General features: G+C 42.5%; 2 protein-coding genes and 1 pseudogene across 7 annotated transcripts; 2 read left to right on the plus strand and 1 right to left on the minus strand.

The window, feature by feature from the left end:
* Nucleotides 1-2,123: 2,123 nt before the first annotated feature.
* ACSL4 (acyl-CoA synthetase long chain family member 4) lies at nt 2,124-92,572 on the plus strand. 6 transcript variants are annotated; one of them, XM_051827238.2, is made up of 16 exons: nt 2,124-2,301; nt 36,931-36,984; nt 51,570-51,809; nt 52,034-52,211; nt 55,281-55,390; nt 55,878-56,016; nt 59,767-59,917; nt 60,056-60,179; nt 65,006-65,077; nt 70,242-70,381; nt 71,777-71,949; nt 74,759-74,833; nt 77,531-77,722; nt 79,487-79,601; nt 82,640-82,797; nt 89,649-92,572. In XM_051827238.2, exons 3-16 carry the CDS (start codon nt 51,582-51,584, stop codon nt 89,804-89,806), a joined length of 2,013 nt encoding a protein of 670 aa, XP_051683198.1. In that variant the 5' UTR covers nt 2,124-2,301; nt 36,931-36,984; nt 51,570-51,581; the 3' UTR covers nt 89,807-92,572. The 6 variants fall into 6 exon arrangements, with proteins under 6 accessions (XP_051683198.1, XP_069922516.1, XP_008271095.1 ...); XM_070066415.1 differs by having other exon boundaries at nt 2,136-2,301; nt 36,931-36,988; nt 51,279-51,809; XM_008272873.4 differs by having other exon boundaries at nt 2,136-2,301; nt 36,931-36,988.
* A 10,532-nt stretch (nt 92,573-103,104) lies between these two features.
* Nucleotides 103,105-103,628, minus strand: LOC100340185 (peptidyl-prolyl cis-trans isomerase A pseudogene; annotated as a pseudogene).
* Nucleotides 103,629-111,678: 8,050 nt separating this feature from the next.
* On the plus strand, nt 111,679-113,247 carry KCNE5 (potassium voltage-gated channel subfamily E regulatory subunit 5). Its single transcript, XM_008272870.4, has one exon. It carries the CDS (start codon nt 111,935-111,937, stop codon nt 112,352-112,354), a length of 420 nt encoding a protein of 139 aa, XP_008271092.2. The 5' UTR covers nt 111,679-111,934; the 3' UTR covers nt 112,355-113,247.
* The last annotated feature ends 8,649 nt before the right edge of the window (nt 113,248-121,896 follow it).

Raw genomic sequence — 121,896 nt, forward strand, 5'->3', positions numbered from 1 at the left:
TCTTTCCTTTATACCTTGTTAAGTTCGGCGAACTTCAGTAAGCTGAGCACTCAGTGTTCAGAGGAAATGACCTAATTGAAAATGTCTGGTCAAAGAGTCTGGTAATAGAGGAAATGGGCAAAAGTGCTATTTAATTACATGTTCTTTTCTATCTTAGCCCAATGGATTGATTTATGTGTTGCACTGGGTCTGTACTGTGCTTACATTTTAATCCCACAACTATATACTAAGTTTCCTCAGGAGGGGGTGATCATTCCTTCCATTCTTTTGTGTTAACTTTAGTATAGTTGACAGTGGTCTGCATATCATAGGTATCCAGTGAATTACATAGTTGACAAATGATTACTTATTTCTGATATTACAACAGCATCTTGTAAAATAAACATGACAATTAAACTGGTTGTTTGAAGTCTGGAATTTTCTAGGTCAGTCTTTAAAAAGGAAGCTACATAACAGCCATAGCAATATTTATAGGTATATCATGTGTAAGTAGGTGGGTCTGTTGGACATTGAGTGAGTAATGTCTTCGGAGTAGCTAGCTCTGTGCTCTCAATCAACCACCAAGAGTGTCACCTTGGATGCTTATTAAAATTCAAATTTCTCAGGCCCCTGCCTCGGCTCACTAGGCTAATCCTTCGCCTTGCGGCGCCAGCACACCGGGTTCTAGTCCCAGTCGGGGCGCCGGATTCTGTCCCAGTTGCCCCTCTTCCAGGCCAGCTCTCTGCTGTGGCCAGGGAGTGCAGTGGAGGATGGCCCAGGTGCTTGGGCCCTGCACCAGCATGGGAGACCAGGATAAGTACCTGGCTCCTGCCTTCGGATCAGCACGGTGCACCGGCTGCGGCAGCCATTGGAGGGTGAACCAACAGCAAAGGAAGACCTTTCTGTCTCTCTCTCTCACTGCCCACTCTGCCTGTCAAAAAATAAAAAGTAAAAAAAAAATCAAATTTCTCAGTCTCACTGCTATCTCAGTCACAATATTTAGACTTTGTAGCTGTGGGTATGCACATTTTAACAAGCGTCCAGATGATTCTGATATACACTGAAGTTCAAGAACTACTCTAGACCGTAATCCCGCATGACGAGACATACATGAGGGTATTTCAAAAAGTTTGTGGAAAAACGGAATTTTTTTGTTGCAAAAAATTTTGAAATGCATGTATACACACACACACACACACATACGCGCGCACGCGCGCATGCACTCACATGAAGACACACACAACTGGCAATCCTAAGGCAAAGTGGAAAGCAGCAAGGTGAAGTAAAATGTACATTATGAGTCGAACGCTAATCCACCATGATGCATCAGAAACTGGATGAATACGTGACACTTATCTCTTAGTGATGTGTTCTCTGCAGTTTGTCATAACTCATTTGCAATTGCGGACTGAAGTCCTGAGCCAGTTCGTTGGAATTTTATTTTCGGCAGCTATTTCTCAAATTTTTTAGGAACAGCATATGTAGGAGCGGCTTACAAGCAACGATCGGGGCCAGTAAGATGTCACAGCTCTTTTGCCAATTGTACCCTCGTGGAAATGGAAGGCAGACCGTGCAAGCCCCTGCATCCTTGTGCTACCTTTGGAGTAGGAGGCAGAGGAAATCTTAAGTGAGAGACAAGCTAAAAGGATGAGAAGCATTAGCGGAGGCTTCCAGGAGCTGGATGCCTTCAGTTAAAACGTGTTAAGATCTCTCTCCAAAGGAAGAGCAACGAGGTCCAAAGATGAGTATCTTTAAAGGGCAGCTGGAAGATGACCCGAGGGGAACTTTCATCCTAGGGTGGAGTCCTGGGAGCCAAGCGCGGGTGCGGGCGTGAGCCTGTTTGGCATCTCTCGGCAATTAAGCGCAAGGACCTACGGAAACACTCGCCTAGGCTGCCTGCGAGCCCGGCAGCAGCGGCAAGCCGCGGGGAGCCGTTAGATGCCCGGCCGCCCCGCCTCGCCCCTCCCTCGCCCCTCCAAGCCCGCTCTGCCCCGCCCCCCCCCAGGCTGACGTCCTCGGCGAGCCGGGGCGGGCGCGTGGGTGGGCCGAGTCTTCTGCTGCCTGCGATTCGGCCGGCGCAGCCACACCACCGCGCGCCCCCGCTCCGCCCGCCCCTCCGGGCCCGTCTTTTCCGGGCTCGCGCCGCGCCGCGCCCCGCCTCCGCCGGCTGTCCGGGTGCGCGCGCGCCGCTGCGGCTTTTTCTCCGGCCTCCGCCGAGCGCCACTCCTCGCCCCAGCGCTAGCGGGCACGCGGCTGCTCTCCGCCAGCTTCCCGAGTGCCCGGCGCCTGCTGGCTGTTAAGACGCGGTGGGCTGCGCCTCCGGTGAGTAACTCTGGCTGGGGAGGCTAGCGGCCCCGGCACCCCTATCTTTCAGCCTCAGGACCCCAGCTGCAGCGGGGCCAGAGCGCCTCACCTGAACAGGGAAAAGGTTGGGTGGGCATTTCCATTCTTGGTATCGGCTCGCTTTCTTTTGGAGGCCGGACTATCTACCCGCTCGTCTTGCCTTGGGGGCGGGAGGATTCCGGGGTCACTGTACTCGCATCTGTTTCTTTCCCGCAGAAGTGGGTCCTACAGACCCTTGCCTGTCTCTTCCTCCCGCTCGCGGCACCCGGAGGACCAGAGTCATCCTCCTAGTCGGGGTACTGGGCTTTGCCACGAGGCTTTCGAGGACAGTACATCAAGTGCTCTCTAGACCTCCAAACGACCTTTAGGGCGCCCCTAGACCTCAGCTCCATTTTGGCCCCTCCCACTCGCTCCTGTAACCGAGGGCTGGGGTCTTTCTGGCCTTAGAAGCATCTGCCCATGCGAATTCGACCCATGGATGCACTGGCTTCCGATATCCTTGTAGCATCCATACCTTTAGGTACATTAGAAAAGAGCTAGATTCTAGCAGAAGCATGCTCCACCCCACCCCCCACCCCTCCCGTTCTATCTACATCCCTGCCTTCAGTGGTACTGCTGTATATTTAGTATTAGATTTATTCACTTCCTCTTCCTCTCATTTGAGCGCCTGAAAGCACTGTGGCTGATGTCTATAGGCATACAAGAGTCTAAGAGACTATGATTCATTGCCTAACCCCATCAAGGGGTTACATATTTGAAATAAGACGTCATTTCTCCTCTCCACTCCAGCATCTCCTCCTTCAAAGGCATTTTTTCCACCCTCTTGAAATTAACTTGCTTCGTTTGCTCTTTTCACCTTAAAGAAAAGTCAATCATTGCTCTGAGAAACGACTGTGAGATATAGAATAAGGGTAAAATGCACTGAAATGAATCCTGTTGAAAAAGTAAGCAGTTTCTTCTTACTGGCTAATGGTTTAATCGATGGCTCCATTTCCTCTTCTGCAAAAATAAGGATGTTGGAGGAGGACATAACAGGTTCCTTCTAGTGTTGTGATTCCAGGATCTCTAAATTCAGGCTTAGCATAAACATGTTGCTGTGTAAGTGTAGATTTCACCTGGTTAAAGCCCTGTTTTCCTTAGTTGCTTATCACTTTAGTTTTTTCTTTTGCCCCCAACAAGAAAGCCTTGTCAGTGTTTGTGATACACGGCAGCTAGTGGAGATCCAATTGCAGTACCGCCAAGGAACATACCAATCAAGATTTTACTGGTTTAATGCATGCCTCATCCTTAAATTGTAAAATTGCTCATCTTTTCCATTGAAGCTGCTGAAAGCATGACACGCAAGACTCGTGTTAGAATTAACAGTTAACTCGCTCTCTGCCATTTAACCTAGAAGATGAAACATGAAACTGTCAGGATCTTTGTGCCTTACACCTCACACCTTACAGATAAGGTACCTTGTTGTCCTCATAGAAGTAATTCAACCCCTAAAAATCTATAGCTATTACTTATAGCAATTAAGAGGCTGAATAAATTCAGGGTGCTTTTTAAAAAACCCTTTTATGAAAAATACAAGTGATTCAGATTACGATGTTTGAGTATTTTGAGTAGGAATGAAAGGAGGGGAGACAGAAGATTCTTACCCATTCGGTGAAAGGAGACAAGAGTTGAGACTCTGGAGAATCATAGATATCAATCCCAGCTCTTACTAGATGTGCAGGTATAACCTTGAACAAGTCACTTTTCCTCTAATTTTATGCAAAATCTGTGAAGGGTCTTCATGGTTTGGTGGAATCCACAAGTCCCCCAATAGAAATGATGTATTCTTAGACTCTGTGTGTGTGTGTGTGTGTGTGTGTATTTGTAATGCAATTTGCTTTAAGGCTATGTCATAAATCTTGTTACACTGATTGTTTAGAATGTTTTTCTCAAAGATGTACAAGATTAATTCCAATTTAGATATACTTAGTTCTTAATTCATCCTGATTAAGTGGGTCACTATATGAAGAAGTCTGCAAGTTAGAAATGTTTTACAGAAGTTGGTTATTTAATATCATTCACTTCTGCTTGCAAGTAAAGTGTATATCAAAGTTTTTTTTTCTTACACATTCAAGGCTTTTAGACATTTGTGAGGGAATGTGCCTTATGACTATAATTAGCAAGGAACTATAAAAATATGCACATATCTCATTCGTTTATTCATTGTTCCAGCCATTCTTTTCCTTCATCTGTTATTTATTTCATGTTAGGTCCTCATGATTTGATGATTAAAAGGACAACTCTTTTTTTTTTTTTTTGACAGGCAGAGTGGACAGTGAGAGAGAGAGACAGAGAGAAAGGTCTTCCTTTGCCATTGGTTTACCCTCCGATGGCTGCCGCGGCCAGCGCACTGCGCTGAACCGAAGGCAGGAGCCAGGTACTTCTCCTGGTCTCCCATGGGGTGCAGGGCCCAAGTACTTGGGCCATCCTCCACTGCACTCCCTGGCCACAGCAGAGAGCTGGCCTGGAAGGGGGGCAACCGGGACAGAATCCGGTGCCCTGACCGAACTCTTACCCTGTGAGTTAGTTCATGGTGTTCGATTATGATGTTCGATTATGATGATGGTGGTGGGGGTGATGGAGAGGTAGGTATACAGACAGTTTATTTTTACTGAAAAAAACAACAATAATAGCCAAATCAAGTCTATGAGCAAAATCCTGGGAAAGTTAAGACTCCGTAGCAGAGGGGAGATCATTACTTTTATTGCCTGCCTTGACTTTCAGTTGCCTAGCCTTTAGCTAAATAAAAGCTTTTTATTTTTCCACACCTGCCATTGCCTGACCTTCTATACTCTTTGGCTTTCTTTCTCTTTTAACTTTTGAATTTTGTGACAGTTTTAAGAAATAATACCTCATATCTAATCTCCACCAATGGTAACATTGTGTATAACTGTAGGAAACATTGTGTGTATAACTGTAGGAAACATTGTGTATAACTGTAACCAGGAAATTGAAATACTCATGTTTGCAATCCATGCACCTTACACGGATTTCACTAGTTTCACATGTACTCATTTGTGTGTATGTGTTTAGTTCTATGCAGCGGTATCATGGGTGGATTCATGTGGTCGCCACTACAGGCAAGGTACAGAGAAGTTCCATTACCAGAGGATCTGTCCCTTTGCACTTTAACAGTCACACCCATCTCCCTTCCTCCCTGACTCTTGGAAACCACTGATCTGTTTTCTATATCTAGAATTTTGTTAGTTCAAGAGGGCTGTTTACGTGGAATATAACCTTTCAAGTGGGCTTTTCTTTAGCTTCAATCCCTGGGGATTCGCACGGGGACTATATCCTTTAGCAATAGTTTGTTCCTTTTCATTGCTGAGTAATACTCTGTGGTTTGCACGTTTAAACGTTCACTTGTTGACGATTATCTAGTATTCCAAGTTTTTTTTTGTTTTATTTTGATTTTTGGTCTATTGTGAATAAAGCTTGTATGAACAGTTGTGTACATGTTTTTTTGTGTGAACATTTATTTCCATTTTTCTAGGATAAATGCCCAAGAGTACAGTTGTTGGATTGTATGGTATTCATGTTTAGTTTTTTAAAAAATATTTTATTTATTTATTTGAAAGTCAGAATTAAGAGGGAGACACCGAACCACCCACTGGTTCACTCCCCAGATGCCTGCAACAGCCAGGACTGGGCCAGGCCAAAACCAGGAGCCAGGAGCTTCATCTGGGTCTCTCATGTGGGTGGCAGGGGCAGAAACACTTGGGCCATTTTCCATGGCTTCTCCCAGGCCATTAGCAGGGAGCTGGATCAGAAGTGGAGCAGCTGGGACACATATGGGCTGTCAGCATCACAGGTGGTGGTTTAACACGGTATGCCACATCGCCTGCCCCTTAGGTTTAGTTTTCTAAGGAGCTGCTGTCCTGTTTTCCACAGTGGCTGTGTCATTTTACATTTCTCCAAGCAAGGAACAAATTTTCCTCATTCTTGCCAGCATTTGGTGTTGTCACTAATTTTTTTTTCCCTTACTCTTAGCTTTCCAGTTGTTGCATTTCCCCATCTTTTCATGTGCTTATTTTCCATCTCTGTCGTCTCTACAAGTGAAATGACTGTTCATGTCCTTTTCCATTTTCTAGTTGGATCTTTTATAACTTGAGTTTTGAGAGTTCTTTATGTATTCTAGATACTAATCCTTTGTCGGATACATGGTTTGAAAACATTTTCCTGGATGGAAGCTTGCCTTTCCAACCTCTTCACAGGAAGGCTTTTAATTTGGATATTGTCCAGTTTAATTTTTCCTAATGTTTCTGTTTATGGACTGCCCTTTGGGTGTCAAAGGGTTTTTGTATACTTTTGTTATTTAATTTTATTCTTTTCTGTTCATAATACACTACCCATGATTTCTTTCTTTCTTTCTTTTTCTTTTTTTTTTTTTTTGACAGGCAGAGTGGACAGTGAGAGAGAGAGACAGAAAGGTCTTCCTTTTGCCGTTGGTTCACCCTCCAATGGCTGCTGCAGCTGGCGCGCTGCAGCCGGTGCACCGCGCTGATCCGAAGGCAGGAACCAGGTGCTTCTCCTGGTCTCCCATGGGGTGCAGGGCCCAAGCACTTGGGCCATCCTCCACTGCACTCCCGGGCCATAGCAGAGAGCTGGCCTGGAAGGGGGGCAACCGGGACAGAATCCGGTGCCCCGACCGGGACTAGAACCTGGTGTGCTGGCACCGCTATGTGGAGGATTAGCCTATTGAGCCGCGGCACTGGCCCCCATGATTTCTATGAGCAGTGTGAGCAGTTTTTCTTTGAATGATCCTGCAGCTCACATGTATTCTGTGAGCAAGTGGTTTGGTGGTTTAGAGTGTGAACACATACTCAAAGATGCTCTCACAGTTTTAAAATGGCTGCCATCCCTTTGTACCATAAAATTCAGTATCTTCCTCAAAAATCTATCAGATGCAACATAAAATTTGTATTTTAACATTAAATGGATACACAATGTGTTCAGGAACTTTTTTTCTTTTTGTTTTACTTTCTAACAAAAATATTTTGGCAAAACTGTATAGTTTTTCATCAAGGATTTTGGTAAGTAATCCAAAGAACAAACTTGTGTTCTCATTAAATGTACTTTGAAAGTCTATGTCTGCATTGCAAGCAGTGAAATTACAAGCCATGACCATGTATTTAGTAGACTTTATTCACTATTGATTATTGGAATAATGAACAAGATTGTTGACTATCTAGATTCCATATGTTTCTTTTAGAAAGACTACTTAACATTCATTATAATTGGTTTCTAAAATAAATATTGGCTGCAAGGTGATACAATTTTGTACTTTTTACAAAATGCAGTATGTCTTTTTTTAGTGTTTTATTTATTTTTATTTTATTGGAAAGACAGAGCAACAGATTTACTCTCCAGATGTCCACAACAGCCAGGGCTGGGCCAGGCTGAAGCCAGGAGCCAGTAACTCAATTTGAGGCTCACGTGTGGGTTGCAGGGCCTCAAGTTCATGAGCCACCATCTGCTGCCTCCCAGGATGTGTATTAGCAGAAAGTGGAGTTACAAGCAGAGTAACAGGGACTTGAACCAGGCACTTTGGATATAGGATGCAAGCAAGCATCCCACGTGGCAACTTATATTGTTGTGTCAAATGTTCACCCCTGCAGTTTGGTATTTTGAAAAATGTGTATGTTCATATTATGAGAAGAACATATAGGAAAAGATTGGTGATTAATTTTGAGAATATTCATTTCTACTTGGCAGTGCTGAAATTACTACTTGTCTCTCCAGTACTTAACCAAATTTACTCAAATAAGTGTACAACTAGGGTGGTGGATTTCTATTGAAAAAGATTAAACACTGGTATAAGGCAGGGGCCGGCAAGATATTGCCTGTAGCCAAATCCTGCCCACCATCTGTTTTTGTAAATAAACTTTTCTTGGAACACAGCCACGTCCATTCATTTATGTATTATCTGGCTACATTCACAATAGAGTGTCAGAGTTTAAACAGAGACCTTATGGGCCACCAAGACTATTTCATCTCTGGATCTTTACCAAAAAAGTTCGGAAACCCCAAAGATAGGGCAGCCTTTTAAGTTAGTGATTTTCTGTGTCGTGTAGGAAACATAACAGAGTCTGCCTTGACTTTTTGCACTTTTGGGCTCTATTTCCATGGGATATTGTGCTTTAGAAGAGTGAATTTATATTTTCCTAAGTTTACAAGGTATTAGAGTTTAACAGCCTTGTTATGGAGTGCATAGACACTTGGGAAGGTTGATTTTTGTTGTTAAATGTGGCTTATTTTAATGTGACTACATTTAGAGGGGTGGCAGCTAGGAAGATTCACAAGGAGGCCCGGGTGGTCCTGTTATACTTTGGAGATCTGTTATGAGCCAGAGTGGAAATGAAAGAGCTGGACATGGTAGCATTTTTACTCCTGAAACTTTTATGTGATCTTTCAATATATAGTTGTATTAGCCTGTCAGACTGAACTTAGACCATTGGTTTATTATTTTGTTTGCATAGCTTGTTTCTTTCATAAGTTAGAAGCTCGAATTTTAGTTCTTTTACATGCCATAATATGTTGTTGGAATTGGAAATTGAGTTAGGACCGTGGGTTCTGTATTTGGAAAGAGAGGAATCTCTAGCTCTTATCATATACAAAAATAAGGATGTATAAGTGCTTAAAAATATGTCTATATTTTTTTAAAAAAGAAAAACGTCAGGGAAGCCTATGGAACCATCTCAAAGTTAAAAAGGCAATGGCAGACTGGGCAGAAATCACTTACATATATGCAGTAGTAACCTTAATTGACTTCCACTTACCTAACTCACCATATTAAATGATGGTCTTCATTTCCTTTGTAGAATACTCTGCGCAAGGCCACTTGATATCAGTAGACTGGGCTCCACTATTTCAGCACACTTGTAACCTCACCAGTAGAACAGATTTTTTTTTATTACTAAACCTGTATATGTTGATTATACTTGTTTTCTTAAGCACATAATTTGTTTAATATTCTATAACCTGATAAAATATAACTAGGGGAGAATCAGAGTTATTGCACCTTTACTGATGAAATTAGATGAAGTCTGAGATTTACTTCCTAATATATGGAGGTAGTGTGGAGAATGCAGGTATAGTGAATGGGTAGATATTAAGGAAACACATTGAGCACAGGAAATATGCTGAAGTTGGGTTATAGCTATAGTAGGTTCATTTTAATAAAACGAGTGTTTTGGCAAGAGTTTGGCAGCAAGTTGCTAAAAAAACCTGTTAATTAGGCATTGATAAGACAACTATGAAAGATTTGTGTAAAGTAAAATCTAAAAGGGTTCTGAATTCACTTAGCTATGTAAATATTTTAAAATTTTTCTGGAAGTTTTACCTTAGCAATTCAATTTACAATCAGTAGACCTGGAGTTAAAGGAAAAGGCCTTGGCCTCTTGGCACCACATTAAAAGTTTGGTGAATGAGTGTACATTTGCTGGTGATAAAAATGAGTGAAGATAAAATGAAATGTTTGTCATGTACTCTTTTTAGAATTACTAACCTGAACTGACCTTTTTAATGAACTAACTGTTTCAAGTCACATTAATAAAATGGCTTCTGCCATATGATATCCATAAATACAAACAGTTGCTTTAGATCAATAAGAAAAAGGTACCCATTAGAAAAGGTGGCAGAGGGCTATGATTTGGCATTTCCCAGGAAAAGAAATAAGAATAATGTGTTAAAAGATGCTGAAATTCACTGTAGTAACTTGAGAAATGCAAATGATTTTTACTGTTGGCAAAAACTAAATATACTATCCATTTTTAGCAAATGAGCATGCTCGTCCACTGTTAATGAGAGTGTACATTGTACAACTTTTTGATAAATAATACCAAAACCCTCATTTTAAATTGTGCATATACTTGACCCAGCAGTTTTTTTGGTAAAACAATTCTAGCAGAATTATCTGCACACGTATATAAAACTCTGAGGAAGATTTCACTGTAGTGAAATTGTTCATGGTGGTGGAAACTTGGTAGCACTCTGTCTACCAGTAGGGGGTTGTACTATGGAATACTTTACAGCTAAAAATCCTCAGACAGAATTATATATGTATAAACTAACAGTGAGAAGTATGAGGGGAGAAGCCACAGAACAGTTGTATACCATGATTCCACTTATCTTTAAACAAACAAGCTCTTATCATGTGTATTGATAAATTGCAGAAGCTAAATAAGAAGTCTGATTGATACACACCCAGATTAGTAATCCCTAGAGGAAAAGGGAGTGGTGTTAGGGGAAGGTAGTACAGGGATACAGTTACTTCTTATCCTAAGTAATGCTACAATGTATGTTACAATTTGTAATTACTATTTTGATAGTATATATGCAGATTAGTAATATGAAACATTTGCACACTGGAGGATACATATAATAGGATTCTTTCATTAACAACACTGTGTTAGAAATATAAGACATTGTACTGAATGAGCACTCTGGGACTTTTTTTAATGATTTTTCCATCATTGAAATACTTTTTGGTATTTTCTAAATTTTCTACAACAGAGAAATATAAAGAATAAAAGCACCATAATCCTGTATGTTTATGCTTATATGCATACATGTTTGTGCATGTAGATATGGATACTTGCATGCACATTTACACATATACAATCTTTGTACATAAATGGCTTCTTACTGTATGCACTGATTTGTGACTTTTTTTTAAAAAAAAGATATATTTATTTGAAAGGCAGAGTTAGAGAAGGAGAGACAGAGAGAGAGGTCTTGCATATGCTGGTTCCCTCCTCAAATGGCTGCAACAGCCAGGGCTGGTCCAGACCAAAGCCAGAAGCCAGGCACTTCCTCTAGGTCTCCCACATGGGTGCAGGGGCCCAAGCACTTGGGCCATCTTCTGCTGCTTTCGCAGGCCATTAGCAGGGAGCTGGGTCAGAAGTGGGAGCCGCTGGGACAGGAACCCGTGCCCATATAGGATGCTGGTGTTTCAGGCAGCGGACCCACCCACTATACCACAAGGGGAGTCTTGTGACTTACATTCTATAATTTCTAATTATTATGTTCATCTGTCAGGGTCGGTAACTCTGTAACAGTGAAAAAGGCATCTGGTGTGAAGAGAACAACATTGTGCCATGTAAATATAGTGTTTTGGTTAGAAATAGCTGGTTTTGAACAAATTATAAACTTTTTTTTTTTACAGGCAGAGTTAGACAGTGAGAGAGAGAGACAGAGAAAAAGGTCTTCCTTCCGTTGGTTCACCCACCAAATGGCCGCTACGGCCAGCGTGCTGTGCCGATCTGAAGCCAGGAGCCAGGTGCTTCCTCCTGGTCTCCCATGCGGGTACAGGGCCCAAGGACCTGGGCCATCCTTCACTGCCCTCCCGGTCCACAGCAGAGAGCTGGACTGGAAGAGGAGCAACCAGGACAGAATCCAGTGCCACAACCGGGACTAGAACCGGGGGTGCTGGTGCCACAGGTGGAGGATTAGCCTAGTGAGCCACAGTGCTGGCCGCAAAGTATAATCTTGAAAAAAGTTATGGTCACCAAAAGTAAATAACCAAGGAATTTTTAAGTTCTTAATATTGAACCAGGTCAGTTCTCTTTTGGCTTTAACTATGAATGCATTACAGTCATGTGTTGATTAATGGTGGGGTGGCACTCTGAAAAATGCATCCTTAGGCACAATTCTGTCACTGTGGGAACATCACAAAGTGTACTTTATACAAACCTAGATGGATGGCATGGCCAGCTACACACCGGGTGTACAAAACTCTATGTGTTACACTTGTATGTGACTGACAGTGCAGTGCCATTTGCACTAGCACTACCACAAAGACATTGTGCTAAGAGGGGGCTTTTATCACTAGGCAGTAGGAATTCTTCAACTCTATTATAACCTCATGGGACCATGAATTGTGTATATGGACCATCATTGACCAAAATATGGTGTAGTTCATGACTATTTAAATTCTAATTACTGGTGATACGTAAGCAATATATATGAAAATGTCATTAGGAATGTTTTGTGGAGGTTGATTTTGGTGGAGGTTTTATTTATTTTGAAAGGCAATGAGAGAGAGACAGATCTTGCATTCACTGGCCAGAGCTAAGTCAGGCCAAAGCTAGGAGCTGGGATCTCAATCTGTGTCTCCCAAGTGGGTGTCAGGGAACCAGGTACTTGAGCCATCACCTGCTGCCTCCCAGGGTATGCATTAGCGGGAAACTGACATAGGAAGCCCAGACTCAAAACCAGGCACTGTGCTGTGAGATGCTGGTGCCCCAAAACAGCATCCTAACTCCTGTGCCAAACACCTCCCACCCCAATGAGGAGTTTCAAACTGAACCTGAATGGTTATTTTTGTTCAGAGAAAAGCCACCTGCTGTGATTAGTTTTTGGTTAAAGATGTATGTATGTATAGTTGTATTTTTTTTTTTTTTACAACTTACAATGGTAAAAATAACCTTGGCATTTCTAGTAACATGAATCTTTGCTTATGATGTCTTGGTTAACAAAATTGAATATGAGAACTATGTTGGAGGACCAAGTTTGATTTAGGCAAGTAGGTATAGATGCTGCTTTCTCTCACCATCTAGAAGTATTTTTATTTATTTATTTGACAGGTAGAGTTATAGACAGTGAGAGACAGAAAGGTCTTCCTTCCATTGGTTCACTCTCCAAATGGCTGCTACGGCTGGCACTGTGCCGATCCGAAGCCAGGAGCCAGGTGCTTCCTCCTGGTCTCCCATGTGGGTGCAGGGCCCAAGCACTTGGGCCATCCTGCACTGCCTTCCTGGGCCACAGCAGAGAGCTGGGCTGGAAGAGGAGCAACCGGGACTAGAACCCAGCACCCTTATGGGATGCCGGCGCTGCAGGTGGAGGATTAACCAAGTGAGCCATGGCGCCGGCCCCCATCTAGAAGCATTTGTTAAACAAATCCAGGGAAGAGCCATTACAGTCTCTGGATTTGTGGTTGTGGGACTGAGGGATAAAAATACCTTACTTTATGCTGAAGACTTTGTTTTGATTGTTTCCCACAAATTCAATGGCACATTTTAGGAAGGGAGATTCCACATTGTAGGTAATGGCATAAATATGAAGGCACAGCATAGCTACTCACGTTTTTGTTATTGTAATTGAAACAGCCCTTATTCTCCAAGGCTATCTGCCTCTTGGTCCTTTTGGAGTTGATTTCACAGCATGAAGGTTTTTCTCTCAAAGTTGCTGTGAAGTTGGCAGATCTCAGAGGTGAGGCAGGGTCAAAGTTCATTTCTCACTTGATCAATGAAAGAGGCATGTGAGATGATACTGTTAGGTTGTTAGAAATGTGTGGATTCTCCTGGTTGTAATGAGGTGAGTGCAGTGGGAAGCATGGTGTAATCTCTGTTTTCTCTTAGGCATTCTGTTTATTACCTTTAATGCGTGCATGAAGTGTTTTCACAGCACGAAAAAGTAATGATAGGGTTGGGATTGACCACTCTCTGGGAACCCCTGAGCAACTGAACATCAAAGCAAACCTGGAGAAATGGGCAGAGATGCTGCTGCTGAGGTGGTGCTCAGAGGAGAGTAGTCATTTCTACTTCTCACATGAACTGGAAATGGAAAACATCCCTCAGACGGGGAGCAGGAACATGGCGAATGAACTTAAAATGCATTCATGGCTTTGAGAAGTAAGAACTAGCGCTAACATTGCATGGCATGAATCCCAAAGATGCTATGATCCACATGATCACTAAAGATAATGAAGTTGAGAAGAACCTTAAAAGAGTAGTTGAGAAACCTTTACTGAATAGTAGAAATGGGCAGAAGTAGCCATAGTAATTGTCCGATGTTTCAGACACAGCAGAGCAAAGCAAGCCAGGAATATTTCTCCACCTGGAACAGTAGAAACATAACAGATGTCGGCACAGGTCAATAGCAAGGTCAGTCTAGGAGAGTTTCAAGTCTTGGGTGCAATGTTTGTGACGTGGATAGTGTCAGGAACCAAAAGAAGATCCAAGAGATTCTGAGACTCACTAGAGTTTCTTCTGTGCCCAGTTTCTTACAGGCATAGATTAGAATTTCTGTGAAGCAAGTTCTTTCTGTAACCTGGAAACCAGAAAAGGCAGGGCTCAGGCACACTGTTGGTGAATTATAGCAACCTACAGATGGGAAGCTATGTAGTGTTTATTTCCTCAGATAAAAAGAAATGGCCAGTATTAGCATATTCATTCAAATACAGTTGCATGTTACACATTTTTAAGCAAAATGACTGACCTCCTGAGTTTGTCATATAACTCAAAATTCCCCACAGAAATTTTTTTTACTCCTTAGATTTTGTTTTCAGTGTCAAATATAAAAGCCAGGGTTTTTATGTGGAAGCAGTTTTTTTTTAAAAATTTATGTACGTATGTGTCACTTAATGGCATGGATACATTCTGAGAACTGCATAGTAGAGGCATCATAGAGTGTACTTAAACAAACTAAGATGGCTGCAGTGTTACTGAAAAACAGGATATTACAGGACCACTCTCTATGTATAGTCAGTCACTGGCCAGGACCTGATTATGTAGCACTGGACTATATCAAGAGATTAAATATTAAAATATAGGAGAGTCGCTTTCCTTACGAATATTCCCCCAAAGCATTCAGTAGTTCCCCCTTATATGTGGTTTCATTTTCCATGGCTTGCAGTCAACCACGGTCTAAAACTATTAAATGGAAAATGCCAAGAAAAAAGCATTTCATAAGCTTTTACACAACTTTTATTACAATATAACTGTTATATTTTATGGTTACTTGTTAAGAATCTTGTACTGTGCCTGATTCATGAATTAATCTGCCATAGGTATGTATGTGTAGAAGAATGTATGGTATGTAGGGTTTGGCATTATCTGAGGTTTCAGGCCTCTGTGCATGGAATGTGTTGGAATATATCCCCTAATGGGGGTGGGGAGCGATAGTACTTTATTACAGATTTTATCCCTTGAAGACTATTCTACAAGAGACAGCCCCAAAATGAAAACCTTCATGGTGAATCCCCCACCTTCTTTTATATTCCTGTTCTGAAATGGATTTTCCCCACATCAGTTGCCGCTCAGCCATGTGTTTGCACTATGTTCAGGCTTGGATTGGGTAGAACTCAATGACCAGTGATTCATAGTCACAGAAGGACAAATAGTGTTAGTTTAAAAGGAACTTGCACCAGCCCTCCCAGGCTGGCTGGAACCCTAGCTCAGCAGGGATCACCCTTAAGCTGCTGTAGGCATAAATGCACTACCAAGGCCCAGTGCTTGGGAGGAGAGCACCCTGGTGGTAGAATAGCTCCCCAAACTCTGTCTTACCTCTGGTGTATACTGCAATTTTGCCATTGTTGTTTGGTTGCATGCGATGTTTTCTGTGGCGTGACTGGCCTATGATTGCAATGCTAACAGGGAGATGGGAGATCTGTTGATCACAGATTTCAAGACAGCTGCTGTTTTCCCCCAAACACTGCTAACCCCAGAGACCATAGGTTTTTCTTTTTCGCTGTTTTTGTTTAGCTTCATGGAGATAAAATACTTAGCAACATTGTTTCCAAGTATGATTAAGGCCCTGCTGGCAGGAAAGAGGAGGTGGGTTCTGTACTAGAGCATTATCAGACATGAAGAGGAAGTGGCAGTGAATTTGTTTTACAGCCAGAATGTACCTCGAGTTTTGAAAACCAGGAATATCAAATCCGGTTTACACTTTAGAGATGTATTTTAGAAACAAGCTGTGGCCTGTGGGGTTCTAGAATGCAAGTAGAATTCTGAGCAGCCCTGCAGTGTTAGTTTGATTACAGTCTACAGTCAGAACCTGCAGAATTGAGGAAATCTCGTATCACTCTCTTTCAAAGGTGGGAAGATTGTTGTATAACACTTTGTGTTACTTTAATGAGATGTAAGCAACTCATTTTGAAGCAGCTGATTTGGGTTGAAAGTATTGTTTTTATTTTTTATTTGGGACATGGAGATAGAGACAGAGTTCTGCCATCTACTGGTTCACTCCCCAGATTCCTGCAACAGCTGTGGTCGTGCCAGGCCAAAGCCAGGAACCTGGAATTCATTTCTGGTCTCCCCCATGGGTGGCAGGGGTGTAAGTACTTGAGCAATTACCTGCTGTCTTCCAGGGTGCACATTACAGGAAGGAATTAGAAATGGAGCTGGGTGGGACTCCAACCTAGGCATGCCCATGTGAGTTGCAGGTGTCTCATCCCCCAAAAGTAGTTTTCAAACTAGAGTGATTTCTCTGATTTTTTCATTATTCTCAGCAAAGGTAGCAGTAAAGGTAATTTTCTTTGGTCTTTTTCCGCGATCATAACATTTTGTCATGAAATCAGGGGAGAATGTTTATTTTGCATTGGGAGGAGTGACTAGGAATTTTTTAAGGACAGAAAATTAGTTATTAGGTCGACTTGTGACCTCTGCCTCTTAAGTTAAAGAAAATCAGTGATATTCAAAGTTACCTAGTTGGGTTGCGTAAAATTGTTCTGTGGACTAATCCTCTAAACTTTGGGAATGTATATGCAGCTTGGACCTTGGCCAGCTCTGGAGCTATGTCCTGCTATTGACAGACCATTTTTCCTTGCTTTTACTGGCACTGGTTCCTTGCTTCTGAAAGATCAGGATGTTGCCTGGGCTTGGCATTCCATCCTGAATCTGAGTCGTTCTTTTCTACTTTCAGGCATAGCAGCCCTGGAAACCGTAAGATAGGGGTATGGAAAGCTTTTTGATAACTACCTTTCCTATTTTTTTCTAACAGTCTGGCCTATAAAACACTGTCACATAACTATCAGAGGTCAAGATATGTGGTAAGAAAGAATATTTCGAAACTATCCTCTGTGTTGACATTAGTTTTGCTTTTGAAGAAGAGTAAGCAGTAGGTTGCTCCATATATATGAAAAAGCAAACTACCTTTTATCTTTTACTGCTGTTGACATTGTTTGCAGATGCTTTAAGGAAGAGTGGATTGCTACCAGTTTAAAGAAGATATGTTTTAGATTAAATAAACACAGCTGAAAAGAGATCTTAAAGGCATATTCCATTGTAGATGCAGCAGAAGCTAAATGCATTAGGGATACATGGGTAGTATGAACTAGGAGAAAGTGTCAACACTTGAAATTGCAACACATTCTTGGCTGACCTTTGTGTGAGATACGTAACTCCCCTTCCTCAAACCGTATTTCATTGAGATGAGAAAAGACTCCTGCTCTATTTGGGGATTTTTGTACTCTGACACTTTTCTTTAAATCTCTGCTTATGCTTCTTAATTTGGAACTGTGCAAAAGTGCCTTGTATTGAGGCATAGGTAATGAAACCGCATTGGGTGTGTCTACAGTGGAACTAGTTTCAAGTTTTATGCTTGCTGAAATAGTATTATAACCAGACAGGGGTGTTCTTCTTTGTATCAGCTAGCTAGTCAGTAGGTAAAATTCTTTTTTTTTAAAGATTTATTTATTTATTTGAAAGTCAGAGTTACACAGAGAGAGGAGAGGCAGAGATAGAGAGCAGTCTTCCATCAATTGGGTCACTCTCCAATTGGCTGCAATGGCCGGAGCTGCGCTGATCCGGAGCCAGGAGCCTCCTCTGAGTCTCCCACATGAGTGCAGGGGCCCAAGGACTTGGGCCATCTTCTACTGCCTTCCCAGGTCATAGCAGAGAGCTGGATGGGAAGTGGAGCAGCGGGGTCTTGAACCGGTGCCCATATGGGATGCAGGCACTTCAGGCCAGGGCGTTAACCCGCTGCGCCACAGCGCCTGCCCCTAGTAGGTAAAATTCGTCAAGACATTTAAGTTTCCTTTTTGTCTGCATTTTCCTTTCTTTCCTCTGTTCTTTTAGAACCTCACTTTCATCCTTTAGCTCTGCATGCTGCTTTCTGCACCAATATTTGAGGGAAGTGTTTCTTTTTAATTCACTTTTAGACAAGGCAGCTGATACCTAAACAGTAACAGGTCTAACTAGATAATCCCAGAGGGTAGTTATTACTATTAACTTTTTTAAAAGTCTATATAGACATCTGGTTGGGCTGTTGTTATAGGATTGAGATTTGCCTCATTGATGACTCTCCTTTCCTATTATATATCTCACTCTCTGTGTTAGTCTCCTGTCCACTTAAAATATTATCCATTGGACAATAAGTTCCATGAGAGCAGAGCACAGCGTACATAGTACATTCTCACTGAGTATTTTTTGTCTGTTTACTTATTTTTATTTATTTGAAAGGAAGAGTGACAGAGAGAGACACACAGGGAGAGGTCGTCAATCTGCTGGTTCACTCCCCAGGTTCCTGCAATGCTGAAACAACTGGGGTTAGGGCAGGAGCCAGGGACTCCATCCAGGTCTCCTACATGGGTGGCAGGGATTCAATTACTTGAGCCATCATCTGGTGCCTCCAAGGTGCATTAGCAGGAAGCTGGATTGGAAGCAGAAGCAGGCCTCGAACCAGACACTCCAGTATGGAATGTAGGCATTCCAAGTGGTGGCTTAACCTCTATGCCACAACACCTGCCCCTCACTTGAGTATTTTTTGAGCAAATGCATGCACTACACCTGTGACTACCCAGAAGTTGAGAGACTAGAGTCTAATGAAGCAAAAGGATGGTCACTGGCTGCACTTTTAATGCCTTCCCTTCTCAATCAACATGTTATTATGGAGGGCAGTCTTTAGCAGTGATGTTTACAAAAACCAAATAAAACAGACTTAACCATTAGTTTCCTGCTTCAGGGACTCTGCCCAGTAGGGTGACATCACTTTCATATTTAGGAAAGGCCACGTGATGTGACTGTCTTTATAACTTCTGTTGAAATGCTAGAAGGTATGGTAAAGAAGTTTTATTTTAACATATTCTTGCTTATATGTATATCTTAACTAAATGTTTTCCTTCTAGATTTTTTAAATGTTATCTTAATACATTGCTTCTTGTTTTCAAGTAAGTTTTTTATTTTAGAATTATTTTAGATTTATAGATAATTTGTTAAAGATAGCTTAAAGGGTCTGTATAATCTGTATCCAGCCACTCTCCTCCAAACCCCAATGTTTTATATTACATAATACTGGTGCAATGTGTACTTATAGCTAAACTATGGGATTTATTTGAATTTACCTAGTTTTTCTATCAAATTCTTTTTTCTCTGTTCTGGGATCCCAAATTATCATGTATGTTGGTGTGCCTGGGTTCAAGTGACTAAGTAAAAGGCCAACTGTGTGTATGATCTGAACCTTTTTCTCTCAAAAAACTAGAGATATATGACATTCTGTCATCAGTAACAATGACTCAACAAGCCAGTGATTCTAAATATATCTATATTAGATTGAACCATTGGACATCACTACTTTTATACATAACAGAGTTTTGACTCTTGACAATTGTATATGCTTCATCCAAATATTTTGAAAAACCGTTCAAGATTATTTTGACCCCTTTTCCCTTTCACATTTTGAAGAGTTTCTGCATTTATTTTTTTTACTTTTTATTTTTGACAGGCAGAGTGGACAGTGAGAGAGAGAGAGACAGAGAGAAAGGTCTTCCTTTGCCGTTGGTTCACCCTCCAATGGCCGCCACGGCTGGCGTACTGCACTGACCCGATGGCAGGAGCCAGGTGCTTCTCCTGGTCTCCCATGTGGGTGCAGGGCCCAAGCACTTGGGCCATCCTCCACTGCACTCCCTGGCCACAGCAGAGAGCTGGCCTGGAAGAGGGGCAACCGGGACAGAATCCAGTGCCCCGACCGGGACTAGAACCCGGTGTGCCGGTGCCGCAAGGTGGAGGATTAGCCTATTGAGCCGCGGTGCGGGCAGAGTGTCTGCATTTAGAAACATGAGTTGACTTGAATCTTTGACTGGGCAAAAATGTTGGTAGCTGTCTCTGATAAATGCAACATCCTCAAGATCTATCCCCATTTAAACATTTTATTTTATTTTATTTGAAAAGCAGAGACAGAGAGCCTCTAAATTGTGTTAGCAAGAAGCTTGAAAGGAGAGGGAAGACTGTCCTCACTCAAATCCAAGCACTCTTGGGAGTCCCAGGCAGTTGGCTTAACTGCTGTGCCACACACCCACTCTGACGATTCCTCCTTTTGATGGCATACACAGAGAATCTGAACTCTAGTGAATTGAATCTGCCCATCAATATAATGAATATAGACCTCTGGGTTTTCAGCCTAAACTGTAAGCTAGCCTGGTGGTTTGGTTCTTGTTCCTGGTTCCTTATCTGTAGTGGCTAGCCAGGGCCACTGGTGCCACCCAGTGGCACCTTATAGACAAGCCACTGATATTGTCCTGTCACTGCCTTATCAAAGACTGTGACTTTCCCCCAACTTGTATCTGCTTATTTATGGCCCCATTTTGCTTTTCTTCTCCCCACCTATACCATTGGCACTTAGGGGTTCTGGTTAGGCCAGCTGATAATTGTCAGGGGGATAAACTAGCCATATAATGTTTCTGTGTGCTGGCGCTGTGGCTCACTTGTTAATCCTCCACCTGCAGCGCCGGCATCCCATATGGGCGCCGGGTTCTAGTCCCGGTTGCTCCTCTTCCAGTCCAGCTCTCTGCTGTGGCCCAGGAAGGTAGTGGAGGATGGCCCAAGTGCTTGGGTCCCTGCACCCACATGGGAGATCAGGAGGAAGCACCTGGCTCCTGGCTTTGGATCGGCGTAGCTCTGGCCGTGGTGGCCATTTGGGGGGTGAACCAATGGAAGGAAGACCTTCCTCTGTCTCTCTCTCTCTCACACTGTCTATCTGTCAAATAAAAAAATGTTTCTGTGAACTTCTTTTTTAAATAAAGGCTTTGGAATGTAGTGTATGAAATAATAGGTATGGACACACTGAACACACTGTTCCTCACTCTGCTTATGAAGTCATGGTTCTTACCCCAAATACATGTTACGTTTACATTCGGTCAGAACATGGCATTTCTCATGGTTAATGACAAACCCCTCGATGTGTGGGAGGGAGGAAAGCGGTTCTGCATATCTCAAATGAGGAAGAATCATGGGCTTCTAGTTAGAATGAAAGATTTAACCTGGGAATCCGCCTTTGGTTTCCTTTCTCTATAAGTATGACTTGTTATTTCAGCCCATGTTCATTCAAGAAATATTTATAAGCATCTGCTGTGAACCTGTACTGTGCTGGATCCGGGAATTATGACTGCCATTATAGACATAACCTCTAACTTTAAGGAGTTAACAGCCTATTAGGGGAATGCTGTGCTATAGTGTGCTTTGAGGGCAAATAGCAGGGTCATCTAACATAACATAGAAGGTCAAAATCTTCAAGTTTCCCGGTCCCGCGATCAACTATTTAAAGTTTCACCTTAGTCCCAGTAGATAGTACTGTTATTCCCTCCATTGTGGCAGTTGAGGCAAAGAAGTTAAATAATTCATCCTAGATCACCTATCTAGTAAGTGACAGAGCCAAGAATTAAACCCAGACCATCTGGCTGTGGCATTATTGGCTCCTAACTACCATACCAGACTGCTGCTCCGCTGGGCCATGATGTTATACCAGAGCTTTCATGTCTACCTCATCCTACTAATCTGTGAATTTTGTTTTCCCCTTCTGATGGGCCATTTAAAATAAAATCTTTCTTAGTGAACTGAATGTTAGGCTGTACTGACCACATACTACTCTAAGAGCTGGAGTTTGCAGGATTGGATTAGTTTAGAAAAACTTAGGTTTGCTTTAGTCTTTTACTATTGATTAGAAATCAAATACGTTGACATCTAACCCTAGTAACTCTAGGGTTACTAACCCATATTTTCAGAACATTACAGAGGGGGAAATTTTAAGTTGTTTTTTACAAAAAATAAGATCATTGGAAATGTATTTTTCCTGCAAGGCTAGAATTATTTTGATTATTGATGTTAACTTGACAGTATCCATTTCTTAGTTTAAAGGACTGTAGCCTTTTTTTTTATAAGATTTTATTTATTTATTTGCAAGGTAGAGTTACAGAGAAAGGGAGAGACAGAGAAAGGTTTTATATTTGCTGGTTCACTCCCCAAATAGCTGCAGCTACTGGAGCTGGGCCAATCTGAATCCAGGAGCCAGGAGCTTCTTCCAAGTCTCTCAAGTGGATGTTCCACTGCTTTCCCAGGCCATAGCAGAGAGTTGGATCAGAAGGGGAGCAGCTGGGACACGGCACCCATATGGGATGGGTGCAGGCAGTGGTTTAGCCTACTATGCCACAGCACTGGCCCCAAACTATAGCCTTTATTAAAAAAATATTTATTTATTTGAAAGGCAGACTTCAAGAAAGGGAGAGAATGAGTGAGCGAGCGAGTGAGAGCAAGAGCGAGAGCGAGCCTCCACCTCCAAATTGCCTTGACAGTCAGGGCTGGCCCAAGTCGAAGCTGGGAGCCTAAAACTCCATCTGGGCTCTCATGTAGGTGGGAGGGGTACAAGCGCTAGGGCCATCTTCCCCTGCTTTTCCACGTGCATTAGCAGGGAGCTGGATCTGAAGTGGAGCAGCTGGGATTCAAACCAGCACTCATCTGGGATCTGGGATCACTGGCCTTGGTTAACCAGCTGAGCCACAATGCCAGCCCCAGGACTATATAAAGTCATACAAATTTAAAATTACAAATGGAATTTTTTCAGTACATCTGATTTAATCTTTATATACTTAAAATACAGGTATGTTTTTTGTAAGATGAAAAATGACTTCACTTTAAAGTCATCAGTTAAGATGTTAATCTGAATTTTAGAAGTTGGAATGTAAATGTTCAGTTGTACATAAACTATTTAAAATTGCAAATTGATGCTCTTGGAACACTTGAACAGAGGTGTGTGTGTGTGTTTAATGCCATATAGCTGGTGCTTTCCCATCATATGTGATTGTGGATCAAAACAGGAGTTTGTAGTTGGAAGTATTTTTCCATTTAGTGAAGGTTGACTTCTTGCCTTTTTCTTATGGGAGCAGAGTTAGAGCATAACTGGGGTCATCACTAGGATATTTTTGCAAAAAAATAAATAAATAAAAGGTTGCTCTGATAATAATTACACTGGGATAAGGAATGAGACAGTCCTGAGCAAACTGGGTTATGTGATCATGATAGTTTTAACTAGTTCATCCAGTGATCAAGTTTGTGAACTTAGCTTCAGAAGCCCTGGCTCTGCGCAGTTGAATTAACCAACCATCAGTCACAAGGAGACTTCTCATTACTTTCCAGTGCAAATATTAATTTTTTGAGTAAACATATTGTATTTTGTAGTGGAATTGTATGTGTAGCAAATGTATTCTTTTTTTTTTCTTTAAGATTTATTTGAGAGCCAGAGTTTCTGAGAGAGGGGGAGAGAGAGTGATAGCAAGAGTACTTCCATCCTTCCATTGGTTCAGTTTCCAAGTGGCTGCAATGGCCAGGGCTGGGCCAGGTTGAAGTTGGGAGCCAGGAGCGTCATTGGTGTCTCCCACGTGGGTGCAGGGGCCCAAGCATTTGGGCCATCCTCCTCTGCTTTCCCATGAGCTTTAGCAGGGAGCTGGATTGGAAGTGGAGCAGCCAGGACTTGAACTGATGCCCATATGGGATGCCGGCACTGCAGTTGTGCCATAGTGTGGACCCCAGCTATATTCTTTTTATAATTTTTGGGTTGTGAGCTCCAGGCTGCTAGGCCCCTGTCAAGGTTATTTGAGGACACATTTGTACTTGTGTGGGCTTTACAGGAAGTGAGATTACTTAATGATACTTTACCATTGCCCAAAATATTTTGAAATGAAAACTTCTAGGGGAAAGAAATGATTCAGCCCTTTTTTTTTTTTTGCCTCCCACTTCTTTTTGAAGTCAGCTAGTACGCATTTGTAATAGAATATCCCTGTTGTTTGGAATGTCTGAAGCAAGAAGGTCCTTGGTAAGATGATATTCTCCGAAGATCCAGAGACCAGGTTGTAAATAAGAAGGTACTGTTGGAAGGGTCACTTCTGACTGCCTGTCCCTTCATGGTCTCTCACCACCTGTATGGAAAGCAGCACTCTGGGCACACTGATCACAATAGTAGTCAGATTTTGTTAATCACATTTCCCACAGGGGATCCTAAGGCTGCTTAGCTTTAGGAAACAATGTTAGTGCAAGAAACAGGAACTCTCATTTTATTTGGCTTCATAGATTATGTTGCATAAGCAGAAGAAGAATTTATTTTACCTTGAGTTTGGTTTAAAAACAGAAGTATCTAATTGCTTTCCTTAGTTATTCAAGTCAACTTTTGGTTCCCTTTTACGGTATCACTTTGTCACTTGAGTAGGGCCAAACAGCTTTTGGACCATTTTGTCACTTTTCAACACACCTACAGAGAGCCACATTAGTATTACTTGAAAGGCTGGTGTTATATTTTCACCTTATTGTTACTTTTATTAAAGTAAGTCAAGTAGTATTTTTATGGTAGAAGGTTTAGAAAATGTAGGAAAATATAAGCTGAAAATAAAGCTGAAAATCAACTATAATTCTACAACTCAGAGATAACATTTTGGTTTGTAGCCTTCATAAATTTGAGGAAGTTGATGTTGTAATTTAAGTTTCAACTTAAACCAATTTCATCTGATATATTTTGAATATTTTTTCATATCCTTACATACTCTTGGATGATGCTCCATTTGGTGGCTGCGTAGTGTTTGATTCTATGGCTATATTATTATTTTACCCATCTCCTGTTGGGCATTTGAGATTGCTTCTACATTTTCTGTTACCTATGCCACTTTGATTACTGTACTCTGTTTTTTTATGTGTACATCTTTGATTATTTCCTTAGAATATTCCTAGAAGTAGAGAGTGAAATTACCCAGTCATGAGGTATTACTTAAGGCTTCTTGATACATATTGCCAAATAACTTTCTATAAAGCATGTACCAGTTTCCACTTTTGCCAACAGTACGTAAAGTGCATTTTGTATAGCTTTATTATTAATTGGCACTACTTTTGGTGGAAACACAGTGCATGGCCGTATGCTTTAGTGAGTAAAAGTTATTTATGGCAGAAAGTAAAGTAGGGAATGTAATATTATAAACAGTAGTGCTGCAAGGAACTAGTAGCCCCAGATAATATTTTCAGAGTCATTGAAATGGGCTGTATTTATCTGTTTCTAAAAATATATTTCTTTTCCTCAGATAGTTTATCAATGTCAGTTTTAATATAGAGGAATATGCAATTTTTTTCCTCCTAAAATTATTGTCCCATGAGTGCTTATTGTTTATTATAATAGTCATTTCTTTGTATGTAACTCAGATTTTTGTAATTTTTAAAAACAAATTGTAATATCCGGCCAAAATTGCACAAATTCTGTTGAAAGACTTGATTTTTATACAGGAGTACTTTTCTGGAAACAATCACTTCCTTGAAGTATTATTCAGATTTTTGATATTGTAATGAAAACCTGGTAAATACAGATTCATCCATGTGTCAACACATTTTCTTGAATAAACTTGGAAGAGTGAGATTTTGTAAGTTCACTGTTTGCTATGATGTGATCTGTTTGTCCAGAATATTTAAAAATCAGTGTCATAAGATTCATGAGTCTCTGAATCAAGGATTACCCATGTGACAGCAAATTTCAGCAATTGGAAGTATTTCCCCCAGTGGTTGTTTCATAATAGTCAAACTATGTCTTAGGTGGACCTCAAAAGTATGATCTATTGATGTTTTTTGCTTTAAAAATTTGTATTTAAACTGAATTGACACATTGAGAGCTTGTAAATGGAATTGTTTTCCATCTTTTTAAAAAATTATTTTAAAGTAAGAGTTACATAGAGGAAGAGAGAAAGAGAGAGAGATTGATCAATCAATCGATTGATCTTCCATCTGATGGTTCACTCCCCAAATGGTTGCAATGGCTGGGACTGGCCAGGAGCCAGGAGCTTTGACCCAGTATCCATGTAGGTGGCAGGAGCCCAAGAACTTGAGCCATAATCTGCTACCTTCCAGGAGGCATTAGTATGAAGCTGGATTAGAAGCGGAGCAGGCAAGACTTGAACCTCAGCACTCTGATAGGGGATATGGGTATCCTAAGTGGTGGCTTAACCCACTGGGCTACAATGCCTGCTACTTTTCCCCCTCTTGATACTGTTAATTTAATACCAGATAACTGAATGATAGAATAGTATACTTTTTTGTTTTCTTATATCCTCACGTTCATTCTTTGTTTAGTTTCTTAAGATGATCTTAAGGGGGCTGGTGTTGTGACATAGTGGGTAAAGCGGATAAATCCCATGACACTGGCATCCCATATGGGCACTGGTTCGTGTCTTCTGGTCCAGCTCCCTGCTAATGCACTTGGGAAAGCAGCAGAAGATGGCCCAGGTGTTTGGGCCCCTGCTACCTTGTTGGGAGACCTGGAGGTAGCTCCTGGCTTCTGGCTTCAGCTGGGCCCAGTGTTGGCCATTGAAGATCTCTCTCTCTCTCTCTCTCTCTCTTTCTCTAATTCTGTCTCTCCCTCTCGCTGTGCAACTCAGACTTTCAAATAAATATGATCTTTTTAAAAAATGAAGAAAAAGGAGATGATCTTAAGAGTAAAACTGTAGGGACTGGCGATGTGATGGCAGTGGGTTAATGTCCTGGCCCATATGGGCGCTGGTTTGAGTCCTGGCTGCTCCACTTCCAATCCAGCTCTCTGCTATGGCCTGGGAAAGCAGTGGAAGATGGTCCAAGTCCTTGGGCCCCTGCACCCACATAGGAGACCAGGAAGAAGCTCCTGGCTCCTGGCTTCAGATTGGTCTAGTTCTGGCCATTGTGGCTGAGGAGTGAACCAGCGGATAGAAGACCTCTCTGTCTCTCTTTCTCTCTCTCTGCCTCTGACTCTCTGTAATGCTGCCTTTCAAATAAATAAATAAATCTTTAAAAAGGAAAATAAAAAAGTAAAACTATAGGGGCTGGGGCTGTGGCATAGTAGGTTAAGCCTCCACATGCAGCACAGACATTCCATATGGGTGCAGGTCCAAGACCTGGCTGCTCCATTTCCAATCCAGCTTTCTGCTATGGCCTGGGAAAGCAGAGGGGGATGGCCCAAGTGTTTGGGCCCCTTCATGCTTGTGGGAGACCTGAAAGAAGCTCTGGCCATTGCAGCCATTTGAGGAATGAACCAGCAGATGAAAGACCCCCACCCCCACCCCCACCTCCACCCCCCGCCGTATCGTATCTGTAACTGCCACTCATATAAGTAAGTCTTTAAAATAGAGTAAAGCTATAATCAATATTGATTAGAGATTCTTAATTTTACTCTATAGGGAATCACATAAAGCACTTTTCTAATGTTTTCTTTTTACTTTCCTAATATTTTAGAAAGCAGGTCCTAAAACTATTTTGCAGTTTTTATTATGTACAATTTTTAAAAAATTAATTCTTAATCCTATGAAATAAATAGAAATAGTTTATTTAGTTTTACTATAAGTACTTTATTCCATAATCTGTTTTGTAATGAATGATTTTAAGCTGGAATACACTCATTCAAATTTTGAGTTTTTAAAATTTTTATTGATGCAAATGGAATTTTCCAGTGCTGTCCTCATCTTCTTTTTTTTTTTTTTTTGCCTTAGAGCAAATTTTGAAAAGCTCTCTGTTGTTAATAGCTTCTGTTTTTCATTAAATATGAGGGAAGACTGTGTGGATTAGTGGCTAAAACAATTAAATAGCAAATTTAATTAAATTCCAAAATGCAGGTGCTTAAGCCAAATGTGGAAGTAGAGATAAGGAGCATTGTTCAGAACCTGTGTGGATTATAGCTAAGCATCAGGTACAGGGGAGCAGATGGGCAGAAGAAACCAGCCAGACACAATGTCTAGTGAGGTGACGTGTGTCTGAGCATATTCCATTTCCCACTGCTTACTTCCTTTGTCTCCTTTACTCTGTTTTCCATCACTGGTAGCAGAACATGTTCTTTTTTTTTTTTTTTTAAAAAGCCCTCTAGCAAAGCTGTCCTATGAAATTTACACTGCAGACTTCCCCAGTAGAGGTGGATAGAGTCATTTGGTGCCTCACTGCTACGCATCCTAATTTTTTTTTTTTTTTGACAGAGTTAGTGAGAGAGCGAGACAGAGAGAAAGGTCTTCCTTTTCCGTTGGTTCACCCCCCAAATGGTTGCCACGGCTGGCACGCTGCGCTAATCCGAAGCCAGGAGCCAGGTGCTTCCTCCTGGTCTCCCACGCAGGTGCAGGGCCCAAGCACCTGGGCCATCCTCCACTGCCTTTCCGGGCCACAGCAGAGAGCTGGACTGGAAGAGGAGTAACTGGGACAGAATCCAGTGCCCCAACCGGGACTAGAACCCGGTGTGCCGGCACCGCAGGCAGAGGATTAGCCAAGTGAGCCATGGCGCCGGCCTGCATGTCCTAATGTATATTCAGTTTTCACCTTGGAATGCTTACAACTGTGTAATTAAGCATTTGACTTTGAAAACCATTGATCAATAATTAATTCCCTGTCCTTTATTTTTTAAAACTGCCTTATTGAGGGATGATTGATATAGAAAAAGCTGTACAGATTTAATGTTTACAGCTTGATGAGCTTGGAGATAAATACACATCCATGAAGCCATCATCAGTTGAAACCATAACTGTAATCTGCCATAACCCCCTGCATAACACCCAAGGTTCCTCTTGCTGTCTTATTTATTATTACTTGTGTGTACGTGTGAGGTAAGAACACTCAAGAAATATCTGCTCTCAGAATTTTTTAAAAAAGATATATTTATTTTATTTGAAAGGCAGGGCAACAGAGAGGGAGAGAGCAAGTGAAGGAGCGAGCTTCCATTTGCTGGTTCACTCCCAAATGCCCACAGTGGCAAGGGCTGGGCAGGGCTGAAGCCAGATCTTGGAACTCCATTCAGGTTTTCCATGTGGATGGCTAGGACCCAAACACTTGAGCCATATCTGCTGCCTTCCAGGCACATTAGCAGGAAGCTGGATCAGAAGCATAGAAACTGGAGTTTGAATGGGCACTCTGATACATGTTGTGGATTTCCCAAGAGGCAACTTAACCTGGGCCACAACACCTGTTCCTTAACAAACTTTTAAGTATACCATATAGTATTGTTAACTACAGACAGTATGCTGTCCATAGATTCCTAGCACATACTAATCTCTCTTGACTGCAACTTTGTACCCTTTAATAAATACTGTTCTGTTTCTCCCTCTACCCTGCTCCTGGTAGCCACCATCCTACTCTCTGCTTCTATGAATTTGGCTATTTTGGATTCCTCATAGAAGTGCTATCACATAGTATTTACCCTTCTGTGTCTGGCTTATTTCACTTAGTATAAAGTCTGCCGGGTTCATCCAAGGGGAGTTTCTTTTTTAGATACTGGCTCATTACCTTCATCTTAAAGCTTATTTTGGTTTGGAAAGTCTATAACCTTGTAAGTTAGGAATGGAACTTGTGTGCCCAAGATTGCCTTCCTGTCCCAGCTGAAGTGTGGTACTCGCAGTGTAGATTAGGTGCCTGGTCTGTATCTGTATCTGTTTCCATACTGATTACAGGGGAAAGTTATGTAACAAAATGGGTGGTAACAGAATTCTTAGGGTTGCAGTATTACTCTTGGCATTTAAACTAGACTCTATCTTTGAGCTTGGGTGAAGACAATGGGTCTAGTATAAATAAGCATTGCTTCAAAACTAATGAAATGAAACTTTATCAGAATACTGCAGATTTTACTATGCAAAGAAATATTGACTGTTGTCATGGAGACACAATTCATCTGCTCTTCCAGCATTGAAACTGAAGAGAATAATTTGTGGGTTATGAGTAGAGCCAAGGATTTTGTTTGATTAAAACAGCTTATCATCATTTTAAAATATATTGATAGCTTTTTGTCAGTACTTTTCCAAAATACCCATTGAAGGTGATAACTTAAGATTAAAAGCATCTCAGCTTAAAAACAGTTATGGGTGGGTGTTTGGCCTAGTGGCTAAGGTGCTGATTGGAATGCCTATATCCCATATCAGAGTGCCTGGGTTTGAGTTCCAGTGCTGCTCTCAGTTCCAGATCCTGTTAATGTACACCCTGGGTGACAGCAGTGAAGGCTCACTGGAGTAGTTGGGTCCCTGCCCCCCACGTGAGAGAGTTGGATTGAGTTCCCAGCTCCAGGCTTTGCCCCTGGCCCCCACCCTAGTACTGGCACTGTGGGCATTTAGGGAATGAACCAGCAGCTAGGAACTCATTCATATTCATTCATTCATTCATTCATTCTCTCTTTTTCTCTCTCTCTCTTAGTGTGTGTGTCTCCAATAAAAAAGCATTTGTAAAAACAGTGAAGGGCAGGGGCCAGCGCTGTGGCGTAGTGGTGCTGGCATCCAATATGGGCGCCAGTTCGAGTCCTGGCTGTTCCACTTCCGATCGGCTCTCTGCTGTGGCCTGAAAGCAGTGGAGGATAGCCAGGTCCTCTGGCCCCTGCGCCTACATGGGACACCCAGAGGAATCTCCTGGCTCTTGGCTTCGGATGGGTGCAGCTCCGGCCATTGTGGCCATCTGGGGAGTGAACCAGTGGATGGAAGACTCTCCCTCTTTGCCTCTGCTTGTCTGTAACTCTGCCTTTCAAATAAGTAAATGAATCTTTAAAAAAAAGACAGGGGTGGTATTAATTGTGAGGGGGAAAATGACATAAAACAGCTGTATTCTCTGATTAGTTTCTCTTATCCATCCCAGCAAATATTTGATGCTCTTTACAAGCCAAAATGGAACACAGGATAAGATACAGTCCTTGCACTGAATGAGCTTATAGTTCAGATAAGCAACTAAAACAAAGTCATAAATATTGCAAGCTAATATATTCAAAGAAGGCCGGAAACTTTAGTTTGAGGTTTTAGAGAAGGTATCCTAGCAAAGGCAGCTTTTGAACAAAATTCTGGCTGGATAGAAATACAGGATATCTATCCAATATCTGTTTATATCTATATCTATACATTAGAATAGGTATTAGGAGATATATATATATATAATATAAGAAAATACAGAATATATATGTGTGTGTATAAATAAAGACAGTCATACAGGGAAGTACATTTGCAATGTATTAAGGCTTGATTCTTTAATATATAAAAGTCTTTAATGAGTCAGTTAAAAAACATGAATAACTGTGGAAAATGGGCAAAGGACTTGAGCATGTTGTTCATATAAGACATTTGGATATAGTGAAATATATTCATAATGAAAAAATAAAAATGTAAAAACAGTGTTTTTGACATCTAGCAACCTGTTCAGTTCTGAGTTGGAGGGGACATGGGGAAATGGGCACATTAACACACCACTGGTGGGAAGATGAAACATACCTGCCTTTTTAGAGGGCGTACTTTTTGAAGTAAACTGTAGATTTTTACAGCTGTTAGAGCTGGGCCAGGCCAAAGCTCGGAGCCAAGAACTCAGTCTGGGCCTCCCATGTAGGTGGCAGGAGCCCAACTACTCGAACTGTCAGCACAGAATACCACAGTCTACACTAGCAGGAAGGTGGAGTCTGGAGCCAGAGCCTGGTATTGAACCCAGGCCCTCTGATGTGTGAGGTGAACACCCTAGCAGCTAGGCCCAAATTCCTGCCCTAGCACGCATATATTTGTTAGGGGAAGATAAAAGATTGTGCCGCAGCTTAGACTGTGAGCAGTACTCTGCAGTAGTTGAACTTGTTTGTAACAGTTGTGTAGTCCTGTTTCAACTGAATCATTTTCTTGTTCCTCTATGATCTTTGAAATCACAAAAAATGTAAAAAGTTAATGCATACAAAATTCATTTGAAATCACTACCCAGCAATAACGAGTGTTAATATTTAGTATGTAACTATACAATTTCAATTTTCCTACACCAAAAGCAGCTTACCTTTTAATTACATTTCCACATGAACTTTTTTTTTTTTTGACAGGCAGAGTGGACAGTGAGAGAGAGAGACAGAGAGAAAGGTCTTCCTTTGCCGTTGGTTCACCCTCCAATGGCCGCCGCGGCTAGCGTGCTGCGGCTGGCGTACCACGCTGATCCGATGGCAGGAGCCAGGTACTTCTCCTGGTCTCCCATGGGGTGCAGGGCCCAAGCACTTGGGCCATCCTCCACTGTACTCCCTGGCCACAGCAGAGAGCTGGACTGGAAGAGGGGCAACCGGGACAGAATCCGGCGCCCCAACCAGGACTAGAACCCGGTGTGCCGGCGCCGCAAGGTGGAGGATTAGCCTAGTGAGCCATGGCGCCAGCTCCACATGACCTTTTTAAAAAAGATTTATTTATTTGAAAGAGCTACAGAGAGAGGGAGAAAGATTTATCTTCCGCCTGCTTGTTCACTCTCTAGATGGCTGAATGGCCAGGACTGAGCTATACAAGCCAGAAGCCAACTTCATCTGGATCCCCTACATGGATGCAGGGGTCCAAGTACTTGGGCCATCTTCAGTTGCTTTCCCAGGCACATTTGCAGAGAGCTGGATTAGAAATGGAGCAGCCGGGACTCGAACCAGTGCCCCTATGTTATGCCTACATTGCAGGTGGTGGCTTTACCTGCTATGCTACAATGCTAGCCCTCCTCACATGAACTTTTTAAAAAGATTTTTATATTTATTTGAAAAACAAAGCAATAGAGGGAGAGGGAGAGGGAGACACAGTGTGGAGATGCAGGGAGATATCTAATATCCTCCTGTTCAACTCTCTCCCCTCTAATGGCTACAGCAGCCAGAGCTGGGCCAGGCTAAAGCCAGGAGCCAGGAACTTTGTCTGAGTTTCCTACTTGAGTAGCAGGGGCCCAAGCACTTGTTTCATCTTCCTCTGCCTTCGCGGGTGCATTGGTAGGGAGCTGTATTGGAAGCAGAGCAGCCAAAACTGAAACCAGCAGACCAGTATGGGATATAGGTGTTGCAATCAGTGGCTTAACCTGCTGCACCACAATGCTAAGCACCTCACTTGAACTTTCTGAAGTACATCTTCAGAAAGATGTGCATTACATTTTCATGAATATGTAACATTCAAATATATGTATGAAATCACAATACTGTTTTAAGCTTGTTATTTCTTCATATCAACATATCTAAATGTTGAACTGTATTTAAGTGTGGCAATTATTCACTGATATTTGACAATATGTGATTTATATAAAACCTATGGGGGCCGGCGCCATGGCTCACTTGGTTAATCCTCCGTCTGCGGCACCGGCATCCCATATGGGCGCCGGGTTCTAGTCCCAGCTGTTCCTCTTCCAGTCCAGCTCTCTGCTGTGGCCTGGGAAGGCAGTGGAGGATGGCCCAAGTGCTTGGGCCCTGCACCCACGTGGGAGACCAGGAGAAGCATCTGGATCCTGGCTTCTCTAGCGGCCATTTAGGGGGTGAACCAATGGAAGGAAGACCTTTCTCTCTGTCTCTCTCACTGTCTAACTCTGCCTGTCAAATTAAAATAAAAATTTTTAAAAGACTGTTTCTTAGAAAATTGTTTTGCAAAGAACTTGCCAGATTTTTTTTTTAGATTTGAACACTAGGTGTTGAGGACTTAGTATTTTTCAAAATTTTCTGAGATTCCATTTTAAACTTATTAATATTGGTCCCTCAGACATTAAGTCAAGGAGGATTATTTATTATGCTTGAAACATTTCCAGCAGATGCTATTACCAATTTAGTATTAACTTTATTTTTGGAATAATGTCTTCAAAATGTTGCTTAACATTACCAACTTATTTACAGAGAGGGCCAAAGCCAAACATATTAATGGTCTAGGTCCATCCCAAAATATGAGGGCTGTTTGAAATGGAACGACAGTGTCTTGTATTTATACCACTTTTTTCAGAAGTGGAGCTGGGACACAAACTAGCTAGTCTTATACGAGATGCCATCATATCAAGTAACATCTTAACTGCTAAGCCAACTGCTCATCCTGTTTCCTTTCTTAAAATAATTTTACTCTCCTGTCAGCTTCATGGACATTGTTTTGTTCCCTGGTATTTTGTGAATCGGCTTTCTCATAGCTGCCTTCCGCCCTGATTGTAAGATGATACACCCTTGATACTGTATTATGTTTTTTCATGCTACCAGGGTTTTTGCTAAGTAGAAACAAACCATATTTTATGCTTAAGTCTGTTAAAAATTTGCTAAGCTAAGATTTTCCAACTTCCTTATATGAGGGGCTTCAAAAAGTTCATGGAAAATGCATGTTATGAAAAAACTGAATATAAAATTCTTTGCACCAAAATAAACATCTTTTAATTCTATTTTCCGTGAACTTCTTGAAATCCTTTGTAGTCCAAAGAAATTGAATATCAATAAAAGTGAAAAATGTGCATTCTTATTTTTTTGAAATTTTTAAAAATTTATTAGGAAGTTGGGGTGGGGGAGGGAGGGAGAAAGAAATTGATTGATTTCCATCCACTGGTTTACTCCCCAAATTGCCACAATGGCCAGGGATGAGCCAGGCTGAAGTCAGGAGCGAGAAGCTTCATCTGTGCCTCCCATGTGGGTGCCCATCTACTTGGGCCATCTCCCGCTGCTTTCCCAGGAGCTTTAGCAAGGAGCTCTATTGGAAGTGGAGGGCCAGAAATGCAGCCAGCGCTCACATGGGATGCTGGCATCCCCATGGTAGCTTATTGTGCAGTGTCCCAACACCGACCCCTGTATTCTATTTTTCACACCATCCCTGTTCCTGATCATCTGTAAATAGGACCTGCATGTTGGTAATCTGCTTAGTTCTTTTATATTAAATTATTTCTTAAAATTCTTTGATAGAATGACTAAGAGGAGGATGCTATGGGGGAGGGGCTGGAGAGAGGAAGGTGCTGGATCAGTTTTGTGTTACAAAACTCAAGCTAAGTTAGAAAATCTAATTTGGTTTCCTTTTTTTTTCCTGCTGGATAGCCTTTTATTATAAAAGAAATGGCCTTTCAGGTTACAGGCCGTGAGACAAATTTTATCTTTTGTTTATATAAAAAACACCTCTGAATGTTGCTTCTTCTGCTCAGCTGATTTGAGTCTGGGAGATTGGAGATGAGTAAGAGAATGAAGCTGGAGCTCTCATTCAGCTGGGAGACTTCTCTGACACTTGATTATCTCGTTGCTCGTTAGCACCAAGGGTCAAGTGTTGACTACCTTTTGGAAATACTAAGTGATGGAATGATTTTCCAAATTAAGCAAACTAGTAGATAGTTTTGCATTTTATCCTCATCTCTACCCCCATCCTTCTGCTACCTATAGCTCTTTAAGTGGTTTTATTGAAGGGAGTTTTGTCATTTTTGAGCTACTGGAATTTTCTTTGGGGAAATACATACATTTGTGCAAAGAACTGTGAAGTTTTTCTTTCCTAACATTTTCCTTGTGAGCTCTTTGGACCTTATTGTAATACATATATATATATATAAAAGACTCCCCCCTCCCTTTCATGTTAATAACAAATGTTGACCCTCTGGGAGAAAAATGAGAAAATATGAAATAGCATGATTTCTGTTTATCAGTAATCTTTTTAAAGAATGTACAAGAGATTCCCATTTTATTCAAAGCTTATTCCTGTAGAATTTATATAATTCCAGATGCACATACTTGAAGACTAATATTGTCATAGGAATAAAGGAAAGTGGGAAGAGCTGTGTTCTTGGTATTGTAAATCTTGATTTTAATGTACTAGCTTCTCAGAGTGACATCGATCTTGCTAACATATTTGCCCCAATATTCTTGTATGATCACATCATATATTTCACAAATTTAAAATTGTCTCTCTATAAGTAGTCTTAATATTTGTGTTCAAACATTTGTTAATACTGTCTCTAGCACTCCCTCCAAACTTAAACTGTGGATATTAATTTGAAATTGAAAGTGGTTCTGTTAAATGAAACAAAAGGCATCCTCTGTTAGTTCATGTTGGGTGCTGGGTATGAGTCACTCTTTCCTCCATCATTTTAATGGTAGCAAAGGAGAAAATTAACACCAGCTAGTTACTGTGGTTATTATAATTATGTAGATATTTCTTCTTAGGATTTCCATTGTAGTGTTTAGGTTAAAAAAATAAAACTTGAAGAATTTCTCTCATAGCATAATCATATGCAAGTAGTACTGAATGCTGCTGGATGGAATAAAACTTCAGTTTTTTAGAATCCTAATATCATGTCCAGGGTGACCAAGGTTGTTGACATGGAAGGAAGCAGTATCAGATTACTCAAAGAGCCTCATTTTACTGTTGCAAGGATTCAGAACATAGCTAGTTTTCTCTTGCACCGTTCAAAAGTATCAATCCTCATATCTGTTTCTAAATCGAGAAAAGGCAGAAATATCTTTTGGTTTTTACTTGGGTTAGTACTCTGTATTTGGAAAGATCCTTGCTTGTTTACAGGAAATTATTAATTTTAGGTTTTGATGGGAAAATAGCTAGAAGCCTGTAGGTATCTGGGTGTGGGGATGCCCATCTTGGTGGATTATCTCTGTCTCTGAACTTGGCTCCAGTTCTGACAGTGGAGGAGTCAAAATTACAAATGAAACTTTTAAAGACATGATTCCCACTTCTTGCCATTTGCCCATGGAGTTTCAACTACTGTTTCTTTGAGTCTGACTCAGTTGCCATTTCTGAGATCTTAATGGCACTACTTCTGCTCATACACTAATCTTTATAGTCATTTCTTGTTTTTTGGCAATATGAAACAGCACTTAACTTTTCTTTAAATGGGTTCTTATGTCATTGTACTCATAAATGTTAATCTCTTACTACAGATTGAAATCACAGAAGCTAATACGTGTTCTTCTTAAGAGAAAAGGAGGAAATCTGTAAGTATGTGTCCTTCAGGAATTGTGAATGTGTATTCTTACTGAATTTTGAGAAAAGTCACTAACAGATATCTTGTCTCTTTGTAGTGGAAAAAATCTTACCAATGTTTATGATTGTGTTAAAAGGCTTTGTTTGGAAAACTAAAATAGGAAAATACTTTACTGTGTGCTACTTCAAACATTTAAACCATTTACCACTCATTTATATCAGGGGAATTGGTAGTTAAAATCCAAATAAGTTGATTTTTCTTTGAATCATATCCAAAAATGGAGTCACAGACTGGAGTTCAGTGCTGGCTACCCAGGCTTACAAAGTACATGTCTTTGGCAAGGTACTTAGCTTTTCATTGCCTCAGTTTCCTTATCTGTAAAGTGAGCTTAACAGTAAGCACACAGTCAGTGATTTATTATTATTATTGATAAAATAAAACATGTAGCTGCTCATACTTGCCCCAATAAATTGAAGCTTATTCTGATTTAATGACCATTTCGCAAATTGATTTAATATATTTCTAATCTTTATAAATTTAAGCATCAGTACTGTCCTTCATTAGTGTATCTACTCTAGACCATAATATGGAGTAAAAGAAATACAACGGGGCACCTGTAATTAAAATCCCAGTGTTTGAACCTGGGACCTAAAATTACCTTGGCTACTGGTTTCTAAATACTGATTTTTGGGGGCCAGTTCTGGTTAATGAAGAAAATTTTACTGGTTCATGGTGAGTGAGAAGGACAGAAAGTTACAAATATTTTAAAGGTATACATTCTCAGTTTAAAGGATTACTTTTTATTGTAGGATATATCCTTAAATTTGGAGACATTAAATATGTTCTTTATTTTATGAAATGATGGTGATAGTAAATGGTAGAGGCTTTCTTTTTTATGTGCATCCCCTGCCCCCCCTCCAAAAACTTTGTAGCTCTAATATCATGTTCCCCATCATTCTTCTTTAAATTTTTTTTACTGGTCTGGGATAATTCAGAATCAGAATCCAACTTTCTTATTTTACAGATGAGGAAAGAGACACTGAAAGACTAATTTGTCACCTACTAGAACCAAAATCCTGTATCTGATGCTGCTTCTGGTCTTTTGAGAATTGTATTCATTGTGAACTTAAAACAGAAGATATAATAGTTCTTAGGTGGTAATTCTTTGATTTCCAAGTGTGAAGAAATTAAAAAGACTTAATGTTCTTATACAGTTAAGTGCTGAAGCCCACTGATTTGCCAGCATTACAAAAATCTGACATAGGACTAGATTTTTATCAGTAGACCAGAATTAGCTGTCTCTGAATTCAGCTACTTAGGTTGTATGCTACTTCATGCTTGACAAAGTGGGCGAGATACCAGCAAGGTTCACATTTCTTTTGGGAAATTGACAGACCTCAAAGCTATTGTGAGGGTGGTAGTATTCAAGCTTCTATAGTTAAAGTATTTATCCACAGAGAATATTCTCTGTATGTTTTCTGTCTCTGACACACACGCACCCTCCCCCACAGATATACATTGATAGTGGTCGGCTTAGAGCCCATGTGGATTTGGAAGGAAGAAAACTGCCATGGGGAAGAATAGGAGTTGCCAGGAGCATAGGCAGGACATCTGATCAGTAGTGCTCAGGAGTTTTACACACAGTGGCATTTTGGAGACTTTCTATCAGTTGTCCTGGTTTTGCCTCAACTATCCCAAATATGTTACAAAACAGAAGTAGTAATTCCATTATCAGCCTTGGCGCACTCACGTTAGTAAAGCATGGGCTGGGTAAACAAATCAACGAGGAGAGAAAAAATAGAATGGAATGTACTGCAGTCCTTAACATGGAGATGTTAACTCCAGGAGAACTTGTCCATGGCTTCTTATACTGTGTGTATGTGGCTTCCTTCTCTAGTTAAGAAGTCTTTAATTTCTGAAATGTCAGACGCACCCATAATGAAAAGTCAAAGAGAATCAAGTGCAGTTTTAAATTATCTCCAGTCTTTGGTATATGTGGCCTTCTCTTTTCTTCTCTTCTTTTTTAAGATTTTATTTATTTATTTGAAAGTCAGAGTTACAGAGAGAGGGAGAGGGAGAGGTAGAGAGAGAGAGAGAGAGGTCTTCCATCTGCTGGTTCACTCCCTAGATGACCACAATGGCCGCAGCTATGCCGATCTGAAGCCAGGAGCCAGGAGCTTCTTCCAGGTCTCCCACATGGGTGGAGGGGCCCAAGGACTTGGGTCATCTTCCACTGCTTTCCCAGGCCATCGCAGAGAGCTGAGTTGGAAGTGGAGCAGCCGGAACTTGAACCAGCACCCATATGGGATGCCGGCGCTTCAGGTGGTGGCCTTACCCGTTATGCCACAGCGCCGGCCATACCTTTTCTTCTTTTTACTAGTACTAATATGTGAGTGTGGACTGGATACCCGTAAGATTTCACTCTTTGACCGATCTATCAGTTTTCGAGCTCTTTTATTAGTCACACTTAGAAGATACATTTTTTAACTATTTAAATTTTTTAAGTTATTTTGTTGGAAAGGCAGAGAGAGAGAGAGAGAGAGAGAGAGAGAGAGAGAGAAATCTCTCATCCACTGACAGACTCGACAAATGCCCGCAACACCTAGGGCTGAGATAGGCCGAAGCCAGGAACCTGGAACTCTGTCCAGGTCTCCCACAGGGGTACCAGGGACCCAAGTACTTGAGCCATCACCTGCTACCTCTGAGGGGTGTGTGAGCAGGGAACTGGGCTCAGGAATGGAGCTGAGACTCTAACCCAGGCACTCTGAGAGAGAATGCAGGCATCCCAAATGATGTCTGCTAGGCCAAATGTCTGCTCCGTAAGATTTATTTAATACTGAAGAGCAAAGTGAGCTCTTAAAAAATGATGTAGTTACTAGTTATTTGACCAATTTATAAGAAATGGCTTAAGACTACATTGTTGCATAATTTTTAGCTGTATAAAGTATGGGAAATAACACTTGGAAAGAACTAACCTAATAAACAGGCTCCTCCTGTAGCACGTGGGAAGGGCAGGGCAGGTGAAAGAAAGGCATCGTTGCAAAATTCTCCCTGTAACACAGGGGATTCCTGTGGGAAATGCTGCTGCTTACAGATTTATTTTTTAAGAACCTACACTCATGGTTGACAACCCTCAGTTGTATTACTTTATTATAATAAACACGTAAGATGTCTAGAGATATATGTATAACCTGTAGACATAGTCTGTGTTTTCCTCACTTTAACGAAACACATTTATTTTAAGTTAATTTTAAAGATAATTCTATAGGGGCCAGTGTTGTGATGCATCAAGTTAAGCTACCACTTGCTTTGCTGGCATCCCATATCAGAGCTAGGCAGTGGATGATGGCCCAAGTGTTTGTGTCCTTGCTATCCATGTGGGAGACCTGTGTGAAGCTCCTGGTTCCTAGCTTCAGCATGGCCCACCTTGGCTGTTACGAGCATTTGGGGAATGAACCAGCAAGTGGAAGACGTCACTCAATCTCACTTGCACTCTGCATTTCAGATAAATACATTTGAAACAGTTAATTCTATACCTCAGGTATTTGGGGTTAACTTATTAAAAATAAATGATAAATGTTAAAATCATAAATGTGTTCTGATAGAGAAAAAGCACCCAGTAAATTGAAGATTTCGCAAATGAAATGAAAGTCTGGTGCTGGGGCAGTTTAATGTAGCAGCAAGGTTTTATGTACAGGGGGCTGTGACAGTTAGTCTCGAGCAGCAGGGTAGAATGTTGAAATTGCCCTTATGCTATTATGCTCCCATTCTGTGGCACTGAACCATTTCTCTTTCTCTCCAAACATGTAAATCTCAGAACTTAGATGTTCTCCTTTTTCCATGATGTTTAATAAAATTGTACTGTAGCATCATGCTTTGCTAGGAGGCACCACTTTTAATAAGATTTATCTGCCAAATTCCTTAAATGTAAGCTTTGGATTAAATTATACACAACCAATTTCTGACTTTAGAAATCTGCATATTTAAATATCAATTGATTCAGTCGCTTAGAAGGAGGAAGGGATAAATAACCATACACAGCATATATGGAGTGTGTAGGCAGCAACATTGGTTCCCATATCTCCTCATTTCAACATACAGAGGTAGGATCCCAGTTATACCAACCTATGACCTAGAAAAAAATGTGATGCATGCTGGGGATGTTCTTAAGGCATTATGGGAGGGAGCTTGTGCTGGAACATGAAAGAGCATCTTCAACATGGCTGCCAAGGTGCTTTCTTTGCTGGGAAAAGCTGGGAAGAAACTGGCAGGATGGCGACTGCAGGAGATAATGCTTCTCCAGGTGATGAATTAAACAGGCTTGGTTAATTTTGTGAGACGCACCCAGAGTTCAGTCAGTAGTGAGATGCCTTGAGTCAAACTAGCTAGGCATGGCTGTAATGTGTTTGTGTAAGCCATTTATATATTCGTCTCGGGTTTTCGTTTCGCTTTTTTTCAGTCTTAAAATGTACTTACTATAATTCCTGTGTACCTAAGTTTAAAGTCTAATTGTGCAAGTGTATCATATTGGTCAGACTGGTCATTATTTGCAGTAAAACAATTTGAGTCAGACAAGACTTAGAGGACAAACCGATATATAAATGTATATGCGCATATATATTTTTATATGCTTTTTAAGTCTTATAAACTGATAGCACAAGATCCTAACTGCTCTTAATGTCTTTATTTTCTTAAATGTTAGCATTTTGTAAGTTTTAATATTAAAATATAAAGTTAATTATATTGTAATGTATCTCCTGAAAAGTTGGACTTGGCTTATCCAATGCAACCATTTATTTTTAACATAGTATTTGAACTTTCTCTTGTGTGTTTTAAAATAATTTAGAAGTTTTCAATAGTGTGTGAAAGAAAGTAAGATTTTTAAAAATCACTCCACCCCTTTACAGAAGTCTTGGTGTTGCAACAGCTATGTAGAAATAAGATCTTTTAAAGTACAACAGGTATTCTTATCTACTTAATCTCTTAGAACTTTTTATAATTGTTTTCTGATTTAACGTTTAGTGGGGTATAACTTGAGCTTTTTAGAAGGCAAATGATCTGTTACCTGGTATTTACTCAAATAATGTGACTTGAAAATGTGATTTCTTAAAGTCACACTTATATAGTTGATTGATTTTAAAATTGATTTTTTAAAAAAATTTTGTCAGATCTTATGTCAGGGTTAAAGGAAATTAATTTGTCACTACTGTGTGTTTCAACTTGGCAGGTTTTCATTGATCTTTGCTTGGTTTAGTCCATTTTCTAAAACTTGAAAAAATGTCTTGGCATTAACCAACTTCAGTTTTTTAGTTTTTCTCTTTCATTCTTTAAATGATGTTGTGTCATATGCTTCTGGGGGAGATGGTTTCTTTTAAATAGAGACTTTAAGTATGTAATAGTTGTTTACTTTTTGTACTAGAGCTTTACATATCACTAATGCTTTTTTGTTTGTTCGTTTAACCTATCTCAGAGTGCTTGAAGTAACTGGAATGAAATACTTAACATTAAACTTGATGTTGGAACAAAAAATAAAATTGCTTCTAACTTTTCACTAAACCTTCTGGGATTTACTGGATATCTAAGGAGCTTCACAAACACCTCTCCCCATTAAGCACTTTAAGATACAGGACACATCAGTGCTCAAAACTGTTTCCGGAACATAAAAAGTTGTCACTCTTGCCTATGTAGATTATACCAGTATGATCAGGATCACAAGTAATAGAGCTAAAAGCAGGAACCTTAAAATCAGATAGATAGGAACCAAATCTCTACTTAACAGTGTTAACTCTGGAAAATTATTTAATCTGTCTGAGTCTGTGACACCTGAAAATGAGGGTCCTAGCTGAAGAAGACTGAAAAGGAGATAATACATTGAAAGGACTTATTAGCACAGTGCCTTGCCCACAGTAAATACTCAGTACGTGGTTATTAATGTGGTAACCATATGGAATGGTAAACTTTGATAGGAACAGTTAACTATCTGTGACTATCCTTTTATGGCTGATATACACACACATTCTTTGATTTCAAGGAAGTAAACTTAGAATTCATGTCCTCCTAATGGTGGGACAGCAGTATCACTCTTCATACATGAAAGCACAGCGCACGTTTGTGAAAGGCATCAGTGAAGAAGCGCATGGTGCTGCTTGTGCCACCTTCACGCATTTATAATTCCAGTCTATTCCCTCTGCGCACCAGACAGTTTTTCCAGTTTCATATTTTCTATGAAGCTAGTTCAAATTTATTTTAATCACCAGGGATTTTAAGATAATTCCCTAGAATGTTGTCATGGGCAAGTGATTATTTTTTAGATAACTAAGATTAACTGCTTTAAGATGATTGTACTCGCATATACTTTTTTCTTTGTAGTTTCAGAACAGTGGCTAAGTTTTGACCATGAGAAATCTGAGGTACTTAATAGACATCAAGGTGGATCTGTCGTTGAAGGGAGGTCTGCAGGCTTGAGGGAGAATTTCAGTAGTATTTACAGTTGTGGGACTAAATGAGCTCACCATGAGAGTGAGTGTAGCTCAGGAGGTTTAAGAACTGAGCACAGTAACATTTAAAAGTCAAGGGGATGAGGAAGAAGCAGCAAAGAAGACTGAAAAGAAATGCACAGAGAGAAGTAGGAAGAAAATCTGAAGAATGTGATTCCCTAGAGACCAGATGAAGCCATTTCAGGCAGGTGATGAGGTGTCAGCTGTGATGAAGGCTGCCCGTGGGCCAAGGGACATGAGGAATGGAGAGCTGAGCTTTGTTGACCCTTGCATCTAACAACATGGGAATCACCAGTGACCTTGATCAGAGTAATCTTGTGGAGTGGTAGTGAAAGCAAGCCTGAGTATAGTGGGTTTGAGAGAAAATAGGAGGCAACCAGAAGACAGATGGCATAGATAACTTTTTGAGGGAGTTCTATAGAGAAGAAATGGGCTGTAGGAGAGAAGAAGGTGCAAGAGGGGGAGTGTTTTGAAGAAGAAAGAGATAACAACACGTTATACTGACAAAAGTGATTCAGTAAGGCAGGAAGAATGAATGAGGCAGGAGAGCGAGGATAGAATCGGTAAAGCAGCAGCACCACCTTGTCCAGGTATAGACGAGGATGTAGTGCACACGTGAAGGGGTTGGCCTCAGCTCGGCCCATCAATATTCATCCATAGCCACACGAGAGAAAAAAGTGTATTGCCACAGAGATGAGGAGATGAGTAGATGGAATGGTAGAAGTCTGTGAAGATTCTCTTTGGAGTGTGTCTATTTTCTCTGCAAAATGGCGAGCCACATCAGCTTCTTACATATTCTGCCTTAGGGTCAGGTCTGAAGAGAGAGAATAAGGTATGGAACCCAGAAGTGTGGGCCAGTATGCGGGATAACCAAATGTGGTCCCTGTGCAGCAGAGAGAGCCCACTTGAGGTAGCAATCAGGAACCGACAGCGAGACATTCAGCACAGTCACGTTTGCCCAGTGAAAGCCAGCTGCCTGGGGATGGGTGCAGACTAGGTGAAGTAGGTGATGCAGGTTAGCTGAGTAAGTGCATCTAAGTGAGAGAGTGGCAGGAGAGTGGAGAGTACTTGCTAGGGTACTGATTGTAACTGCCGATAGAATTTAAGTGGGGGAAGACAGGATTCTCTCAACTGTGCTAGGAAATATAGTTGTCCCCCTGTGTTACAGATGAGACCACTGATTCAGAACTTTTGAGTGAGAGGTCATATCAGTTGTTCACAAAGCCACACTTACCAGCAGACAGGAAGGTTAGAGCTTAGAGCTCTGAACTTACTTAAGCACATTTACCACCCAGGGTATCAGATCTGCTCTTCTTTTGTTGTTTGCCTTTAATATAGTAGTAGAACATTTAATCTTGAATTCTCAGATCATCCTATGCATGTGTCTTTTGTGGTCTAGCTGCATCCTAGTAGTGTTAAGGGTGAAACGATGACAAAGAAAGATGACCTCGGTTCTTTGTCTCATGTGAAAGAGGAATCCCCACAAGGACAAGACAGAGAGAAAAGCAAGGTTTATTTAAGTCAGAAGCCTCCTGCCAAAGCAGCCTGGAGGAGGGGCTCCAAGAGAGGCAAACCTGAGAAGCTGGTGGAGGTGGGGATTTTTAAGCACAATTTTTGGGAAAAACTATCAGCTAACAATCAAAAGGCAGGGACAAAAGAGATCGGAAGGTCAGATTTGTAATCATTTTTGCCCTGTCTAGCTTACTCAAGATAAAACAGAAGAGCCATCAGAAAGGTGGGATCTGTTTTCAGGATACACTGAAAATTCAGAAGTGTAGAATCACTGCTTCCTTGCTATTCTCTTGATAACACTGGAAGCTCTCAAGGAATGGGATAGACATGTGTTTCTTGCTAAAGACAGCTTTTGGGGAGATGCAGGCAATGGGATTTGGCACATGCTAAAGATAACTTTTGGGGAAAGCAAGCATTTTGCACCCTCTTTGAGGGATTCCCCTTTTCCTCATTGCAACTTGGACCAACTTAACTGCCTATTAACCTGACTCCTCATAGTAGCGTGCTTATGAAACCACTGTTTTTCCCATTGATTTAGATGGGCAGAGCAGCATTTCATACAGAAAGTGGTAAAGCATGTCTTAGGCTGCTTGCTGTTTTTCAAATCTATCCTGCGCTGTTTGTTTTGCCCCCATCCATGTGCTCATTCCTTTGTTCTCTCTGGTAGTATTGTGTTCATTTCCCAGTCTTTGTCCCCTCACTTTGAAAATAGTACCCATCCTTCTTGCTTATCTCAAATACAAAGGTTTTTTGTTTTCAAATCTTTCTTGATAATTAGACAGATTGAGCATCCCTGTCCTGAAATCTTAAATGCTTCAAAATACGAAGGTTTGGGGCCTGCATTGTGGCACTTTGACTTAAGCCACTGCCTGCAAAGCCAACATTCCATATGAGCGTTGCTTCAAGTTCTGGCTGCTCCACTTCTGATCCAGCTCCCTGTTAATGTGCCTGGGAAAGCAGTAGAGGATGTGGGCCTCTGCTGCACATGGGAGACCCTGATGGAGTTCCAGGCTCCTGCCTTGGGCCTGACCTAGCCATGGTCCTTGAGGCCATTTGGGGAAGTGAACCTGCAGATGGAAAATCTGTTGCTCCCCCCCTTCCCCCCATAACTCTGTCTTTCAAATAAATAAATAAATGTTTTTAAAGCATTCTTGTTTTTTGACTGACAGCATGATGATACAAGTGGAAAATTTCACTCCTGACTTCACATAACAGGTCAGTCAGAAGGCAGGCATCCAAAAAAAAAAAAAATACTGTATACAGTTACTTTCAGTTTACATAAGGTGCAAATGAAACAAATGAATTTTGTGTTTTGACTTGAATCCCATGTCCAAGATGCCTCATTATATGAAACATTCCAGAATCTGAAAAATTCCATAAGATTTCTGATCTCAAGCATTTTGGATAAGGATACTCGATCTGTATTTCTCCTTCATCCTTTTCTTCTCCCAAACCAGATGTAACACCCCCCCCCCCCATTTTGAATATCCTTAGCGTTTTAAGTATATGTTTCTCTATGAGACATGTACCTTCTGCCTTATGGTTGTTTGTGAGCTGGTCTCTGCTCCCTACTGTGCATATGAACATTTACGTACATGCACACGTGCATGTACTTCCAGAATTTTGTGGAAAATGGAATTAGAAGATAAGTTTATTTTGGTACTACGTTTTTTTGAAATCATGTGTTTGTATTTTACTCCGTTTTGGATTCAATGCTGCAGACCCTACTCTCACATAACACCCCCTTTTTTGAAGTGAAATAAAACGTGCACATTTTTAAGAGAATGAATTTGGCAGTAGACTGAATGGAACACCAGAAAACCTTTGGCAAGGAAGGATTTCAGGAGGATGATTGGCAAAATTGGCCACAGGCTGGTTAGTGTGCTTGAGTGGGTGCTGGGTATTTAATTTGTGCTCCGCATCTCATCTGCTTCAGTGTAGGATGAGGGATCAGACAGTAACAGTGGTTCAGATATTCAGCTTAGCTGGAGGTTGCCAGGATGCCTTGCGAGGGCTATCACAGCTTCTCCTAGCAGAGTTGCTTTACTTTTGCTCTCATCTATACTTGGCGTTTTTTATATCCATGCAAGATTTTATTCAACTGGATGACCCATGACCCCCTTGTCACTACCAGAACCAATTTGAAAACCTCTCGATTAAATGGTCTCTCTGGTCTATTCTCACGTGAATGCTTTGCCTGCTTGCTCTTGCTCTCTCTCTCTCTCTCTTTCTCCATGTGTGTGTATACTAAGTCTATGAGGATTATGTAGAAGGGATTTACCGAACTCCAATACTTTAAGCAAATAGTGCAAAAGTACATGTACATAACATTGTGAATAACTAAAAAAAATACAATTCAGTTTAAATCCAATTAAATTTTAAGCTCTCTGAAGTTATTTTCTACTTCTTTATATATCTGCAGCCTTAAGTCTGACAGGTTCTCACTTGAAGGTAGATGGTACTCAACACTTAGGGACATTATATAAATGTAAAGACGTATTTTTTTAAAAACAGTTTTTAAAATTTTTGCTTTTATTAGGGGGATAGAGAGAGATCGAGAGATCAAGAGATCTCTTTTCTAATTGCTGGTCTACTCCCCAAATGCCTGCAAATGGCCAGGACTTAGCCAGGCTGGAGCTGGGAGCTAGGAGTTGGCAGCTGGGAACTGAATCTGGATCTTCCATGTGGTTTGCATGAAACCCAAGTGCTTGAGTCATCACCTGCTGCCTCCCAGGATTCATATTAACAGGGAAGTAGAATTGGAAGTGGAGTTGGGACTCAAACCAGTCACTCTGACTGGGGACGTGGGCATCTCAAGCAGTGGCTTAACCACTCTACCAAGCACCTGCCCTTAAAGACATGGGTTTTTTTCCCTAATATTGTCACTGAGAATTTATAACCTGAAATAAGTATTTTTATTTCAAATTAATTTCATTTTGGTATTTCCCTATATTGCCAGTAAGGAATTATTTCTTTTAAATTTTGTGTATAGGTAGATGCTCATCTGTGATTGCCCTTTAAAGTTCATAAAGGAGCATTACCAAATATTTGTTACAAGAAGGAGGTATTGGGCTTGATAGGGTTGAGAACTACCTAGGTAGGGTCTGTGCTCTATACTTAGGTACCCAGCTAATGAAACTTGTGGTAATATAATTAGTGGTAGGTGTTGCTCCTGATGTAGGGGCTTAGAAAAAGGAAAGATGGTTGTGAACTTGGGTAGTTACGAAATCTCTAATGGAAGAGAGGATTTTTTGTTAAGAGAGGATCTTGCACATGGAGGACTTAGCTCTATGCTACAGATAACTTACCTTGAAGAATTGAATGAACTGACTAGTCAGAAACATGGGAAAGCAGTTTCCAGGTAGGGCAAATGATGGAATTGAAAAGTTGAGGGCTGGGCGCTATGGTGTAGTGGGTTGAGCTGTTGCCTGCAGCATCAGCATCCCATATGGATGTCAGTTCGAGTCCCCACTGCTCCACTTCCAATCCAGCTCTCTGCTATGGCCTTGGAAAGCAGTGGAAGATGGCCCAAGTGCTTGGGCCCCTGCATGCATGTGGGAAACCCGGAAGAAGCGCCTGGCTTTGGCCTGGCCTAGCCCTGGCCATTGTGGCCATTTGGGGAGTGAACCAACAGATGAAAGATCTCTCTGCTTGTCTCTTTTCCTCTCTATAACTTTGCCTTTCAAATAAATAAGTAAATCTTAAAGAAAGAAAAGTTGAAGGACCATGGGAAATCATCGAGGTAAAGAAATCTTCATTCAGAGTTGGTGTCACCTTTTGGGTTCATGGATGGATTTCAGGGAACTCGATCTCCTGAAATGATGTACACCTTGTTTGTGTATCTTTCTGATCTCAGACTCAGACAGAGGGATTGTTCCTGGTTCCAGAGCCAGGTAATGGCAGAGACGAGGACAGAAATCCAGTGACTTCCAGTTTCATGCAGTTTGATTGCTCTCAGCTGAAGGACATGGCCAAAGGCACAGGCAGGATTGAGCTACCATTTTGTAGTGACAGGTGTAAAAACAGCTACCCTGGGGTCAACTGAATTAAGTCTGTCCTCCTGTTCCCACAAGACTTGCAGAAGGAGGGGCTTCAGCTGCTTTCTTTCAAGTGAATGAATTACTGTAATTTTTATAGCTGAAACACACTAATACTCACCAAAATAGCTTTCTCAGCTGAGGGCAAACTCCCTGAGAGAGATTATTATACCTGAGGCTGTTTCTGCAGTTTTGTCCCCAGGGTCACTGGTTTCCTGACCTGCAGGGGCCCCAGTTTCCTGCCTCATCAAATCAAAATCACTTTGCCTGGTTATTCAAATCGTGTACTGTAGGAACCTAGCCAGCATGTACCCTGTGTCCATGTCAAACTAATGTCCCTGTTACTAGTACTCACCCCTCTCCCAGAGGCCTTTCATTCACAGCTCTGTGTTTCCTTCCTATGGTTCCCAGCCTGAAACGCCCCCTGTTCTTCCTCCATTTCCAAATACCCAACCTAAGGTTCAGCTAATATCTCATCTCTACAAAAGCCCTCCTGGTTACTCCTGGCCATTTTGTCCTGCCTCTGAACTCTTGTGTTTATTGCTTGTATGGTACATCATTAGCACTTTGTTACATATTAACTCTGCTTCTCAGTGGAAATGTTTTTATGTTCACCTGGGGAATGAGGTTCCAGGAAGCCCAGGTTGGGAGTCTGGACATCCTCAATCCATGCTTCAGCCAGAGCAACTTCACTTGTACAAATATTTCATTTATTCTAAAGGGAAAGAGGGAGAAGGAGAGGGGGAGGGGGCAGGAGAGAGAGAGAGCGAGTGCAAGCGCGCTTTTATCTGTTAGTTCATTCCCCAAATGCCCACAACAGCCAGGGCTGGACCAGGTGGAAGCTAGGACCAAACATTTAATCCAAGTGTCCATGTGGGTGATCAGCACCCAATCACTTGCATCATCACCTACTACCTCTCAGGATACACATTATCAGGAAACTGAAATTGGAAGTGGAGCCAGGACTTGAATCCAGCCATTCTGATATGGGATGCCGATGTCCCAAGCACTATGCCAGGTGCCTGTCCCCAGAGCAATTGCATTTTAATGTTATATATGGGCAGTTTGTGTGATTTTTTTTTTTTTACTTGAAGAAATGGTTTAGCTGTTCTCCCTGCCCTACTTTTAAAAATGTCTTAAATTTGAAACACTGGATCGATCTTGTGTGTTAACATAAATGTGAACTCATAATGGGTGAGGACCAGGACTTAATAATAGTACTTCTGCCGCACAACTGGTGCAGTTATGAGCACAAAGTGGACACTTAGAAAATGATCTTACAATTGTATTGCTCCTATTTTGGGACTATGGAATGGTTAATAGAATGAATATACTTTAATGAAGAACCCAGTATAATATTTCTGGACTTCATAAAATGTTCTTTTTTCTAAATGTGCAATTGGTGTAAACTGTTTCTACATCTCCACGAGCAGCTGGGCTCTCTCCCAGCTTGGTGTTTTTTGGTATCAATTATTTGAGCTCTGGGCTTTGAAGCTAGTGTGATTAGTCATTTGCTGAGGAGCTCCTGAGGGGCTGTCCTAGGCAGGGACTCTTGCATAGGCAGTCTCTCGGAGAGCCAGGGAGGATTATAGACTTAGGATTGGGAACATCTTTATGGAGTTTGTCATGCATAGCTTTGTCAAAAAAGACTAGGTTATTACGCTTATCCCAAACTTTGCCTTTGGAGCATTTCTTTTTGGCCTTGCTGACTTGGTTGTGGGGTCTTTATCTTTCTTGGCTGACTTTCTGGTGTTTGGCACCCTTGGGTGGCACAGCAAAATTTGAGAGCAGAGGTGATCATGGCAGCCTTGCTAAGATATCCACAAAATGGAATCCTATTTCAAGCCATCTGGTTTACGTACATGTATTTTTAAAATGCCTCATTATTGGCTTACCTTAACCTTGCAAAATTTGATCAAACTTAAATGTTACATTCATGCATTTCTGTATGCGTTAAGGTCATATTACACAACTGACTTAGAAAATGATGTGCAGAGTACCAGCACAGCTGAAAACCTACAAAAAAATCAAATTCAGAAGTCGGTACACTAACTAAACATTTTTGTCAATAATGATGAAAAATGGGAAATGCCAGTCTTTCAGACCAGTTATTTCGGCTTTCTGTATCAAATCAATGATATAAACTAATAAAGACCTGAGTATTTTAAATTGATTGTGCTATCAACTTGTTAATACTCTTGTTTTTTTGTTTTTGTTTTTTTTCTGCTCTCTGCCTGGTTCGTTGTCTTCACCTACAGGTGTACTTTATTGTCGGCTTCCAAAGGTTACTAACTTTTATCTATATCGCTAAAACTGAACTGCCTTGGCTATACTGCTGCTCTCACTGCTGCTTCCATTATTGCCTTCCTCGTCAGAATAAGGCTTTCAGAAGCCAAAGAATAACAAGAAATAAGCACCGTTTTAGAAGCCTTTCCACTATGAAACTTAAGCTAAATGTGCTCACCATTATTTTACTGCCTGTCCACTTGTTGATAACAATATACAGTGCCCTTATATTTATTCCATGGTATTTTCTTACCAATGCCAAGAAGAAAAACGCTATGGCAAAGAGAATAAAAGCTAAGCCCACTTCAGACAAACCTGGAAGTCCATATCGCTCTGTCACACACTTCGACTCGCTAGCTGTCATAGACATCCCTGGAGCAGACACTCTGGATAAATTATTTGACTATGCTGTATCCAAGTTTGGGAAGAAGGACAGCCTTGGAACCAGGGAAATCTTAAGTGAAGAAAATGAAATGCAGCCAAATGGAAAGGTTTTTAAGAAGGTAAAGTATTTCTGTGCTTTAATTATTTTAACAAGGTACCTTTTGCATTATCATAAATCAAGTACTTTTGAAATATGCTGGTTTCTGTTGGGACCATGTAACTAAATCTCAGAGGTTCTGTATATTCGTTTAAGGGAATTTTTAGAATCATACACCTTGAATAATATTTTGATTGCTTGTTTGGATAAATACACTAATATGAGAACATGTCTCACTTTTAACAGTTAATTCTCGGGAATTATAAATGGATAAACTATCTCGAAGTGAACCGCAGAGTGAATAACTTTGGTAGTGGACTCACTGCGTTGGGACTAAAACCAAAGAACACCATTGCCATTTTTTGTGAGACCAGGGCTGAGTGGATGATTGCAGCACAGACTTGCTTTAAGTACAACTTTCCTCGTAAGTGCCTTGTGTTTTTGCAGGGGGAGGAGAGAGGGCTTTGCTAACTTGTGAAAGTTGTTCTGAGATTTTCCTGCTTTCAGGGCCGGCACTGTGGTGCAGTGGGTTAATGCCCTGGCCTAAAGCAGCAGCATCCCATATGGGCACCGGTTTGAGACCCAAATGTTCTAATTCCTATCCAGCTCTCTGCTATGGCCTGGGAAAGCAGTAGAGGATGACCCAAGTCATTGGGCCCTTGCACCCACATGGGAATCCCGGGGGGAGCTCCTGGCTCCTGGCTTCAGATCAGCACAGCTCCAGCCATTGTGGCCAGTTGGGGAGTGAACCATCGGATGGAAGACCTCTCTCTCTCTCTGCCTCTCCTCTCTCTCTGTAACTCTGACTTTCAGATAAATAAATATCTCTTTAAAAAAAAAAAGAGATGTTCCTGCTTTCAAAGCAGGCATTCTTTAGCCATTATTTCTGTATATATTATATCCATAAAATATTATGTAATTTTATGGTTAAAAGTTATCCAATAATACCTGTTAAGATAGTTACTTTAAAGATTTATTTGAAAGGCAGAGTTAAAGAGAGGCAGAAAGAGAGAGAGAGAGAGGTCTTCCAGCTACTGTTTCACTCCCCAAATGGCCACAGTGGCCAGAGCTGGTCTGATCTAAAGCCAGGAGCCAGGAGCTTCTTTGGGGTCTCCCACATGGATGCAGGGGCCCAAGGACTTGGGCCATCTTCCACTGCCTTCCCAGGCCATAGCAGAAAGCTGGATCAGAAGTGGAGCAGCTGGGACTTGAACTGGCACCCACGTGGGATGCCAGCACTGTAGGCGACAGCTTTATCTCCTACACCACAGCACCGGCCCTAAGATAGTAAACTTCTAAGGGCTACCAGGGGAAATTGGCAGGTTAATGGATATAATTTAGAATTTTGCTTTTCAACTGGAAATGAGCCATGCTTGAAAGATATGAGATTTGGGACTATTTTTGGAGGTGACACATACAATAATGATGAAAATAACCAAAAACATGACTTAGATTAAGTCTAGTTCATTTTTTCACCTTGAAGCCTCTTATTTGACTTGTTACTCCATTTTACACAAGAAATAAGCATGTGGCAGATTGAATTGTTGGTTGATATGTTAGAATGCAAAATTGGGTATATTTCTGATTCTTCAGCATTTGTTTCTGCTGTTGTGCAAGAAACAATATTTCATAATTGAGTCCAGAACAATGCCCCGTGCCATGCTAAGCCTTCAGTTGTTTGTTGAATAAAATAGAACACTATAGGATTAGTGTTGGAGTCAAGAATTTGCATTTCAGGCAGACAAAAATAGGTAATATGAAAATGATCCCTCCTCCGCCTTGCAGCGCCAGCATACCGGGTTCTAGTCCTGGTCGGGGTACCGGATTCTGTCCTGGTTGCCCCTCTTCCAGGCCAGCTCTCTGCTGTGGCCCGGGAAGGCAGTGGAGGATGGCCCAAGTGCTTGGGCCCTGCACCCCATGGGAGACCAGGAGAAGCACCGGCTCCTGCCTTCGGATCAGCACGGTGCTCCGGCCGCAGCGTGCCAGCCGTGGCGGCCATTGGAGGGTGAACCAACGGCAAAAGGAAGACCTTTCTCTCTGTCTCCATCTCTCACTTTCCACTCTGCCTGTCAAAAAAAAAAATGTTCCCCTATGGATCTATCACCAAGCTTCAGCAATCGACCACTCCTGCAAAGTGGCTATTCTTTTTTTAAAAAAAGATTTATTTATTTATTTGAAAGAGTTACACAGAGAGAGGAGAGGCAGAGAGAGAGAGAGAGAGAGAGAGAGAGGTCTTCCATCCACTGGGTCACTCCCCAATTGGCTGCAATGGCCGGAGCTGCACCAATCCGAAGCCAGGAGCCAGGAGCTTCTTCTGGGTCCCCCACGTGGGTGCAGGAGCCTAAGGACTTGGACCATCTTCTCCTGCTTTCCCAGGCCACAGCAGAGAGCTGGATTGGAAGAGGAGCAGCTGGGACATGAACCAGCGCCCATATGAGATGCTGGCGCTTCAGGTCAGGGCGTTAATCCACTGTGCCACAGCACTGGCCCCAAAGTGGCTCTTTTCAACCACATTGTCCTTTCTGATTCCCAGCCTAGAGCTGTTCCTTGTCTGTTCTGAGTTTAGTGGCTGTCCTTCAATTCTTTTTTTTTTTTTTTTTTTTGACAGGCAGAGTGGACAGTGAGAGAGAGAGACAGAGAGAAAGGTCTTCCTTTTGCCGTTGGTTCACCCTCCAATGGCCGCCGCGGCCGGCGCACCGCACTGATCCGATGGCAGGAGCCACGTGCTTCTCCTGGTCTCCCATGGGGTGCAGGGCCCAAGCACTTGGGCCATCCTCCACTGCCTTCCCGGGCCACAGCAGAGAGCTGGCCTGGAAGAGGGGCAACCGGGACAGAATCCGGCGCCCCGACTGGGACTAGAACCCGGTGTGCCGGCGCCGCAAGGCGGAGGATTAGCCTGTTGAGCCGCGGCGCCGGCCTTGTCCTTCAATTCTAACAGATCTTAATTTCAGTTTATATTATCTTCGGTGGCTCCTAAGAAGTAGATCTCCTTAGCCCCTCCAAGTAAGGCGAAGAGGACCCCAATCTGATTGGACATTGGACCCACAAAAGAAGATTCTTGGTAGAAGTGAGAACATTGTTCATGGCTGATCTGACTTGAGAGCTCAGCATTTTTAGGGTCTTATCACGCTTTAGGGCCATGACCATCAAAGGTGTGGGCCACAAGAGAGCCCTAAGGTGGGCTGCCTCTGACCGCAATCCACAGTGCAGCCAGGATCTGTTAGTCTTGAGCGTCTTAATTGACTGAGTTTTAAAGCCCTGTTGTGGCAACCCAGGGTTTCTGAGTCTCCTCAGGTTTAGGAAGTCAGAGTCCTGGGAATTTGTAAGGAAAACTTTGGGCCACTGGGGCATTTGAGGCACGTTTATGGGGTAAAAGCAAAAAGCACAAGATAAAATTAAATTATAGAATATCTTTTTTGACTGTGATTGTATCTATCATGCTATGTCTTTCTAATAAACATTCACTGTTTAATATCTGTGTTTTTTTATGTAGTTGTGACTTTATATGCCACACTTGGCAAAGAAGCAGTAGTTCATGGGCTAAACGAATCTGAGGCTTCCTATCTGATTACTAGTGTTGAACTTCTCGAAAGCAAACTTAAGGTAAATACAACATTTTCTTTTTTTCTTTTCTTTTTTTTTCTTTTTGACAGGCAGAGTGGACAGTGAGAGAGAGAGACAGAGAGAAAGGTCTTCCTTTGCCGTTGGTTCACCCTCCAATGGCCGCTGTGGCCAGTGAGCTGCGGCCGGCGCACCACGCTGATCCGATGGCAGGAGCCAGGTGCTTCTCCTGGTCTCCCATGGGATGCAGGGCCCAAGCACTTGGGCCATCCTCCACTGCACTCCCGGGCCACAGCAGAGAGCTGGCCTGGAAGAGGGGCAACCTTGACAGAAGCCGGCGCCCCGACCAGGACTAGAACCCGGTGTGCCGGCGCCGCAAGGCAGAGGATTAGCCTAGTGAGCCGCAGCGCCAGCCAACATTTTCTTTTAATTTGTAGTTGTGTTATCTGGCAGGAAAGGGAAATGTTCAATAAGTGAATTTTTGTTGTAGGCTCAAATTTAATAACTGGGTTTTCTTCCTGCTCAACAGACTGCATTGGTGGAAATCAGTTGTGTTAAACACATCATTTATGTGGACAATAAGACTATCAATAAAGCAGAGTATCCTGAAGGATTTGAGATTCACAGCATGCAATCAGTAGAGGAGTTAGGATCCAAGCCAGAAAACTGTAAGTAAAGCAGTAAAAGCGAATTTACTAATGCACTCAAAGTTTGTCATGTTAGTAGGTTAGAAAGAGAAATGACGGCAATGAAAATGTTAAAGTGTTAAAGTTTTTTTTTTTTTTTCCTGTGCGAACGGCCTTTATTGGTTACTACATGAAAGGGAACAGAGCAGGGGATATGCCAGCACCTGCTCCTGGGGAGACGTCCGCCAACTTGCTTGCTGCCCTCTGAAAGCCATTTTTTTTTTGGACAGGCAGAGTGGACAGTGAGAGAGAGAGAGAGAGAGAGAGAAAGGTCTTCCTTTTTGCCGTTGGTTCACCCTCCAATGGCTGCTGCGGCCGGTGCGCTGCGGCCGGCGCACCGCGCTGATCCGATGGCAGGAGCCAGGTACTTCTCCTGGTCTCCCATGGGGTGCAGGGCCCAAGCACCTGGGCCATCCTCCACTGCACTCCCTGGCCACAGCAGAGAGCTGGCCTGGAAGGGGGGCAACCGGGACAGAATCCGGTGCCCCGACCGGGACTAGAACCCGGTGTGCCGGTGCCTCAAGGCGGAGGATTAGCCTAGTGAGCCGCAGTGCGGGCCAGCCATTTTTTAATAAAGATATTTTAAAACAATTAAAAACTACCTACAAGAATATGATTAAGATTTTTCTGTTTTTCCCTTCAAGAAACTAACCACTGTTTAGAATTCACTAAACAGTTGTGATGTAATCAGTGGTTCAGACTTTATAGCAGTTGCTGTCAAACTTTTATTCTTTAAAAATAAGCCTCTGTAACCTTTCAATTTGGACTTCATAACAGGAACAGATCTCAGACCTTATATGTAGTAACCTTTTTTTTTTGAAGATTTACTTATTTATCTGAGTAGTGGAGTTACGGAGAGAGGGAGAGACAGAGAAAGGGGTCTTTCGTTCACTGGTTCACTCCCCAAACGGTGGCAACATCCAGAGCTGGGCTGATCTGAAGCCAGGAGCTTCTTCAGGGTCTCCGCGTGGGTGCAGGGGCTCAAGCATTCCATCCATCTCTGCTGCTTTTAGGCCATTGCAGACAGCTGGATTGGAAGTGGAACAGCCGAGCTTGAACTGGTGCCCATATTAGGTACTGGCAGTGCAGGGTGCGGTGGCTTTATCCGCTATGCCACAGCGCTTGCCCCAACCCCCCCCCTTTTTTTTTAATGCTTAGTGCTAGTGATCTTAATGGTATCTGAGAAGATGCAAAACTCTTTACGAAGATTAATGCTTGGATTTATTCTGCTACTGAGGTGATAACTAGAACTTTTCATTTGAAACAGATAAATGCACATCATAGCCAAAAGTCCTCAGTTGGTCATTAGTACAGAAAATTGAGGAAATCAATGCTCCATTTGAATACTTTTCTTCTCATGTTTAATGTGAAGGTAGCTATGCCATACTAGATGAGGAAAGGATTCATTTTGGTAGCTGAAAATTGAACCTCTACTCAACTTCTGAGTATTTTATCATTGGAAAGTAAACATGTATTTACAATAACAGGTATAGATTATAGCTTTCTACCATGTTTCAAGGATGGCAGAGTCTGAGATTTTACCCTACTTGCATACAAGTGAGTCCGCCAGATGTCTTGGAGACATCTCTGGGTCAGAGATGAGGATCGGTCTTTTTTTAAAAAAAAAAGATTTATTTATTTATTTGAAAGATAGAGTTAGAGAGAGAGAGAGAGAGAGAGAGAGAGAGAGAAAGGGGCCAGCGCTGTGGCTCATTTGGTTAATCCTCCGCCTGCAGCACCAGCATCCCATATGGGTGCCGGGTTGCTCCTCTTCCAGTCCAGCTCTCTGCTGTGGCCTGGGAGGGCAGTGGAGGATGGCCTAAGTGGTTGGGCTCCTGTACCGCATTGGAGACCAGGAGAGGCACTTGGCTTCTGGCTTTGGATCGGCACAGTGTCAGCTGTAGCGGTCATTTGTGGGGTGAACCAACGGAAGGAAGACCTTTCTCTGTCTCTCTCTCTCACTGTCTAACTCTATCTGTCAAATAAATAAATAATAAATAAATAAATAAGAGAAGAGAGAGAGAGAGAGAGAGTGCGCTTCCAGCCACATCTGGTTGACTCCCCAAATGGCTGCAGTGGCCAGTGCTGGGCCAGGCCAAAGCCAGGAGCAAGGAGCTTCAGCCAGGTCTCCCACATGGGTGGCAGGGGTCCAAAACTTGGGCCATCTTCTGTCACTTTTCCCAGGGGAAAAAAAAAGTAGGGAACTGGATTAGAAGTGGAACAACCAGGACAGGAACCAGAGCCCATATAGGATTCTGGTGTTGCCGGCAGTGGCTTTACCTACTACACCACAATGCCTGACCCAAAGAACAATCTTTTTACCCATGGCTGTAACAGCTTAGAGAAACCAAATAGTTTATTATCTTTCTTGTGCTGTATAGTAGCGGTGCACCTGTTGTTAGCTCTGGAGGGAGGAACTATTTCTGGGCAAATGTCTTTGAAAAAATAGTCCAGAACAAAGTCAGTGCCTCTGCTGGTAACATGTGAAGGAACATAAGAAACCAAGGGAGAACGGTCTCTGAACACCTGATTGACCCTGCAAGATTGTGGTCAACTTGACTGAGAAATTCTGTTTGGTAGAAATTTGTTGCTAATTTTAATGATTCACCGAGGGGTATTGGCAGAAAACTAAAGAGGTGTCAGTCCTCATAATTCTGTGTGAGCAAAAACATGATAGGCCATATATCCCACTTGCACTCATTTCTAGTAGATAGGATACATTTATTTTGGTACTTCAGTCGAGTTGTTACTATGGTGACACTTTTTGCATGATTATGCAAATTTGGGCAGGCACAAAGTGTCACATTATGTGCTTAAACTGGGAAAAACAACATATTTCTTGTTGCTGCTTGTATTAATCATCATCATAGGAGATATTTGGTTTGTCTTTGCTTGTTTTGTAAACTAGGACACTAACTTTAAGAAGCATTAGATTTAGCCAGTGTAAGTATAACTTTATCTTTGTTTCATTGGTATATCTTGCTGTTTAAATTTTTTATCTTAGCTAATATAGGACAACATAAGTTATTTTGTAAATGGACATTTTAATCTTATCTTATTACACTTGTATTTAATTCTGATAATATAGCTGTGAATTCTCCATTTCAATGTATTCTGGAAAGGAAAACAATTACTAGATAAGCACATTATACTACCTTGAAAGTGGAAGCTCTAGGGTATACAACTTAACATGGAGCTTTAGAGTTGAAGTCACCTTAAAGATAGAGTCTGGCTGTTTGCAATTGCATACGTGCAATCTGCAGGTTCAGTCACCTCTTGTTCCATCCCAGATATATGAAATCCAAAATTTCAGAAATAATCTTTTGTCTCAGCTCCATAGGTGATTCTGATGTCCACCAGGAGTTAAGAACCACAATCTAGTCCAACTGTCTGATTTTAGAGTTGAGAAAACTGACATCTCAGGAGCTTAAACCTAATACTCTATCCGTCTGATTCAATGAAGTCCTAGACCTTTTTTTTCCCAAAAACATTACTCTGTACACAATACTGGGGAGGGGCAAGGGGGCATGAGCAAACAGAGATGAGGGTAAATATCCAGAAAAATATCCAGTAATTGAGTTAGAAATTATCATTGTAATTAACCAGGATTTGGTAATTGTTTTTGCTTTGATTATGAATGAAGAATATTTGCCTTAAGAGATTTATCTGAAATATCAGTGTTTCGTGATTGAACTTTTAAATGAAAGAAAATGTACTGTTTTGTTCATTTAGCGAGCATTCCTCCAAATAGACCAACGCCATCAGACATGGCCATTGTCATGTATACCAGTGGTTCTACCGGCCGACCTAAGGGAGTGATGATGCATCATAGCAATCTGATAGCTGGGATGACAGGCCAGTGTGAGCGAATACCTGGACTAGGGTAAGAGTTCTTAGAAACCAGAGCTCATGTGTGGCACTCTCTAAACTTAAACTATATTAAATGATGAAAGTGATTGACGTTTCGAATTTAAAATGCCTTTTCAACAGTGGTTAAAATGTTTGTAATATTTTGTTTTAGACCAAAGGACACATACATTGGCTACTTGCCTCTGGCTCATGTGCTGGAACTGACAGCAGAGATATCTTGCTTTACCTATGGCTGTAGGATTGGATATTCTTCTCCACTTACGCTGTCTGACCAGGTGACAAATCTTTCAGTATATTGACATGGTCATATTAAGTTGCATTGTTTGAACACATATTACTAAAACATGAGATATTTTAATTCAGGTAATCTTTCTCCTTGACTTTAACAATAGCTTCCATGAAAACAACTCTATAGATCTGTTTAGCATTGTTTTATCTACATACTTTAAAATTCATTTAAAATGACTGTTTACTTTCATCTTGTATTTATCTATTAGATTTTTATTCTGGAGAGCTAAGATAGAGAATATAAACGTATCAAACTTTTTGACATATGATCCATGAGTTTTGGTTGTTTTCTGGGGAAGTGGATGGGATGGTAGGGTTCTGGCTCAGTTTTCTTCCGAGGTTTCTCTGGGCCTATGCTGTCCAATGTACTAGCCACTAGCCACATATGTAGGTGGGAACTTAAAATTAAGTTTAAAAGATTTATTTTCTCATTTGCTCTAGCCACATTTCAAGTTCTCAAAAGCTACATGTGGCCAGTGGCCATGATATTGCATAGCATGGAGACAGAGTATTTCCGTCATTGTAGAATATTCTATTGGGTAGCACTGCAGCAGCTCAAGGGCAGCTCTCAGCTTACTACACTGAGCCAAGCTTCCTCTTTTCTCTGTTGTTCATAGCAGAAATTCCAGCAATGGGTATGGCTAATTAATATGTTTTAAGCCCATTTGAAACCCCACATCTAATACCTTTGTCCATAGTCGAGTATTTTAAAGATTTATTTTGAACTGAGATTCTTACCACATTTTGTTTTTTCGTTTTTGGTATATAACTTAAAGTACACAAGTCTTAAGCATAATATTTCATTGAATTTAACATAGGGCTGGTGCTGTGGCTCACTAGGTTAATCCTCTGCCTGTGGCGCCTGCATCCCATATGGGCACTGGGTTCTAGTCCCAGTTGCTCCTCTTCCAGTCCAGCTCTCTGCTGTGGCCTGGGAAGGCAGTGGAGGATGGCCCAAGTGCTTGGGCTCCTGCACCCACATAGGAGACCAGGAGGAAGCACCTGGATCCTGGCTTCAGATCAGCGTAGCTCCAGCTGTGGTAGCCATTTGGGGGGTAAACCAACGGAAGGAAGACCTTTCTCTCTGTCTCTCTCACTGTCTAACTCTGTCAAATAAAAAAATTTAAAAAAATTTAATATATACATGTAATATATACATGCCAGTCCATATGTATGAATACACACATAAATTGATCTTGAACATCTAGGTAAGACAAAATGAACAGCACTTTAGAATGTCCATTCTCACCCCTCATAGTTACAGCTACCCCACTAGGATAATCCAATATCCTTTTATATTTTAATTTTTAAAGTTTTTTTTTTTGAAAGGCAGAGTTAGACAGTGAGAGAGAGAGACAGAGAGAAAGGTCTTCCTTCCATTGGTTCACCCCCCAAATGGCCGCTACGGCCGGCACGCTGCACTGATCCGAAGCCAGGAGCCAGGTGCTTCCTCCTGGTCTCCCATGCCGGTGCAGGACCCAAGCACTTGGGCCATCCTCCACTGCCTTCCCAGGCCACAGCAGAGAGCTGGACTGGAAGAGGAGCGACTGGGACAGAATCCGGCGCCCCAACCAGGACTAGAACCCGGGGTGCCGGCTCTGCAGGTGGAGGATTAGCCTAGTGAGCCGCTGCGCCAGCCTATATTTTAATTTTTAAAAAAGATTTATTTGAAAGGCTGAGCAACACAGAGAGATACATGTGTGCGCACACATGCACACACACACAGACACAGACACAGACACAGACACAGCCACACATATATACCCAGTTGCAGGGAGGAGATAGATCTTCCACTGCTGGTTTATTCCTCAGATGGCCTCAACAGTCCTGTCTGAGCCAGAACAAAGCCTGGAGCCAGGAACTCCATCTGGGTCTCTTGTGTGGGTGGGTGACGGATCCAATGACTCAGGCCATCTTCTGCTGCCTTCCCGGGCACGTGAGCAGGGAGCTGGATCGCAAGCAGAAGAACCAGAGTTCAGACTGGCACTCTAATGGCGTCACAACCAGAGGCTTAACCCACTGTACTGACTGCTGGCCAGTCAGTCATCTCCTTTTAAAGCGGTCTTTTCTGCGAGACAAAAGTTCTATTCTAAACAGCTACCAACTTTGTTCTTCAAGGAACACAAACTCTTTGTAAGGTGGAGTGCTGCTGTATTTAATGTAACTACACTACTCAGCTCAAAGAACACATTTACAATCTGTTGGACTAGGGGTGGGCATTTTGGCCTAGTGATTAAGATGCTGGTTCAGATGCCCAGGTCCTGTGTCAGAGTGCCTGAGTTCAAGTCCTGGCTCTGGTTCCTGTCTCCAGCCCCCTACTGCATGCCCTAGGAAGCAGTGGTGATGGCTCAAGTAGGTAGGTCTCTGCCACTTACAAGGGAGACCTGGCTCCTGGGCATTTGGGGAGCGTATCAATTGCTAGGAGCTCATTGTGTCCATCTGCCTCTCAAATAAATAAGTAAATAAAAAATGTTAATATCACATAAACTCTGCTAGACTAGTAATGGAGAGTAAGTAAACTATCAAACAAACTAGTAAACAGAACTTGATCTAGTGAAGTAAAAATAGACCTATAAATGAGACTGGAGAATAAATTCTAAACTTTCGTTTTTAGAACAACCTGTGATGATTATGTTTTGAGGGATTGTCATGGACTTTCTTATGTTCAGAGATGTTATTAAATTGTAAAAAAAATTTCACTAAGTTTTGAGAAAGATTTTCCCCCAATTTGGGGAAATTCAGAAGCCAGGGGACCAACAACCTTTTTTGCATTGCCTTTCCTAGAACAATAGCCTCAGTGTGGGGAAAGAGGGACAATCGGAGTCTATTTCTGGTCTGACTTAATTCTTGAAGTCTCTAAGGCCAAGCTAGCACATTAGAAGCCTGTTAAATAAAATTCCCACTTACTTTTTAAATCAACTTTACTATAAAGCCTCTTAGTTTTCCTACGAGTCTAAACCCCAGGAATCTCCCTCACATAGGAAATATCAGAGCCCACAGTTACCACATTTGGAGTTAGCAGATGCTAGCAATGTTCTTATAACCAGGGCTATTGTGATCACAATATGACAAAAAAAGGAACTGATAATATGGATTGAATCACCCTAATCTGAAAATCCAAAATATGAAATACTTCAAAACTTTTTGAGCACCGGCATGATACCTCACATGGGAAATTCGACACTGGACTTCATGTGACAGGTCACAGTTAAAACACAGATGTATTAAAGTATTATATAAAATTACCATCAAGATATATAGTATAAGGTGCCTTTGAAACATACAGGAATTTCATCTTTAGGGTTGGCCCCCATCCTGAAGATACTAATTATGCATATGCAAATATTCCAAAAGCCATACAAAATTCAAAACACTTCTGGGCCCAAGCATTTTGGGTAAGGGATAGTCAAACTATATTACTAAAAGCGGTAAACAGGAACTGCTACCCTGGAATTGCTCTCAGTAACAAAACTGCTCAGTAATATGTGGAGGACAGCTCCAATGTGAAGGATGTGAATGCCATTTTCTCCATAGAGCAGCCTGTCCATGCATGGTGGGTGGGTGTAGATTTGCACTGAAAAATATACACACACACACACGTGCATACATAAAATCCAAGAAGTTACATTATACTTTTTATCTATATTCAAGAAAAGAAGGGAAAAGCAATGTTTTTAAAGATTTTATTTATCTATTTTGAGAGGTAGAGTGACAGAGAGAGTGGTCTTGCCACTTGCATTTGGCTGCAATGGTCAGAGCTGGGCCCATCCGAAGCCAGGAGCCAGGAGCTTCTTCCAGGTCTCCCACACAGGTGCAGGGGCCCAAGGACTTGAGCCATCTTATACTGCTTTCCCAGGCCATAGCAGAGAGCTGGATTGGAAGAGGAGCAACCAGAACTTGAAGCGGCGCCCATGTGGGATGCCAGCACTGCAGGTGGCGGCTTTATCCACTATGCCATGGTACTGGCCCCAGGAAAACCAATTTAGTTCTCCCAGCAGAACATTATGTGTGGCTAAGCTGTTGGTTCTTACTGATCACAATACTTCTTAAGAGGTGGTTTTCTTCTTTCTTGTGTTGACCATGACCAACATGTACTATATCTTAACTTGAAGTCTAATGAATTACATTTCAACAGATTTTTATTTTCTTCTAGGTCTCTCAGTGGGTGACTTTGTCAGTTTTCCTTCCTACTGATGTGACATTTGAAATTAGAGTTAGTATTTTTGTAGATAAGAAAGAAAGGAAAAGGGAATATATACATAGTTACACACACACGCACACACACACACACACAGCCTTTTTAGCCATTGCTGGTGTCCTTCATATGCTACCAGTGGGAATATTATCAAATTAGGACTTCTGCATGTTGTTAATTGATGCTCATAGTGCTGACTTTCAGATGTGGCTTTGCATATAGTGATCCAAGAAAATTAAAATTATCTTCAATTTTTTTTAGTGTTAAGTCTGACTTAATCCAGGTTTTGCTTTTTTAGGTTGTGGTAGTAGTCTGTGCGTTAGTAGGTGATGTGTTTTTAATAAGCAGTTTGGTTCACCGAAGTAGGCCATTTTCTCATCACCCTAGATCAGTTTCTCTAAAGAAGGCTGAAATGGATTGGCAGCTATAATCTGCAGAATAAAGTATGAAAGCACTTGCATTTCTGACTTGCAGGTTGTGATCATTGTGACAGGTAACTCAGAGTGCTAGAAGATCAGATATCATGTGTAACTTCTGTGTCCCTTATTAGTACTGGAATTAGGACATCTTTTTGCTCAGGCTGGTTTCCCTGATTGTATTTACTTTTCCTTCATGCAGTCCAGCAAAATTAAAAAGGGAAGCAAAGGAGACTGTACTGTACTGAAGCCTACACTTATGGCTGCTGTTCCGGTGAGTACAGAATATGAAAATGAACAGACAAGGGTCATCTATGTAATTTATTGCTCAGACTTGAACTTTTTATGAAAGTAATACCCTTAGATATATGTGCATATTTTTTTTAAAAAAATTTGCTCTATTGAAACCATGGTAAATGTGTTCTTTTAAATCATGCAGTGGCAAGATTCTGCAGTGTTTGCCTGTCAGTGTTTGGTGATACTTGAACATTAGATGATGAAAATTACCTAGTTCAAATTACCTAGTATGAGAATTAGCCATAATATTTTTTAAAAAAGATTTATTTGTTTGAAAGCAGAGTCATGGAGGAAAAGAATAAGGGGGGGGGAGGGAAGGAGGGAGGGAGGGAGGGATCTTCCATCTGTTGATTCACTCCCCAAGAGGCTGTAATGTCCAGGGCTGGGCCAGGAGCCAAGAGCTTCTGCGTCTCTCATGTGGATGCAAGGGCCCAAGCACTTGGGCCATCTTCCACTGCTTTCCCAGGTGCATTAGTGGAGAGCTAGATTGGAAGTGGATCAGCTGAGACTTGAACCAGTGCCCATATGGGAGGTTGGCACTGCAGGCCGTGGTTTAACCTGCTGCACCATAGCCCTGGTCCCGGCCATAATATTTTAAGACAGGTTGTATTCTAAAGATCATCTTGTTTAATGTCTTAAATTTAAAAATGAGACAACCCCAGGCCAAATTAGAGAGCTGAGGCAGCATGTCTGAGATTATGGAGCAGGCAAGTGGCAGAGCTGAATTTAGGATCCAAGCCTTCTGACCCTCTATATGGTAACTGAGGGCAACTGTCAATTAACAGAGCCCCCAAAGGACAAAGTTTATCTTTCTCATGTTTTTATTTCAAAGGCATGGGGAAGGGGGAGCTTCTACCCGCTGGTTCACTCCCCAATGGCTGCAACCTCCAGGTCTGGGCCAGGCCTAAGCCAGGAACCAGGAACTCCATCCAGGTATCCCACATGGATGGCAGAAAACTAACTACTTGCTCGCCTGCTGCTGCCCAGGGTGTGCATTAGCAGGCAGCTGGAATCGGGAACGGAGCCAGGACTTGAACCCAGGCACTGTGATAAAGCACAATGGTGTCTCAGATGGTAGCTCAACTGCTATGCCAAAAGCCTGCCCCCAGGAAAAGCTGTTTAATTCTAGATATTCAAGATCTTTACATGAAATGCAGCCTTTAAGAAAAAGAAGGGATTACATTTTATAGATTGGTAATGATGAATTTTGAAACATTTTGGGCAGTGTTTCAAATGTGAGGAATGGAATGTACTCCAGCTTATGCTGTGGAAGTCTCAGTGTAGCTGTGTGTCACTGCTGCTTGTATTGCGAATTAGACTTCAAACCTTACCCCAGTATCTTTCACAATTTTCCTTTTGTACGTGGACAGTCTGAGATTAGATAATAAAGTGTGATTCCCTCCTGGTTTTCCTAAGAATGGAAAATACTTCATGATCTAAGTATAAAATTCTCACACAACCAGATAATTAGAATAGATCAGAGGAACCTTTGCCATTTTATTTAGAAGTACTGTAGAGTTCAGCAAGTGTTCACTCTGAAAGGAGAAGCTTCTGGCTGAAAAACATAATAAAGCTGTACTAATAATAGCTAGAATATAGCGTACAGTGTGCTAAGTGCCGTAAATAGATTATCTCACTTAATTCTCTCTAAAATTCTGACAGAAAGGCCCTGTTATCCTCATTTTATGAAAAAGAAACTTGCCCAAAGTCACACACATGCAGTTGGAACTCTGCCAATCCAATATCAAAGGCTTCTATAACCCCTATGACTGTCTAGTTGGGAAAGTTTGGTGGTGTTTTATTTGGGGAAATGGCATACTGGTTTTATTACCCAAAGTACCCAAGACTCCCTAGTAAACTCTATCAGAGAACATAGTTAGGGAGGGGAAAGGGCAAAGGTGTCAAGAAAGTAATCTGATTTTAGGCCTGAAGGATAAACAGGAGTTACAGATCAGTTATTTATCAGCTGAAGGCCTATTGCCCATTCTTTCCCGCCCTACTTTGTGTCTTGAGGCTAACTTCTATGGGCAAATCACCAGAGCCTTCTTGCTTTGTAGGCTTTGGTTTGGGTCAATTAGGGGCAATCTTGAGAGGTCAGAGGGCAGGGCGATAGAGGTCTGCAGATGCATTCCTTTTGTTCCTTCCCAACTGGGCTGGAGTTTCGGCAGTTGTCCAGCAGCAGTCAGATGGTCTCTTTTCCATTGGTTATAACCAGTCTCTTGAATAGCTGTAGTCCTCATCCAGGTTCTAGTGACACTCTCCTCTTACTTCTTTAGGTCTAGGAGGTAAAATTTATGTTGCTGTTGCTTCCCTTAACTCCTTCTCCTCTACACATAGCCCACCCTTTTTTTCTTTTTTCTTAAAAGGATATTTTTATTGATAATTAGTTTTCTAAGATTTATGTATCTATTTGAAAGGCACAGTTAGGGAGGGAGGAGGAAGAGAGAGATCAATCTTCTGTCTGCCTGTTCAGTCTCCAAATGTCTGCAACAGCCAGGAATCAGAAATTTCTTGGGGGTCTCCCATGTGGGTGCAGGGGCCCAAACACTTGGGCCATCTTCTGCCACTTTCCATGTGCGTTAGCAGGGAGCTGGAGCAGAAGTGGAGCAGCCAGGTTACAAACTAACACCCATATGGAATGCCAGCATTGCAGACCAGGTGGCTTTACCCAGTCCGTCAAAATGACAGCGCTGAAAATTGTTTTTGATAAGTTATATTTTTTGAAGATTTGATTGCAGCTTATTTTTAAGATTTATTTATTGTCATTTTATTTGAAAAACAGAGAGACACAAGTAGTGTCACAGAGAGATAGACAGAGAGATCTTCCATCCATTGGTTCACTCCACCAATTGCCTGCAACAGCCAGGGCTGGGCCAGGCTGAAGCCAGGAGCCAGGAGCTCTATCTGAGCCATCCATGTGGGTGGCAGGTACTTGAGACCTCACCTGCTGCCTCCCAGAGTGTGCATTCACTGGCAACTGGATTGAAAGCAGAGGATCTGGGACTCAAACCAGGCATTTCAATATGAGAGACAGGTGTCCCAAGTGGTGACTTAACTGCTGTGCCAAACGTCTGCCCCAATTCTATTTTCTGAGTTTCTTTCCTGGGTTGGAATAAAATACCAATTTACTACTATAATTTTCACAATGTGAAAATTCAAAATAAATTTCTACTTATAAGCAGTGACTCCGTTGAACAGCATGTAATGTTAAGTTGAGACAAAGGGTGACTTGATGAGCTAACAGTAAATCCTGCCAACTTATTGCGGTGGTATTGTGTTCCTTACAAACTGAGGGCTTTCAGCACCTGTGATTGGTATCTAGTGTTAGAAGGAGCAGTGTAAGTGGTTCTTACATGTCTGTCTCACTCCCAAGTGCTTGCTTTTTATTTTTGTTTTAAGATCCCGTATGTTTTTGAGTGGGAATAGTTATAGGATATTAAAGTCCTTCTGGGGCTCCTCTGGGATTGCTCAGACACAGATCTAGAGAAATACTTCAGTTAGACAAACATGAATCCTTTTGTGGAAATGGAGAAAACAGCACTGTACCATGTTTGAATGCTGTGGTAGCTTTTTACAGATGGATCTACTGTCCTCATTTGAATGGCTCTATTCTGAGACTGAAGGAACCATCCATAATGTTATTCATTATAGCACAACTTAGTTTATATTGATAATAGACACTTTAAATATTGAGAACCGGCAGCTCTTTATAAACAGATGTTCTTTATACAGTTATTCTTGTTCATTTGTGCTCAGTGATTTCAAGAAAGCATCCTTCCGTGATAGTCTGAGCTGCTTGTTTTGTTTGTATTAGCATGAGAATCAGTAGATCACAAACCTGGTCCTACCTCTTAATTTTCTGAGTAGCTCTGAGCAAGAACTCTGTTCTTTTTTGTTACCTTTGCTTCTATTAAAATATAATAGAAATGCCTGATGTATAAGAAGATATAGTTTTTTTTTTTAAATATTTACTTATTTGAAAGGCAGAGTGACAGAGAGGGATAGAGAAAGAGGGTACTTCCATCTGCTGGTTCACTCCCCAAATGGCTGCAACAAAGCAGGAGCCAGGAGCTCCATCCGGGTCTTTGATATGGGTATCAGGGTCTCAGGCACTTGGGCAATCTTCTGCTGCCTTCCTGGGCACATGAGCAGGGAGCTGGAAGAGAAGTGGAGCAACCAGAACTCAAACTGGCACTCACATGGAATGGCTGGCATCATGGGCAGGGGGCCCAACCTGCTGTGCCACAAAGGACATACAATTTTTAAGAAACCATAATACTCTGTCATGTTGTAACAGGTTCACAAAGTTGGAAGAATGAAGAGAAAACAAGTCTTCATAATAAAAGACCAGATTCAGATTCAGCATAGTTGAATAGTTTGGTACTGTTTGAGAATAAGTGAATATAGTTGAAAAAAGAAAATTTAAAAGAATCTGTGAAAGCTGAATGAGTTCTCTATGCTCTAGTTCACATTTTTTAAAATTGTCCATAAACTTAGTGTATAGAACTAAAGATAAGCCCTATACTTGTCTTTAGTCTTTGAAAAATTTTTTAGTTTTGATTGATGTAATAATCATATATTTATGGATATAGTGTGATATTCTAATATATGTATTATCCTTAGTCTTTTTGAAGTAGTGACCAAGGAAAGTCAGTGATATTAATTCTGTGATATAGGAAAATGTGTGTCCATTATTGATACTAGAGACCTATCTAGGATGTTATAAATAAGATATCTTCAATTAAAGACTGTCTCGCTGGCACTGTGGCGTAGCAGATAAAGCCACCGCTTGCAATGCCAGCATCCCATATGGGTGCCGGTTTGAGTCCCAGCTGCTCCACTTCCAATTGAGCTCTCTGCTATGGCCTGGGAAAGCAGTAGAGCATGTCCCAAGTCCTTGGGCCCCTGCACCCATGTGGGAGACACAGAAGAAACTCCTGGCTCTTGGCTTTGGACTGGCGCAGCTCTGGCCATTGTGGCCAACTGGGGAGTGAACCATCGGATGGAAGACTTCTCTCTCTCTGCCTCTCCTTCTCTCTCTGTGTAATTCTGCCTTTCAAATAAATGAAGCTTGCAAAAAAGACTGTCTCACTGTTGATGTAATTCTTTTCAAATTATTGAATATTTTGTTTACCTTTCAGGAAATCATGGATAGAATTTATAAGAATGTTATGAGCAAAGTCCAAGAGATGAATTATGTTCAGAAAACTCTGTTCAAGATAGGGTATGATTACAAATTGGAACAGATCAAAAAGGGATATGATGCACCACTTTGCAATCTGTAAGTAGTTTCACAAGTTCTTTAAAGATTTTTGTGTTTTTAAATCTGGAAGTTGAATAAGTAAATGGCAAGTTAATTTAATTTGAATACCACCACCATGATCATAATGTTCAATTCCTTGTATTCTACCTTATATAACTTATATAACAAGTAGAGGACCCTGAACTCTAATCTTGGCAATTTAACAAATTCTAATTATCAGTCAATATATTTAATCACAAAATTTGGTCTTATGGAGAAAAACTAGAATATAGGTTTGAAACAAGACAATTTGAGTTTAAAAATATATTTAATCACAAAATTTGGTCTTATGGAGAAAAACTAGAATATAGGTTTGAAACAAGACAATTTGAGTTTAAAAACTGTCGTTTCAAACTATGAGAAGTGATTGTCAAGATTTATTCTTTGTGGGAGTTTCTGATTTATTATATTCATCAGTGGCATAGTAAATATATGAATATAACAGTTATTTAAAGATAGACTATTTTCTTTTTATATGTGTATTTATTTTCATCTACTTGAAAGGTAGAGAGAGTGAGAGAAAGATAATCTACCATCTGCTGGTTCCCTCTTCAAAATGTCAGGCTGGGCCAGGCTGAAATCAGCAGCCTTAACTTCCATCCCTGTCTCCCAAGTACTTGAGCCATCACCTGCATCCTTACCAGGTGCCTGAGCAGGGAGCTGAATCAGAGGCAGAGTAGCCTGGACCCAACCTGCTGCTCTCTGATACAGGCTGTTGGTAGCCCACACAGAAGCTTATCCCACTGCACCACAACATCCCCCCCATAAACGTTGTTTTGATGGTGGTGCTGGGAGGTGAAGATTGGGAAGCATTTTTCAGGGAAAGGTAGATAAGTGGTTAGATATTCCAAAGATAACTTTGAATTTTTTCCATTTGACGTCATCAGTTTCTTTCACCGACTAGATGTCAGAGCAGTCCAGTAGTGCAGTATTTTTTTTCGTTCTTAAGAACTTTTCTGGCTATTGCTGGAAGCTAGGTGGCCACATGGCCCAACCACAGGTGTCAGCTTCACCCCCACACTAATGGGATTCACTGCTCCTACTTCGCTGCCCACCCCCCAGCAAAGTTGAAAAGGAGCTGTTATTTTCTTTCTGTTATTTTCTTTCTCCCTCCCCCTCTCTCTTACCATCTTGTCCTCTCCCTTCGGCTCGTCAGTCTTCCCCCACCTGGCAATAAACCTTTCCTCTAAAAACCAAATTTTTCTTCTGGCATTATTTTCCAAGGTGTTACTAGTTTTTACTTTGCACCATGATTCTGACATTTAGATGTTCGATCCTCCCCATGAAGAGTTGGGAATTAAAAGATGCCCATTTGTATGTTGCCACGGACAATGTATGCCGGTATTAAAATCACTTGTCCTGTCTTCCATCAAGGTTGTTGTTTAAAAAGGTGAAGGCACTGCTGGGAGGAAACGTCCGTATGATGCTGTCTGGCGGGGCCCCACTGTCCCCCCAGACACACCGGTTCATGAATGTCTGCTTCTGCTGCCCGATCGGCCAAGGTTATGGACTGACAGAATCTTGTGGTGCTGGGACAGTTACTGAAGGTAAGCATGACCAACGTCGCAAATAATTCTTTATTAGCCACTACTTAGAAATTCATTTGCATTACCTTTGGAAACCATGGCGACTCTATCATGCCTCCTAAAGAATTCTTACCAGATTCAATGCAAACCTACCTAGTTTGAGCCTTATGAACTCATACTTGAGGGTATCCCATGTCTCCTTTACTTTAAAGCCTTTAAGTCTTTGTGCCACATTATAAGTCCCATGTTTTACTTTCTCACCTTGGGCCGTGAATCTTTCTATAAATGATCCCTTCATTATAGAACAGTCCTCTTGGGATGAAGCATTGCTTCCGCACTGCCTACTGAATCCACATTCCTGTGCTGATTCTCGTTTGCTTTCTCTTCTGGGATTTTCAACAGCCTGAAGCAGGGCTTCTCAACCTTGGCCCTGTTCCCATTGTGAGCCAGACAATTCTTTGTGTTTGAGGGCTCTTCTGGACATTGAAGGCGTTGAGCAGCCTGACCCTAGGAGTAACCCACTCGCCCTAGCTGTGACAATGAAACACCTCTCCAAACATTGCCATGTAGCCCCCAGGGAGCGACATCACTCTGGGTTGAGAAACACTGCTGGATAAAACGGTTTTGTTTTGTTTTTTTCGATGATCGCACTTTCACTTTAAATTCGGTGTGTCCAAAATCAATGCTGTTATTCAAAACTGTCTCTCCATTTTATCTAATTATATAGTGTGTCAGTGGTGTAAGCATCCTTAAAGTCACTCAGGCGCTTATTTTGTTATTTTTACATTTATCAGAACGTCTCATTCCTTCATTAGGTTCTCCTCCCCTCCATTTCACCTTTGCCATTCAGCATTGTATTACTAGACTGCTTTGAGGTACCAGCATTTCAACAACTGTGTCTGCCTCTGTTCTATCACTTCTGATACATCCATCTCACATACTGCTTGATAGCTAGCGTGCTGAATCAAACGTGCCTGTACTCTGCTTTCAAGATGTCTTTAATCTGGCACCACTGTACCTGTCCACCATTATTGCCCACATGTTTGTACTTACACCTGGCTCTTCTTCCCAGATAAGCCAGTCTTCTTCTCCCTCTTTCTAAAAACAGTCTTTCAGCTTCATCTCTCTCTGTTTTTTTGTTCCCTTTCTAAAATGGTCTTTCAGCCTCATTCTCTATTTTTGATTCCCTTTTCTTGGAATGTACTTCTGCTTTCTTTCCTTTTTTTTTTTTTTTTTTTTGACAGGCAGAGTGGACAGTGAGAGAGAGAGACAGAGAGAAAGGTCTTCCTTTGCCGTTGGTTCACCCTCCAATGGCTGCCGTGACCTGCGTGCTGTGGCCAGCGCACCGCGCTGAGGCCAGTGCACCGCGCTGATCCGAAGGCAGGAGCCAGATGCTTATCCTGGTCTCCCATGGGGTGCAGGGCCCAAGCACTTGGGCCATCCTCCACTGCACTCCCTGGCCACAGCAGAGAGCTGGCCTGGAAGAGGGGCAACCGGGACAGAATCCAGTGCCCCAACCAGGACTAGAACCTGGTGTGCTGGCGCTGCGGGCGGAGGAGTAGCCTATTGAGACATGGCGCCCGCCCCTTCTGCTTTCTTTTTGACCTAACTTTATTTTAAAAAATTCTTTATATAAAGGTAACAAATTTCATGTATACAGTTCTAGGATCATCATAATACATCTCACTGTACGTTCCCTTCCTCCCGCCCTCACTCTTACCCTCCATTCTTCTTTTTCTTTCAATTTTTATGGTGACATATTTTCAGTTTGCTTGATAATCACAAGCTTAACCCTCCAGTAACTAGAATTCAACAGGTGGTAAGTAGAAAAACCACTGTCCCTGAAGAGTATAGGCAAGGGCTATAAACAAGAATCAAATCTCAAAATTTCAGTTTCACTCATATACATTTCATTTTTTGTACTCTCTATATTAATTACCACAGATCAGGGAAAATATATGCTATTGGTCTTTTTGGAACTGGCTCATTTCACTAAGCGGAGAAATCTCCAGTTGCACGCATTTTGTTCTGAAAGACAGGATTCTGTTCCTTTTTATGGCTGAGTAGTGTTGACTGTTCACAGATGCCTTTTAATGCCCAACTCTTCAGTAAAGTTTTTTTCCCAGCGGCTTCATTTTATATTTCTCTTTCTGGTCTCAAAGGTACTGTTGTGCCCACTGTTCATGCCGTGCAATTTAGTATTCACATGTTCTCTAAATTGTTTCCCAGGCATTGATTTTCAGGTAATTTTGTAAGTCACTGATCTCTTACATGTTTTCTTCACAATATTTAATAAAGTGTGAGGCACATACATAATAAGCCGTCTGTAATCGTGTGATTATTGCCAGCAGCCGTCACAAATTACAAAGGGATAATATCATATCATCATCCTTATCATCGTGTTTGATAATAGCAGCTTATAATTTCCCGAACATTGAGTGTTTGCCAAGAACTGTTAACCAGAGTCCCCACGCCATCATATCATGTAATGATCCTCATAGCATATCCCCATATGAAGTAGGTTCTGTTACTACGACCATTTACCAGATGAAGATACGGAGCTTTGGGGTAAGTTATGCAAGTTAGGTGACTGTGGGGCCAGTCCTCCTCCTTTCACAGAGATTTTTGGACTTGATTATGTGAAATATAACCATGAAAATAAGCAAATAGATGGGGTTGAAATGGAACTGAAATGCTGAAAAATGATGTCGACTCGCACTCCCTTTCACTGTGTTTTGGACTCTGACCCGAATTGAACGTGTTCCTGGAATGGTATTCTTGTGAATCTGATATGCACTATGCTAATGTATTTGTTGCTTTCCCCGTACAGTTACTGACTATACCACTGGCAGAGTCGGAGCTCCCCTAATCTGCTGTGAAATTAAACTAAAAGACTGGCAGGAAGGTAAGAATTCGTGGACACGCTATAGTGAGTGATTCTAGAGATGCTGAAAACCTCTGTAAGCCTCCAGATTTCCATTCCTTGAAAAGTGGTAGAGTGACTGATTATGCATATACCAACTTCTTAGAAGATCTTGACCCCAGAAGACATTTTCATAAACAACAGTCAGCTCGCCAGGCTTTGCATAGTTGAAATTTTTTATATACCTGCAGAAGCAAGCTGCTTGTAGCAAACCTGCATGTTTGTGACATTGGTGGTAATTTTTTTTTACAAATAATTTTTTACAAATTTTTTTGCAAATAATTAGCTTATTTTACAAATAAGCTAAATTTTTTTACAAGAGTATACCAGTCTTATGATGTCATGAAAGATACTAAGCACAATGCATTAACTGCAGTAAAGTGGAATATTAAATAAATAACCAAAGTGGAATATTAAATAAATAATGCCTAGCCATATAGATTAATATAAAAGCTTAAGACTTTTTTAAAGATTTATTTATTTATTTGAAAGGCAATAAAAAAGAGAGAGAGAGAGACAGTGAGAGAGGTCTTCCAACAGCTGGTTCACTCCCCAAATGGCCACAATGGCCAGAGCTGGGCTGATCTGAAGCCAAGAGCCAGGGGCTTCTTCCAGGTCTCCCACGTGGGTGCAGGGGCCCAAGCGCTTGGGCCATTTCCCACTGCCTTTCCAGGCTATTAGCAGGGAGCTGGATTGGAAGAGGAGCAGCTGGAACTTGAACCAGTGCCCATATGGGATGCCAACATTGTAGGCAGAGGCTTAACCCACTTGCCACAATGGTGGTCCCAAGCTTAAGACTTTTTTTTTTGGAAAGATTTATTTATTTATTTGAAAGGTAGAATTACAGAGAGGCAGAGGCAGAGAGCGAGAGATCTTCTATCCACTGATTTACTCTCTAGATGGCCACAATGGCCAGAGCTGGGCCAGGTTGAATCCAGGACCCAGGAGCTTCTTCCGGGTCTGCCACTAGGGTGCAGGGGCCCAAGCACTTGGACCATCTTCCAGTGCTTTCCCAGGCACATTAGCAGGGAACTGGGTCAGAAAAGGAGCAGTCAGAACTTGAATCAGCACCCATATGGGATGCTGGCAATGCAAGTGGCAGCTTTACCCCATACAGCACAGTGCCAGCTCCCCCAAAGCTTAAAACTTTTAAATAAGAGAGTATTTTCTTAGGGATGGAGCTGCAAACTGAACATGTAAAAGGAATTTAAGTTACATTGTAAGATGTACCCCTTGGGTTACCCAAACCCCAGGAAAATGAATGGGCTTTAAATAACATGAACTAAGTTTCTAAAAGGGCCTCTCCTTTGTGACTTTGTTATTTGTGTTTTTGTCAGTGCTCTATAGATCAAACAGATTTTTCATTTTAAAAACTACATTTAAGTGCCAAATTGTATTGCCATGAGTTTTACACCTTGGGACTTAAGTTCTTTTTCCCATGATACCATTCCTATTTACAATGAAAATATGAAGCAAATACAAGTAGTACAAAGGGACTTTAGAAAGTCTTTGGAAACACGGGATGGAAATAGAAGTTTATTTTGGTACCAAAAAAAAAATAAAAATTCATGTTTTTTTCATAATATATGTTTTCCATGAACTTTTTGCATATATGTATGTGAGTATCAATATCAAAATTGTTTTATTAGATTTAGCTAGCAGATTCAGAGAACTTGCACTAAAACTTGGTAAGGAGAATTTTTCTTTATTTTTTATTTTTCAATCTCCTGGTGTTATGCTTTAATGTCAGTTTGGGGAAAGTGGGTTAATTTTTGGAAATGTATTTGGTGTTTTCCTTGCCGTAGGAATGATCTTAATGTTTTGAGTACAGTGGATTTTATCACATTGAAATATTGCGCAGTTTTAAATGTATAAGAGCAATTAACAGCAGAAGAGAATGATGCTGCTAATCCTTTTATGACATTAAATGTAATCAGCGTCTGTTTATGAATTCAGAGTTTTGTAGTATTTTCCTTCAAGTAAGCTTTATTCTATAATAAAGAGGTAGTAAGTCTGATAAAATATCTTAGTAGCTATTGTCAGTTATTTCAGTATTCTGACTTTTGTTTTTTAAATTGTATTTAAGGTCTACAAGTTTCATGTATTCCATATATACAGATTTGGGAACATAGTGATACTTCCCACCCTCAAGTATTTTGACTTTCAAAGTCCCTGCTGGTCACGGACAAAATTCCTGAGAATTTCCCTCCTGTATCCCGGAGCCTTCCTTTCCTTTTCACTCGATGGTGCAGCCTTTCTTCAGAACTTAGCGCCCGTTTTTTGATTAAACCCTCCTTAGGAAGGATTGGAAAGGCATTGCTGTTAACCTGTTAGTGATTTATTTATAGCAGCTTCAGCTGTTACCCAGCTTGGAGATGACTTTAACTTAATAGAACTCTAGGAATGCTAAACTTGAGTGATGCACTAAGTGTGAACTTCTGTGGTCATGGGAAGCTTCGGAGTGCTTGGTTGCTGGTGTTGATTGTCCTTGAGCCCTCCCTGGTGCTCTGAAATGAATCACCCACTAGCCTCATGTACACCTGAATAAATATAAGCTAGTATTCCCCCATGAAGTGATAAAAGTGCACCAGCAGAAGCATACTAACCAAGGAACTTTAAGAATTAGTGAAAGTAAATTTTTATTTCAAACAATCACTGATGTACTTTTTTGATTTCCAGGCGGTTATACAATTCACGACAAGCCAAATCCCAGAGGTGAAATTGTAATTGGTGGGCAAAATATCTCCATGGGATATTTTAAAAATGAAGAGAAAACAGCAGAGGATTATACCGTGGATGAAAATGGGCAGCGGTGGTTTTGCACTGGTGATATTGGAGAATTCCATCCTGATGGATGTTTACAGATTATAGGTCAGTGCGTTGTCTTCTTTCTGATTTTCTTCTGCTTTTGTAACTTCAACACATCATAAATAGGATCTGTGGTCCCGGTAGTTCAAACTTTGGGCAAGGTATGTAAGTTAAATAACTTGAGCTGCTGCTTCTGTAAAATCGAGATGCTGCCAACCACATAGGGTCATTGTTAGGAGTCAATTCATTAACATAGATAAAACGTCGACAGGCTTGCCTGAACTCTACTAAGTAATAGGAGCAGCAACATTCAGGTGTGAGGAGAATGGGCAGGAAAATAACATATTGTCAATGAGAAAAACAAGAGTAGCTTGGATGAGAACTTTTTTAGTTGATTGCATGTGGCTCTACATCACAAGTATTTACTGTAATACACCCTATTCTAGACCTTACTTACCTTTTCCCTCCCCATCGAAGGGACAGCATGCATGCTTTTTTCCCCTGGTGGCTGTTTATATGGCACTAACTAGCCCTGAACCATGGAAAATGATCATATCAAGCCTCAATATTAATCTCTTCTTCTGAGAATGTCAGTTGCTCAGGCATTGCTTACATTGAGCTTACTGAAATAGACCTTTAAGTTTAAAAAAAAAAAACTGACTCCAAAATATCCCTATGCTATTTTGGCATCAAATAAAACAGAAATTGCCTGGTTGATAAGGACCACTCTGCAGGATCCCCCTTAGGTCCTTTGCTAACTATGCAATTTCATCTATCATAGCTCTTGGGACCCATTTTAATCCACCACTGGACCTCCCAAAATCTGACCTGAATATAGGAGAGATCCCTTGGGAAAATTGATTTTTTATGATTGATTGATTGATTTGAGAAGCAGAATCACAGAGACAGGGAGAGAGAGAGTGAGAGGTCTTCCGTCTGCTGGTTCACTCTCCAAATGGCCACAATGGCTGGAGTTGGGCTGATCCGAAGCCAGGAGACAGGAGCTTTTTCCGGATCTCCCATGCAGATGCAGGGGCCCAAGGACTTGGGCCATCTTCTACTGCCTTCCCAGGCCATAGCAGAGAGCTGGAATGGAAGAGGAGCAGCCGGGACTCGAACCAGCACCCATATAGGATGCAGGCGGAGGCTTCATCTAGAAGTTTGATATGCTGGGGAAGTTCCCCAGAAATATGGTTCACTTGAGAACAAACAAGCCTTGTCTTTTTGCCCACTTGCTCTTGAATTGTTCTTGAATTGGCTTGAAGGTTGTTTCTGGTAAGTGGGTTCCCAGGCTATAGGCAGGCAAATCAGCACTCAGGTGAAGGTTGTAAGGTAAATGGATGACAATTCAAGTGGAACTATCCTGTGCCAACATTTTCTGAGAGCACTGCCATGTAATAAGATAATGTCACATGTGGGTAAAAGGGAATGAATATTTGCCAAGTGTGTTCTAGTTGGCAGACACTGTTTCTACATGCCTATATGAAGTAGGCATCATTATCTCTGATAACATTTAAGGGAGATAGAGGTTAGTTGACATGTCATAACTAGTACCAAGTAGTACTACCATTCAAGCCTAATGCTCCGAAGTCCTTGTTCCTTCCATTAGCTTCCTTACAATTTTTTAATAAGATGTTAAAGCTTTGGGTATGAGATATAATTGTTAGCCAGTACTTCTTCAGGCATTTTCTTTTTAACTACTCTATAGGAGATGCATTATGTATGACAAGATTTTAGAAGTGCTTTTGTAAGTAAAGATGAAGGCAATGAAAGCATACATTAAGAAAAACAGACTGTGGATAACTTAAGGTTCTTCATGATTTACAGATCGTAAGAAAGACCTGGTGAAGTTACAAGCTGGAGAATATGTATCTCTTGGGAAAGTGGAAGCGGCACTGAAGAACTGTCCACTTATTGACAATATCTGTGCTTTTGCCAAAAGGTAACTTTCGGGAGTTGCGTTTTCTGTTTCATACACTTAAAGGATGATGAGAACATGATTTGGTTATTGGTGATTGTGAGAATAGCATCAAACTCTTAGAACCTTCACCACAGTTGGGGCATTATGAAAGTTCTTGAATTCAGCAGCTCAGAGATCATTTGAGAAAACTTAGACATTTTAACTATTTATGGAACACCTACTACATCTTTCTAAACATGCCGCAAAAGTCAGTTAACATCCACAGCTGAGACAGCCTGAGTAATTTTCCCCAAAAGGTAACATGGCTAGTACCTGTCGAGGTGAGTTTTGAAGCCGACTTGCTCTAATGATGCAGTGGTTAAGATGCTGCTTGGGATGCCCACATCCCATACCAAAGTTTAGGATTCAAGTCTTGGCTCTACTCCCAATTCCAGCTTCTTGCTGATAAGCATCCTGGGAGGCAGTGCAGGTGATGTGTGCCCACATCCTATATCAGAATGCCTGGATTGGAGTCCCAGTACCACTCCTCATTCTAGCTGCTGAGGCAGCAAGAGATGGCTCAAGTAGTTGGGTCCCTGCCATCCACATGGGAAACGTGGATTGAGTTCTCAGCTCCTGAGCTTTTGGGGAGTGAACTAGAGGAAGGGGGTCTTTCTCTCTGTCTCTGCCTTTCAAATAAATAAATAAAACTTTTTAAAAAATCCTAAGGGATTGAACCATTTTTTCTTTATATATTAATGTTTTATTTTTATGTGTTTTCCTCCCAAATTTTATTGTGGTAAAAAACACATAAGATTTACCATCTTAATCATTTCTTAAGTGTACAGTTCAGCTGTGTCAAGTATAGTCACCTTGTTAGGTAACCAGTCTGCAGGACTTCATTTGCAGAACTGAAACTGTACCCATTAAACAACAACTCCTCGTTTCCCCTCCATCCAGCTCCAGGCAACTGCCATTCTACTTTCTCTTTCCAGATACTTCATACAAGTAGAATCATGCACTGTTTGTCTTGTTTAAAGTTGATTTTTACTTATTTGGTTCACTCCCCAAATGGCTGCAACAGCCAGGGCTGGGCCAGGCTGAAGCCAAGAGCCTGGAACTCCATCTGGGTTTCCCATGTGGGTAGCAGGGATGCAAGTACTTGGGCCATCATCTGCTTTGTCCTGGGTGCATTAGCAGAAAGCTGGATGGGAAGCAGAGATGGAGGTAGGACTGTATCCTAGGCACTCTGATATGGGATGCAGGTGTCCCAAGCAATGGCTTTGCCCACTGCACCATAATATCTGCCCCAGTATTTGTCTTTATCATTGGCTTATTTGACAAAGCATGATATCCTCAAGGTCATCCATGTCTTAGCATATATCAGCATTTCCTTCCTTTTTTCCTCCTTAAAGATTCATTTATTTACTTTAAAGCTAGAGTTGCCCAGCATCCCTGGTGGCAGCTTAACCGCTAGGTCACAGTTCCAACCCCTGTGAATTTCCTTTCTTTCTAAGGCTGAATCATATCCAGTCATACATATATAACTCACCGTATTTACTAATCCATCTGTTCACACTTGGATTGTGTCTATCTCTTGGCTATTGTGCATAATGCTACAGTGAACATGAGTATGCAAATATCTCTTCAAGATCCTGCTTTCAGTTCTTTTGGGTAGATACTCAGATCTGGAATTGCTGGATCATATGGTAATTCTATTTTAACTTTTATCAGGATGGTAATTTTATTTTGATTTTTTGAAGTATTATACTGTTTTTCAGAGTGACAGCAAATATTTACATTTCCACCAACATTGTACAAACATTTCAGTTTCTCCTCCTCCTTGCCAACATTTGTTTCTCCTTCTTTTGAAAGTAGTCATCCTGGGGCCAGCATTGTGGTGTAGTGGGTTGAGCTGCCGCCTGCAATGTTGGCATCCCAGATGGGCGCTGGTTTGAGTCCTGGCTGCTCCACTTCCAATCCAGCTCCCTGCTAATGCACCTGGGAAAAGCAGCGGAAGATGGCCCAGGTACTTGGGCCCCTGCCACCCATGTAGGAGACCCAGATAAAGCTCCTGCCCCTTGGCTTTGGCCTAGCCCATCCCAGGCTGTTGTGGCCATTTGGGGAGTGAACCAGCATATGGTAGATTCTCTCTCTCTTTCTCCCCTTTTATCCCCCTCCATTCCTCCCTCCCCCTCTGTAATTCTGGCTTTCAAATAAGTAAATAAATCTTTTTTTTAAACTAGTTATCCTAGTGGGTATGGAGAATATCTCATTTTAATTTTCATTTACCTTATGATTAGTATTGTTAAACATCTTTTCATCTGGTTTTTGGCCATTTGTATATCATCTCTGGAGAAACATTTATTCAAATTCTTTGCCTTTTTATTAATTGAGCTAGTTTTTCTTGTTGAGTTATAAGTGTTCTTTGTATATTATATATACTAATTCTTTATCAGATATATGATTTGCAGATCTTTTCTCCAATTCCATAGCTTGCCTTTTCACTGTGTTGATTGCATTCTTTTTTGCACAGAAGTTTTACTTTTGATATAGTTCTATTTATTTATTTTTGCTTTCCTTGCCTATACTTTTGGTATCAGATCTAAGAAACGTTGTGAAATCTATTGTCACGAATCTTTTTCCTGGTTTATTCTAGGAGTTTTCTGGTTGTAGCTCTTAAAAAAAAAAAAAAGGTCTTTGATCCATTTTGAGTTAGCTTTGGTATATATGATAATGTGCAGGTCCACCTTCATCCTTTGCATGTAGATCTCCAGTTTCCCCAGCATTACTTGTTGAATAGGCTACCCTTTCTCCATTAAGGAGTCTTAGCACCCTTGTTGAACATTGTTTAACCACAAATGTGAGGGTTTATTTCTGGACTCACTTTTCGGTTCCATTGGTCTACATGTCTGTCTCTATGCCAATACTGTGAGTTTTATTACTTTTTCATGAAACTTTTAACCAATAAAAGAAATACATGTTTTGAATTATTTGTCTTGTACTGTTTCATTGAATAATTTATGGATAATTTTCCTCTAAATTCTCATTTTTGTTATTTTATTTTCTATTTTTTTAAGTGACCAGTCCTATGTGATCAGCTTTGTGGTTCCTAATCAGAAAAGGTTGACACTTTTGGCACAACAGAAAGGGGTGGAAGGAACTTGGGTTGATATCTGCAATGACCCTGCCATGGAAGCTGAAATACTGAAAGAAATTCGAGAAGCTGCAAATGCCAGTGAGTAAGAAATTGCTAGTCTTTTGAAGTCCCTAAAGTCCCTAAAACAGCTGCAAGATGTTTGTTTTAATAATAGAATGCAAAGCTTAATAAACCTACCTCATGTATGTGTGCGTGTGAGATACACACACATATGAATTTGTATATGAAAGATAACTTAAATGTCACTTAATAGAATAACCAGTCTAGTTCTTTATGGTATGCTAAAACAACCCTGCCAAGTGTCATTTAACATGTGTTTGGACTAGTCCATCTTTGGATAGATCTGTTATATGGGTCTGTTTAATATCTGCAAAATAGAAACTAACAACTCTTTAGTAAGTAATTTCATGACTATGACTATGCTTTGTTAAAAGATTTATTTATTTATTTGAAAGTCAGAGTTACACACAGAAAGAAGGAGAGGCAGAAAGAGAGAAAGGTCTTCCATCCACTGATTCACTCCTCATTGGCCGCAACGGCTGGAGCTGTGCTGATCCGAAGCCTAGAGCCAGGAGCTTCTTCCAGGTCTCCCATGTGGGCGTAGGGGCCCAAGGACTTGGGCCATCTTCTACTGCTTTCCCAGGCCATAGCAGAGAGCTGGATGGGAAGTGGAACAGCCAGGTCTCGAACCAGCACCCATATGGGATGCCAGCACTCCAGACAGTGGCTTTACCTGCTACGCCACAGCACCAGCCCCTGTGCATATCCTTTTGCTCTTTGAATTGATTACCTCAGATGATACATTAACAACAAATTGGAGAGCATGTGAATGTGTACTCTGTGCCAGATGTTGTGTTAGGCAGTAGGAATACAGAAGGCAAGTAAGACATGTTGTCAGATTTCAAGGAACTCATCCATTAAGAGGGATATGGAAGAGAAGCAGCATTCTTACTAGCAAGAGCAGTATGAACAGAGAATCATGATAGAAGGGTACCTAACCCTTCCCAGGGTTGAGGGGTGTGTGGCTTATGAAAGGTTGTCTCATAGAGATGTCACTTAGGTTCATTCTTGAGAGTTGACTAGAAGTTAACTGGAGAGGGCATTCAAGGACATTGAATGATAGGAGTAGAGGCACAGAGGTGTGAAAAAGGTGATGTGGTCCAGGAACTGCAAAGACTTGGATGTGACCATAACATATCCCAAAGTACCAGGTGAGGCTGCCAAGGTGAGCAGAGACCAAGTCACAGAGTACTTTTGTATGCCAGGTTCAGAAATTTGTATTTGGGGCCAGCACTGTGCTGTAGTGGGTAAAACCGCCACCTGCAGTGCTAGCATCCCATATGGGTGCTGGTTCGAGACCTGGCTGCTCCACCTCTGATCCAGCTCCCTGCTTAAGGCCTGGGAAGGCAGTGGAGGATGGCCCAAGTCCTTGGGAGACCTAGAGGACGCTCCTGGCTTCAGGCTTCAGATTGGCCCAGCTCTAGCCATTGTAGCCACTGGGGGAGTGGACCAGCAGGTGAAAGATCTCTCTCTGTCTCTCTTTTTCTCTTTCTTTCTCTCTCCCTCTGTCTCTGCCTCCCTGTAACTCTGCCTTTCAAATAAATAAATAAATCTTTAAAAAATTTTGAACTTAATCCTATAGGCAGTGAGGAGCCATTATCAGATTTTACCAGGTTATAGATGTATTCACTCTGAGGCCCATGCTGGATATGCACTTGAGGGGGACCAGCCTGAGACGGGAGGCCAGTTCATGACGGGTATGGTAGATATTTAGATGTCGGTTGAGAGTGATGAAGTAATGAAGTATGGAATGAAGAAACATTTAGGCAGCAGAACTGTCGGAGTTTGATGATTTATTGGTAATGTCAGTAAGGGAAAAGGAGTTCCGGGTGGCCCCTAGGTTTGTAGCTCAAATGACATGCTAGATATCACTATTGCTGCAGCTAGAAAACACAGGAGGAAGAGCTGGTTTCTATGAGAAGTGGGTGGTGAGGTCAGGTTGAGGCATATGTGGTTTGAAACGCTGTTTGGATATAATCAAATTTAAAGCATCCAGGAGACAGTTGTGTATATTGGTCCAAATCTCATGGCAGAGGCCTGCATTGTACTTACAGACTTGGGGATAATTGAAGCTATGAAGAGGGTGGGCTGACCTTGGGGAAAAGAGAATGTAAAGTGTGAGAAGGCAGCTAAGGATGGGTCTGCAGACAATGCCATCACTTAGGAAATAGAGGGAGGAAGAGGAACGCACGGAAGGCCTGATGGACAGGTGGTACAAAGACAGTGCAGGGAACTGCTGAGAGTTTCCATAAAGGGAGGGGTCACCAGTTTCAAATTAGCAGAAAGGTCTGAGAAAGCTTACTAGAACATTGGTTGGGAAATAAAATAGATTGAAAATTAACTCTCAAGCTACATGCTCTGCCAGTTTTATAGCCTTTTTAAAATTTTCATGCTTTAATCAGTGTATATCATTTTAACAATATCCAATCATATTATAAGACTTGCATCAAATAGCAGCCTGTTTTGTACCTTTCCTCATCCCCAGGGCCTACCCCCTTCAACTTCAGCAGCTTTTTAGTGTATGGCATTTTGTCTCCACTTTTCTAAAGAAAATGGTTATATTGCACTGTCTTGAGGTTTTCATGTTGAGATATTGTGTATTGACCTCCTATCACAGAAGGAAACTGTCTTGCATCCAGCCCACACCATACAGACACTACCTTTCCCGGGAGAGTAGATTTTACATTTTATACTCATGTTTACATTTCCATGGCCATGAAATTATTCACATCTGAGCTACGTAGTACTTTATGATTACATTTCCGTTCTTGAGTATAACATTTCAGGAGTGAGATAGCAGGTGGAGCATCTCCTTCTCAGACTCTGTGGGTCTCTTTATCACTCTGCCTTTTTTAAATGTTTAAAAACATTTAAAAAATCTTTATATTAGATAATTGAAAATTAATCTTGATGTGAATGGAAGGGGAGAGGGAGTGGGAGAGGGGAGTGTTGTGGGTGGGAGGAAAGTTATGGGGGGAAGCTATTGTAATCCATAAGCTGTACTTTGGAAATTTATATTCATTAAATAAAATAAAATATAAATATTAAAAAAAAATCTTTATTAAAAACAAGAATAAGAAAAGGATTTATAGTAATAGGTTTCCAACTTTAACCTGACAACTAACTTTTCCCAAGAACAACTCTGAACACTGTAAAATCTTAAATAACAGTTGTCTCTTAGTGTAATCAGATTGAAAAATTATTTTATAGTTATAAACACAGCCTTACAGTACTATTTATATAATACCCTTTTATATTTTTAATAATTTATTTATTTATTTGAAAGGCAGAGAAAGAGAGATCAATCTTCCATCCTCTGGTTCACTCCCCAAATGGCTGCAGTGGCCAGGTCTGGGTCAGGCCAAAGCCAGGATCCTGGAACTCCATCCAGGTCTCATGTGGATGGCAAGGACCCAAACACTTGAGTCATCTTCTCCTGCCTTCCCAGGCCCATTAGCAGGAAAAATGGATTGGAGGCAGAGTAGTGAGGACTTGAACCAGTGCTCAGGTATGGGATGCTGGCATCATAAGCAGCAGCTTAACCCACTGAGCTACAATGCTGGCCCCTAATACCCTCCTTTTATATTAATGTCACCATGCTTCAAGAACTTCCTTAGAAACAGATTCTGATTTGTCTTTAAATGTAGTATTTCAAAAAGTTTTTCAGCCAATGGGCTATCACAAGTGTACTGCAGTTCTTCTCAGTCACTCTGTGGAGTAGAATGTTACCTGAATAATTATTATTGCATATTTACTTGCGTAAAAAAATGGGGGGTATCCAGCACTGTGGTGTAGTGGACTGAGCCTGCAGTGCCAGCGTCCCAAATAGGCACCAGTTTGAGTCCTGGCTGCCCTACTTCCCATCCAGCTCTCTGTTATGGCCTGGGAAAGCAGTAGAAGGCCCAAGTGCTTGGGCCCCTACACCCATGTGGGAGACCTAGATGAAGCTCCTGGCTCCTGGCTTCAGATGGGCCTGGCTGTAGCCATTTGGGGATTGAACCAGCAGAAGGAAGACCTCTCTCCCTCTCTCTCTGTAACTCTGTCTCTCAAATAAAACATTTTTAAAAAAGAAGCAATGGAGAAAGCCAAGCTGGGTCACAAAGCAGATAGAAAGTAGAATAAAATCTTAGGACTGGGGCCCATAACTTTACTGTGCTTATAGTGAGCATATAATTGAACAATTCATGATTTGGATAATGAATGCTGATTATGAGCTAAATGGATAAATCATGCATACGTTTACAAAAGATTTACAAATAACTTGCCAATGTTTCACTTCAAATTATAATTTCAGAGACATGCAAGAAAGCACAAAATAACCTTGATTGTATTCAGCAATTCTGTCTGATATTTCACATCTTTTACAACATGCCTGTTTATGTTTTAAATAAAAGTGTGAAGTGTCATAAGAATGAAAAGGACCTGGCATTGTGGCACGACACTTTAAGCTCCCACTTGCGATTCCAGCATTCTATATCAGAGCGCTGATTCGAGTCCTGGCTGCTCTACTTCCAATCCAGCTCCCTGTTAATGTGCCTGGAAAAGCAGCAGAGGGTGGCCCACTGCCACCCACACGGGAGATCCAGATGGAGTTCTGGACTCCTGAGTTCAGCCTGGCCTTGCCCTGCCTGCTGTGGGCATTTGGGGAGTGGATGGAAGATCTCTTTCTCTGTGTCTCCCCTTTCTCTCTGTCACTTTGCCTTATAAATAAATCTAGAAAAAAAAATGTAAAGTAATGCTTTGGGGACAGTTTGAGCAACTGCCAGTGACTATACAAATTGATATTTGCTGCCACCTGCAGGTCACACTGTTAAAAAGAATTAAAATTAAAATAAAAAATGAAAAAGAACTGTAATTCTTTTTTCTCTTTAATCTTTCTCATTTGTTAGCTCTTGATTTATTCTGTTTATAGGAAACTATGATTGCCCCCTGTTCTTTGTAGCTTGTGGTGCTAGATAATGTTTAGGAATTCAGAAATGAAACCTCTTAAGCGGCCTTTTTTTTTTTTTTTGCTTGAAATAAACTTACTGAAGATTAAATATAGGGACTTTTATAAATTAATTTGCTTGAGAACAATTGGAAAAATGCACTTGCTGTGTTTTGATCATGTCAGTGTTTCTGGAATAGGATCTTTGTAAGTAGGAAAAGTAAAATGAAATCAAAGATTTAGGGGCCCAGTCTGTAGCTGAGAATATAGCTGTTTGCTTGAGATGCAGATGTCGCCATGGGAGCACATAGGCTGATTCCAAGTAGCTCGTGCTGTAATGTGGCAGCGGACAAAACGTGTTCCACCTCTGCAAGCTCTGTGTTCACTTACTACCTGTTCAGGCAGTATTTTTCGGAAGCTGTTTCTAAGTAATATTTGAAACATTATTTTTCACACCCAGTTTTGTATTCTCCAGTTTTAATGAAACTCACTAATTCAACCAAGTTTTCCTAAAATCCACACTAGTACCAGAACAAGAATTTCCATGAGTTTGAGTTCTTTGTGCTTGTCATTGCAACCAAATTATTTCTAAAGGCTTCTAGGCTCTTCAGATATTTGCTTTTTCAAAACTGCTGTTGCGAATAATTGCATATAAAAATAAAATTCAGCAGATTAACAGTACTGATAGTGGACCTTCTCAATTTTAAGGATGATCTTGGGTTTATAACAAGTAATTCGGTACAAAATAATTTATGAGATTTTAAAATTACCGAGTGCTGTATTGATGGCCTCCGTCTTCTTATTTGCTCATATTTCTTCCAACATGTATTGAGTTGTCTGTGTCAAATGTAAGAGCATTCCATTGGGCCGGCACCGCGGCTCACTAGGCTAATCCTCCGCCTAGCGGCGCCAGCACACCGGGTTCTAGTCCCGGTCGGGGCGCTGGATTCTGTCCCGGTTGCCCCTCTTCCAGGCCAGCCCTCTGCTGTGGTCCGGGAGTGCAGTGGAGGATGGCCCAGGTGCTTGGGCCCTGCACCCGCATGGGAGACCAGGAGAAGCACCTGGCTCCTGGCTTCAGATCAGTGCGGTGCACCAGCTGCAGCACGCTGGCCGTGGCGGCCATTGGAGGGTGAACCAACGGCAAAAAGGAAGACCTTTCTCTCTGTCTCTCTCTCTCACTGTCCACTCTGCCTGTCAAAAAAAAAAAAAAAAGCATTTCATCATCTCTTAAGTCATTTCCAGATGTGAAATTCACAATGTCCTTTTTGGTTTGCATTTACATGAAGACTAAGGTATTAAAGCTTATGAGGAATGTTCGTGTAGATAGTTAATTTTCTGTAGAATGATCTAATTCATGCACTTGTATGTTTTTATGGATGGAAGTGGGCAAAACAAAGACCTGCTGTCATGGAGCTTACTTTGTAGCAGGTGAGACAAATACATGATGGGTGGTGGTAAGCACTTTGAAGAGCAAAGTGTAAGCGGATAGAAGAGACAAAGGTACTCTTTGTTTAGGGGTAGTCTAGGAAGTCCCCTCTGAGGAGGTGGCATTTGAGCAGCTGCCTGGATGAAGTAAGGAAGTGAGATATACAACTACTCTATATTAGGTAAGAATGTCATAGGCAGAGGAAGTATATATTCCTCTGAAGAGGAAGTATACACTTGATGTGTGTGTGTGTGTGTGTGTATGAATAAAAAACTGCATAGATTAAAACTGTCCAACTGAAATGACTGATATACACTTTGAGAAATAGTGAAATGATAAGGTAGTGGTATCATTAATAAAGTAGCATATAATTAAATAAGTTTGCCTCATCCTGTATCATGTAAGCCAATTCTGCAAAATTCATGCTTTATTAATTGCTTGTCTCTCCCCCTCCCCTACTCCCCACTCTTCTTTCCCCTTTGTCCTCCCTTTTCCCCATCTCTCTCCTCCTTGCAGTGAAATTGGAGCGATTTGAAATTCCAATCAAAGTTCGTTTAAGCCCAGAGCCATGGACCCCTGAAACTGGTTTGGTAACTGATGCTTTCAAACTGAAAAGGAAGGAACTGAAGAACCATTACCTCAAAGACATTGAGCGAATGTACGGGGGCAAATAAACAGCTGTTCTCCTATTTACAGTTGCCTAAGAGGTGGCCTGGTGGGTTTTCAGTGCTAGCATTTTAAGCCTTTGTCCAATCTGTTAGAATGTCAGGTTATGTCATTCTAAAGACACAGTAATTAAAAAAAAAACCAAAACTGATGAAAATAGCCGTTGAATCTACTTTACCTTAGTTTTCATAGTTCTAGTTAAGCTGAAATTGAGAAATCATTTCCCTTTAGCTGTGTCATTAATTTTAAAGCAGAAATTCTGTTTTTAAACCTTAGCCTAGGATATACTTGTTTTCAAAAACATTCAACGTTGAACAAAACAAATTGAAGTAGAATGTAGTTCGGAGACATTTGCAACTTCCAATATCTATTGTCTTCCTAGTTCAGGAGAAATTTAAATATCAAGCATGAAAAAAAATATATATGTGTTAACACTACTCAAAGCAGAAGTGCTACAGGGCTTTAAAATTCTCTTGCAACCATTTATCTTGAAGGGAAAACTCAACCGTAATATAATATACAGAACCAAATAATACCTTAGAAGGTATTATCTTATGATTATAATTGTCGCATAGGCTAGACATAGAATAATTGTAATATTGTGAATAATTACAGTGCCTACAGTAAGAATAAAACAAACGTACATACCAAAAATACCTAGTAATGTATTTGAAGGGAACTTGAACTGCCTTTTTGAAACTTTGAGATCAAAAACCAGTAATTGTAATTATCTGAATGAATTAAGAGGAAAGTACACTTTTTAAAATGCTGAAAATTGCCTTTCTGTGATTCTGGTTCAACATAAGAGACTGAGACCGAGAGAAAAATGATAAAAATTTAAATGATAAATTTAAAGGATAAAAATTTAAGGAAGCATTTTTTCTTTTGCATAAGGTAAATCATGAGTACTTTGAATTAAGACCCTTGCACAGCACTGAACCTGGAGAAGATTTAGGCTCTCAATTTGTCTTTGATAACAGGGATTGACTTTAAAATGTACTTGTGTTAAATTATCTCTGTAATTTATGGTCTATTTGCTATTGCTGATTTGATCCTTAATCAGTAGTTTGCATTTCAGAAAGTCTTTCATTTTGCTTTAATTTTAGCAAAGCGGGTTATGAAAAATGACTTCCCCTAAGTCTTATTCAAACCTACGGGTGATTAATTAACTTGGATGACTTCAGGGAGGTTAAAGGGAAGAAAACACTGTTACCACTTTTTTGTTGTTGTTTGTGAAGCGTTTAGAAACTGGAAATGCTAGATTTGGGAGAAGGGCAGAGTTACTTGAAAAGGGACTGATATTTGAGTTGGAACTTGGAGTGTGGGTTTCTTTTTGAATCTTTAATTAAAATCTGGGATCATAGGTCCCTGGTAGATATTCACACTCAAACCATAGTTAACTGTTGAAAGCAAAACTTCTTAATACTGTCATTCTTTGCACTTTTTCTTAATCGTTTTATATATAAGCATATGTGTATGTGTGTGTGTCTGTGTGTGTGTATACACAAACACATATTGTTGCTTACATTGCTTTGTACAGATGTGGGCCACCACTGTAACAAAATGAATTTTTTCTCTAAAGTATTTATAAAGAAAATATTTAAATATTATGTATATGGTGGTAATAAGGAAAAAAATAATCTGGTATTATAAACAAGAACGAAGGTTTTTTCTAAAATTTCTTTTGGTTCAGTGTTCTACAAAGCAAAATCCTAGGCACGTTTTTCCGAAGTTACAGATGAGTGTTCTCATTCTTCCCACCTGACCTTGGAAGGATGATAAACGATTTTTGTCCAGTAGGCTACTAGTCAGCTTCTACTGTTTTTGGCCCACTGTCACTCCTTTAAGGATGATTTTCTTACACTTTTCCAATATGTGACTTTTGCCCCCATTGGGAATGGTGATTTTAAATGTGTGAGTGCATGCATACTCTCTTATCTCAGATATTTGCAGCCCTTTCCCACCCCCATCTCCCGAAAGCTGGAACACTGCCAACTAATCTGTTGTATAGGTCCTTTGGAAACACGTAATTAATACTTAAGGTTGGGTGCTGCTAATTCTTTGTGAAAATCCAAATATTGTTAAGGGACCAGGGAGATGCCACTACCCCCTGATTTTTCATCTAAAAATATACATGTTTGTGTAAACAGAAATCTTTCCATATTCATGGTGACTTTTTAAGTATTGGAATCTAAAGATTTTGATCTCACATTTTTATACCTGTTTAAATTGTTCACAGTTACTACATGTCAGCCATCCAAGTTGTACTTAAAAAATTTACTACAAGTATGAACATTTCTGAGTCAAGCACTTGTGACTTTTGTTTTAAAGACATAAAAAGTATCCTGCCTCTTTGATATTTGTATTCATTCTTTTTTTTCTGTAGTAGAGGAATAATTGTATGGCTATTCAGAATGGAAATACGGATAAATGAGTCCAAGAGTCAGAAGTAAAAGAGACAGTAATGTTTCTTTGATGATGGAGAGTGACGAGCAGTCCTCGCCTATATTTTCCTCATAGCATATGACAAATGTTTCTGAGGTAGCAAGATGAGAACAGGTTAAAGAGTCTGTGATGTTTTGGATTTGGAGAGAAGTATTTTAGTTTTTAAATGTAGTTACCAATTATAATGTATTCATATTTGTACCTTCTGTTACAATGCACGATTGCAGGATTGTTATTTAGATTTTGTGTTTATTCTTGATGAAAAGCTTTGTTTGTTCTTGTTTTTAAGTTTGCACTCAAATCTTAAATAAATCCACCCATGTTATCAAGCCAATTTGTGCTTAATTATGTGAGATAAAGTCTATAAGCTTGAAGATTATTAACCAAACTTTTAAACACACAACTATTAAAGTACTCATCTCTAGGTTTACAAAATTACATTAAGCAGGTATATTAGTGAGCTTTTTATTATTTTAACTAAAATACCCAAGAGGAACTTACTGGGAAGGAAAACATTTACTCCTGTTGACATTTTGGAGGTTCACAGTTCAAGGTTGGGTGGCAGTCCCATTAGCCTGACATCTGGTGGAGGCTGATGATGGGGGAACATGTGTGGAGAAAAGATCACATGATGAGCCAGGAAACACAGAGACACGGGGAGTGCACTCTTAGCCCCTCCATGTAGTCTATCCTCACAAGGCGGTCAGGATTCAATCATGGGCTCTTCCCCAGCAGCCTAATCTGATCCAATCACTGGCCCTGCGGTAATTGGATCGCGCTTCCTTCCTAAGCCTTCAGCCATTAGCATTAATCTGTTAAATGGTAATGGAACACTGAGTTTCAAATGTCTGCATGAGTTTGGGGAGCCAAGTCCTATTGAATCCATTAGAGCAGGTAACCTGGCTTAAAGAAGTCTGATCCATTAGTTCAGAGCATTTGACCCCAAAGTTGTGTGTGACATGGGTACAGTTAACAGTATAATGCTTTTAGAGTACAGATGTTGCAGGAAAAACATAGTTACGTTGTGTGAATTATTATTAGGTGGTAATAAAGGATATCCGTTACTTTTAAGCTAACTGATATTTAGGGAAATTAATGTATCTGTGTGATACAAGGGTGCACGTAAAATGATATTAAGAGTTCTGGAATCAGACTGCCTGAGTCTGCTTTCTGCTTTTGCCGCTCACTTGTGTGACTTTGTACAAGATAATTAATTTCTTGCAGCTGCATTTCTCTCTCTGGGAAAATGGGTTTGATAGATCTATCGGTGTTGTTGTGGAGGTTAGAGTCAATCCATGTAAAGTGTTTGGAACAATACCTTATGTTGGGTATTATAGTAATTACCATTATTGTATCCAAGTATTCATCAGTCCAGTTATTTATGAAGTATTACTAGCACACTCAAAGCCTTAAAGCACAGGAACCTTTTATCTGCCAAGGCTCATTTGGATATTTATAACATCCATTCATGGGCCATACAAAATGATCAACTGAAAAATTAGCCTGCTATACATTTACTGCATTTTGAGTTCCACCTGCAGTTGCTTTGTCAGGGCCCGACCAAATGATTTCACAGGCCTTATAGAGTTCACAGGCCCGACATTCCCCACCTGTGTAAGGATTGATTTCTTACTTCTGAAGATGTAGTAGAAAGAGTTCTGGATTTAGAGGCCCAAACCTGGACTCATTGTATCACTAAATTTGTATTGGTGGGCAAATCTCTCAACATCCTCTTAGCCTTAGTTTCTTCTTCCTATTAAATAAAGCCAGTGTCCAAAAAAGATGTCCTTTGTAAAAAGGGAATGATGAATGACAGGAGAAATGGGGAATGTGATAGTTCCTAAGGTCGATCACATCTAGCTTCAGTTTCTGATATCGCTGTCCCAAGCTAATTTTAAATGATGCTGTAGGTCCCAAGTTTCCCACAGGGGTATGAGGCTGTGGATGATGCTACTGCAAAAGTGAGGATTCTACTACTTCCGAAGGAGTCTGTCCCCCTCCGGTTTTTTTTTTATCCACAGACTGCATACATGCATTGTGTGTGTGTGTGTAACAGTATTTTATGAAGATGTTTTTTTGAAAAATACTATTACAGCAAACCTGATTTGTCTTCAAAATTTTCCTGGTTGACTTCCTTATGTCTTTTTTTTTTTTTACTTTTATTTAGTAGATATAAATTTCCAAAGTAGAGTTTATGGATTACAATAGATGTCCCCCCCATAACTTCCCGCCCACCCTCAACCCTCCCATCTCCCGCTCCCACTCCCATTCCATTCACATCAAGATTCATTTTCAATTATCTTTATATACAGAAGATCAATTTAGTATATACTAAGTAAAAATTTCCACAGTTTGCACCCACACAAAACACAAAGTGCAAAATACTGTTTGATTCATAGCATTAATTCACATTGAACTACACATTAAGGACAGAGATCCTACATGAGGAGTAAGTGCACAGTGACTCCTGTTGTTGACTTAACAAATTGACACTCTTGTGTAAGGCGTCAGCAATCTCCCCAGGCTCTAGTCATGACTTTTTTTATTTATTTATTTATTTATTTATTTTTTTGACAGGCAGAGTGGATAGAGAGAGAGAGACAGAGAGAAAGGTCTTCCTTTTGCCGTTGGTTCACCCTCCAATGGCCGCCACGGCCGGCGCGCTGCGGCCGGCGCACCGCGCTGATCCGATGGCAGGAGCCAGGAGCCAGGTGCTTTTCCTGGTCTCCCATGGGGTGCAGGGCCCAAGCACCTGGGCCATCCTCCACTGCACTCCCTGGCCACAGCAGAGGGCTGGCCTGGAAGAGGGGCAACCGGGACTAGAACCCGGTGTGCCGGCGCCGCTAGGCGGAGGATTAGCCTAGTGAGCCGCGGCGCCGGCCATGACTTTTTTTTTTAAAGATTTATTTATTTGAAAGGCGGAGAGAGAGAGGTCTTCCTTTTCACTCCTCAAATGCACACAACAGCCAGGTCTGAGCCACTCCAAAGCCAGGGGCCCAGAACTTCATACAGATTTCCCACGTGGATGTCAGGGGCCCAAGTACTTGGGCCAGCTTCTGCTGATTTCCCAGGCTCATTAGCAGGGAGCTGGATCAAAAGCAGAGCAGCCGGGACTCCCAACAGGCACTCCAATATGGGATGCTGGTGTTGCAAGTGGCAGCTTCTTAAAACCCTGCTGCACTGCAACACTGGCCCTGACACTGATTTTCTGTTTCATTTATTTAACTGCTGGCTGTCATCTGCTAAGTTGAGGTGATGAACCTGTAAAATATGAATGTCCAATAGAATTTTCTGTCAAGTTGAAAATGTTCTGTATCTCTGTTCTCCATTACAAAAGCCACTAACACATGTTACTTTTGAACATTTGCAATGTGGCTAGTGTGATAGAGGAATTGCATTTTTTAATTTTATATCCATATTGGACAGCACAACTCTATATAGATTGCAAGCCACAGTTTGAAAAGCACAGGTTTCAAGTGAGTGATTCTATGAAGTCTATGGAAGACAGCTACCCCCTACCCTGTCTTCCATTTGCTTCACCTCTGAGACAGCCACTCTCAACACTTAGTTGACCGTTGATACTTACTATTATCTAAATAGCATGCTTTGTATTATTGTCTCTTGATATTGTCACTATACATTGTCCTTTCACTACAAACAGGCACACTTCCCATCCACCCAGTATACATGCATAGTTAGATCAGTAAGTCTTTGTATTATAATAACTAAGTTACTTAAAGCTGAAAACTAGGGTTAATTTTCCTTTCTTTTCTTGAAGCTAATAACTGTCTTTCTTCCATTTGCTTGGTTTTCTGTGTACTTATCACCAATTCAACCCCAGACTTTCTACTAATTGTCTAAATCTCCTCTCAAGACTTGTAGATCACAAGAATTCTAACATCCTCATGTGGCAGTCTCTCTGATAACTTTGCAACCTACTCCAATCTAGATCATGCCCTCTTTTCCCATGGTGCAGGGCCATTATCTTGGGATTTCCCCTCAGCTTTAATAGGTATTGGACCTTTTATTCCCTGAATTCCATGTCTTCTTGATTGGATTGTTAACTTACTTGTTTTTTGTTTTTTGTTTTTTTTTTTTTTTGTTTTGTTTTGTTTTTTTTTTTTTTTTTTGTTGGAGCACATCCTACAAGTAGAGGTACATTTGAGACCTTAATTGATCATTTTATTGGGTGTAGAATTGAAAATTTCCAGGGACCAGTGCTGTGGAGTAGTAGGCTAAGCCTCCGCCTGCAGTCCCAGCATCCCATATGGGCACCGGTTCGGGTCCTGGCTGCTCCTCTTCCGATGCAATTCTCTGCTATAGCCTGGGAAAGCAGTAGAAGATGGCCCGGGTGCTTGGGCCCCTGCACCCACGTGGAAGACCCAGAAGAAGCTCCTGGCTCTTGGCTTTGATCGGTGCAGCTCCAGCCTTTTTGGCCATTTGGGGAATGAACCAACAGATGGGAGACCTTTCTCTCTGCCTCTGTCTAACTCTACTTCTCAGATAAATGAAATCTTTTAAAAAAGAATCGAGAATTTCCTCTCTATTAAAAGTATCATCCCATTGTCATTAAACATTCTACCTCACCTTTCTCCCACAGAAACCTTGCATTCTGTTCACTTTTGTGTTTTCCAGTATGTTAAGCTCTTCTCTGCCAGCACTTCTTCACCCTGGATTCACCTAGGAATCACATTGGGAAGGTTGACAACAGTAACAACAAAAAGCAAAAAACAGGGTCCATGATTCATCTCTCAGTGGCCAATGGTGGCCTTCCTACGATGTCTCTAGATTCCTTCATGACCCTTGCTGTTTAGGACCAAGCCACAAAAGAATTAACAGAGGAAGCTGTGGTCTTTTCAGATTACCCAGGAAGGACACTCCCAGTTAACTGTTGGATCCCCTACCCTGTTTGTATAGGATTGATTTGTTTTCCTTTTACTTTGTCAGGTTAGCTGTTTCCTTTGGCACTGGAAAGACTAAGAGATTGTGAGAGGATGAGGTATATGGAACCAGGATGTTTCTTGGAAGGTGCCCCTAAGGGTATGGAGAACCAGAAATGGGCTCTAATCGCGGATGCGACACTTGGGAGTACTAAACATCAACTTTTCCCCATTCAGTTTTTTGCCTTGTGATTGTAACAAATCAATCTGACAAAACCACCAAGAGATTCCTATGAACAAAGGAAAAGGGAAAAGAAGAGAGAAGGTGTTAAAAAATTCACTCAATCATTTTGCTCTCCAGAGTGACTTTTGGGGGCAGAAATCTATAAACAATGCTTTTGATGTCAGGTATTTATTTTTGTGCCTAGCTCTTTGCTGGCCCATGGAGTTAATAAGAAGCTCAATCAGATTACACACACACACACACACACACAAACACACACAAATATGTTACAGACATGTTGACATGCTTTCTTTATGGCCAACAGCACTTCTATGCCTTTCTCATTTAAGCTCTGTCTTAAACATTTCTTTAAGGAAGGACACTCCAAGCAAGCACCTCATTCAGTTTGGAATGGTGAACAGCTTGTATCAACATTGGAAAATAACAATGTGGCTCCCAAAGAGTGGGGGAAGGGCAGGGCCAGAAAAAGAGGACTTCCTTCCCAGACAGTGACTGCTTGAGGTGCTTGAGGGAGCGATGGAGAGACAGGTGCTGAACTCTGTCAAATATGCCTTACCCCCACCCCTGCCACCTTCTATTAACGTAGATCTGCATTTTCTTATGCATCGGGACTCATGATTGGGACAGAATTAATAACCATTCTTAGGGAGTCCAAGTGAAGGAAAGAATGTGGAGTTTTCTGTTTCATTTCTGCTTTTTCTTCAAGAGGCTCCCTGGTCTCACTTTGCTTGTGAATTCTTCCTTTTTGCTTATGGTATAAATAGTAGTTTTTTGTTTTAAGATTTATTTGAAAGTCACAGTTACACACACACACACAGAGAGAGAGAGAGAGAGAGAGAGGTCTTCCATCTGCTGGTTCACTCCCCAATTGGCCAAAACGGCCGGGGCTGTGCCAATCCAAAGCAAGGAGCCAGGAGCTTCTTCCGGGTCTCCAGTCTTCTTGGGAGTGCAAGCGCCCAAGGACTTGGGCCATCTTCTACTGCTTTCCCGGGCCATAGCAGAGAGCTGGATTGGAAGTGGAGCAGCTGGGACTAGAACTGGCGCCCATATGGGATGCCAGCACTGCAGGTGGTGGCTTTACCTGCTACACTACAGCGCCAGCTGTGTGAAGGTAGACATTGTTTCTGTCTTGTGAACTTGTGTCGCCTGTGCCTGGCACATATATGTGCCCAGAAAATATTTACTGAATGAATGAAGAAATCTAGGTCTTTAAAAGATAAGTATGATTTGCGTTCATGAGAAGGGTTAAGGGTGTAGAGGGGAGAGGAACAATATTAACAGAGCCACCTATGGTCATGGTGTGTGCCAGGCACAATTTTAGAGCAGCTGAAGGTCGCAGAACTGCTCATGCTTTGAGGCAGTGGGAAATGATCAGGCCCCATCATGCCACTTTAACATAATGCGGGTTGAACAAAGAGTCACTGATGCATTATTGCCCAAGAACAAAATCAAAATTAAACGAATGGTAGTTGACACAACCAGTCTTCACTTGTCGTTTGGCACCTAATTTCAAGTCAAGCTCTGTCTACCCACCATGGGGACAATTTCTTACATGGTCTGAGGTCTGAATCCAATCATTCCCAAATTGTCCCTTATCATTTCTTATTTGAAAGCCGTCATGAAAGCCAGAGGATGCTTGTGACAAACAGCCTCGCCTCTCCACTCAAGAGAATGGGCTGAGACTCAGGAAGTGCAGTGAAAGCAAGGCTGTATTAACGATCTTGCAAGACTGCGGGCCTCGTGGGCCAGCACACCTGGGGCACTTTATAGCAAGCTATTTCTTTGCTAGCACACGGTCTCGTGCCCCTCCTCCCCACTAGCTGAGTAACTATGGGGTTACAATCTTCCTGGTATTTGTTTCAGCTGTTTTGGCCACGCCTAACTTCCTGCCTGCCTAAGGACTTTCAGGTGCATGTAACTTTCAGTCTTTGAACCAAATATTTACTTGTCATAATGCTCTACCATCCCTCCTGATGCGGGGGTGGGGGGAAGGGAACTCTGTTGTTCTCCCCTAATGTTAGAAGCATTGCTTTCCACTTAGAGGAAGGATCTGAGTGGCTATTTCCTACTCAAACTTCCTCTCCGGCGTCACACCCTCAGGGAACTCTTTCCTGAGCTGAGATTGAGGTAAATCCCCCTCTCTGGTTCTCATAGCACCTCATGCGTTTTGTTCATCATAAAATGACACCAACAGTTAATGCATTAAATATTTTCTTTTAAAGATTTATTTATTTATTTGAAAGTCAGAGTTACATGGAGAGAGGAGAGGCAGAGAGAGAGAGAGAGAGAGAGAGAGAGGTCTTCCATACTTTGGTTCACTCCCCAACTGGCCATAACGGCCAGAGCTGCACCGATCTGGACCCAGGAGCCAGGAGCTTCTTCCGGGTCTCCCATGCGGGTGCAGGGGCCCAAGAACTTGGGCCATCTTCTACTGCTTTCCCAGGCCATAGCAGAGAGCTGGACCAGAAGAGGAGCAGCCGGGACTAGAACGGCGCCCATATGGGATGCCATGCTTCAGGCCAGGACTTTAACCCGCTGCACCACAGCGCCGGCCCCAATGCATTAAATATTCTCAAGGGGGCTGCCATGTGGCACACTGGGTTAGGCCATCGCCTGCAACACCAGCATGCCATATTGGAGCACCAGTCCAGTCCTGGCTGCTCCGCTTCTAATCTAGCTCCCTGCAAATATACCTGGGAAAGCAGCAGATGATGGGCCAAGTATTTGAGTCCCTGTCACTCATGTGGGAGACCTGCATGGAGTTCTTGGCTCTTGGTTTCAGCCCAGCCAAGCTGCTGGGAGCATTTGGGGAATGAGCCAGAAGATGGAAGATTCTCTCTCTGTCACTCTGCCTTTCAAATAAAATAAATCTCTTAAAAAGTATTCCAGGGGGCTGGTGTTGTGGCATGACTGGTAAGGCTGGAGCTTGCGATGCCAGCATCCTGTATGGGTGCCAGTCCCTGCTAATGGCCTGGGAAAACAGTGGAGGATGGCCCCCAAGTGCTTGGGCCTCTGCATTCATGTGGGAGATCCAGCGGAAGCTCCTGGCTCCTGGCTTCGGCCTGGCCCAGCCCCGATTGTTGTAGCCATTTGGGGAGTGAAGCAGCAGATGGAAACCTCTCTCTCTGTCTCTCTCTCTCTCTCAAATAAATAAAAGATGAATAAAAAAAAGTTTTCCAGGCACTTTACAAGCATTATCTTAATCCTTTGCTATGCTAAGTACTTTGATCATTATGTCCATTTTGCAGATGAAGAAACTAGAGATTGGGAGGCTCTTCAAGATAACACAGCTGATAGGTGGCCAAGCCAGCACTGTAAAACAGGTTAGTGTGAGGCTAGAGCTGTTGTTCTTAAGGTTGACGGTTTACTTCTTTCTTTTTCAAAAAAATTATTTAATTTATTTCAAAGAGTTACAGAGAGAAAGAGGGAGAGACAGAGAAGTCTTCCATCAGCTGGTTCACTCCCCAGTTGGCTGCAACGGCCAGAGCTGTGCTGATCCGAAGCCAGGAGCCAGGAGCTTCTTCCAGGTCTCCCACGTGGGTGCAGGGGCCCAAGGCCTTGGGCCATCTTCTACTGCTTTTCAGAGGCCATTAGCAGGGAGCTCTAGCAGAAGTGGAACAGCCAAGACAGGAACCCGTTACTGTGCTGGCATCACAGGTGGCAGTTTAAGCCACTGAGTCACAATGCCTGCCCCAACTATTTACTTCTAACTGGGCTTTTGCCACACCTTGTTGCAGTGGTCTGGGTAACGTTCTCTGCCCACCCCCACTCCCGCAGGATGTTAGCTCCATGACAGCTGGAGCCCAGTCCCTGTAGGAAGCAAGTATCATCTGGATGCCCAGTGCCTAAGGCAGGGCAGGCCGCAGAAAGGAGCAAGAAGCATTAGTTACAAAACATTGATGAGGAATGAAAACTACAAGTCTCCACCAGATGGGGCTGTGGGAGTCCAAGAGAAAGTATAGTCTGGACTGTCTGTCTTTCCTACTCATTTCCCACAGACAAGCCAAGTGTCCACATGGTTTTCCTTCCTTGTCCTGTGTCCCGAAAACACTGAGTGCTGAGTGCGTGGGAGAAACCTTTTCAAGATACTGTTTAGGCAGGAATTGACACCAATTTGACAATCTCATTGCAGACCTTATGTCTTGGCCTAAAAGGATGACCTTACCCCCCATCTTTTCAGATTCTTGCACTTCTTTCAGACAGCTCAGCGTGGTTTTCAGGCCCATTAAATAGCTAGCAATAAAATCTGAATTCCACAAAGTATTGAAGGAGGTTGCGCGATGCAGTGGGAAGTTTCCTTGACTTAGAGGCAAGCTAGGATTCTGGTGGGACTGCCATTAACTTCCTGGGGACTTCAGGCACGCCCATCTCCTCTCTGGACCTGCGTGTCCTCTGTTAGGAAACTGGCACAGTTTCATCTATGGTGCGATCTACACCCTGATTTACATCCCAAGCTCTAGCCCCCGCTGCCATTGCTGGAAGCCAGGTGGCCACATGGCCCAACCTCTGTGGTCAAGCTCCACCCCCATCCTAATGGGATTCACTGCTCCTGCTTCCCTGCCCGCCCCCCCGGCTAAGTTTCCAAAGGGCCTGTTTCTGAACACGTGCTCTCTTGGCTCCTCTCTCTTGGCTCTTCTCTCCTGACCTCTTGGCTTCTCTCTTCTCTCACTCCCCTCTCTCTCCTCCTCTCTCCTCTTTCTCTCTTCTCTCTCTTATCCTTCTTCGTCCCTCCCCTCCAGCCTGCTGGGTTTTCCCCAATAAACCTTTTCCTTACTCCGGTGTTTGGTGTGCTTTGTGCCGGCTAACATCCATCAATATATAACATCCTCAGCTATAGAATAAAGGGATTAGGTGAGACTTCCATCTGGGAAACCTTGTGCTTTTCCTGCTAGCGTCTGCACAAAGGACATTAGGCAGAAGCATTATAGAAGGATGGTAATAAGGATCTTGGACCCTGGTTCAAATCTAACTTGGCTGCCAATGAGGTCCATGACTTTGGGCAAGTTACTTAACCTCTCTGGCCCTCAGTTTCCTCATCTGTAGAGTGGGAATGATACTATAGCTACCTCACTGGGTTGTTCTGAAGGATTAAGTGAGACAATGCACATGGAATGTTTAACGCAGTGCTTATACATAAACTTTCAGTAAAAGCTAGTGTCACATAGAACTGACTCACATTTTAGTAACTGTCCAGAGTTTTCTTGTACACATTTGGTCGCTATCAAAACACAGGGAGGTTTTAAGTAATAAAACTACAAACCAGCGGCTGGCACTGTGACATAGCAGGTAAAGTCACCACCTGAGACGCTGGCATCTCATGTGGGTACCATTTCGGGTCCTGGCTGCTCCACTTCTGATCCAGCTCCCTGCTAATGGCCTGTGAAAATCAGCAGAAGATGGCCCAAGTCCTTGGGGCCCTGCACACATATAGGAGACTGGAAGAAACTCCTGGCTCCTGGCCGTGTCTTGGCTGCTTCCGTGGGTGAAGCGAGACAATTGCCTAGGAAGAAACAAGAGGACTCCCACCTTTTTTTAAGGACAACTTGTTATTTAGTTTTTATTTCATGATCATATCTTTATCTCTGAAATCCTGCTACATTTGGAGAGGCAGTAAGGAAAACATGGAACCCAAAGAACTGGAGTGACAGCACAATTAAAGGACATGACAAGCAAATGGGAGGGAGGGGTGCTCGCCTGAGCCACAGAAGGAATGGTCTGGTGGTTAAGAGAAAACACATCAGATGGATGAGAGCTGTCTGCAGTAGGCAATGCTCATCTTCTTGCTACTCTGAGACCCAAAGTTCTCCATGGCTTTCACAATACTCATGTCCCTTTCACTCTGCCAAAGACCGTGTGCTCACCATCTGACCATTCAGGCTGGGCAGTGCAGATGAAAAACTGGGAACCGGTTGTGTTGGGTCTGGCAAATGCCATGGCCAAGATGCCAGGACCTGTATGCTTCAGGATGAAGTCCTCATCACTGGGGGCAAGTCCTCTCCATAGATGGACTTGCCCCCAGTGCCATTATGGTGTGTCAAGTGCCTTCCCTGGCACGTAAACCCTGGAATAATCCTGTGAAAGCAGGAACCCTTATAACCGAGTCCTTCGTCTCTGATGCGCAGAGCATGGATGTTTTCTGCTGTCTTTAGAACTTGCTCTGCAAATAGCTTGAAGGAGATTCAAGCCCACAGGCGCCCCAGTGCTGGCAGTGTCAAAGGACAGGGTGGGGTTGACCATGGCCGAGGGCGAGCAGCTGCGGGTGACAATGGCGCCTGCAAAACCAAGGACCCTTTCTTGAATGGTAATCACGGGCTATATCTTAGTAGAGGATACATTTGTCAAGACTCCTCAAATGTACAATGGATGTTTATACATCTCATTGTATGTACAGTTTACCTCAAAAGGAAGAAAACCAGCAAATGTTGAACTGAAAGATAGGTATGGGAAAAGTGCTTAAGAGCGAAGTATCCTGGGGCCAGTGCTGTGGTGCAGTGGGTTAAAGCCCTGGCCTGAAGCATGGCATCACATATGGGCGCCGGTTTGAGACCCGGCTGCTCCACTTCTCATCCAGTTCTCTGCTATGGCCTGGGAAAGCAGTGGAAGATGGTCCAAGTCCTTGGAGCTCCTGGATCATGCCTATGGATCAGTGCAGCTCTGGCCGTTGCAACCATCTGGGGACTGAACCAGCGGATGGAAGACCTCTCTCTTTGTTTCTAGCTCTCTCTGTAACTCTGTCTTTCAAATAAAATAAATCCTTTTAAAAAAAAGAGTGAAGTATCCTGATGTCTGCAAGTTCATAAAAAGATAATAGATGGAGCGATGGACAGGTGAGTGATGGATAGGCCAGGACAAGAAAATATTTGTGGCAGAATCTAAGTGGTAACAAGGTAAAATTCTTTGAAATTTTATATAATATTTTGGGAGAAAATATGTAACTACATGTTCCACATTCTCCACAAAGAATAGGCCCTGAATGAGGGGAGGAAAGGCTTCAGGAAGCACCAGCTACAGACTAAGAAGTTACTGTTCATTTACAAAGGGATGCATTGACACGCAATCAGAATAGATGTTGGCTGTGAAGAACCAGGATGGCCTTATACAGCCACGTCATCACAGGCCAAGAAGAAGGGGCGCACAGACTCTAGAGCGTCCCATTTCCCAGAGGATGAAGCCAGGATCTCAGTTCCTGGGGCATCATGGAGCGCTTGGGTCATTCTGGGCCTCCCTTGTCTCTCCGGATGCTTCTACTTGATCCCTGTGCTCGTTTCAGGTACCTGAAAGCTCCCTTGCCTGCCGGCCTCCCTAAAGCAACGAAATCATTTTTCAAACACTTTTTGCACAGCTTTGTTAGAAGAAGACAGAGCCCAATGTAAACAGATCAATGTAAATATCTCCTGAGCACTTACTATGTGCCAAGGAAGGTGAAAGATACAAATAAGGTAGACACAAATCCTGTCCTCAAAAGGATGGCGGAGGCCATTGAAAAGCACTTCCATCACTGTTAGCCTCTGCTAGATAAGTGATCATAAAGATTACAGATGCTACTTCAAGTTTCTTTTTTTTTTTAACTTTTATTTAATGAATATAAATTTCCAAAGTACAGCTTATGGATTACAATGGCTCCCCCCCATAACTTCCCTCCCACCTGCAACCCTCCCATCTCCCAATCCCTCCTCCCTTCCATTCACATCAAGATTCATTTTCAATTCTCTTTATATACAGAAGATCAGTTTAGCATATATTAAGTAAAGATTTCAACAGTTTGCACCCACATAGAAACATAAAGTGAAAAATACTGTTTGAGTACTAGTTATAGCATTAAATCACAATGTACAGCACATTAAGGACAGAGATCCTACATGAGGAGTAAGTGCACAGTGACTCCTGTTGTTGACTTTACAAATTGACACTCTTGTTAATGGCATCAGTAATCACCCTAGGCTCTTGTCATGAGTTGCCAAGGCTATGGAAGCCTTTTGAATTCACCAACTCTGATCATATTTAGACAAGGTCGTAGTCAAAGTGGAAGTTCTCTCCTCCCTTCAGAGAAAGGTACCTCCTTCTTTGATGACCTGTTCTTTCCACTGGGATCTCACTCGCGGAGATCTTTCATTTAGGTTTGGTGTGGTGTTGTTTTTTTTTTTTTTTTTTTTTTTTTTTTTTTTTTTTTTTTGCCAGAGTGTCTTGGCATTCCATGCCTGAAATACTCTCATGGGCTTTTCAGCCAGATCCGCATGCCTTAAGGGCTGATTCTGAGGCCAGAGTGCTGTTTAGGACATCTGCCATTCTATGGGTCTGCTGTGTATCCTGCTTCCCATGTTGGATCGTTCTCTCCCTTTTTGATTCTATCAGCTAGTATTTGCAGACACTATTCTTGTTTATGCGATCCCTTTGGCTCTTAGTCCTATCATTATGATCAATTGTGAACTGAAATTGATCACTTGGACTAGTGAGATGGCATTAGTACATGCCACCTTGATGGGATTGAATTGGAATCCCCTGGTATGTTTCTAACTCTACCGTTTGAGGTTAGTCAGCTTGAGCATGTCCCAAATTGCACATCTCTTCCCTCTCTTATTCCCACTCTTATATTTAACAGTGATCACTTTTCAGTTAAGTTTCAACACTTGAGAATAACTGTGTATTGATTACAGTATTCAACCAAAAGTATTAAGTAGAACAAACAAACAAAAATACTAGGAGGGATAACGTATCAAGCTGTTCATCAACAGTCAGGGTGAGGGCTGATCAAGTCACCGTTTCTCATAGTGTTCATTTCACTTTAAAAGGTTTCCTTTTTGGTGCTCAGTTAGTTGTCACCAATCAGGGACAACATATGATATTTGTCCCTTTGGGACTGGCTTATTTCACTCAGCCTAATGTTTTCCAAATTCCTAACAGGGATCACTTTTCGCTACTTCAAGTTTCAGCTTGGTCACCTCTGAGCTACATGACTATGGGCAGGTTACGTAGCCTCTCTGGGCCTCCATTACTTCATCAGTGTAATGGGAACGGTATTGTAGCTAATGAATTGCTATGGAGAGTGAGACTTCATCTAGAGTATCTGGCATTGAAGAGATCTGGGATAGTTACTACTGGAAATATGGTTGAAAATCAAAGGCAGAGCACCAAGAGTCTTGAAGGGCACACTGAGGTGATCTTTTGCCAGTCCAGCGGACCCAGTGAAGAATTTTGAGCCAAGGAATAACATGTTATGAAGTTGCTTGGCAAGAATGGCAGCTGCAGTAGACATCATTGCTTTAGGGAGGCCGGCAGGCAAGGGAGCTTTCAGGTACCTGAAACGAGCACAGGGATCAAGTAGAAGCATCCGGAGAGACAAGGGAGGCCCAGAATGACCCAAGCGCTCCATGATGCCCCAGGAACTGAGATCCTGGCTTCATCCTCTGGGAAATGGGACGCTCTAGAGTCTGTGCGCCCCTTCTTCTTGGCCTGTGATGATGTGGCTGTATAAGGCCATCCTGGTTCTTCACAGCCAACATCTATTCTGATTGCGTGTCAATGCATCCCTTTGTAAATGAACAATAACTTCTTAGTCTGTAGCTGGTGCTTCCTGAAGCCTTTCCTCCTTGCCTGCAGCACCCATTATGGCATTACCAGCCTTCTGGATGCCAACAGTGCTCACCAGTGCCCAAGATACATTGCTGTTAACTATTTTAAATATCACCTCTGCTCATCTCATAGGATTGTTGTGAGACTACTGAATATATTGTATATAATATGTGTGACACATGCTGAGCCCTTGATAAGTGAGACTGGGGACAATATTTGATACTCCAGTGTATGGCCTGGGTGTGGAATAATCTCAGCATAAGATCCCCACGAAGTCTCTAAAGTAGGAACTTGAAGACCATGAGGCCCACTCCAGCGCTTTATCAAACCATGAGTGCCCCTAAATATGGTACATATTCTCATGGAACAACTGAGAAGCCCAAATTGGACCCAGGAACTGTCACATTTTATTCTCATTCATCTTTTGAGAACAGATCTATGGTGGGGACTTCTGGCAGGCCACACCCTAAAGATGGTGCTTACTACAGCAGGTAAGGAAGGTTGCAACATGGCAGCAAACTATGGACTCAGACCACCTGGGGTCTTCTTCTTTTAGAATAAGTCTTAGGACTCTAGTGATTGGCGCTTAGGTCCAGAGTCACAATTCTCTCCAAACCAGGCTGGCCTTCCTTCCCACTGCTCTCTCAGCTCCATGTCCCTAGTTCACAAAGAAGTAGCTCTGAGAGTTATAAAGGCATAGATTGTTCATAGATGTGACTTGATCACTGATGTGCCTAAGACCCAGCATAGTGCCTTGAAGAAAGTAACATGCAACAAAATTAATATTTGTTGAATGAATTAATAAACGAATGAATGATTGTTCCTTAGTCTGTAGTTGGTACTTCATGAAACCCTTTCCCCTCCCCTTCGTTGGGGCACATTATGGCAATTGCCAGCCTCCTGGACGCCTACAGTGCTTACCATCTGTGCCTGTCCTTTGGAAACTAGCCAAACTCAACTTAGTTCCATTCAACGCACTCCCATGGAACTGCACTATTGGCAGGAAGCACTCACAGCCTTAAGGAATGGCAAAAGCATTTCCTAGTCCATGGCGCCTCAATTGTCCTCTTGAAAGAATTTTGGCAGGGATCAGAACATTTTTCCAGACTTTCTGAAAGTCCAAACACATGCTTATAAATGAGTTCCCTTTGTCAACACACTTGATTACCTTTCAGGAAATAAGTGAATTCTGGGTGACGGATAAAGAGATGACTGTATGATAGGTATGGGGGCAGGTGTGAAGCTGAGGGAGTGGGGGATGGAAGGGTGGGTAGGAATGAGGACCGATCCTTGTTTGATGAAATTGCTATTTCATTAAGTGTGGCAGGGAAAAGGGTCGGCATCTCAGCCATTCAGGGCTGGCCTGGGACTGGGATTTAAAAGGATACCCAGCAGCCCCTGGTGTGAAAAAAAAAGGCCAGAATCCCCCTACACACATCTGTTGTTTTTTTCTGAGACTTGTGCCTATTTAAATTTTATGACCATTTCCATTTCTGTCTCCACCCTCTTCTACACATCTATCACTTCCCACATTAGTCTTCTGCTTTCTGTCCTGTAATTATTTCTTTTAGTGGGGTTAAAAGTGTCCTTGCATGTGTTCATTAAAATATTATTAATAGTAAAAACCTGGAAATAAGAGAAATCATGCAATATGGGCTAATTTAAATACATTGTGGCAGATTCATAGTCTGGAATACTGTGTACACAGTAAAATGATGTTCTGGAAAAACAGTAAATGACATGAGAAAAATCACAATGTTATTAAGTGAGAAAGATGGCTGGCCGGCGCCGCGGCTCACTTGGCTAATCCTCCACCTGCAGAACCGGCACCCGCACCCTGGGTTCTAGTCCCAGTTGGGGCACCGGATTCTGTCCCGGTTGCCCCTCTTCCAGGCCAGCTCTCTGCTGTGGCCCGGGAAGGCAGTGGAGGATGGCCCAAGTGCTTGGGGCCCTGCACCCCATGGGAGACCCGGAGAAGCACCTGGCTCTTAGCTTTGGATTGGCGCAGCACGCTGTCCGTAGCAGCCATTTAGGGAGTGAACAAATGGAAGGAAGACCTTTCTCTCTGTCTCTCTCTCTCACTGTCTAACTCTGCCTGTAAAAAAAAAAAAAAAGTGAGAAAGATGGGCTATGAAACAATGACTGTATGTGTTTGCATCTGTGTATACTATTAGTCACATTTTTCTTGGTGCTTTTCCATGTTGTCCATGATTTCTGCTCTGAATGCTGCAGTCGGAGTTAGCATAGAGCCAGGAGGAGCGCATTGTAAAGAGTCACAGGGATACTGAGCAAGGCTTCCTTTAATCAGTCAACTTTGAGGGAGGAAAAAGGCTTAACATTGAAGAACTCTGGGAACATGCTGTTCTTCAAATTCAAAGAGAAGGTGGTGTCTATTAGTGGCAAGGAATTAAGATCCATCAAAGAGAATCGGGCTCTATGGGAGAACCAATGAGGAGCAACTCTGGGTTTCAGAATATAGAGGTGATTTGACGGAAATGATGTTGGAGGAGAACTATTCTAATCATAGCATGGTGGGTTGAGTTATAGGCAGGGAGATCTGCCAGGAGATTCTCAGTTTGCATATTTGACCTGTGGTAATGAGAGTTTGGATTAAGCTCACGGCAATAAAGCCAGAAAGGAAGAAACAGATGCATTTTAGAGTTCTACCAAGAAAAACTGAAGCGACAGATTCAGATTTAGCTAAATGTTTGCCAGGTAGGTAAAACTATGTAAGGAGACATTTTCCAAGGAAATCGATATTAAGAGAGAATATCTGAGGATTGACCCTTCAGGGATTCCAACAGCTAATGGATAGAGGAAAGAAGAGGAGCTAGCAAAGGACACAGAGAATGATGGGTCAGAGAGAGAATCAGAGAAACTTGAGAATGCAATGCCATGAGAAGCAAGGGTACTGCAGCTACAGGAAGGAGTGAGTGGTTTATGGAATCAAATTCATCCTCCCGGTCAAAGATGCAAACTGAGCAGAGACCCTTCAATTGGACTTGTAGTAGGTCTTTGGAAAACTCACAGGGAACAGTTTTGGCAGAAAGTCTGGACTCTAGAGGGTTCCGGGGGAGGTGGCAGTGGAGAAATGGAGGCACTGCGAGGACTAGTCACAGGGCTAGAGTGATGTCTAAGGATTGAGCACAAGGTCAAACCTTTTCATTCAAGTCCTGCTGTTTAACCGCTCTGAACCTGTTCCCACTTCTGAAAAAGGGAATAATCCTACTAGCTTATAAGGCTGTTGAAAAGTACAATGAAGTTTAAAGGAGTATTTATATGTTATACTGAAAGGGCTTCTTCCGCTACCCTGCCCCTGGGGAAAAAACACCCGGTATTTCTGGGCTTGTTTTAACAGATAAAGGGAATCCTTCAGTTCAACAGTCACATCCCCGGGGTTGGGATGGCTTTGAAAAAATCCCCTAGCTCTGTTCTCTGGCATTCACGCCAAGTCACTCTAGCAATTTTCCCATGAGCCACTCTGAGGTGAGAGCCCTTGGGCATGGTGATTAGAAGGTAGCCAGTGGTCAGGGTCAGGTGGAATGTGTCTGAGGCCTGTGGATGGGAGGGACAATGGATGACCAGGGCAGAGGAACCAGAAAGTATTCTTTTCTTTTCAACTCTGGCACCTACATATTGATTGGCCCTGGACTAAATGATCTTGAACAGATAGCTTGGTTTTCAAGGAATGAGTAAGGTCATAATACTTTTTCCCTCCTTCCTTCTATTCTTATTTGGTGACTATGTCCGACCAGATCTGAGCAGTACAATCTCCTTTTTTTATTCTTTACTACCTGAAATTTCACCCTTTTGCTTTGTGAAACTCTGTGTCTGTGTCTGGTTTAACAGTCTGGAATGAGCTTTGCCTTAGTGCCTTGTATTCTCCTAAAAAAAAAAATGCCCTCTGACAAGAAGGGGAAAAAAGGCCACCGCACAGGCCATCGGGATCTAGATGGTTCCCAAGCCCTTGGAGGGGCACAGAGCTGTGTGCCAATCTAAGCAGGAGTGTGGTGAGCATATCCCCCAGAGCTGGCACGTTTCAGATCCTGAGACACCTAGAGTGTAGTCAAAGGGCCTTTTTCATGTCCCTCCTCTTCATGAAAGAACTTGCTTTCACTTCCGGGAAGATGACTTACCAAGGGCACGCATGGTACACACGCACACGCTAACATATACTGCCCCTTGAACGGTGGGCTAGGAGTCAGGGCGGAGCTACTTCCAGGGAGTGTGGTCCTATCAGCAGGAATGGGTGTGGATTCTAGCCAGGTGTCGGAGCACTCAGTCACCGAACTTGACCTGTCCATCTTCTGAATAAGATGCTCCCCTCGGACCAGGGCTGGAGGATGGGGGCTTGGGGAGAGGGGTTTGAATGTGCGTATTGAGGGCTACAGAGATAGGCCAAGCAAGATCCTTAGCTCTGGGAGTAACTGCCACAGAGCACAAGGGGAGTCTGCTGCCATGTTTCCGGAAAGCTAACGGAAGGGAAGGCGTCTGTGGTCGCACTCGAGCGGACCCCCTGAGGGGGCCAGATGCTGTAGCAGAGCCAAAGCACCAGAACCTTGGAAGGAATTCTTTTCCGTAGCCCAGGGTCCCGGCTTGGCCCCAGTAAGCTGCCCCTGCAAGCCTCGGCTGCCTGGGGCCTCGCACATTCCGCGCCCCCGCCCCCTATGCCCCTCCCCCGGTCTCACCCCCTCCCAGTCTCCTTCTGCCCGACCAGCTGTCCCCTTTTCCCGGAGCGGCGAGACAGCCGGAGCCTGGGAAGAGGCGGCCGCGGGCCTGAGGGGGCGTGGTGGGGAAGGGGAGGAGGGGCGGGGGTGAGGGGATAAGGACGCGGCGGCGGCCGGCGCCCCCTGTCACTGCGCGCCAGCTCCAGAGCCCTGTGCCGCCGCCATCGCCGTCGCCGTCAACGCGCTCGGCCTTCTTCTCCGCTCCCTTCCCCTCGCCCAGGGGGAAAGGTCAGCACCGACCTGGAGCCGCCGTGTCGCTCCCCGACAGCCATGAACTGCAGCGAGAGCCAACGGCTGCAAACCCTCCTGAGTCACCTGCTGCTCCAGCTGCACCACCAGGGCAACGCCAGCGGCCTGGGCGCCGGCCCCGGCCCAAGCATGGGCATGGGGGTTGTGCCTGACCCCTTCGTGGGCCGCGAGGTGACCAGCGCCAAGGGCGACGACGCCTATCTCTACATCCTGCTCATCATGATTTTCTACGCCTGCCTGGCCGGAGGCCTCATCTTGGCCTACACCCGCTCCCGCAAGCTCGTCGAGGCCAAGGATGAGCTGTCCCAGACCTGCGCTGAGCACGAATGGGCCCCGGCCGCCGACGCCGAGACTGCCGCCGGCTCCTCCCGGGCCGAGGGCTGCCGCCAGCTCTCCTCCGCGGGGCTGCCTGCTCTCGCCCAGGGTGCCGAGCGGGTCTAAGCACCACTACCCTAGCTTGCTCCTTCGCGCATGCCTCATCTCCTTGCTTCTCCCTGAGTGCAGCTCCTGCCCATTCCTCCCCTTCCAGGGCCCGCCTCACCTGAGGCCCAGACAATAAGAGGCCAGGAGACTTTGTCTGGAAGGACCTGGAAGGAGAACACCACCCCACCTAGCCACTGCTGGCCGCTTTCACCCTTCTCTCCTCTCACGCCTCCACCCCCACGCGGCACATGCAGCTTGCACTAAACTGCCTCTGCTCTCTTGTCTTCAGACAGCTCCAACATCACGCTCCAGCCCTCTGGGAACTGAATCTGACACGTCCAACACTTGGCGTTAAACTGAAGCAATGAAGTCCTATCAAAACTCTGGGCCGTCTAACTGGCAGCTGCTCCAGGGGCAGCCAGGGACTGCTCACTCTGCAGAGCCAACGGGCTTGCCATCCCTGCCAGGCCGGCTGCAGCAGCTCCTGCTTCCTGTTGCCTTAGGGACACAGACAAAGAAAAGGAAGAGGCCTCAGACACCGTTTCCCCGCCCTCTGTCTTTCAGCAGGGAGCTCCCCGGACACTAGGACTGGGATGGAATGGACTTCGTGGGGACTGAGGGAGGGAGTCCCAGTGGGGAGGGGAGGATCCATGAGCCCAACTGTATGGTTTTCTCGCCTCCCCAGTTGTCATCCCAGAGGTAACTTAGCTGATTTCTCCTAGCTTTGCTGTCCTCTGCAGAGGGGAGACATTAGTGGGTGTGTCATTCCAGTGCTTCCAAACTTCTCCTAGACAGATTCAGTTGGTAGCGCAGTGTCTGCTTCATCCATGGCGCCTGAGGCTCAGGTGCACCCTGCTCTGTTACCCTAGGGGATTGTCAGAGGCAGGTAATAAAGATTGTTTAAGCAGTAACCTAAGAGTCTTCTTTCCAAGACCCCAGCCTTGAGACCCAGTACCATACAGAGAAGCAGAGAAGAACCCCCCCCCCTTTTTTTTGGAAATGATGTTTGGCTTTGGGCTTGGGTTGTTACGATATGTGTATCTAAACATCCAATTCTAATACTATAGGTGTGATTGTGGGTGATGAAAAGGTTTACATGGCTAAATGAGTTGTTATGTCAAGTATTTCAAATGTATTAGCTGCTTTATTACGTCCCTTTCCTCTTTCTAAATCTGATGCCCTTAGAAATATCATAATGCTAAATAAGGATTGTCCACTTGCGTTTTCTGGTTTTTCAGGATGCACTAAAACAAAACCAAAACTCCCCGAACCCATCACTAGGAGCTATTGTCAAAGCTAAGTTTTAGAAGCTACCTTATTAACTATCACAAAATGGGGCATGTTAAAGAAGAAAAACCCATCGAACTGTAAATCTTGAGTCCGAGAGAAGAGGCTCGAGCTTAGCAATCTTAACAATTGATGGGTAAAGTTAGAGGTGTTCATTCATTTATTCTTGTCTCCAAAAAGTTGGCAGAAACTTGCCTGCTTAGGCCTGGAAATGCTTATACATGATGCTGGTTGGATTTCATCAGACACACGTAAAATCACGGCTTAGCAGTAAACCTATTTGCCTAAATGCAGCTGTTTTTTTCAGTAATCGCAGGACAAAGATATTACGATTAACATGAATGCATTGATAATATACAAACCTCACTCGAGGCATTGGCTTTGACCTCCCAGCCCATCTGGTATTTTACTGGAGCTATTAGTAAATTCACTGAATGTACTTTCATTCCAGGATTCACTCCTTGAAGCTATACTCGCATCGCCCTTCACTGGCTTCTTTCCAGTCCTAATCCAGCCATGTAAGGCCACCCCCTCTCCTTGATGGTGGGGGCCAGGGGTTGGGCCAAATTCCAAGACAATGACTGGAAGAGAGGATGCAGTGAGGGCATCTCAGCCAGACATGGAGGCCTGAAGGCTGTGTCAGGGGAGGGTAGCAGGTACAGAGATGCCACAGGCATCCAACCCTGGGTTTTAAATACAGTAGTGCTCTTTATTTAGCTGGCAGAACTGGAGACACAAGATTATTTTGAGAATGAGCCCTAATCACCGCTTTAGGTGGTGAAACTTTGCAAATCACATCTGTACCGGTTTCCCATAGACATTTAAAATACTATATTGTCTGAAACAGAATAATGGAATCTGGGAGTAGTTGGGACAATTCCCAAGGAAGCATTAATTTGCCAGCTATGGGAAGTAAATGCTATAGAGAAATATTCCTACTTTCAAAAACATTTGGGCCTTTTATGATGATGCTGGGTATCCATTAAAAACATGTATCAGGGCTGGCGCTGTGGCTCACTAGGCTAATCCTCTGCCTGAGGTGCAGGCACACTGGGGTCCCGGTCGGGGTGTCGGATTCTGTCCCGGTTGCCCCTCTTCCAGTCCAGCTCTCTGCTGTGGCCCGGGAGTGCAGTGGAGGATGGCCCAGGTCCTTGGGCCCTGCACCTGCAGGGAGACCAGGAGGAAGCACCTGGATCCTGGCTCCAGATTGGTGCAGCCCGCCGGCCACTTGGGGGGTGAACCAACAGAAGGAAGACCTTTCTCTCTGTCTCTCTCTCTCACTAACTCTGCCTGTCAAAAAGAAAAAGAAAAAAAGAAACATGTATAGGAAGTAACCATAGAACTCTCCTAAATCGGCCTCCTGGGAGTGCTTTGCTTTTTTTCCAAGCATTTTCAGTGTTGCAACTGTGTCTCAGATAATCAAGTTTCCAAGATGTCTGGACCCTCTGCTTTCTACCGGCCAAAGAAGGTAGCAACAACATTGAAATGATCCTATTGCGGTTGGGAAAGATAGAAGAAAGAAAAATGAAGTGCTTAGCCAACTCCCAGTTCTGATACTACATCTCCAAATAGCACGGGCTGACTGCAGAAATTGCAGTGATTTTAAAAATGTTACACATTGTAATAAGTCATTATTTTTTTCTCGCCACTCAGCAGTCTGTTTCTCCCTTCTGCCTAAGCAGAACTGTTTCAGTTCAGCTTCAGATCTTTGCTCAATAAAAATACTGAAGCAGAAGACCTGTGCTTCCTTACTTGTAACTTCAGACTTTCAACAAAGATGCACTAGGAGATGTTTTGCGTTCCAATGTCTGCAAGTGCTCCTTGACAGTACAAAAATAAATGGAAGCTTTTCTTCCATTACAAATGTATTTCTGTGTTGTCAATTTGATTTTTGTAGAGGAATGCAAATGGGGTTTTTCATCTGTTTGTAGCTACAACCTTCTCTTAATTTGCCACTGCTTTTAAACAATTGGCACATAATTTGTATCCACAAAGATAAAAGGGCCTGGGCTGCTTTCCAAACGGTCTAGCCTGGCAGCTAAAGCAAATGCACCAAGCTGGGTTGAGAGAGAGTGCAGGACCAGAACTGTGGGCCAGCCAACTTGAGCCGCTCATCCAAAAAACGGCCTTGGGAGAAGACAGATGGGAAGTCACTTCTCAGCCTGTTGATTGCCGAACACAACCTATAATCTTTTCAGGAAGAGGAGTAATGTGATGAAGGCAACTCCTCCTTCGGTGCTAGGGCTCAGAGCACGAGGCCTGGGGGCTCTATCTGTGCCACAAGAGCTGTGTCTTGAGGGAGGACAGAGTCAGAGTCAAAGCCACAACCCAGGCCTCATCCTCTGCAGAGCGGGCAGTCGGAGCAAGCAGGGGAATAGATCCAAAACATTTTTTTTTGACAGGCAGAGTGGACAGTGAGAGAGAGAGAGAGAGAGAGAGAGAGAGAAAGGTCTTCCTTTGCCATTGGTTCACCCTCCAATGGCCGCCACGGCCAGCGCACCGCGCTGATCCGAAGGCAGGAGCCAGGTGCTTCTCCTGGTCTCCCATGGGGTGCAGGGCCCAAGGACCTGGGCCATCCTCCACTGCACTCCCGGGCCACAGCAGAGATCTGGCCTGGAAGAGGAGTGACCGGGACAGAATCCGGCACCCCGACCAGGACTAGAACCCGGTGTGCCGGTGCCGCAAGGCGGAGGATTAGCCTAGTGAGCCGCGGCACCGGCCCAAAACATCTTTTAAAAAATTGTGGTAAAATCTATAAAACACAGCATTTACTATGTCAGTCATTTTCCTAGGTGTACAGTTTAATAGTGTAAGTGATGTGGGAACAGTCAGGGAGATAGTTTAAGTTCATGAGCTGGAGGTCACACCTGCCCCTCCCCCACGTACTCCTATCCACCCTCTTGTCCATCAGATGACCCCTCCCCCGGGTGCACCTCCCCTTACCTGGGACCTGGGGGCGGTACTATGTAACCACTCCCCTTTTTGAAGCCCATAAGAAGCCTGGTAAAAGGGAAGGGTCTCTCTCTCCACCCCCCTCCAACCTCCCCACCCGACCCGGTGGCCCCTAGCTAGCAAGGAGTGGAAATCTCTCTACCTTTCCTGGCTCAATCTCCCTAAATAAAGCCCTCAAGTGCCTTGTATTCTTCTCATTTTGTAAATAAACCTTATCACTCTGCATGCTGTGTTTGTGCCTATACTTAGAATTCTTCTCCAAGTAACAGGCAAGAGTCTGGGACAGGAATTTAGGCCCAGCCTAGCCCACAACATAAGTACACTCACATTACTGGGCCACGGTGCCCTATTAAGTCAGAGAAAGAGACACACAGCTAAATTACTTCATACAGAAGCACAGAGCTTAATCATTCCTTCAGATGACTCCCCCTCTTAACGGTATTCATATTCACTGAGGATAAGGAGAAAGTGAGAGAATGTCTGGTTGTGAGTTTCAGTGGGGTCTAGGAGAGAGACCTTGAAATGTTTACATGTGTCAGGGAGGGTGCAGAGGGGGCATGCTGTACCTCCCACAACTTCTCAAATCACCTTCTACTCTTACTGCCTGATACTCTTGGAACCCTGGGAAGGACTAGGGTTCTCTGTGTGTGTGTGTGTGTGTGTGTGTGTATGTGTGTCTCCCCCCCTTCAAGTAGATGAAAATAAATATTTAAAACAAAAATAATAACTGGGTTGTGGTATGAATGGACTGAGCTCCCACATACCTGACCTACACGATGTCCATTCATGAAATCACCTCATCTCCCTGGAATTACGGGGAATCTCCCCTTATCTCTTTTTGGAGTCTAGATGGGATGTCGTAGGGGCTGCACCTCCATCAGGTCTGACAAGAGAAAGAATGAAGACAAAGGTGCTTTTTTACTCTCTTCCTGTTCCAACCTTCTCCTGCCACTCCCAGTCCCATACTCTGTTCATACACTATTGCCATGATCTAATGACACCTTATTCACTTCCAGCTAATGTGCTACTTGTCCCAGCAAAGATACCAGAAATGTATCATTAGTGGTGAATGTGCAACCCTGGGAGAGCGCGAGAGGCATAAAGAGGGACTAGCTCCTCTACAGGTGAGGACTGGCTCTGGCAGCCACACCATTGTGATAAGCTCCTCAAAGACAGGACTCTGGCTTTTCCTTGATCCCCATTGCTTTTGGGGCAGTTAGGAAAACTATAAGCTTCAGCTACCCAGGGAGGGCCTCGGCCCTTCCATGTGAATCTCCTAAGGTTCGGAGATGAGGTGAGGGTGGAGATGGGAGTAACTGGGGCAGGCAGAAGTGGGGAGAAGCCCTGGGCTTTCCGTCTGGTTGGCCTTCTGGCTGATGGAAGACTACCTTCACAGATGGGACACGAAGAGGGATGGCTGGGACAAGTTGGGGGGAAACACTACGATGAGTCCACTGAGCACTATATGGATGGACTTCTCACCATTTTTCGGCTACCTTCCTGTAAGTCAGTACCAAGCCAAAGCCAAAGTGAGATTACAAGCATGGTGTCCATCCCGTGTCTCCAGTAACTACACCATGTCTTGCAAGTTTCTGTATTTTCTCCAGCAAGTCCAGGGGGCTGGTCAATTCACTGGCCCCTACTTTTTGACCTTTGCCATCACTTACTATCACAGAAGAGTGTACATAGGGCATAAGACATAGGCTCCAGCACCAGATTTCCTGGGTCCCAATTTGTAGTCTGTGACCTTCTCCAAGCCTCATTTCCCCATCTGTGAAATGGGTGTAAGAAACAGTACCTTTATCTACAGGGTTGTTGTAAAGACTGCACAGTTAGCATAATGTCTAGCCCAGGGTAAGGATTCAGTAATGGTAGCTATCATTCTGTTCTTCCAGCTCGTCTTGACTTTCAGTCCCTCTGTCACTCCCCCTATTCTCCAGGGCTAAATATCTAGCATTAGATTTGGCAATGTGTGGGATTGATATCGAGCCACAGTGGGTTAAGATGCCACTGATGATGCCAGCATCCCATGTTGGAGTGCTGGTTAGTCCTGGATGCTCTACTTCCAATCCAACTCCTTGCTAATGCATCTGGGAAGGCAGCAGAAGATGGCCCAAGTGCTTAGGCCCTTGGCCACCCATGTGGAAGACCTGGATGACATTCCTGGTTCCTGGCTTGGGCCTGGCCTAGCCCTGGCTCTTGCAGGCATATGGGAATGAGTGAATCAGCAACTCAAAAATTCTCTCTCTCTCTCTCTCCCTCTCCCTGTGTTTCTGTCACGTGCCTTTCAAAGAAACAAATCTAAAAAAAATATGGCAACATGCAAGTCAGTGGTGACCATGACAAAACAGTTTCATTGGTGTGGTCCTATTGCAATGGATTAAGGCAAGCCTGGGAAGGTGAGGAAGCAGACGAGATTGAAGAGTTTTACTCAAAAAGGGACAAGAGGAAGGGAACAATAGCTCAAGGTGGAAGAAAGGCCAAGGAGTTGTTTTGCAGGTGGGTAAGATTGACATATTTTGTAGGCTGACAAGAATTAGGAAAGTAGAGCCGGAAGAAGGCTGAGAGAGAGAGACACAGGGAGAGAGAGAGGGAGAGAGAGAGAATTTTTGAGTTGCTGATTCACTCATTCCCATATGCCTGCAAGAGCCAGGGCTAGGCCAGGCCCAAGCCAGGAACCAGGAATGTCATCCAGGTCTCCCACATGGGTGGCCAAGGGCCTAAGCACCCGGGCCATCTTCTGCTGCCTTCCCAGATGCATTAGCAAGGAGTTGGATTGGAAGTAGAGCATCCAGGACTAACCAGCACTCCAACATGGGATGCTGGCATCATCAGTGGCATCTTAACCCACCGTGGCTCAATATCAACCCCACACATTGCCAAATCTAATGCTAGATATTTAGTCTTCAATTTCTATGACACCTTAGGATTTATTAGAGTTGATCACTCCTTCCTTGACACATTTCTCTTGAGTTCCATAACACCTCAGGCTCCTGGTTTTTCTCCTTCTTTGACAGCCCTTTTCTTCTCATTCTCACTTATTGGTTCATCTTCATGTCCTCAATTTCTAAACATCAAACTACTCCAGAAATGACTGCAATGGCTGGAGCTGGGTCCCATCCGAAGCCAGGAGCCAGGAGCTTCTATTGGGTTTCCCATGTGGGTTGCAGGGGTCCAAACACTTGAGCTATTTTCTGTTGCTTTCTCAGGCCATAGCAGGGAGCCGGATCAGAAGTGGAGCAGCCAAGACTTGAACTGGTGCCCATATGGGAAGCTGGCACTGCAGGCAGCAGCTTTACCCACTAAGCCACAGCACCAGCCCCCAAACTATCTTCTTAATATCTCTACTGGGTAGTATCTAAATCCATTTCTAAGTTAACATGTCCAAATTAGAGTTTTAAAGTTCCTTTTCCCCACAGTTGCTTGTCTACCTGAGAGAGAGAGAAGCAATACCTGATGTCTGGGACCTGGTCTGACATTTACACCTAGGCCTCACTGTTACTTGAAACTGGCCTGGTATTCTCCTGTTGGAAAAGACAACGCTCCAGAACAGCAACATCAGGTAAGCCTAATGACAAGACAAGACATGCCTCTGTGCCAGTGATAAACCAAGAAAAAAACAAGACCATTTCATCATGGCAATTTGGATATACCAAAGAGAAGCCATAAGGGAAATGGTGAAAGCTCTCAACTTACAAAAAGGAAAAAAAAAAGCATACACCAAAGTTGCTGAAAAAGGTGAGTAGCCAGAGCCGTGGCTCGGTAGGCTAATCCTCCGCCTGCGGCACCAGCACCCTTGGTTCTAGTCCCGGTTGGGGCGCTGGATTCTGTCCAGGTTGCCCCTCTTCCAGTCCAGCTCTCTGCTGTGGCCAGGGAGTGCAGTGGAGGATGGCCCAAGTGCTTGGGCCCTGCACCTGCATGGGAGACCAGGAGGGAGCACCTGGCTCCTGGCTTCAGATCAGCGCGGTGCACCGGCCTTAGTGGCCATTTGGTGGGTGAACCAACGGAAGGAAGACCTTTCTCTCTGTCTCTCTCTCTCACTGTCTAACTCTGCCTGTCAAAAAAAAAAAAAAGATCAAAGGTGAGAACAAATCTTCTGTGAAATTATGAAGAAGGAAAAAAGATATTCATGCTGGTTTTGCTTTTGTGCCTCAAAATGCAAAAGTGACAGGCACAGAGCATGACAAGCAGTTAGTTATGATGGAAAAGGCATTAAGTTTGTGTATGCATGGGTAGGAAAAAGCCTGGTGGGTTGTATCTGTGGTTTCAGACATCCTCCATGCGAGGGGAGACTACTGTATGCTTTCCCTCTTGCTTCCTAACTCAAGTTACATGACTCTGGTTCCTTAAACCCATCGAGTTCCTTAAACTACCCTTGTTCCTTCAAAGCTCTACCCTTCCCCAAACCTTTGGCCTGTTCTGTCTCCTTTGTGTGGAATGTTCTTCCTCCCAATCTTCTTGTGACAACTTCCTTCTCATCATTCCGATCTCAGCTCAAATGCCGCTTTCTCAGCGGCCTTCCTTGGCCACCGTAGTTATAATTGCTCGTTTTTGCAGCTCCCACCCAATTCGCGATCCCTTCTTGCTTCTGCCCTGTATATTTACTTCACAGCAAGAAGCACTGTCTAAAGTGATCAGCTTATTTACTTACTAGCTTACTATCAGTCTCTCATGCAGGCTGTACATCTCAGGAGAGCAAGGGGTTTTAAAAGTCAATTAAGACATGATGCATTCTTGTGGGCCAGCACTGTGGTGCAGTGGGTTAAGCTGCCATCTGCAGTGCCAGCATCTCGTATGGGTGCCAGTTTAAGTCCCAGCTGTTCCACTTCCAATCCAGTTCCCTTCTAATGCGCCTGAGAAAGCAGTGGAAGATGGCCCAAGTCCTTGGGCCCCTGCACCCACATGGGAGACCCAGATTAAGCTCCTGGCTCCTGGCTTCAGCCTGGCCCAGTCCTGGCTATTGCAGCCATTTGGAGAATGAAACAGCAGATGGGAGATTTCTCTGTATCTCCCCCTCTCTCTGTAATTCTGACTTTCAAATAAAAATAAATAAATCATTTTTAAAAGAAGATGTACTCTCCAGTTTTTGAGAAATAATTGATGTGCAAAAAGTGCACATATGTAGCATATATAATTTAATGAGTTTTGCCATATGAATTTATCTGAGAGACTGTCATCAATATTAAGGTAGTTCACTTGTCCATTACTCCCAAAAGTCTTCTTATGATCTTCTGTGCCTCTCTCCTGCTTCCCCAGAAAATCAGTGATCTGCTTTTTATGGCTTTTAGTTAATGTGCATTTTCTACAATTTTATGCACATG

This window comes from Oryctolagus cuniculus, chromosome X, assembly GCF_964237555.1.
Source record: "Oryctolagus cuniculus chromosome X, mOryCun1.1, whole genome shotgun sequence".
Classification (NCBI taxonomy): domain Eukaryota; kingdom Metazoa; phylum Chordata; class Mammalia; order Lagomorpha; family Leporidae; genus Oryctolagus; species Oryctolagus cuniculus.

What these genes read in the sequence shown, in the direction of transcription:
- ACSL4 (XM_070066415.1), top strand. Translation starts at nt 51,459, where the DNA reads ATGAAACTTAAGCTAAATGTGCTCACCATTATTTTACTGCCTGTCCAC. An exon ending in TGGATGTTTACAGATTATAG is followed by an intron (nt 77,723 to 79,486) that starts GTCAGTGCGTTG and finishes CATGATTTACAG; the next exon opens with ATCGTAAGAAAGACCTGGTG. An exon ending in ATCTGTGCTTTTGCCAAAAG is followed by an intron (nt 79,602 to 82,639) that starts GTAACTTTCGGG and finishes TATTTTTTTAAG; the next exon opens with TGACCAGTCCTATGTGATCA.
- KCNE5 (XM_008272870.4), top strand. Translation starts at nt 111,935, where the DNA reads ATGAACTGCAGCGAGAGCCAACGGCTGCAAACCCTCCTGAGTCACCTG.